At 38.1% G+C, this 144,179-nt stretch overlaps 2 protein-coding genes and 1 non-coding gene across 3 annotated transcripts; 1 reads left to right on the forward strand and 2 right to left on the reverse strand.

Annotated features, from left to right (window-relative positions):
- The first annotated feature begins 3,003 nt into the window (after positions 1-3,003).
- Positions 3,004-3,110, forward strand: LOC138881985 (small nucleolar RNA R71). The gene has a single exon (XR_011403416.1). It is a non-coding gene; the product is annotated as a small nucleolar RNA R71 (small nucleolar RNA).
- Positions 3,111-13,049: 9,939 nt separating this feature from the next.
- LOC138871952 (uncharacterized) lies at positions 13,050-32,387 on the reverse strand. Its single transcript, XM_070149881.1, has 6 exons — positions 32,168-32,387; positions 30,967-31,125; positions 14,419-14,748; positions 14,017-14,229; positions 13,510-13,887; positions 13,050-13,228 (listed from the first exon to the last, which is right to left on the reverse strand). The coding sequence occupies exons 1-6, from the start codon at positions 32,385-32,387 to the stop codon at positions 13,050-13,052; spliced, it is 1,479 nt and encodes a 492-aa protein (XP_070005982.1).
- A 29,751-nt stretch (positions 32,388-62,138) lies between these two features.
- Positions 62,139-73,237, reverse strand: LOC104232786 (uncharacterized). Its single transcript, XM_009786062.2, has 2 exons — positions 72,981-73,237; positions 62,139-62,215 (listed from the first exon to the last, which is right to left on the reverse strand). Exons 1-2 carry the CDS (start codon positions 73,233-73,235, stop codon positions 62,186-62,188), a joined length of 285 nt encoding a protein of 94 aa, XP_009784364.2. The 5' UTR covers positions 73,236-73,237; the 3' UTR covers positions 62,139-62,185.
- Positions 73,238-144,179: the final 70,942 nt, after the last annotated feature.

Consider the following 144,179-nt stretch of genomic DNA (forward strand, 5'->3'; position numbering starts at 1 on the left):
AAAGATTTTATTTCTCTTTTGCCCCAAAACAGCTCCAATAGCCAAGTCACTCGCATCGCATATCAACTCAAATGACTGCTCCCAATCCAGAGCAATTATGATTGGTGCAGTCACCAACCTTCCCTTCAGCTTCTCGAATGCCTTCAGACAAGCAGTATCAAATTTGAAGGCGACATCCTTCTCAAGCAACCTGCACAAAGGAGAGGAAATTTTCGAGAAATCTTTAATGAAATGACGATAAAAACCTACATGGCCCAAGAAATTGCGAATGCCTTTGACAGATAACGGTGGGGGCAATTTTTCAATCGCTTCCACCTTTGCCTTGTCCACCTACAAACCATCTTTGGACACCTTGTGCCCCAAAACTATACCTTCACGTACCATGAAATTGCACTTTTCCCAGTTTAGCACCAAGTTAGTTTCTTCACACCTAGCAAGTACTTTATCAAGGTTCATCAAGCAGTAATCAAAAGAACATCCAAATACAGAAAAATCATCCATGAACACTTCCACAAACCTCTCAACCATGTCAGTAAAAATGGCCATCATATACCTTTGAAAAGTCGCAGGTGCATAACAAAGATCGAAGGGCATTCTCTTGAATGCATACGTGCCATAAGGACATGTAAATATGGTCTTCTCTTGGTCCTCTGGGGCTATAGCAATCTGATTATACCTTGAGTAACCATCTAAGAAGCAGTAGTACTCATGGCCAGCTAATCTATCAAGCATTTGGTCAATAAAGGGGAGGGAAAAGTGGTCCTTCCGGGTGGCATTGTTCAATTTTCTATAATCAATGCAAATTCTCCAACCAGTGACCGTTCTTGTAGGGATTAAATCATTATTCTCATTAACTACTACAGTCATCCCCTCTTTCTTGGGTACACATTGAACGGGGCTTACCCATTTGCTGTCTGAGATAGGAAATACAATACCTACATCAAGCCACTTAATCACTTCTTTTCTTACCACTCCTTTCATGATTGGATTGAGTCGGCGTTGTTGCTCTACACTGGGCTTGTGTTCGTCCTCCATAAGGATTTTGTGCATGCAAAAGGCTGGGCTAATGCCCTTAATGTCAAACATCGTCCACCCAAGTGCTCGCTTGTGCTCACGTAGCACTCTCAACAGCTTTTCTTCCTGCAATTTAGACAAGTCAGAAGAAACAATAACGGGTAAAGTGTTAGAGTTACCCAAATAAGCATATTGCAGGTGAGGTGGGAGAGGTTTAAGCTCCAATTTTGGGGTTTACTCAATTGACGGCTTTGGAGGAGGTCCCTCTGGCCTATTCAAAGACTCAAAGGGGTGTATCCCTTGCATGTACGCACAAGATGTATCAAGGATGTGCATCATCTCCTCAACCTCCTCATCATCCCCCAGGCTATCAAGAAACATAAGTGCTTTCTCCAGAGAATCGTCTAGATATACACTCGGATATTAAATTTTCTCATCAGCCTCAACAACAGATATCATTGAGAGCTCCTCATAGTGGCGGGGAAGTTGGATTGCTTTGTAGACATTAAAAACGGCTTCCTCGTCATCTACCCTCAAAATCATCTTTCTCTCTCTCACTTTGATAATTACATCACCAGTAGCTAAGAGAGGTTTCCCCAATATGATTGGAACAAGTTCATCAGCCTCATAATCGAGGATAATGAAATCAGCAGGGAATATGAACTTCCTAATCTGCAGCAACACATCTTCAATCACCCATTTAGGGTGTGCTATCGATCTATCAACCAGCTGCAACATCACAGTGGTGGGCCTTGGAGCTCCCAGGCCCAATTTCTTGAACAAAGATAGGGGCATCAAATTTATGCTCGCCCCCAAATCGCAAAGAGCACGACCCACATCAATATTACCAATGCACACAGGAATCGTGAAGCTGCCAGGATCCTTAAGCTTTTGAGGGAGCTTATTTTGGACCATTGAAGTGCACTCCTCAGTAAGTGACACTGTCTCAAATTCAGTTAATCTTCTCTTGTGAGCCACTATATCTTTTATGTACTTAGCATACTTTGGAATTTCACGAAGCACATCAACAAGTGGGATATTCAATTGAACCTGGCTCAACATAGAGAGAAATTTTGTGAACATGCGATCATCATTCTTTTTCTGCAATCTCTGGGGGAAAGGTGGTGGTGGACTTGGGGCCTCCACTTGCTTTGGAATTTCAACATCATTCTTTGGCTCGTGGGTCACTTTAGGGATCAACTCTCCCTCAGGTATGGGCTTGTCTCTCTTTTTCTTTGGCACTTCCTCTATCTCCCTCCCATTTCTAAGTGTAACTGCATTCACTTGAGGGTTCTTTTCTGTATCACTGGGGAGAGCTCCTGCAGGTCTAGTGTTTTGATTTGTTGCTAACTACCCCATTTTCCTTTCAATATTTCTGAAGTCGGTCCTGAGTTGTTGATTGTCAATCAACAACTTCTTTAGCAAATCATTGGTACTCTCTTCCATTTGTTGGGGTGGTCTCTGAGGTTGATTGAAACTCCCTTAGGGTCTATGCTTATTATGATTCTGCTGATTTCCACCCCATGAGAAGTTGGGATGATTCCTCCAATTTGGATTGTAATAATTCTCGTATTGTGCATGCTGATTCGGTGGACCTCTATTTTGTTGCCCCACATAATAGATGGATTTTGGATTCGTTGGGCACATATCACTCATATGACTGTCGCCATAGAGTTCGCAGCAAATAGTCATTTGTTAAACATGTTGCATTGTATGTGGCTGCTGCATTGTCATCCTAGTCATCTGATTGGCCATCTTTGCAATATCGACTCTCATGGCTGACACTTCATCGAGCTCAAGTAACCTAGCTGATTTTTGCTTAACTGCCTTTCGTGAATCACCCTCACCTTGCCAGTTATTATCATTAGCAGTGAAGTTATTTAGCAAGATTTGGATTTCATGCAACTACCCTCACAAGCTGAATCAAGATTCATCTTTGAAGCATCATCTAACCTATCTACAAAAGTGTGACCCAATACCTCGTCCGTCTGGCAATGATGAGGGCAGTCTCTGAGCATCTTCTTGTACCTTTCCCATGCTTGATGAAGTGTCTCGCCAGCTCGTTGTTTAAACCCAAAAATTTGACTCCTCAATATCTTTGTTTTCTTAGTGGGGAAAAACTTGATTAAGAATTTTCTTGCCAGATCATCCCAAGTGCAGAATGAATTTGCTGGCTCCTTATTCAACCACTCCTTAGCTTCCCTGATCAGTGAAAAGGGGAAAAGTGTCAGCCTGACATAGTCCTTGGAAACGTTCGGATAATTGTAAGTGTCCATAATTTCCAAGAAATTTTGAATGTGCCTCTACGGGTCTTCATAAGGTAAACCCACAAATAGCCTGTGGATTGGATCAGTTGCACCATGTATTATTTTAGCTCAAAGTGCCCAGTGATATCAGGTTTCACAATAGCCTGAGTCATATTAACCAGACTGGGCCTTGCGGCTTCGATCACCGCGCGTTCCTCATTACATGCCATCTCAATTGGCTGTGGTTGAACTACGATGTCCAACTCTCTTTCAATTCTAGTTCTAGCGTCCACCTCCCTCCTCAATCTGTGAAGTGTTCGTTCAATTTCGGGATCAAGAGGAAGGAGATTGTTTGCGCTTCTACTTCTTCGCATTCAAGAAAAGAAAACCTGTATTGGCACAAAGAAAGTGAGCTGAAAATTAAAACTTGAATAAATAAATAATAAAAGCTCAACTCAGTCAAGTAGCTAATTTCTAAGTCCCCGGCAACGGCACCAAAAACTTGTTGCGACCAAAAACACTCACGCAAGTGCACGTGATCATCAAGTAATAGAGTAGTGAGTAGAGTATCGTTCCCATGAAAACTTATGATTAACTTTGGACTAATTCAAACTCAATTAATTTGTCTATTCAAGAGGTTTTTTTTTCCACAAAATAGAGATGTAATTGTTTTACTACCTAACTACCAAGCAATAATCTAACTAGAGCAATTAACCAAACAAATAACAACTCCGAGTAACAAACAGTAGGAGAGGATATTCCGGGATCACAGGCTAGTTGACAATCGTATTATGTTCTTAACTTAAAATGACTAATCGATTTACCTGGATTGTTGATTGACAGGGTTAATGTTACTCATAAGAATTTGTCGAGTCCTTACTCGCCTATTCAAGTTAACTCAATGCCTACATGTCTATGGAATTAAGATTAACAAGAATGCATTTACAATTCCTGTATTTCAACCAAGCAAGGCAATTGAGTATATGTCTATCCCAATTGTTAATTCGTTCCCCGAGGCCCGGGTTCAAGAACTTGCTCTATTTAATTCTATATGCAATCTAAAGTTCCCACTTTCGAGTTCAACTAAAGATTCATAGATAGTATTTCACTGTTAGCTACTCAGCAAAATAATTAAAAGCAGAATAGAATAAACAACCCAATATGATAAACCAACTTTGTCAAATTAAACTTCAAACAACAACATTCATGTTTCACCCATGACCCTAGAACAATGGGTTTTAGCTACTCATACTAGTGTTCATCACAAATAGGTTCAATTTCATCCCAAATAGCAAAAACCAAGAGAAGAAAAGAAGAACTTGATGGTCAAATCTCCTCCTTGCCTCTTGCCTCTCTATTTCTTGCACTAGACTCTGAAAAACTTCCCTTTTTCTTCCTTGGGCGAGCTTGACTTTATATAGGTTAAGTGAGTTTTCCTCCAGATTTTCAATTCTGCCCCTAAATATCTCTTCCCGGATTCTGGACTAGCGCGACCGCGCATCTGGCCGCGCTAGTTGGCTGAGATTCTGTCATGGACGCGCTAAAAGGAGCGCGGTCGCGCACCTAGATGCGCATTTCCAATTCTATGTTTCATCACTTCTGTTCCTCATCTTCAAGCGTACTCAGCTCTGAGGGGTTTTTCTTGCTCCAAAATGGTTCCAATCACAACTGTTTAAGGCATCACCTAGGCTCCTCATCCTGCAATATATACAATTCACAATTAAAGCCTATTTTTCATCAATTAACCATATTATGATATTGAAATATAATCAATTGGGAGCATAAACAATCGCCAAAGTACCTAGATTTAACCTATTATCAACCCCCACACTTACTTCATTGCTAGTGCTCGAGCAATCAAACTATACATTCTAAAGGTTCCTTCACTCAACCATTTCCCCTAACGCCCTACACCCAGAACAATTTACATACATTAGGCCTAGCAGTGAACAGTCCTAGCCTCAAAAGTCGACTCTTCAAGTGCCATGCAATATTCATACTTCCTCAACGTACTCTACACAGAAGTCAAGACTTGATTTTCCCTCACGAATCATATGCCCTCACAATCACATCAACGAAAATTGAATTCAATCCACACATTCGCATCATATGCTCACATATATCAAAGAAATCACTCACCGTCACAATAGAAGTCACATGCATGCAATTGGTACCATAAGTTTTCCCTTAATGTAAATCTCTACTAATGTAGCCATGCTCGACCCAAAATCAATTAGGACTTTTTCATGGTTGTAATGTGGGCTAAGGGACGGATAGGATATATTTAGGAGTATTTACTAACCCTCCTAAGCACTTTAACACATCACATGAGCAACTTTAGCGCAAATTCTTCAACACACTTCACTTCCATAACAATATCACCCTACAAATACTCCTTTCTTATTTAAGCACTATATTAATTCATACCCACTAGCTGGAACAAGACACAGTGTATTCCTATATATGGAAAAAGCAGTGACCACCCGCCTGCCTCAAAGGCCGATTAAAAATACTGGCTAAAGCTTTTCTCGCTTTGGAAAGATATGCTGGCAGAATCGCCTCTGTCATTTTGTAACCGTGTAATACACTTGATGCCTCCATACGATGTTTCGGGGTTGGAGAACCCGCATCAACCAAGCCTTGAGATGGTACCCGATCTCGAGGACCTTCACCAAAAAGAAGATATGCTCTAAGGGGCCATTAATATCATTGCAAGACTCGAGATGGTACCCGATCTCGAGGGATCTTCTCTCAAAAAGAGGATAAGCTCTAAAAAACCTACTTATACGGGCTTGGCCTTGAGGTACCATCCAAACCCGGGTAAGCCCTCATCCGGGATCTATTTGCAACACCTTAAGGCTATCTACACTAAGTTCAAAGCAAGTCTCCAGGTAGCCCGATCTTGAGTGAACCCCCACTCTGGGACTGCTCCTGAAAGCCCAAAGGCTATCTTTATTCTCAGGCATCCGAACAAATCCCCCCTTCAAGGACTTTCGCAGGGTCTAAAAGGCTAAGTCTCGTACTGAATGTTTCAAGCCCTACTCTCATTCAACTCAAGTATCGTACTTGTCGTTGGGGATCCCAACGACCTGAGTTTATCAAACTGATCCAGGCTCGGTCCATGGAACGCAAAGAGTTCTATGGGAATCATTTTGAACAATCAAGGGCGAGAAGAAATACTTGCACCCAGGCTCAATAGTCACACCAATCATTGGAGTCATCATTCAAATTCTCCACAAACTCAGATAAAAAGAAATATAGCATAAACAGAGGCAAATTGAAGAAAAATCTTTCTATTCATAGGCACATGATTACAAAAACCCAGAAGGGTCCTTACATATGATTACAAAAGCCCATGAGGGGTCCTTACACAGAAACAAAGAAGCAAAAAAAATATACATATAGTAAAAGCCAAGAGAAGGAAGAGAAGGAAGAGAAGGAAGGGAAGTTTACGCCGCCATGTAAACTTAAGGTCGTGGGCCCCAAACATGGGAAATAACAATGGATGATAATGAAGAGAAGGAAGGGGTGAAAGGCTATTGGAGAACAGTTGAATAAAGAATTGGTTCCAGAAAGCTCCCATTTATAGAGAAAGCGTAGCATAACCAACATGCACAATCAATACTCTTTGAAAATCGTAACTGACGGCGCCATCAATGTCTTTGAAAGACGTATCGGCAGACGCAATCAATACGTTTTTGAGAACTAGACTAGCGGTGATATTATTGCTTCGAAGAATAAGAGTCGGCAGTGCATTGAATAATTCTGGACAGATAGATCGACCGGACGCCTCAGTTGTCACAAGGGCTTATGTCATAAGTTTGACATCATTGGTATAACATCATCGCGGGAAGTTCGAAGAGATGGATATCAAGGCTATTTATTATCGTTCTACTCTAACAAATGCAGGGATTATCTGTATACGGTAAAATAAAAGGGTCCAATTTTTTATCGTTATGACGCCTCGTAAGCACGTCTCAAAGGCTCGAGACCACGGTCGAGTTTCATCCCTCGAGGGCCATCGACGCTCGACCTCGGAGCAGTACAGACCGACAGTTATGGGGAGAAAGTGGGGAGTTCCCAAGGTGCATAAATAGGGCTGACAAAGTCTAGTGAACTAGTTCAAAAACGAATCAAGGCATTAACTAACTGTACCATCTCCATATCTTTGTAATTAATGCATTTGTACTATGTTAGTATTCTCCCTCATATATAAAGAGGATCCTTGTCATTTTGTAGACACCTATTGTTCAATACTAAATACAGAAGAACATTCTCTCTGCTCTCTAACATATTCCCTTGATCTCGTTACTTGCATTTATGCTTACATTTATTGTGTTATATCCATTGTTCTTCATTTATTTCTTATCATTGATCATTAAGAGCCATCATTTTAGCTCTCATAACTGTTAGTCCTACCACGGTTACCTTAAGCCGAACCCCAGAATCGACCTCGAGGCCTCATATATGACAGCTCGAGGCCCCGACCTCCAGCCGCTCGGTTCGTTTATCACATCGTCTCTAAGCTTTAATCTTGCTTTCTAGTCTTTTGCTTAGAACTCATTGCCTAACAACTAGCATAAAAATAGATCAAGTATTTTTAGAACCACAAAATCAAATTTAATTGTTATTACCATTTTCACGGTAAACAATGTCTTACAAATTATAGAAGCAATAAATAGTAAAGAAGAGCTCAATTGAAGCAGAATACAAAAGCATATAGTTGTAGTAGGAGAAATCATTTGGATGACATGTCGGACAAATGAACTGGAAAACAAGGTACAAAAGCAAGTCCATTTGCAATATGACAACAAGGCTGCTTTGCAAATAGAAAAAAATCCTATTTTTCGTATGAGAATTGTTACACCCCTTAATTTCATGTCAGAATTCATCTTAAGTGAATTAATATAATCTAGAGAGCTTATGAATCTTTACAAAGATAATGATGTGTGAAAACATGCGCTAAGAAAGTATCATGAGAGTTGGAGGATAAACGAATTAAAGATGTTATAACCCGTACTTTCGGGGTAAAACTAGGAGTGCTTAATATGCTAAAGAGGTGTTGTTTTATGGTAATTAAATCATATAATATCTATATATTAAGATATGAAGTCAAACAATTTTTAAAATAAAAGTCAACAAAAGTTATGCAAGGTATGTTCATAAACTTACTAAAATTTAGGTCTAATTTCACTGAGCTTTTCTCTCAATATACTCGGAGTTACCAGGTGCTCCACCCAGTAATTTGAAGCTCTGTGAGACTAGTTTTCAACACATTAAAGTGTTCATCAATACGATACAGGAATAGCGAGATATTCGAGTTTTTCGCAAGACTGTGCAGACTGCGTAGGTAATAAGTAGGTGCATTGACTACTTGCTTAAATAAAAGGACCAAATAAATCCCCAAATATGGGATAGTTGGGGTCGGCCAATGGGACTTTGAAGGGCTGATTTCATTCAATTAATCCACTCATTTTTTAGCCTAAAATCAGAGAATAATCCTGTCACAACCCAAGTTCTCCCTCCATGAACTATCATGATGGCACCTAGTCTCTATGACTAGGTATGCCTAATATTATGAAAATGAAATAGAAATACAAAGATAACAGCTAGCGAATATAGTCAATAAGAAGAAATGATGCCGCTCGGCATATACAATAATCTCTTTCCCAAAATTCGGAATGTCGCAATGTCACAATCTTCTAAGAAGTCCCATCAGTTATATACATCATTTCTACGAAAAAGAAGAAAAATGAACATAGGGGATAGAAGGGGACTTCTAGGTCTGCGGACGCGGCAGATGTACCTTGAAATCTCCTGAAGCAGCAACCACACTGCTTGACTCGAAGCTGATAGCTAGTACTTGGATCTGCATACAGAAAAACACGTGACAGAAAGGGCATGAGTACACCACAATGGTACCCAGTAAGTGCCAAGCCTAGCCTCAGTCGAGTAGTGACGAGATCAGGTCAGGGCCCTACTGGTATAAATATAATGAAATAAGGCGAAAAGAATATTACAGTAAAAAACTAAATACGAAAATCTAACAGGAATAAAATTCAATGAAAACCAATAGATCAGAATGCAGTAATAGCAACAGGGGATCTCCTGAGATACCATCCCGTAGTCCCAAACGTAAATGCGCAGGGGAATCTCCCAGAATACCGTTCCATAGTCCCAAAGTAAATATTTAGTGCTGGGGAATCTCCCAGAATACCGTTCCGTAGTCCCAAAGTAAATATTCAGTACAGGGGGATCTCCCAGAATACCGTTTCGTAGTCCCAAAGTAAATATGCAGCTCAACCAAACAGAGATAACCATTACAACAAGAAAACCACAATTTAGGCTAAGTCCGAGTCAAGAAATAACAGGAAAAATTTTACTAGAAAATGCTACACAGAGTTCAAATAGGTAGTTAAGGCAATTAAGACAGTTAAGGCATGTAGGCATGCTTTCCTAAACTAAATAGGATAGTGACATGTGCTAGTATTGCTCAATTAAAGGAAAACAAATAATTACTTAATGAAAATGGGGTTTTCCAACAAATAGCTCGTGTACGCACTCGTCACCTCACGTACACAGCGCTCATATATATAACAATATCAAATCCTAATGGGAGTTCCTCCACACAAGGTTAGGCAAGCCACTTACCTCGAATCAAAGGTCACTCAAAGCTCAATCACAGCTTTGCCTTTCAGATACGCCTCTGAACCAACAATATCTAGCAATTACCAACCAAACATTCCAAAATAAGCCTTAGGAATCGTCCACGATAACAAAAGGCTCAATTTAGGTCATTATTGAAAAGTCAACTAAAGTTAACACCCAGGCCCGCTTGGTCCCAAGCCGAAATTCGGACCAAAACCTGATTACCCACTCACCCCAAGCCCGGATATACAATTGATTTTGGAATCCGACCTCAATATGAGGTCTAAATCCCCATTTTATCAAATCCCTAATTTTTCAAAGAAGAAGTCTTTGAAAAATCTTCTTTTGTGTTCTAGGTTGAAATTTTGGAGAATGAAAGAAAAATCCCGTCCAAAAGTTATTTTGATCAGTTACAGGTGTCGCATTTACGATCTGGGAGTCGCAAATGTGAGCCTCGCAGATGCGAAGAACCTATCGCAAATGCGAAGGTCTCCCCAGTCCTGCTTTCATTGCAAATGCAAAGAAAGTCTCGCAATTGCGAGCCTGACCTTCCGCAATTGCGACCAATTGATCGCAATTCTGATCCCTGCCATTCCCAGATTCCCTTCACAAATGCGAAAGAAAGTTCGCCATTGCGAACACTACAGGCCAAGCTTCTCCTCCTAAATACGAGAATTAGCTCGCAAATGCGGACTCCTCAGCGTTCGCAATTGTGATGCCTGATCTCGCAAAAGTGAGATTAGAGGCCTGCAACTTGTTAAGTTACACCAGCAAATTTTTCCAAGTTCAAATCACTATGTAGCATATCCAAAACTCAGCCGATCCCTCGGGGCACCAAACCCTTAAAACATCATACGAACTTGCTCGAGCGATCAAATTGACAAAATAACATCTAGAACTATGAATTTAGCACCAAATCACATGAGATTCTCAAGAACACTTTGAAATTTCTATTTTCTCAACCGGACGTCCGAATCACGTCAAACCAATTCCGTTTTCCACCAAATTTCACGGTTAGGTTTTAAACATTATATTGAACATGTACCGAGTTTCGGAACAAAAATACAGACCCTATACCAACAAGATCAAACATTAAGAATTTTCTTAAAACCATTAAATTTTCAGGCTCTCAATTTTCAAAAAAGAATTCATAACTTGAGCTAGGGACCTCCGATTCTGATTCCAAGCATACGCCTAGGTCACATATTTTAATACGGACCCACCGAGATTAAAACACAAATTTGGGTCCGTTTATCAAAAAAATTGACCGAAGTCAAGTCAAATAAAGTTTTAATTAAAAATTCTTATTTTTGTGAACTTTCAACATAAAATATTTCTGAAAACACGCACGGGCTGCACACGCAAACCGATGAGGGATAAAATAAGGTTTCTAAGGCATCTAAACACAGAATTTGGGTTTAATTAATAAGATGACCTATCGAGTCATTACATTCTCCACCTCTAAAATAACCATTCGTCCTACTCCACATGTCCGATTCGGACTCTCAAGTCGCCTTCTCGACCAGCTAACCCTGCCATTGTATCTTTACTGATGCAATGTTCTTTGACCGCAGCTTTTGAACCTGCTTGTCCAAAATAGCCACTGGCTCCTCAACATAAGATAGATCCTTGTTCAACTGGACTGAACTAAAATCCAACATGTAAGACGGATCATTGTGATACTTCCGGATCATGGAAACATGGAATACCGGATGAACTCCTGCTAGGCTGGGAGGTAAGGCAAGCTCATAAGCAACCTTTCCAACACTCCGCAACACCTCATAGGGACCGATAAACCTTGGACTCATTTTGCCCCGCTTTCTGAATCTCATAACGCCCTTCATAGGCAAAACCCGAAGCAAGACCCGCTCTCCAACCATAAATTAAACAATACGAACCTTTCGGTCCGCATAACTCTTCTGTTTGGACTGGGCTATGTGAAGTCTATCCTAAATCACCTTAACATTCTCCAAGGCAACCTAAACCAAGTCCGTGCCCAATAATCTAGCCTCGTCCGGCTCGAACCAACCCATTGGGGACCGATACTGCCTACCATACAAAGCCTCATACGGTGCCATATGAATGCTAGACTGATAACTGTTGTTGTAGGAAAACTCCGCAAATGGCAAGAACTGATCCCAAGAACCTCCAAACTCCATCATACACGCACTAAGCATATCTTCAACAATCTGAATAGTGCACTCGGACTATCCGTCCATCTAAGGGTGAATGTCGTGCTCAACTCCACTTGAGTACCCAACTCATGATGTACGGCTCTCCAGAACCGTGATGTAAACTGCGTGCCCTGGTCAAACTTGATAGATACAGGCATGCCAAGAAGTCTGACAATCTCTCGGATATAAACTTGAGCTAGCTGCTCGAAAGAATATGTAGTCATCATAGGAATGAAATGAGCTGACTTGGTTAGTCTATCCACAATCACCTAAATTGCATCAAACTTACACTGAGTCCTTGGGAGTCCAACAACAAAATCCATAGTGATTCATCCCACTTCCACTCCGGAATCTCTAACTTCTGAAGCAACCCACCCGATCGCTGATGCTCATACTTTAACTACTGACAATTTAGACATCGAGCATCATACTCCACTCTGTCCTTCTTCATCCTACGCCATCAATAATACTTCCTCAAGTCCTGATACATCTTCCCAGCACCCGGATGAATATAATACCGTGAGTTATGGGCCTCTTGAAGAATCATCTCATGCAAACCATCAACATTAGGCACACATAGCCTGCCCTACATCCTCAATGCACCATCATCCCTAATAGTGACCTCCTTAGCATCACCGTGCTAGACCGTGTCCTTAAGGACAAGCAGATGGGGGTCATCATACTGACGCTCCCTGATACAATCATAGAGAGAAGTCCGAAAGACCACACAAGACAAAACTCGACTAGGCTCAGAAATATCCAATCTCACAAACTAGCTGGCTAAAGCCTAGACATCCAACACCATGGGCCTCTTCGCTGCTGGTACATATGGTAAACTCCCCAAACTCTATGCCTGGCGACTCAAAGCATCGGTCACCACACTGGCCTTCCTGGGATAGTACAAAATAGTGATATCATATTCCTTAAGCAGCATTAACCACCTCCTCTGATGCAAATTAAGATCCTTCTACTTGAATATATGCTGCAAACTCTGGAGATCAGTGTAGATCTCACAAGGGACACCGTACAAATAATGCCTCCAAATCTTCAAGGCATGAACAATAGCTGCAAGCTCAAGGTCGTGGACAAGATAGTTCTTTGTATGCACCTTCACTGTATGGACACGTAGGTAATCACCATACGGTCCTGCATTAACACTACACCGAGGCTAACTCATGACGCATCACAATAAACTATATAAGACCTCGAACCTATAGGCAATATCAATACTGGAGTTGTAGTCAAAGCTGTCTTGAGCTTCTGAAAGCCTTCCTCACACTCTTCCATCCACCTAAATGGAGCACCCTTCTAGGTCAGCCTGGTCATAGGTGATGCAATCGATTAAAATCCCTCAACAAATCGGCGATAATAACCTGCCAAACCAAGAAAACTCCGGATCTTTGTAGCTGAGGACGGTCTGGGCCAACCTTTCACCACTTCCACTTTCTTCGGATCCACCTTGATCCCTTCATTCGACACCATGTGACCCAGAAATGCCACACAATCCAACCAGAACTCACATTTGGAGAACTTTGCATATAATTTCTTCTCTCTCAAGGCCTGAAGCAAAGTCCTCAGATGTTGCTCATGATCTTCCCGACTTTGGGAGTACACTAGAATGTCGTCAATAAAGACAATGACGAATGTATCAAGATAAGGCCAAAATATAATTTGTATCAAATGCATAAATGTTGTTGGGGCATTGGTCAGCCCAAATGACATGACAAGGAACTCGTATTGACTACACCGAGTCCTGAAAGCAGTCTTCAAGATATCTAGTTCTAGAATCTTCACCCGATGGTAACCTGAATGCAGATCAATCTTGGAAAACACTCGGGCACCCTATAACTGATCAAATAGGTCATCAATACGAGGCAAAGGATACCGGTTCTTTACTATAACTTTGTTAAATTGGCGATAATCAATGCACATACGCATAGAACCATCCTTTTTCTTTACAAACAAGACAAGAGCACCCCAAGGTGGCACACTGGGCCGAATGAAGCCCTTTTCAAATAATTCCTGTAACTGCTCTTTCAACTCATGAGGAACCATATGGTAAGGAGGAATAGATATGGGTTGAGTGCCCGACAACAAATCAATGCCAAAATCAATATCTCTATCAGGTGGCATGCCCAAAAGATTAGCTAAAAACAAAACAGAAAAATCCCTCACTATTGAGACTGACTTAACTGTAGGAGTATCAATACTGGCATCTCTCACATAGGCTAAATACAAGTCACACCCCTTCTCAACTATTCGTTAAGCTTTAAGAAATGAAATAACTCTACTAGGAGTGTAATCTAAGGTACCCCTCTACTATAATTGTGGTAAACCTGGCATAGACAGCGTCACGGTCTTTGCGTGACAATCAAGAATAGCATAATGGGGCGACAACCAGTCCATGCCCAAGATAACATCAAAATCTATCATGCTGAGCAATAATAAATCAGTTCTGTTCTCAAAACCACTAAGAGCAATAAAACATGACCGATAAATGCGATCAACAACAAGCGAATCTCCTATAGTAGTGGACACATAAATAGGGGAGCTCAAAGAATCCCTAGATATACCCAAATATAGGGCAAAATAAGAGGACACATAGGAATAAGTGGAGCCTAGATCGAATAGAACCGATGCATCCCTATGACAGACTGGAACAATACCTGTAATGATAGAATCGGAAGCAACAGCCTCTGTAAGATCAGGAAAGGCATAGTATTTGGCCTAACCTCCCCCTCTAGGGCAGCCTCTACCTCCCCGCACTCTACCTCTAGCTACCTGAGCCGGTGGAGTGGTAGTTGGTGCTGTAATCATAGCCTAGGAACCCTATGGAGCATGTTGTGGCTGAGAAGTCTATAGGGATGATCCCCTCCTAAGTCTAAGGCAATCCCTCTCCACATGGAGAGTGTTGTGACACTCAAAACAAGCTTTGGGAGGAGGTGGCAGTTGTGGATGGCTCGAGCCAGATCTGCTAGGCTAACCATTGAAGGCACCCGTGCAGGAGGTAGACTAGATACTGGCGGTGCATAGTAAGGCTCCTGAGGTCTAGGAGGAGCTAGAATACCACTGGCGGCTGGAAGAGCTGAATGAACGAGGTGACTCACATATCCCCTCCCATGACAAACTGCACCTGAGGTACGGACGCCAGAATAATGGCTCGACTCTCGAGACCTCTTGGCCTCTCTCTCCTCCCTATCCCAAGAAAGCATGCCCTCTACTCTCCTAGCAATACTCACCACCTATTGATACGAGATATATATCTCTAACTCCTGGGCCATGATAGTCCTGATATTGGTAATGAGTCCCTTAATAAACCGACGAACCCTCTCTCAAACTGCAAAAACAAAGACCGATGCATGTCTACCCAAGTCACTGAAATGGACCACATACTCTGAAACAGTCATAGCACCCTGGTGCAACTGCTCAAACTTAGCACGACATGTATCCCTAAGGCTCTAAGGGATATACTCTCTTAAAAACATGTCCGAGAATTGAGTCCATGTAAGGGAAGCTGCCTCAGCCAGATCGTCCAACTCATAAGTACGCCACCACTAATAGGCTACCCCTCGAAGCTACAAGGCAGTGAAAGAAACCCCACTCGACTCTGCTATGCCTATAGTACGGAGGATACGATGCCACTCCTCCAGAAATCCCTAAGCATCCTCCGTTGCTAGACCATTAAATGTAGGAGGGTCGTACTTCTTGTACCTCTCAAGCCTCACTACTCCTCCTCTGAAGCTGCTGCCCTACCCTCGGGCTGAACAGGGGCTATAGGCGGTACCGATATAACCTCTAGGATTTGATCAACCTGAACCCACTGCTCTTGGGTGTGGGCGGCTGGAGTCTGTGCTCCTCCCCCATCCTAATATATGGCTGCAGTAAGGGGGATCAACCTTGCCTAAGCTAGAGTGTTGTACATGCTCATGAATTGTGCGAGGGTCTCCTGAAGAGCTGGAGCAGTAGTAGTAGGCGTATCAGGTGTCTGTGCTCCGACTAGAGCTATTGGTAGTTCCTCTACAGCATTTCGTGTAGGTGCTCTGGTTGCACCACGTGCACGTCCTGGGCCTCTACCCCTGGCCTGACCTCGGGCGACTTTAGCAAGGTGCGCGGGTGCTTGGTAATCTCCGGTAGCACGTGTCTTCACCATCTTTTAGAGAATAGAAGATAGAAGTTTATAATTTCGAATTAAATAATCTCGCACGATAAGGAATCAAATCAAGTGGAAATTATCCTAACAGTTCCATAGCCTCCCGCAGATAAGTACATACGTCTCTATATCGATCCGCGAGACTCTAATAAGCCAGCTTGTGACTCACGACTCTGATAAACCTAGAGCTCTAATACCAACTTGTCACGACCTAAGTTCTCCCTTCGTGAACTTTCATGGCGGCACCTAGTCTCTACGGCTAGGTAAGCCTAATGTTGTGGAAATGAAATAGAAACACAAATATAACAGCTAACGAATATAGTCAATAAGTAGAAATGATGCTAGTCGGTATATACAATAATCACTTTTCCGAAAACCCGGAATGTTGCAATGTCACAAGATTCTAAGAAGTCTTATTAGTTCTATACATCATTTTTACGGAAAAAAGAAAAGAAAAATAAACATAGGGGATAGAAGGGGACTTCGAGGTTATGCAGTAGATGTACCTTGAAGTCTCCTAAAGCAGCAACCATACAGCTAGACTCGAGGCCGATATCTAGTACCTGGATTTGCACACGAAAAAACATGTGCAGGAAAGGGCATGAGGTCACCACAATGGTACCTAGTAAGTGCCAAGTCTGACCTTGGTCGAGTAGTGATGAGATCAGGTTAGGGACCTACTGGTATAAATATAGTGAAATAAGACGGAAAGAATATTACAGTAAAAAAAACTAAGTACGGAAATCTAACAGGAATAGATTCAATGAAAACCAACATCTCAGAATGTAGTAATAGCAATAGGGGATCTCCCGGGATACAGTCCCATTGTCCCAAATGTAAATGTGCATGGGGATCTCTTGGAATACCTTTCCATACTACCAATGTAAATATGCAGTGTTGGGAATCACCCGGAATATCATTTCGTAGTCCCAAAGTAAATATGCAGTACACGAGGATCTCCCGGAATACCATTCCTAGTTTCAAAGTAAATATGCAGCTCAACTAAACAAAGATAATCGTAACAGCAAGAAAAGCACAATTTAGGCTAAGTCCGAGTCAAGGAAGAACAAGAAAATTTTCACAAGAAAATGATACACAGAGTTCAAATAGGCATTTAAGGCAGTTAAGATAGTTAAGGTACGTAGACATGCTTTCGTAAAATAAATAGGATAGTTACATATGCTAGTATTGCTCAAATAAAGGAAAACAAATATTTGCTTAATGAAAATGAGGTTTTCAAACAAATAGCTTGTGTACGCACTTATCATCTCACGTACACGGTGCTCATATATCAAATAGTACCAAATCCTAAGGGGAGTTCCTCCACACAATGATAGGCAAGTCGATTACCTCGAATCAAAGGCCACTCAAAGCTCAATCACAACTTTGCCTTTCAAACACACCTCCGTACCAACAATATCTAGCAATTACCAACCAAGCGTTCCAAAATAAACCTTAGGAATCACCCAGAATAACAAAAGACTCAATTTAGGTCATTATTGAAAAATTCAACAAAAGTCAACATCCGGGCCCACTATGTTCAAATCCGAAATTCGAACCAAAACCCGATTACCCATTCACCGTCGAGCCCAGATATACAATTGATTTTGGAATCCGACCTCAATTTAAGGTCTAAATCCCCAATTTATCAAATCCTTAATTTCCATCCAAAAATCCCCAATTCCACCATGAAAACCTTAGATTCTAGGTTGAAATCTTGTAAAATAAAGTGAAAGATTGAATGAACTAGTTAAGAATTACTTATCTATGATTTGGGAAAGAATAAGTCTTTGAAAAATTGCCTCTTTTATTCTAGGTTTTGAAAATTTGGAGAATAAATGGAAAATCCCATTCAAAAGTCATTCTTATTAGTTGCAAGGTTCGCAAATGCCAGCCCCGCAAATGCGAAGAACCTATCGCAAATGCGAAGGTCTCCCCAGTCTTGCTTTCATCACAAATGCGAAGAAAGACTCGCAATTGCAAGACTGACCTTCCACAATTGCGACCAATTGATCGCAATTGCGATCCCTGCCATTCCCAGACTCCCTTCACAAATGTGAAGGAAAGTTCGCAATTGCGAACACTGCTGGCCAAGATTCTCCTCGCAAATGCGAGAATTAGCTCGCAAATGCGGACCCCTTCGAGTTTGCAATTGCGATGCCTGATCTCGCAAATACGAGATCAGAGGCCTACAACCTGTTCAGTTACACCAGCAAATTTTTCCAAGTTCAAATCACTCTGTAGCCTATCAAAAACTCATCCCAGCCCTCGGGGCTCCAAACCAAACATGCACACAAGTCTTAAAACATCATATGAATTTGCTTGCACGATCAAAACTGCCAAAATAACTACTAGAACCATGAATTTAGCACCAAATCAAATGAAATTTTCAAGAACACATTAAAATTTCTATTTTCTCAATCGGACGTCCGAATCACGTTAAATCAATTTCGTTTTCCACCAAATTTCACAGAAAAGTATTAAATATTATATTAGACCTGTACTAGGCTTCGAAACCAAAATACGGACCCGATACCAGCAACATCAAGCATTAAGAATTTTCTTAAAACTATTAAATTTTCATGGTCTTAATTTTCAACAAAAATATAACTCGAGCTAGGGACCTTCGATTTCGATTCCGGGCATACACCCAGGTCCCATATTTTGATACGAACCCACCGGGACTGTCAAAATACAAATCTGGGTCCGTTTACCAAAAATATTAACCGAAGTTCTTATATATTAAATATTCTTATTTTTGTCAACTTTTAACACAAAAGCTTTCTAGAAACATGCACGGACTACGCATGTAAATCGAGGAAGGATAAAATGAGGTTTTAAGGCCTCGAAACACAGAATTTGTTTTTAATTAATAAGATGACCTATCTAGTCATCACAAAATCTCTGCGAAATTCTCCCAAAATTCCACACAAAACCCTTAGTGATTTTGTCTTCTCTTCAAGTTCTACTTTGAAAAAACCTAAGAGTTAAAGGACCAAGTTAGGAGATGAGATCCTCACCAAATAAGGTAAGTATACTATCCCATTTCATCCATTTTTCCTTCGTAAAGGTATAGAAATTTGTTCCATAATAGTAAAAACTCATGGGATGATGATCGGAAGCCATCAGTTCGAGTTGTTCAACTTGTAGTGGACTGTTTTTGATTGTTTTGCGGGCTATTTCATGTTGCTGTTGGGTTTTCTTTTTTTCTACTATTTTTATGGAGATTTTGAGGAGAAAGGGTGTGTAGAAACACCACATAATTGAGGGATGGTGGGCTGGTCATTTGTTGTTATATTTTTGGGTTGTTTGACACTACTATGGTTGTCGTTTTATGTACGTAGTGGTTGTGGTTCGTTAGGCTATTTTGTGGTAATTATAATGGATATAAAATTGGAAAATGATGTATATATATTGTTGTGTTCTTCTTGTTGTTGTTGATATTATCTCTAATTGGGAGGAAGCAAAGGTTATAGAGGAGATGTTGTATGGTTTTTAATATAAAATAAGTTTGTTTTTCATTGTATGATAGTTGTACCTTTCTTATCTTAACGATAGCATTATTATAATTATTGTAGATTAAGCTTCAATGAGACGAGTTCAATGTGGTTATGGACAGATTGTAATAAAGCATTTTAAGGCTAAACTTTTCCTTCATTTTGGCATGATCCCGTAACTAAACACGTTTGATATCGATACACAAAGAGAAGTTGGTATTCCTTAATTTATGTACATTATCTTAGTCTTATATGTTATAGTATTCTCCCTTAACGGGACTTTATATTCAATTAAATATTGTCTTCTTTCAGTAAAGAGAGCAGAAGATCTATATATATATATATATATATATATATATATATATATATATATATATATACAGTATTATAGTATTATAGTATTTTCACCACCACCGAGATATAATAGGTAGGCAGGTCCATATTGGGCAACCTCAGATAAAAAGGTAAGGTATATATTTAGTCTACTGCGGCCGAATGAGCGATCCTATTACAGTCGAGTAGTGATTTAGATATGGTGGGTAGTATGGTCGTCCACCTATGAGTGAGGCTACTACGGCCGGGCAGTTATACATACCGAGCCTTATAGGGTTGGATAGCTATTGTACTTACTTTATTGAGAGAGCTGAGTTAGTATCATCAGATAAGCATATCGTCAAATCATCTTGGACTCCCAGTTACTTTCAGTTATTAAATTATCATTTCAGTTTCAGCTTTCAGTTATTCTATTGTCTTGCATACTTGGTATATTATTTCGTATTGACGTCCCTTTTACTAGGGATGTTGCACTTCATGACTGCAGGTTCTGATAGATAGCCGGATATGCCTTCCCATCAGACAGATCTGGACATCAGCTTGATTAGTAAGCTACACTCTTCCAGAGTTACCAGGTCTAGACTTTGGAGTGCATTTTGTATATACAACTTGATGGGTAGGTCGGGACCCTGTCTGGACCATAATACAATTATATTATCTTTAGAGGCTTGTAGGCGAGTCCTGTATATGTTGTGTGTCACTATTGTGGCCTTTCCAGTCTTGTGTAAATGTTCAGTTTGGTATTACTGGCCATAGACGTTCATGGCAGCCTCATCGGCTTGCACATTTATGGATATGCATTTTTGGCTATAACGTAGAATATGGCATCGTCGGCCTTGATTGGTATCAGCTCGTAGGTAGGTCTTTTCAACCTAAGTTGAGGGCTACTCCTCCAGAGTGCACAGTTATAGAGTGGTATGCTTGGGCCGATTATGGCACCGTGTATCGACCACGACTCACCAGGTTTGGGGCGTGACAAACTTGGTATCAGAGTAGTTCAGTCCTAGGGAGTCTACAAGCCGTGTCTAATATAGTCTTGTTTATAGATGTATTGTGTACCACATTAAATAAATAGGAAGCTACAGGAATTTAGGAGTTAATATCCTTTCTTTCTAATCCAAATCATGCTATAGAGTTAAGACATAAGAGTTTGAGTCAGGACTTATATTTGCTAATAATATAGAGATGCTTGCAATTAGAAAGATTACAACTAGCCGGAGGGCTAATACAGCAGCAGGTAAGGGCACTAGTAGAGAGATAGTTCTTGACAACGTAGCCTAGTTTGAGGCCCTACTAGATCGTGCATACTAGATGTGCAAATTTTCTTTTTAAGACCCTAAGATGGGAATATCTAACACACCTTGCAATTCGCAGGTCATGGGAGCATTAGAAGGTAAGAGTATAAGTTTCAATAGGTAAAAAAAAAAGCAAGGTGAAGAAGGGTACGAGGTACCCAATTAATGAAGATTATCAGTATTTACAATTCAGGCAGAGAAATATAAGCATTCTGAGTTACTTTCAATAGTAACAGGGGTGTGTAAAATTGGCCACCCATCTTAGTTATGCCCTATGAGAGCTTATTTATATAGTTTAAGAGAAGAATGGGATATCAGGATCCAGGTGGAGATAGAGTAACCCAAAATGATGGATGGATTATTAGTATTAGCTGACATTTCCAAAGGATATTGCAAATGTGATAATTGTTCACCTTGTGAGACACCCAAGTGGTGCACTCTAGAATAGCACAGTAAGATATGAATTCTAGAATGTTCAAAAAATTCAGAAGCTAGGTACAGAAACATTAGGAGGAGAATAAGAAAGGAGTAAATGAAGCATTATGAGTAAGATATAATAAATGGGTGGTAACGGTAAATCAAAATATGATAGGATGCCAGAGTCTATAGTCAAGTGATGTAAAAGATAAGGGGTGATATGCCTTGAGACTGTAAAAGAGTATAAGCCATAAAGTCATATTCTTATTTTAAAGAAAAGAGTTGGTGATTCTAACGCGATTATCATAAGTCTAAGTTAGACCCGCTAGAGTAATTTAAATCACTATGGCTAGTAAACAAGATAAACCGAACATGAATTAAGGAACGAAGGATTCGATAATAGTCACCATCATGAGAATTTTAGAGATCGTGTTCCAGCGATAATATAATGGATGATAGAATAATAACCTTTAGATGTCATTTAGGAAGACACTTTCCTTTAGCAAGAGCTATGAGCAAAGTTAAGCTTAAGGGATAAAGTGTGCCAGCTATACTAGGTGTCACCCTCGTGCGTAGGAAATTCAATTATCCCTGGTACAAAAGGGTTGCCGCAAGGCAAGTAAGGGTAATTGAAAATGTGAAAAAACAACAAAGATGAAGAAGTAATCATCTGTAGGTAAACCTTTAGAGCACTAAATGTTAGTACTTCCCTAAAGGGAGGAAGATGGTGTGATATGATATTAAGTCAAAGTTAAGTAGTTCAGGTAAATATAGAATGGTAAAGGAAGAAAGTAGTAAAAAGGGCGAAAAGAATAAGATTACATTTATTCAGATCCGATAGATATGTCACGACTCTAGAATATTAAGCAAGCACGATGCTAGGAAGAGGCAGTAAGGGTTCCCAGCAAAGATGTTAATTGATAAATAAGTGTGAATGCACACTTCATGCATAAGGAGCTAGTATGAGAGGTAAGTTAAGACAAAAGACATATCCCAGGAGAGGTTACGCAGAATATAGATGTTAGAATGGACACCGAGTAGTTAGTAATTGATCAAGAAGTGCCTAGTTATATCTAGACAAGAGGTTATAGATAAATCAGTAGATTATGCAAGAGAAGCAGAGTGAAGCCCAGCAGAGGAAATCCAGTCTCGTAGATACGAGATCGTAATTCTTGAGAAATATTCAGATAGGAGTTAGGGTAGTTAAAGGCACTATATAATTGTTACAAAAATAAAAGAGAGTGTCAGTGGGGAGACAATAAAAATTTGAGTTCATAAGTAACTCTACGAGCACAAGGGCACAAAGGTAAGTAAAAAAGGATAATTATAGGTGAGTAAAAACATCGAAAAATCTGTGGGTTATAAGATGTAACAAGATCGCAGCCTTACAAGAGTGAAAAGGTCTCCTATAAGTACTACAATGAAAGACTAGCTGAGGAAATAAGGAAGAAGGCTTCGATGTAAGCATAGTAACCTGAAGAAGAAATGATCTTGTAACAACAATCTCATTAGAACATTGTATGCGCTCCATAAGAAAGTGTCACCTATCGTAACTAATGAACATGAATTAAAAATCAAAGTAATATTCCAGATCATATGAGTTTTATGAATTCCAGTATGCGTGGGTACTAAGATAAGCCATGTATTCATGCAAGAAGTGGTAGAACAACTAGGAAAAGTAATTGCTTATGTTTAAAGACAGCTAAAAGGCATAAAAGGAATTATTCGATCGATCTATGACCTGGGGTTAGTTATGTTATGAACACACGTAAGACTTTGGAGTATTATCCATGTAACATACATGTTGATATTCTCACAGCTATAGGAGACTTTCGCATATCATTAAAAGAAAGAATTTAGTCCACATCACAAACAAAGGCGTGAATTGGTAGAAGATTATAACATGGATGTTTCATAGCATCCACGAAAGGTTAATGTAATAACTAATACATTGAGCCGCAAATTTGAAGAAATCTTAAGCTTACTCAAAGGTTGAGAGAGAAGGAATCTTGAGGGTTACATCAGCTACATAAATCAGGACTCTGATTATTAGACCTTGATGATTATAGAAATTGTGACTCAGAACATTGCAAAATCACTCTAAATAACAGAAGTACAAGAGAGATAGTACATCGACCATATTCTATAACTGCTCTATGATAAAGCTAGTTAGAAAAGTGCCAGCCTAAGAGATAACAAAGGATGGGGTGAAGATAACGGGCTAAATATATGTCCCTGTTGTTGGGGGACTCTGAGACATTACCAGGGAGAGGGAGCATCATTTCTACCATTCGAGTAAAGAACACAGACAACACCGACATTGTAATCTAGAATACTGCATAAATAAGAAGACATGATCTAAGGCGAGTGGAACCATGTGGTCGGTACTTCAAAGATTATTGCAGATGTCACACCTCCTTTTTTACCTACACCTCCGGAAAGGGGTGTAAAGGGGAGTTTTTTCCAACTTAAAGTGACAATCGAAGCGGGATTATTTATTTATTAAATTCATAATCGCCACTTGGAATAATTTTATGGTGTCTCAAGTTACCGGTTCAAATCCCGAATCGAGGAAAAGATTGAATCTGTATTATAGTCGGCGAACACAGAAATCCGGGTAAGGAATTCTGTTAACCCGGGAGAAGGTGTTAGGCATTCCCGAATTTTGTGGTTCTAGCACGGTCGCTCAACTATTATAATTGGCTTATTATCTGATTTTAGTATACTTTTAAACCTATGCACATTTTTAACTTTAAACCGCTTTTAATTAATTAATTTTTAGGAAGATTTCAACGTCACATAAATGTACCCGCAGTCCGCAACATATTTTATCTAGAGCTGTTGAGATTTGGATTTAGGTCACATAAATGCGCACCCGAGTTTAGGAAGGTAAACTATTAAAATAACGTGTCTAAAGCAACTAAGCGTTTGCAACTTTGCGAGGGCCATGAAAATTCGCTAAATGGAACGTCTCGATTTCTAAGGATAACAAAATTAATTAAATGAGGGCCGTGCAATTGAGATTTTGTTCGGCACGACACACCTCGATTTATTCTAACCAAAAGGTTTCCAAATTAACTTATGAGGGCCATAAACTATTTGTATCTTATAATATGGCTCACCTCAATTATTAAGGGGCTTGGTTAATTGATTAAACGGCATAGGAAATTCTCGAATCATTTTCAAGAAACCAGACTTAGCGATTTGTAACAATGGGGAAGTGGGCAAGTCATTAGAAAGAGCTTGGGCCAACACCGGCCATCAGCAAGAAAGCACACATATAGCCAAAGACTACCATTTTTCTTTGTTTCCAAATTATTTCAAGGCTTTGGGCCCAAGTTGAGCCCAAGTCTAACAAAGAAATGAACATTAACGTACTGACCATAGACTGAGTCGTTGTTGAGCCCAAACCAATTCAAATATAGAAACTAGGCTCAAAATGGCCATGATTAAATCAACCCACAAATAAGCTATTGGATTTTAGCATTATAAACAAATGTATCGCTTATTGGTCGAGACAAACAAACACATAAATTTAAGAATCATTCAATTGACTGTCCAAGCTGTAACCACAAACCCTTATACACAAGCAATTTACTCACTAATCTGCATACTAACATGATTTCAGATTCAGCATGCATGTATAAACATATGTTTCTCTACGTCCCATATCCCTCACCTTAAATCTGTATTCCAAATAACTTGAACTTAACAATTAACTTGCGAAGCAATAAGAGGTCCAACACAACCTACTTTATGCTAACATGCTTAGTACAGAACCTAGCTAAGGGTCTAATTCACAAGTTTTCGTCAAATTTTCTTCTTCACAGTTCATGATTAGCTACCACAATAGGAACTCCAAATCCCACAACTAGTTATGAAGGCTTTGCCAAACATAATTTCATATCAGATACAACTTAACTACAACCCTCATAATAAATATTCAGTACATTGAGTAAATGTGTAATCTAGACGAAATAAAACTAAATTAAAGGATCTAAACATGCTGAAGCCATGCTCGACATTTTCAAAATTAATTTCACACATTAAGTCAGACTTCACATGGTGTAGAATTCAGAAAAGTGTACCTGGGAATAAAAGGAAAGCAAGGAAAAGATTAGTGAATAAACAGTAGCAGAACAACTTGAACCCAGTAATGAAACAGTGTCACAAGAACACAACCAATTTCTGCTCAAACCAGTAGTAAGACAAAGCAAACCCAAAAACCAAACTCGAATTGAACCAGGACTCCAAACATAAACTCAGCTCAGAATTAGCTTTCAAAAACCCAAATTAAACCATCTTCAACCCCATGTGAATCAAAGATAACTTCAGAAAAATAAACAAAAAAAAACTCAAGAATCCTAGAAGAAATTCAATGGAACAGTGATTTTTTATCAAATTTTCGGCTGTCTTTGTTTTTTCGGTATTTTAGCTCTTAAAAACCTCTCTTGAAAAGCAAGAAAAGATGTCTTTATAGGCAAGACAAGTAGGGCAGCCTTAAGGAAATAATTTTTGCACTTAGGCCCTTTGTGAATTTTGGTTTTTGCTACTTAGTCCTTGGCTAATCTTTTCTTTTTTTCTGAACTACCCTTAATGTATTTATTAACTAACACAACAGCCCCCACCCCAGCTTCTAGGAAGCTTCCTTTTCTGTTACAATAAGATTTCCTATACCAATTTTCCTACATTGCCCCTGAACCCTTGTTTATTACCCCAGAAATCCAAACAAATACGGGTCAAATTGACCCAAGTCCGTACTGGCCTGAGTCTACAAATTCTAGGCTAATCCTTTTCTTTTGGGCCCAAATTCGACTCGGAACTTCACAGAAGATTCGATGAAGAAGGGAAAGAAGGAGGCCAACCGGAGTCATTAGACTCTCTGAACCAAGGTTTCAAAGGCCCAAAATAAACGGGCAAATAAAACTACACTCATTCATGAAGATGCTAATTAACCTAAAAAGAAACACATGTAGAAATGATTGCAAGAACGAAAAAACAGAAAAAATCAAAACACAAACAGAAGAAACAGAGGAAGATGAGAAGGGAAATGCACATGAAAATTAAAACTCAAAAGTAAAGAACAAAATACCTAACCATGGCCTGGACCGTAAGAAATGCAAAAACCTTTGAACCTTCAAATTTTCTGGCCAAGTTTGACATTAATCTTGTGTTCTTATCAAGAACACATGAATAAAGTCGAACTAGACCTAAATCCTTAATGAAATCTTGAATTCGAGGTTTTTGGGATTTTAGGTCTTGACTTAGATTTAAGATTCGAGGATCTTGGGTTCAATTCGAGGGTAGCTGGTCTGTGATTTAGGAAGAGAGGGTCATGGGGCTCATGGGGTGTAATTTTGGGGCCAATCAGATGAGTTAGGTTTTCAGTCATTCCTTCTGATTCAAGATTCGAGAGGCTGGGCTAGGATTCAAGAGTGGGGATTTGGAGATTTGGAAAGAGGAGAAGGAGAAGAATCTATGGTGTAAAAATGGGGTCAATTGGAGCAACGCCACTGGCGGAGGCGATTTCCGGCGGGCGGCTCACGGCGGAGGCGGTGAAGGGTTCTTTGAGTGTGTGGGGATGATGAGAGTGGGTGGGGGTGCATTTGGACACTAATATACTTATGAAGCTTCAGTTCTGAGCCGTTTGATCAAGGGGAGATCAACGGCTCAGATTCCACAATCCAAAACGGCGTCGTTTGGTCGCTAGATGGGGCAGAACGGGTGTGGACGGGTCTAGGAAAAAAATGGGACGGGTTTCAGGGCAAAGTGTTTGGGCCTATGAAATTATAAACAAAAATGGCCCAAGAAAAACAGGCTTCTTATTCAATTCTCTTCCAAATTAGTTTTTTTTCTCTCTTTTTGTCTAATTTCTTTTAAATTCAAATTAAAATGAAACCTAAACCTAAATTAATTCAAATAAACCTAATTAATTCCTACTCAAATATCTTAGCAAATTAATTACCACAATTAATAAATTAAAGAAAAACTACTCAAGACCAAATTAAAATTAAAAGGTGCAAAATGACCATTTTTTGTGATTTTCCCCTTTTTTATAAAATAACTTAATTACTTGATTAATCCTAAAATATCAAATTAGACCCTAAATGAAAATGCACATATTTTTTGTATTTTTCATTACTTAAACAAAAATGAAAATGCACAGACAAATGCAAACAATTATCAGAACATGCCACAGAATCCACAAAAATTGCAAATAATGAAAAGAAGTTATTTTGTTTTGAATTTATGGGAGTAATTCATATAGGGAAAAAATCACGTGGTCACAGCTGCCCCTCTTTACCCGGAAACACGAAAGGTTTTCGTGCAAAGATAAAGTGAGCTGACACAAGCGATTTTTTCCCATTGGAATACTCCGTGGGAAGTATTTTTGAAAGATTTGACCGCGCCCTGCTTCTGAGGTTGCCTACATATCCTTGGCTATAAAGGAATCAGGTCAGTGTAGTTCGAGAAGTTTTGGTAGCTGGGACTACCATGAAACTATGGTTTCACTGTTGCTGCTGATGCTGCTACTGCTTACTGCATCTCCTATTACACCATGATAGAAAGAAGCTAGACTAGACTATGATCTATGCATTACAAAATCCTATCTATCTTCAAACTTTCTCTTGCGGTTCTTGTTGCCTTGTTGACTTGTATTCTCCCTGTGGAATCCTTTTGTTGCCACCTTGAATTGTAATCTGAGATGTTTTCCATTTCTCCAGGTGGATGCCTGACTGCCAACTACACTTTGAGATGTTTTTTCTTTTCTCCAGGTGGACGCTTGACTGCTGAACCTGATTGTATTTCCTGCTCTCCAGGCGGGCTCCTGATTGCTGAACTTGAAATATATTCTCTGCTCTCCAGGCGGGCTCCTGACTTCAATGAAATAGACAAAAAACAAAGAAAGTTTCCTGCCCCAGTTTTGTGGTTGGGCACACATGTAAGTGCAAAACGGATCACATTACCAAATATCAATAAGAACTTGAAAGCTAAAACTTGAATTGTACTCCCTTGTTCTCCAGGCGGGCTCCTGATTGCTGACTTGAAATGTATTCCCTGCTCTTCAGGCGGGCTCCTGATTGCTGACTTACAATGTATTCCCTGCTCTTCAGGCGGGCTCCTAACTGCTAAACTTGAATGTGTTCCATGTTTTCTAGGCGGGCTCCTGACTGCTGACTTGAAATGTATTCCCTGCTCTTCAGGCGGGCTCCTGACTGCATGACTTGAAATGTATTCCCTACTCTCCAGGCGGGCTCCTGACTGCATGACTTGAAATGTGTTTCCTGCTCTCCAGGCGGGCTCCTAAATTCAACGAAATAGACAAAATAAAGAAAATTTTCTGCCCCAGTTTGGTGGCTGGGCATAGATGTAAGTGTAAACTATATCATATTATCAAGTATTACTAAGAATTTGAAAGCTAGGTCCCATTATCCAGGGGGTCCTGACAACTCTTAATTAAATGACAATTTTAAATCTAAGTTATATCTTCTAAAGGTGTGACTTCTGCTAAATCTTATTATCTAAGAGGGTCTTTAAACTACTCCCCATTATCCAGGAGGGTCCTGAAAATCAAAAGCCAAAATTTATCTTAAGAGTGACAACTTTTATAGTTGAATTATACTACCATACAGCAGAACTTACGCTAAATGTTGTTCTCTAATCGAAATCTTATAGCTAAGTCCCATTATTCAGGAGGGTCCTGAAAACTCCTAACTGAATCTTATCTCGAACATGCAAACTTCTAAACTAGCTTATATTCCTTTAGGGTACATTTATGCTAGATTACGCTATTTTTGAACTTTACGCTAGGTCCCATTTTCTAGAAGGGTCCTGAAAATAAAAAAATCAAACCTATTTGGTGACTACCTTTCTCCACGGAGGGTTTCTCCGAAACAACCGAAATTTCCTGCCCCTGTTTTAATCAAAGAAAAATTTTGTTAGTTTAAATATGGTGGTTAGCTGATGGCATTCTTGCTGAAGGTCTCTCCACTGCATTGTTTTGTTTTGACTTCTTCCCCTAAACTGGCCCTGAACCGTTTGACTTTTTGACTGACTTTCAAACCTCCATGACTTTGGATGACCCGAGTGTTCTATACCCACACCGTTGTTTCACACCTCTAACCCCTTTAACTGAACCCCTGCATCTCCCCTGAAATTACTAAATCATTTTGCCAATGGAATTTTGCTGGCACTTTATCCCACTTCACATCATGCTATCTTTGGCATGCTCTGGCCATACTGTGCTTTGCAATCTTGAAGCTGGTAGTGAGCTTTGAAATTCTTTCTTATTTGCTTAAACAGAACTGACATCGGGAATATCTTAGCGAAATAAACCCAAACGAAATGAAATGCAATGACTTTCAGAGTTAAGGATAAGAAAATCCAAAACTGGAAGACTATCTGAAGAGGAAAAGGAAAAGAGACTTATCTGAGTGGGGCAGCTGGCACCAATGATCATGACATGCATTTCGGATTAATCGGCCCAATCTGTCCGACCAATCAACTTTCAGTTGTCATACTTTGCTGCCCCGGAGTTTCCATAACCTGATTTCTTCACCAAAACCTTGACCTCGTTCGGCCTGCGGTGCCCTGAAGGGTTTTCTCCAACAAGCCTTTCTCATTTGTTCATCTCTCAACTCACTTTCGCCTTACGGTTCCCGTGAGGGTTTTCACCAATAAGTCTCTCTCATTTTTAATTTCTCTCAGCTCTCGTCGCCTTATGGTGCCCGTGAGGGTTTTCACCAATAAGACTCTCTCATTTTCAATATTTTCTGCTTCGACCAGAGTGTTGCCCTTGATATGAATCACCTCTACCTGCTCGACTTGGCATTTCTTGAAGACTGATCGGAAGGTCTTTCTTTGGACCGTAATGTGGGCTTTTAGATGGGATTAGAAAGAAAGGGTATAAAAGGCTCAAAACAATTCGAATGGGTTCAAAATTACAACTTTCGAAATCAGATTTCTTACAACAACCACAACTTCTGCCCCAGTTTCTTGTTTGGGGACTTTTTGGATTTTTATTTTGATGGGACCAAACTGTGAGGCTGCCTACGTATCCTTAAAAGGAATCAGGTCGAACGTAGTTCATGTCAACCAATCGCCTAATTGTTCTCTTTTGATCGCCTGTAGCTTGTACTGGATACACCCCTATCCTAATATATTCCTTGATATCATGAAACCAAGCCTCACCATCAAGTTCTTCTTCCACCACATTACAATAAGCATGCTGGTCATGGATCTGAATATGCAACGGGTCAACATAAGCCTTATTTGGATGATGTAACATTGACGTTAAAGTAGCCAAGGAATCAGCGACCTCATTATGAATCATCAGAATATGCCTGAACTCTATTGATTGGAATCGCTGACAAAGATCATGTAAACATTATCGATACGGTATGAGTTTTAAATCCCGTGTTTCCCACTATCACTGAATCTGGTGCACCAGAAGGTCCGAGTCACCCAAGACCAAGACTTCCTGGACACCCATATCCACAGCCATCCTCAAACCCAAAATTCATGCCTCATACTCAGCCATGTTGTTAGTACAGTAGAATCGAAGCTGAGACGTAATAGGGTAATGATACCCTATTTCAGAAACAAGTACCGCTCATATCCCAACGCCTTTCATATTAACAGCCCCATCAAAGAAAAGTTTTCATCCTGGCCTTTCAACCTGTTCCAACTCGTCAATGTGCATTACATCTTCATCAGGGAAATAAGTCTTCAAAGGTTCGTATTCTTCATCCACAGGATTCTCAGCCAAATGGTCGGCCAATGCTTGTGCCTTTATCGCAGTCCGAGTCACGTAGATAATGTCAAATTCTGTGAGCAAGATCTGCCACTTTGCGAGCCTTCCCATGGGCATAGGCTTCTGGAAGATATACTTCAATGGATCCAAGCGAGAGATGAGGTAAGTAGTATAAGATGACATATAATGTTTCAGCTTCTAGGCTACCCAAGTTAGGGTGCAACACGTCATCTCAAGATGAGTGTACTTAACCTCGTAAGATGTGAACTTCTTGCTGAGATAATAGATGGCCTGCTCCTTCCTGTCAGTGATGTCATGTTGTCCCAACACACATCCAAATGAATTGTCCAAGACCGTCAAATATAGAATCAAAGGTCTCCCTGGTTCTGGCGGGACCAACACAGGTGGGTTTGACAAGTACCCCTTTATCTTATCAAATGCTTCCTAACATTCATCTGTCCACTTGACTGCAGCATATTTCTTTAATAGTTTGAAAATAGGCTCACAAGTTGTCGTGAGCTGAGCAATAAATCGGCTGATGTAATTCAATCTCCCCCAATAGACTCATCACCTCAGTCTTGTTCTTTGGGGGTGGCAACTCCTGGATAGCTTTGATCTTTGATGGGTCTAATTCAATACCTCGGTGGCTAACTATGAATCCCAACAACTTTCCAGACGGAACACCGAACGCACATTTTATAGGATTAAGCTTGAGATTGTACCTGCGAAGCCTTTGGAAGAACTTTCTCAGATCTCTGACATGGTCAGACTGCTTTCTAGACTTTATAATCACATCATCCACATAAACCTCGATCTCCCTGTGTATCATGTCGTGGAATATGGTCATCATTGCCCCCATGTAGGTTGCCCCAGCATTTTTCAAACCAAATATCATGACCCGATAGCAGTACGTTCCCCATGGCGTGATGAATGCTGTCTTTTCTGCGTCCTCCTCATCCATTAAGATCTGGTGGTAACTCGCATAACAATCCACAAAAGAACCAATCTCATGTTTGGCACAATTATCGATCAATATATGGATGTTCGGCAATGGGAAGTTATCCTTGGGACTTGCCTTGTTGAGACCACGATAATCAACACACACCCGGGTCTTACCATCCTTTTTTCAGCACATGCACAACATTGGCTAACCAGGTGGGATACCGGGTGACCGAATGACTTTGACCTCAAACTATTTGGTGACCTCTTCCTTAATCTTCACACTCATATCAGTTTTAAATTTCCTCAACTTCTTCTTGTCAGGAGGGAACGTCGGGTCAGTGGGCAATTTGTGAACTACCAAGTCAGTGCTTAGACATGGCATATCATCATAGGACCATGCAAAAATATCTTTGAATTCAAACAATGCTTTGATTATCTCTTCCCTCATTTGTGGTTCCAGATGAACACTTATCTTAGTTTCTCGGATATTATCTTGGTCACCTAAATTGACTGCTTCTGTATCACTCAGGTTAGGCTTGGGTTTTTCTTCAAAATGGCTTAGTTCTTTACTAATATCTTCAAAGGCTTCATCCTCATCATATTCCGATTCAACATCACATTCTATTTATTGAATTACTATTTCAGAATTTGATTGGCTTTTAAGACTGGGCCGGAGACTCCTCATGCATGTCATATCATTGAAGCCATCATAAAAAGAACTGTACAAGGAAGAAAAGAAAACAAAAATAAAACTATCAGAAAGGAAGAAAAGGGAAATTGCATTTCGTTGAAATTAAAGATAACAAGGTTTATACATCCAACCGGACGGAACATAGAATCTGAATTACAACCCTAGAATAATCCAGATAAACTGAAAGAAAATCAAAGCAAACTACTAAAACTCCTTCCTGGCGGGGAGAGGAGTAGCTTCCCAATTGTTAATCTTTGCATTGGGCCTAACAAATTGCACATCCGCCTCGCTAGAACCCTCTCCAACTTCCACCATGTTCACTTCGTCAAATATCCTCTCGAACTTTTTCATCCAGCTTCCACCATGTTCACTTCGTCAAACATCCTCTCGGACTGGCTTTGGAAGGGCCCATGCTCTCTGTTTCATTTTTCTGGCCCTTCTCACATCTGCGACTGTGGGCTTGAACCCCAAACCAAATGTATCCAAGTTTTTAGGAAGAGAAACCAGTTGTACGATACCTTGCAGAGATGCACCCAAACCCTTACCCGATACAAAACCATTTTTCAACATTTCAACGGCTACCATGACTGATGCAGCAGCTACCCTTGGAGTTGGCACGCACTTCCCTTCTAGAATTTTATCTACCGATACCATGTCAAAAACCTGATAAACCCATGGTCCCTTGTCGTCTTCAACCTATATGAGCAGAATAATGGCATCACTGGGAACACACGGATTATCTTCGCCGTGCACCACAATTTCCTGTCTATCCCATTCAAACTTGACCATTTGATGCAGAGTAGATGGAACCGCTTTAGCAGCATGAATCTAGGGTCGACCTAACAGCAGATTATAGGAAACAGCCACATCAAGCACCTGGAATTCCATAGTAAATTCAACTGGCCCTATTGTAAGCTCAAGCACTATGTCCCCGACTGAATCTTTCCCTCCACCGTCGAATCCCCGAACGCATATACTGTTCTTGTGAATTATGTCATCATCCACCTTCAACTTGTTCAAAGTGGAGAGGGGGCAAATGTTCACGCTGGAACTATTGTCAACCAGTACCCGAGTAACCACGGAATCTTCGCATTTCACCGTCAGGTAGAGGGCTCTATTATGCTCCCTCCATGGGCAACTCATCATCAGAAAAAGTGACTCTGTTTACCTCAAATATCTTGTTAGCTATCTTTTCCAAGTGGTTTACTGAGATTTTGTCAGGACCGTGGGCCTCATTCAAGATCTTCATCAAAACCCGACGGTGTTCGTCTGAGTGGATCAATAATGACAATAATGAAATCTTAGCCGGTGTCTTCCTCAACTGCTCCACAATGGAATAATCCTACACTTTCATCTTTCTCAAGAACTCCTCTGCTTCTTCCTCAGTTATAGCTTTCTTCACCAACACTGGGTTATCTTTGGAGATCTTAGCTTTTCTTAACTCTTCGGGGGCAAATCATCTCCCTGATCGATTCAACCCATGTGTCTCACAAACTTCTTCTTTAACCTCTTTCCCCTTGTAAGTCACTGTCACTCGTTCATAATTCCACGGGACCACCTTGCTGTTAACTATCGGTAATTGAATTACCGGCTTGGTAATAACAGGATCTGTGCGGGCACCCTCCACAATTACCACAGGCTTATTCGCCACTCCTGGCACAACTACTTTCTCTCTTTCATGTTTCCCTGCAACGTCACTTGAGGGCCCTTTCTTGAACATCACAGATGGTTCACTTTTTGTCTGTTTATCTTGATCACAGACTTCTCACTTGTTGACTTTTCAAACGGCCTGACTTCACTTGACCGAATCATCATGACAGTTTGCGAAGGTTTCTTAGGCTCCCCTCCCTTATGCACTATCTCAATCATATTTGTCTCATGATGGGCTAGCAATGGGTTCTAGTTGATACTGGGTGCCTCCAGAGCTTGGACCTCAATCTGATTAGTATCAATGAGCTCTTGAATAGCTGTTTTCAATTTCTAGCATTTCTCTGTGTCATGACCCGGGGCCCCTGAACAATACTCACAACTCACCGAGCGATCAAGATTTCTGGGAAGGGGATTTGGCAGTTTCTCCTAGATCGGATTCAACATACCCAACTGTCTCAATCTGTGGAATAGACTAGTGTATGATTCTCCCAACGGAGTGAAAGTCTTCGGCTTCTGCAACCTCTCATTCTTGAAGGCTTGATTTGGCCAAAAACCTGTTCCAGGAGGATTTCTGTAGGCTCTTGGAAGTGGATAGGTATTTTGTGGAGCTGGATATGGATTTTGTGGAGCTGGCGCACGCCATTGTGTGTGAGCTGGAGGTTGGGTATAGGTTTGTGTGTGATGGACGGAAAAATGGGGATCTGGTGGTGGGTAGTAGTGTTGTGGTGGGCTATATGGAGTGTGGGGGTAAGTTTGGTGATAGGGTCAAGGTTAGTTGTAGTAACGTGAAGGGCCCCTGGATCCAACCCAAGTTCCCGACTCAATTATCGCAACATCCTCTTTCTTCTTCTTCCCGAGTACACCTCTAGTACCGTTTTGAATGGCCTGGGTGGTCGCTTTGATTGTTGAATAACTCATGATCTTGTTGGACTTGAGTCCCTCCTCAACCATGCCTCCCATTTTTACAACCTCGTTAAAGGATTTGCCCACTGCTGACACCAAATGACCAAAATAAGTGGGCTCCAAAGACTGCAAGAAATAATCAACCATCTCACTTTCTTTCATCGGAGGGTCAACCCTCGCTGCTTGCTCTCTCCAACGGAATCCATATTCCCTGAAACTCACCGGGCTTTTTCTCAATCTTTGTTAATGACAGACGATCTGGGATAATTTCAAGATTGTACTGAAAATGGTAGGCGAAGGCTTGGGCCAAATCGTCCCATGTGCACCACCTGTTGTGATCTTGTCTGGTATACCATTCCAATGTCGATCCACTCAGACTTTGGCTGAAATATGTCATCAGTAATTCATCTCTTCCGCCTGCTCCTCTCATCTTGCTACAAAATCCTCTTAAGTGTGCTACTAGGTCACCATGCCCGTCATACAGATCAAAATTGGGCATCTTGAACCCTGATGGTAACTGAACATCTGGGAATAGACATAAATCCTTGTAGGCCACACTTACTTGACCCCCCAACACCCTCATATCTCTGAATGATTGTTCTAAGATTTTGACCTTTCTGATCATCCCCTCATGTTCGGGATTTTGAGGTGGCTTCTCGGTCTCTGCCAGGAGATCAAGATGAGGGGTGTAAAAATATGGTTCCGGGACTTTGAAGGTGGGTTCAGGGGGATAATACTGGTTGTCGTGAGTCTGGAACAGAGGTTCACTGGAAGATCGGTATAATGCAGTAGGTGGAGGTGCCACAAAAATAGGAGTGATTGGTGGAAGAGGGTGCGGGACTTGTCTGGGTGTGGAGCTTGAGATGTATGGGAAGTGGTGCCGTGGCATTGTTGGTAGAGGAGAAAGGCTGGAGAAGAGTTCACAGTGGGGGGTTCCTGAGGTTGAGCCAATAGTGGGATATAAGCAGGGTTGGCGGGATAAACTGGTGGCGGATTCCCCTTTGCCCAGGCTTGATACATTTCAGCCATTTACTGCTTTAACTTATACATCTCTTCCTCCATCGCATTAACATCCAATTCTTCCACCTCTTTTGACGGGTCAACAATACTTGCCTCCAATTCTTGGTTGGCCATGTTCAGCTTGTGTTTTGATCGAGTGTTGTATAAGTGAGTTGCCAGAATGCCAATCAACTAACCACCTGCCTGAACTCAATACATCAACAACAACCTTGTTAGCGATTAGGGCTTTAACAGATTGGTAACCGCACATTTTGGGTAATGGATGCACCTAAGCAGTTAACCGTTTCTATTATGCATTTGATTGGATGCTTGCGTCATCCAGACTTTTCTTTTCCTTCTTTTTTTCTTTTCGTCTTTTCACTCTTGCCCTTGCTTTCTCTTTGTTTTTATCCTCTCATTTCCCTCTTGTTTTGCTATTGCTTCTTTCTCTTGGTTTACTTATTTTTTCTCTCTTTTCTTTTGGTTATGGTCGAATCCTATGGAGATTGCCTACGTACCATGACCCCGCATGAATTAGACCAAGCGTAGTTCTAGGAGATAAGTGTGAAAGTAAATAATAAAACAGTTTTGGGATTTTTTATTTTCATAAAAGAAAATGCTTTGATTACAAAGACTCAAAACTAACAGACTCCAAAAGAAACTAATAGACTCTGATGAAAAGACAAAATACAGATTCCAAAAATAAACTATCATACTCCAACAAAAGAAAATACAGACTCAACAACAACTGACAGACTCCAGCAGAAAGAAAATACAGACTCAAAACAATTGACAGACTCTAACGGAAAAGGAAATACGGACTCAAATGAAAAAATCATGAATACATTAATGCTCCTGGTGCCCGCGGGACATCATTCGGTCTCGCCGCGGGCCTATATGAAAGATCCCTTTGAAGTCGATCCAAGTCACTCATTATCTATTTAACAAATGTCATCAATGCCGTGAAGAAGGTGGTGCGAGTCATATCCTCACAGGCTTGGCACTTCATGACAATGTAATCAGCGATAGTTCTAATTCTTTCTCTTATGACACCTTTTTCTTGCAACAAACGCCCGATCTGTTGGGCCCTGGATTCCAAAGTTTGCTCGGCCACTTGATTCTGCTCCTGAATTTGTTGCAAATCTATTTTTAATTATGTCAATGCTGTATAACAATGCTCTCTTTCAACCTTGAAGTCTTTCGCCTGTTTGATCATTTGGTTTTCCGTGGCGATGACTCTTTTCTTTAATCACGCAACCTCATTGTCGTACTTTTCTTTCAACTGCTTAACCAGCCATGCTCGTTCATCTGCGTTTTTAGCCAATTGCTTTCGAGCCCTGGCTAGTTCACTTTCTGTTTGTTCAAATAAAACTATAGTCATTCACTTTCTGCCTCAGGTTATCTATGAGTTTTTCATCTTTTGCACTTCGGGCGGGGTTTTCTGCTGCCATTTTCATTTTCTGAATATGGGCTCGAAGGGCCTCATTCTCTTTGGTTAGCTTTTTCTTTTCTCCTTCATCCGTCGCGACTTGCAAGCTATTCTCGAATTGAAGTTCTCTGACTTGCTTTTCCAATTTTCCTATTGTGGCCCTGTATTCATTTTCCTTGGCCAACCAAACCCACTCTTCTTGCAACGCCTCAACGAATTCCTGAATGTGAGGCTTTTTGGCTGGTCTTTCTGGTTCGGCCCTTGCAGTTTTCTTCTTTCTATACCAGGCGAGATAGGCGGGTGAGACTTCACCTCTAGATAGGTCACACACTCGAGTGTTCATCGTCAAATACTGGCATTTGTTCCAAATAGAACGAACTGTTTCTTCATGAAATTGACCGTCGGAACTAACCTCGACCGCATACACACTAAGATCTTCATTTGGGTGCATCACCTGACACCTTCCCAATTGTCTCATCGCCCGGTAAGGAGCGTACGGCTGGATACCTCGCAAACCCATTAGGAGGAAGTAAGGACCAGTGGCGGGCATATACACAATTTCTTCAATAGGAAGCCAACCCAATGTCCATTCTATTTGTCCCGCGGTAATGGAACGAAGGTAGGATACCCAATCTTCGAACCCCTCTGGCAGCTTGAACCCTGAAATCCTTGTGTCAAACTCTTCAATGCAACTTTTCTTTGTGGATCCGTAACTCATATACTGAGGGCGATGACACAAGTTCTCGATCATCCACATCTGTAATAGCAAATTGCATCCTTCGAAGAAATATGCCCCAGCTTTACAAGCTGTGAGAGCTCGGTATATCTCAGACACTATCATAGGGGACAGAGTGCTCTTGGCCTTGGTAGTTAGGACCTTGACGACTCCAGCCACCCGCAAATCGATATTCCCGTCTCTTCGGGGAAACATCACAAGGCCTAAGAAAGCTACCATGAAGGCGAAACGCATATGCTCATCCCATTTTGTTCGGTTCCTTTTGCTACAAACCCCGCTTTCCGGATCGTTGAACCCTCCTACATGCACGTACCTCTAGTATATAAAACGTAAAGTGGAAAAACCACCCTCAAACTCGGAATACGGGACTCCCTTGCTTATATTTAGCAAATCCATGAATTTGTGAGAGTTAACGGCTCTTGGAGCGATCAGATACTTATGCCTCAGTCCTTCGGTACTTCCCATATAACCTGCTATCTCTTCTAAGGTGGGTGTGAGTTCAAAATCCGAGAACTACAAGACATTGTGAGCTGGGTCCCAAAACGAAACCAACGCCTTTATGATGTCTCCTCTAGGCATAATCTTCAACAACCCGGTGAGGCCTCCCAAATGTAGATTGACCTTATCTTGCTCTGATTTACCCAGATCCTCCCACCACTTATGCAACTACAAAGGGATCTTGTTCCTAACTGTTATTGGCAAACTTTGACTCGTGTTCATTCTGCACATTTATTAGGGTGATTAAGTAAAAAAATCAAGACTCATTTGACTCAAGGACAAAGTTGACACTTTTTTCTTTTTTTTTCAAATTAAAAGTAAAATCTGGTTTTGCAAATACGGCCTTTCAGCACCTCGAAGACGAAGATTTTAAGGATATGTTGGCTAACCAACAAAAACCTTGAAAAATGACCACATGCTGTTGTTCTTGCAAAAGCAGCCTTCTGGTGCCCTTTTAGGGACATTCGACTCTTTTTAACAAGAATGGCATCACCCTAATTATTTTCAAATAAATGTAAAATTTTTGTTCTTTTGGGCTATTTTTGCAAAAGGGAAGTTGGACCCGATGAGGGTTGCCTACGTATCCCACACCCTGTGAGAATGAAACTGGCGTAGTTTGGGCAATTTTAAAACAAAAACCAACATTTTTTTTCTTTTCTCTCTTTTTTTTTCAAAACAAAACATTTTTCCCTTTCAAAATTTCGGTAGAGCTTCAGTACCATTTGGACATTGGTTTCTCAAAACAAGTGATTATCTCACTTAGCCCTCACACTTCTATTCTCTTTTTTTTCAACTTTCTCCTATTATTCAAAAGCCGACCAGCATGCGACTCCGAAGCAAATAAATGCACAAGTAGCAAGTAAGATGCATCAGGATGGTCTTTTCATTTCAGGTACACATGTCCTAGACAGACCCAACCCCTGTGTTGCGTCTCCAAAGTCAAATGCACATGATGCAAACAAACGTTCCTACTAGGGATCCGGCATGAGGTATTGTTATACTAGGTTTAAAAACCTGGGTTTATTTGTTCTAGACCTGGCTTACCCGAGTGGACAACTCGAGCTGAGGAGGGGCTGCGTACTTGTAACCAAAAGATCATCCAGCTTTGCAACTTGTCCTAACCTCGTTCTATTTGGGATATGACACTAATAGAAAGAATTCACGACCAGCGTGCACTCCTCGGGAGAGAGAAGAGAGGGGTTTCGTAGTAGTTTATATATACAGTTCAGATAATATCAAAGCGGTAACAAGCAACATTTAGCACATTAGGCCCAAACATGTAACAAAATCAGATAAAGCCAAATATAACAATTTATCTAAGCTCGAATTCTGAACCCTAAACCAGAGATTCTGGGTTTGGTCCCCAGCAGAGTCGCCAGAGCTGTCACACCTCCTTTTTTACCTACACCTCCGGAAAGGGGTGTAAAGGGGAGTTTTTTCCAACTTAAAGTGACAATCGAAGCGGGATTACTTATTTATTAAATTCAGAGTAACTACTTGGGATAATTTTATGGTGTCCCAAGCCACCGGTTCAAATCCCGAATCGAGGAAAAGATTGACTCTGTATTATAGTCCGCGAACACAGAAATTCGGGTAAGAAATTCTCTTAACCCAGGAGAAGGTGTTAGGCATTCCCGGATTCCGTAGTTCTAGCACGGTCGTTCAACTATTATAATTGGCTTATTATCTTATTTTAGTACACTTTTAAACCTATGAACATTTTTAACTTTAAACCGCTTTTAATTAATTAATTTTTAGGAAGATTTCAACGTCACATAAAACGCGTTTTGAACCACGTCACATAAATGCACCCGCAGTCCGCAACACATTTTATTTAGCGCTGTTGAGATTTGAATTTGGGTCACATAAATGCGCACCCGAGTTTAGGAAGGTAAACTATTAAAATAAAGTGCCTAAAGCAACTACGTGTTTGCAACTTTGCAAGGGCCATGAAAATTCGCTAAATGGCACGCCCCGATTTCTAAAGATAACAAAATTAATTAAATGAGGAGCGTGCAATTGAGATTTTGTTCGGCACGGCACACCTCGATTTATTCTAACCAAAAGGTTTCCAAATTAACTTATGAGGGCCATAAACTATTTGTATCCTATAATATGGCTCACCTCAATTATTAAAGGGCTTGGTTAATTGATTAAACTACATAGGAAATTCTCGAATCATTTTCAAGAAATCAGACTTAGCGATTTGTAACAATGGGGAAGTGGGCCAGTCATTAGAAAGAGTTTGGGCCAACACCGGCCATCAGTAAGAAAGCACACATATAGCCAAAGACTACCATTTTTCTTTGTTCCCAAATGATTTCAAGGCTTTGGGCCCAAGTTGAGCCCAAGTCTAACAAAGAAATGAACATTAACGTACTGACCATAGACTGAGTCGCTGTTGAGCCCAAACCAATTCAAACATAGAAACTAGGCTCCAAATGGCCATGATGAAATCAACCCACAAATAAGCTATTGGATTTCAGCATTATAAACAAATGTATCGCTGATTGCTCGAGACAAACAAACACATAAATTTAAGCATCATTCAATTGACTGTCCAAGCTGTAACCACAAACCCTTATACACAAGCAATTTACTCACTAATCTGCATACTAATATGATTTCAGATTTAGCATGCATGTATAAACATATGTTTCTCTACGTCCCATCTCCCTCACTTTAAATCCTCATTCCAAATAACTTTAACTTAACAATTAACTTACGAAGCAATAAAAGGTCCAACACAACCTACTTTATGCTAACATGCTTAGTACAGAACCCAGCTAAGGGTCCAATTCACAAGTTTTCGTCAAATTTTCTTCTTCACAGTTCATGATTAGCTACCACAACAGGAACTCCAAACCCCACAACTAGTTATGAAGGCTTTGCCAAACATAATTTCATATCAGATACAACTTAACTATAGCCCTCATAATAAACATTCAGTACATTGAGTAAATGTGTAATCTAGACGAAATAAAACTAAATTAAAGGATCCAGACATGCTGAAGCCATGCTCGACATTTTCAAGTTTCATTTCACACTTTAAGTCAGACTTCACATGGTGTAGAATTCAGAAAAGTATACCTCGGAATAAAAGGAAAACAAGGAAAAGATCAGTGAATAAACAGTAGCAGAACAGCTTGAATCCAGTAATGAAACAATGTCACAAAAACGCAACCAATTTTTGCTCAAACCAGTATGACACATAGCAGACCCAAAAACCAAACTCGAATTAAACCAGGACTCCAAACACAAACTCAGCTCAGAATTAGCTTTCAAAAACCCAAATTAAACCATCTTCAACCCCATGTGAATCAAAGATAACTTCAGAAAAATAAGCAAAAAAAACTCAAGAATCCCAGAAGAAATTCAATGGAACAGTGATTTTTTTATCAAATTTTCGGTTGTCTTTGTTTTTTTTTGTATTTTAGCTCTCAAAAACCTCTCTTGAAAGGCAAGAAAAGATGCCTTTATAGGCAAGGCAAGTAGGGCAGCCTTAAGGAAATAATTTCTGCACTTAGGCCCTTTGTGAATTTTGGTTTTTGCTACTTAGTCCTTGGCTAATCTTTTCTTTTTTCTGAACTACCCTTAATGTATTTATTAACTAATACAACAGCCTCCACCCCAGCTTTTAGGAAGCTTCCTTTTCATTTACAATGAGATTCCCTATATCAATTTCCCTACATTGCCCCTGAACCCTTGTTTATTACCCCAGAAATCCAAACAAATACGGGTCAAATTGATCCAAGTCCGTACTGGCCTGAGTCTACAAATTCTAGGCTAATCCTTTTCTTTTGGGCCCAAATTCGACTCGGAACTTCACAGAAGATTCGATAAAGAAGGGAAAGAAGGAGGCCAACCGGAGTCATTAGACTCTCTGAACCAAGGTTTCAAAGGCCCAAAATAAACGGGCAAATAAAACTACACTCATTCATGAAGATGATAATTAACCTAAAAAGAAACACATGTAGAAATGATTGCAAGAACGGAAAAACAGAAAAAATCAAAACACAAACAAAAGAAACAGAGGGAGATGAGAAGGGAAATGCCCATGAAAATTAAAACTCAAAAGGTAAAGAACAAAATACTTAACCATGGTCTGGACCGTAAGAAATGCAAAAACTTTCGAATCTTCAAATTTTTTGGCCAAGTTTGACATTAATCATGTGTTCTTATCAAGAACACATGAATAAAGTCGAACTAGACCTAAATCCTTACTGAAATCTCGAATTCGAGGTTTTTGGGATTTTAGGGCTTGACTTAGATTTAAGATTCGAGGATCTTGGGTCCGATTCGAGGGTAGCTGGTCTGTGATTTAGGAAGAGGGGGTCACGGGGCTCATGGGGTGTAATTTTGGGGCCAATCGGATGAGTTAGGTTTTCAGTCATTCCTTCCGATTCAAGATTCGAGAGGCTGGGCTGGGATTCGATAGTGGGGATTTGGAGATTTGGAAAGAGGAGAAGGAGAAAAATCGATGGTGTAAAAATGGGGTCAATTGGAGCAACGCCGCCGGCGGAGGTGATTTCCGGCGGGCGGCTCACGGCGGAGGCGGTGAAGGGTTCTTTGAGTGTGTGGGGACGATGAAAAGGGGTGTGGGTGCGTTTGGACACTAATATACTTATGAAGCTTCAGTTCTGAGCCGTTTGATCAAGTGGAGATCAACGGCTCAGATTCCACAATCCAAAACGGCGTTGTTTGGTCGCTAGATGGGGCGCGGGTCTAGGCCAAAAATGGGACGGGTTTCAGGGCAAAGTGTTTGGGCCTATGAAATTATAAACAAAAATGGCCCAAGAAAAACAGGCTTCTTATTCAATTCTTTTCCTTTCTTTTCCAAATTAGTTTTTTTCCTCTCTTTTTTTCTAATTTCTTTTAAATTCAAATTAAAATTCAACCTAAACCTGAATTAATTCAAATAAACCTAAATTAATTCCTACTCAAATATCTTAGCAATTTAATTACCACAATTAATAAATTAAAGAAAAATTACTCAAGATCCAAATTAAAATTAAAAGGTGCAAAATGACCATTTTTGTGATTTTTTCCTTTTTTATAAAATAACTTAATTACTTGATTAATCCTAAAATGTTAAATCAGACCCTAAATGCAAATGCACATATTTTTTGTATTTTTTATTAATTAAACAAAAATGAAAATGCACAGACAAATACAAACAATTATCAGAACATGCCACAGAATCCACAAAAATTACAAGTAATGAAAAGAAGTTATTTTGTTTTGAATTTATGGGAGTAATTCATATAGGGCAAAAATCACGTGCTCACAGCAGACTATAAAGTATAACATGGATGAATGACTCTAGATCAACCGTTCAATTTAAAAGTTTCTATTAGAAAAAGCTATGATAAAATAGAAATGTGCTAGCTTTTACAAAAGTATAATATTTTAAAAGATCAGGAATGTGAGTGGCCTAAGATGACAAGTTAAGTATAAATTTTTACGAAATCGGAATAAGTCAGGAGACTAGAATACGAAGTTGGGAAGTTGAAGCCTATCATAAATCACTCACTCCTTAAGAGGAGCAGAAATATATGTAGATCTCTATATAAGGTGCGACAGAAGGGTTCAATAGCAATGTTACCTACACCAAGCTGATAACTAAGCTTAAGAAAATTAAATCAAGAACTGTGAGAGCCAAGGTAAGGATTGTATTTGGTTCTAAGTTATAGACGATTGGGTATTCCTAAATATGTCGCGTAAGAAGGTATCATGATATCCGGTAAGAAGGGTAAGCTTAGTTAGAGATATATGGGGCCTTACAGAGTAATTCAACGGATATGAAGAGTAGCTTATGAGCTTGAATTGCCTCGAGAGTTAGAGTCGGTCCATTATCCATGCTACGGAAGTACATTGGAGACCTTTATCGGGGTTTCCTAGTGGAGTATGCTTAAATTCCAGAGGATCTATCCTACAAGAAGATTCCAGTGGCTATTTTAGATCGACATATCCGTAAGCTGATGATAAAAAAGGTAGCCTCTATGAATGTATTACGGAGAAATAAGAGTGTTGAAGAAATAATGTACGAGGCCGTAGAGGAGATGAAATCTTAATATCCCCACCTATTTCAAACTGAAGATATGGCTCGGGATAGGATATTACAGTATAACCCGGTTCAAACCAGTAGGTCGTGAGGTATCACACCCCAGTCTTGACTAGGACGGATTACGTTCTACATACATACTATAGATATCAACTATGAAACTGTAATCGTCTAGATGGAGTAGTGATCTTGTAAATCTATTATAAGATGATTTGTCCATATGATCATAATACCAAACTTGTACATGACTGAACTCGATGAAAGACACCTATGAAGCCTCTAAGAACATCTGACTGACATAGCCTAGTCGAGAAAGGGCCTCAACCTATCAATAATTATATGTACATGAGCATACTGACTCAAAATCCAACTCCAAAGCAACTGGAGTGCAACGACACCTTCCACTGAGCTGGTACCACACTAGAAGGACTGACAACCTATCTATCGGGACCTGTGGACATGAAACACAACGTCCCCCGTGTAAAAGGAATATCACTACGAATAATGTGCCGAGTATTTAAGGCAGAACAAAGATAAAATAATAAGATAACATCAATGAGAGAGATATAAGAATCAAGTTTAACCTTTAAAGTGTTGGTGAGAGCCATAATATGCATACTAATTATACATATATATTTAATGCCGCTCGAGTATTATCTATATTGTAACATAAATTCCCAACTGAACAGTGATAACTGCCCGACCGGCCGTAGCTCGATGGTAAATGCATGACTACCCAACCGGTCGTATTTCAGTGATAAATGCATGACTGCCCAATCGGCCGTAGCTCAATGGTAAATGCATGAATTCCTAATTGGTCGTAGCTCGATGAAAAATGTGCAATTGCCCTGCCGGCGATAGCTCGGTGGTAAATGCATGACTGGGTTACAAACATGTTTCTAAGCTAGTAGGTCACGTATAGAAAATCAGATAGCATTTCTCCTTAAATATTCCACTTCCATCCAACTAAAACTAGCATAAATGCAATAGTAACAAAATCAATAATACCACACTGGAGCCAATACATTAAGAACAAACCTAAACCGTGCTCAAAACCATTCCAAAATAGTACACACACAAAAACACCTTAAACATACTTCCAACATCAAGTTTAACATGTTTTCCTTCAACATCTAGGCTTGCTATGGCCTAAAACGACTCAACCAAAGTAGAGGAGTGAATAATATACCTTCTACAGAAATAAAAAATAAAAATACAAGCTCATCTTAGCTTAAAACAACCCTTAATGCGACAACAACATGATATAAGCACTTTCCGCTACCTAAACATGGTTCTTGATGTTAGATTTAGGTAGTTTACATTAGAAATCACTTTTAAACCCGTGAGAGCTCTTAAAAAACCTTTAGAGAGATTTATGGTGGTCTCTGGTCAAAAGGTTAGAGAGAGAAGGGCTTCCTCCCATTTTTTATAACAAAAGGATAAGCTTCCACCACCTAAGTGGGTCCCATAGGGAGTTGCTTGTGCAGTCTTGCAAAAATACAAATATCTCTCTACTTCGGTGTTGTATCGATGAATGGTTTAATATGATGGAAACTAAACTCATTGTCTTACAATTTTTTGGGAGTATACCCCTATAACACCAATTAAATTGAGAGAAATTCTTAGTGACATTAGACCAAAATATTCAGTAAACTTTTGAATGTAACTTGCGATAACTTTTGCCATCTTTTGTTTGATAACTCGCTTGACTTTAAACATAACATATGCCTATTATGAGATTAAAATACCTCATAATATGAACTTCTTAGTATGTTATGAACTCCTAGTCTTACCCAAAGGTATGGGTTATAACATTCTCAACTTGCCAACTTTCGATGAAACTTATTTTCTTTGATTCGTTTAGCTTCTTAACCTTCCAACTATATTGGTACTTGCTGATCATGATCTTAAATATTGGTAACCTCCAAGGTAACATAATGAACTTTCTTTACATATATTCAAAGATGATCGTATTTTCGAGCTTACATCAATTTACTTACGGTGTACATTTATGTGCAAAAACATGGGGTGTAATATCATTTCCCTCTTTGGACCATTCATCCTCGAATGTTAGTTTATGTTCTTATCAGTATCGTAACCTATGAATCTTACGAACACTTTAATATTGATCTTTCTATCTAGGAAATTGTTCTGTGAATAAAACCAAAGGCCAAGGCACTCCCTCTTTTAGGTCGAAATTCTTCCAATCTCGTAATTGTTGCTCTCTTTTGTCATGTAACTTGTATGACTCTGTCCTTGTACACGTTCCTACGTGAATCTTCTCTCCTTTTTCCTCCAGCTTTTAGCCAATCTCTAGGTCTCACTTTGCGAACATAACAAAACTATGACAAGTTGTTCCTCTAGGCATCTATAGGTGTACTGAAGTTCTTTGTTTGGTACTTTGCTGAACTTACGACTATTGCTATATTCTTTTTCATAGCCTCGGAACTAATCCTTCTATTGTTGATTCACCTTAATATTGATCTATAATCCCTCAGTGATAAGTTGAAACTTTTTACGTAATAGATTTTCACTAGACTTCATGTCTCATTGGCGAACATTTGAAGTTAATTTGCCTGATTCACCTTAGGGATGAAACTATACTTCAATAACCATATTTCATAGAATTTCAACATGATTCATCTTATGGGAGGTATTATAATTCCGTGCAATTCATAAAATCACTTCTCATTGAAACGTTACTTCAATCGAAGTCTATATTCCTAAACATTATACACTTATCGTTTATCACACTTGCACTCTTATTCTACTACCAGAGCAACATTCCATCTCTTCTAAATGATCCTAGTTTTAAATTCCTCCGAGTTCATTCAAGCTATACTAAGCTTTCTATAACTTATGGAAACCATCGTCTCTCTTGTTTTGATGGGCTTAATCTTCAGGCCTTACCGATTCTCGTGATCTCTTCACTCATCATTTCTTATCCATACTCTGGTTTACCAAAAACCTATTGCTCTACCATACTTTAGCTCGCGACCTACACGTATCTATCCATTCCAATCGCAACCTTCATTTAACTTGCTAGCACCATATATTTCCTTGTTATTCTAAAATATCAAGCGAGATATCACATCACATCACCTCTAACTCTATTCTTGTAACTAGACCTATCGGTACCTGGAAACCATAGGCTAGAAGATATGTTACTGACCACACCACTATCATTTTTGGATACTGTATTACGACACTTATAGCCCTCTATCTTAAGTTTGGACTATTCACAACCTTCTATACTTGAGTATCTCGTACTTCATCACCTTTATCTAACTTATCTTTAAATCTCGCACCGTATCTTGTGTCACACCTTAAAGCTCGACTATGATACTTGCACCTCTGGTGCTCACAATCTGACAGAATCTTCATACTGACTTCCTATGACACAACTCTATGAAATGATCCAGAAACGAAATAAGGGTAATGTTTCCTAAATGCCTTGTAGCCTCTCAATTATAAGTGTGGCGCGCAATACACCCATAAGTGAGACTCTACTAAATACTGTTTCATAGACTCCCTAGCACTGAACTACTCTAATAGCACTTGTCATGCTCCAGTCTCGACTGCGATAGACTACATTTTACATACATACTATAGACATATACTATGAAACTATAATCATCTACATGGCATAGTGAACCTGTAAATCTATTATGTGATGCTTTGTCCATAAGATCATAATACCAAACCTGTACAATACTGAACCCGATCATAGACGCCTATGAAGCCTAAAGAACATCTGACTGTCATAACATAGTTATGACAGGGCCCCAACCTGCCCATAATCATATGTACATAAGCATACTAACTCAAAAGCCAACTCTGGAGCAAGTGGAGTGCAATAACACCTTCTGATGAGCTGGTACCCTACTAGAAGGACCAACAACCTGTCTATCGGGACCTATGGGCATGAAACATAGCATCACCCAAGCAAAAGGGATGTTAGTATGATTAATATCTAAGGGTCATGATATGCATACTAATTATACTTATATATTTAATACCTCTCTTTGGGAGTATCATCCATATTGTAACATGACTTCCCAAATGATCAGAAGCCATAGCTCGATGGTAAATGCATGATTTCCCAACCGATCATAGCTCGATGATAAATGCATGACTGCCCAACCAGTCGTAGCTCAATGGTAAATGCATGACTGCCCAACCGGCTATAGCTCAATGGTAAATGCATAACTGCCCTATCAGCCATAATTCGGTGGTAGATGTGTAATTGTCCAACCGGCCGTAACTTAGTGGTAAATGCATGACTTCCCACTAGGCTGTAACTTAGTTGTAAATGCATGACTTCCCAACCGGCCGTAGCTTGATGGTAAATATAGGAGTACAGTAGCCCGAATCTCTATATGTGCCATATATGTATACATGACATCAACTCTTATTATCCCGAAAGTGTAAATGTTATAGAGAACCTTTCAAGATCTTTAGGACTTCTTTAGGTGTGATGTAAGGTCATTACATCTCTGATTACATTAAGAATACTAACATCCTCACCACAGGCATCAACAAGACTTAGAATCAGATACATAATTTACTTGAACAACATCATGAGGAAGTGAATGACTAGTGTGTCCCTACTTACTAAGACTAGAGTTATTTCAGAATAATGTTTGTTTATATTTTGTTTTTACTACATGCCAAGAGAAGGAAAGATTTAACCTTAACAAACCTTTGTCGTTTATTTAACGACTTAATGTATATCTTCTTGAAAACGTCAAACTAAATTAAGACAGTAAAACTTGTCGTTAATGCCATAGAAGGACTTAAAACATGTTTCTAAGCTAGTAGGCCACTTATAGAAAATCGGACAGCATTTCTCCTATAAAATTCTCCATCCATCCAACTCAAACAAACATAATAAAAAATAGTAACAATATCAAAAATAACATAGTAGATCTACTACATCAATAACCAACCGAAACCTTGCTTAAAACCCTTCTAAAACAGTACACACACACACACACAAACATCAAACATACTTCTAACTTCAAGTTTAACATATTTTCCTTCAACATCTAGGCTTGCTATGGCCTAATACGACTCAACCCAAGTAGAGGGGTGAATAACATAACTTATACAGAAACTACAACTCCAAATCCAAGCGCCTATTTTCTCACAACAACCCTTAATGCGTCAACAAAATGATATAAGCATGTGATATTAGATTTAGGTGGTTTACCTTATAAATTACTTTTAAATCCTTGAGCGCTCTTAGAGAATCTCTGGAAAGATTTATGGTGTGCTATGGTCGAATAATGAGAGAGAGAAGGTCTTCCCCCATTTTTATAATAAAAGGATAAGCTTCCACATCCTAAGTGGGTCCCATAGAGAACTACTTGTGCACTTTTGCGTAAATGCAAATATCTCTCTACTCCAGCGTTGTATCGACGAACGATTTAATGATTTCGAAACTAGACTTGCACTCTTCTATTTTATGGGTGGATCACCCTATAACTCGAAGTAAATTGAGAGAAAAGCTCACTGACATTAGACCCAAATTTTCAGTAAAATTATGAACGTAACTTGCGATAACTTTTGTCGTCTTTTGTTTACAACTCGCTTGACTTTAAAACATAACATACAAAAATTATAAAATTCAAATACCTAATAATATTACCTTATTATTATGTTAATAACTCCTAGTATTACCCCAAAGGTACGGGTTATAACATTCCCAACTTGCCGACTTTCGACAAAATTTATTTTCTTAGATTCGTTTAGCTTCTAAACCTTCCAACCCTACTGGTACTTCCTGATCATGGTCTTAAATATTGGTAACCTCCAAGGCAACATGATTAACTTACTTTACATACTTTCAAAAATGATCTCATTTCCGAGCTTACATCAATTTACTTACAATGTACTTTTACGTACGAAAATATATGGTGTAACATGAGGTGAGCTCTTATTTTTGACTTGCAGTACGTATGATTGACGACCGTGTAAGGCCAAGTATTGCTATTTATAGACATTGGCCTTGCGAGGCATATATAGTATGTTTCTAGCTCTGTGCAGGTTGGTTTTAGTCCAGTGTATAGAGGAGACTCTAGCGAGAATTTGCAAGTCTCTAAGAGTTATTATTTGAGAACAAATATTCTTAAGGGGGAAGGATGTTACACCTCATACTTTTATGTTGGAATTCATCTTATGTGAATCATATAAGCCAGAGAGCTTAAGGACTTTTACAAAGAAAATGATGAGATTAAAACATGTGTTAAGGAAGTATCATGAGGGTTGGAGGCTAAACGAATCAAAGATGTTATAACCCGTACTTTCTGGGTAAAACTAGGAGTTCTTAATGTGGTAAGAAGCTCGTGTTTTAAGGTACTTGAATCATATAATATTCGTATATTATGTTTTGAAGTAAAACAAGTTATAAAATAAAAGTCAACAAAAGTTGCTGCAAGATACATTCATAATTTTACTGAAATTTGGGTCTAATGTCACTGAGACTTTTTCTCAATATACTTGGAGTTATAGGGTGCTCCACCCACAAAATTGAAGCTCTGTGAATCTAGTTTTCAATACATTAATGTTTTCATCGATGTGACATGAGCGTAGAGATATATTGTCACTTTTGCGAAACTATGCGGACTACGTAGGTGACAAGTAGTTGTATCACCTACTTGTTTGAATGAAACGACCAAATAAACCCCCCAAAAGGGCTAGTTGGGGTCGGTCAAAGGTCCCTTTTAAGGGATAATTTCCTTCATTTAATTCACTCGTTTTAGAGCCTAAAATCAGAGAATAAACCACAACAAACGTCTCCCAAACGTTCCACACAAAGCCCTATGTGATTTTCTCTTCTTTTCAAGTTCTAGTTGGAGGAAAACCTAATAGTTGATTGACCAAGTTAGGAGCTGAGATATTCACCAAATAAGGTAAGTATAATAACCTCTTTCATCCCGTTTTTCTGCTTTAAAGGTAGAGAAATTCATTCCATAATAGTAAGAACTCACGAGAGGTGATCGAAAACCGTGAATTCGAGTTGTTCCACTTGTAGCGGACTGTTTTATGAGTTGTTTCAGGTTGCTTGGTTTGTCTCTATTTCTACTATTTTTATGGAGTTTGGGAGGAGAAAGGGTGTGGATAAACACCACATAATGGCGAGGTTGTGGGCTGGTCAATCGTCGTTATATCTTCAGGTTATTTGACACTATTATGATTGTCGTTTGTGTATGAAGTGATTGGGGTGTGTGTTAGGCTATTTTATGGTATTTTGTGATGGAAGATTGAAAAATGATGTATATATATTGTTATTGTTTTGTTCTTTTTATTTTTTATGTTATCTCGAACTGAGAGGAAGTGAAGATTATAGGGGAGATACTGCTTGTTTTAATATAAAATAAGCTTGTCGTTCGTTATGCGATAGTTATACCTTTCGTAGCTTAAAGATGGCATTATTATTGTTGTTGTAGATTAAGGTGCGACAAGATGAGTTCAACATGATTATTAGACAGATTATAATAAGGTATGTTAAGGCTAAACTTTTCCTATATTTTGGCATGATCTTGTAACTAAACGAGTTTGATAACAAGACATAAAGAGAAGTACGTATTCCTGAATTTATGTACATTATCCTAGTCTCATAAGTGATAGTATTCTCCCTTAACGAAACTTTATATTTAGTTAAGTATTGTCTTCTTTCAGTCAAGAGAGCAAATGGTATATATATAAATATGTACAATATTAAAGTATTTTCACCATCACCGAACTATAATCAATGGGCAGGTCCATATTGGGTAATCTATAATAAGATGGTAAGTTATATACCGAGCCTAGTGTGGCTGAGAGCCTATGAGTGATCCAAGAATAGACGAGTAGTGATTTAGATAACCATGCCTAGTAGGCCGAGCACCTATGAGCGAGCCTACTACGGTCGAGCAGTTACACGTACCGAGCCTTATAGGTCTGGATAACTATTTTACTTACTATATTGAGAAAGTTAAGTCAGTATCAATAGGTAAGCATATTTTCATATCATCTTTACTCCAGTTACTTTCAGTTATTATATTATTAATTTAGTTTCGGCTTTCAGTTATTCTATTGCCTTACATACTCGGTATATTATTTCGTACTGGTATTTCTTTTGCCGTGAACGGTGCATTTCATGCCTGTAAGTTCTGATAAATAGTCAGATATACCTTCCCAGTAGACATATGCAGACATCAGCTTGATTGATAAGCTTCACACCTCCGGATTTATCAGGTCTAGACTTTGGAGTCCATTTTATACATATAGACTTGATGGGTAGGTCGGGACCTTTTTCTGACTATGATACAGTTATGTTATCTCTAGAGGCTCGTAGACGAGTTTTGTATGTGTTGTATGTTAGTAGTGTGCCCTTGTCAGCCTTGTGTACATATTCAATATGGTATTGCTGGTTGTAGACGTTCATGGCATCCTCATCGACCTATACAGTTATGTATATGAGCTTTTGGGTATGTTTATCCTCAGATGAGATAGACTTTATTTTTAGATGATTCAGAATATGACATCGTCGGCCTTGATTAGTATTGACATCTTGCAGGTAGGCCTCTTCGGCCTAAGTTGAGCACTACCTCTCAAGAGTTTGCAGTTACAAAGTGATACGCTTGGACTGAGTATGACACTGAGTGCTGGTCATGCCTTCCCCGATTGAGGGCATGACAAAATAGACTATCACTTTGTAAGGGAAAGGATTAAAGAAGGACTGATCACAACAAATTACATTTCTACTAAGCAGAAGTTGGCATATTTGATGACTAAAGGCCTCAGACAGTGCAACATCAATCACTATTACCCAAGGTGGGAGTCTTTGATGCATTTTACACTCCAGTTTGAAGGGATGTATTGTGAGTGTAGGGATTATTTCTTCATAAAGGAAACTTAGTGGGCGTTTGGACATAAGAATTGTAAAATTTCAAAAAAAAAAAAAGTGAAAAAAATTTTCAAGTGAAAATGGCACTTGAAAATTAGAATTGTGTTTGGACATGAATATAATTTTGGATTGTTTTGAAGTTTTGTGAGTGATCCAAGTAAAAATTTTGAAAAACAGTTTTTTTGAGTTATTCAAATTTTTGAAAAATTTCAACATTCATCTTCAAGTGAAAATTAAAAAATTTATGGCCAAACACTAATTTTAAAAAAATATTAAATTTTGAAAAAATGTTAATTTTTTTCGAAAATAAGTGAAAAAAATCTTATGTCCAAACGGGGTCTAAGAGTGAGTTAGTGGTTAAGATGTTAGGGAGTTGGTTAAAAAGGTGCCGTAAAAAAATATTCCTCTCCTCTCTTAGGGGTCGTTTGGTAGGAGGTATTAGAAAAAATAATGCAAACATTAGCTATATCCATTACTTATACCTTGTTTGGTAAATATTTTCAACCTGTGTATAACTAATACTTGTATTAGTTACACATCATACTTGGTATTATGTTATGCATAAATAATGCATAGAAAACCATGTACCAAGGCTATTAATGCATGCATTAGTATTCTTAAAGATAAAATTGTCCTTAAAGTCACTTAAAACTAGAGAATATGGAGGGCATTTTTGTAAATAACTATTTTTGTTAAAAATTATGCAATGCATTATAATTTTAATATACCACGCCAAACAGTAGATAAGAAATAATAATTCGCATAACTAACCATACCCATGCATTACTAATACATATTATTCTGCACTATTCTTATACACCCTACCAAACGACCCCTTAGTTGGATAAGCTTTCTCTTTGTAAAAAGTGATCTTCAACTGATCATTGCAAATAGGGTGTTCATGAAAATCCGAAAAACCGAACCAAACCGAAAACCAAACCAAACCAACCAAAAAAATCGATATTTTTTGGTTTGTTTTGGTTTTGAATTTTAAAAATCGATCAAATTTGGTTTGGTTTTGGTTTTAATCAGAAAAAAAAAACGAACCAAACCGACTATAGAAGTAGCTATTTCAAATTTATTATTACACACACACACACACACACACACACACACACACACACACACACACACACACACACATATATATATATATATATATATATATATATATATATATATATATATATATATATATATATATGTATATTGTTATACAAAAGTTTCAAAAAATTTATGATAAATGTTAATAGTTTGCACTTTTAATATAGTTCTTTATCTTTACATTCTAGTTTGATTGGTAGTTTTCTTTTGTTTAGTGTAAGAGTCCATTTCGTGTTAAAAATAACATATTTTTAATTGAGTCCTTAAATTATTCATCATTATTTGATTAACTATCATCAATATATTTTGGTAAATAATAGATTTCTCAAAGGGCAATTGATTTGATAGTGTTACATTGAAAATGTGGTTGCCGGAATATGTGTTTGGTAGTGTACGTCTTATATTTAAGAAAAACCGACAAACAACCGAAAAAATCGAAAAATCAACATAAACCGAATTGAGAAAAACCGATTTAATTGGTTTGGTTTGGTTCTAATATTTGAAAAACCGACTTACTTGGTTTGGTTTCTTTCTAGGGAAAAATCGATCCAAACCGAACAATGAACACCCCTAATTGCAAGTGTATTGCATGTGTTGGTGTCTCTGATTTACTGCTTAATCGTGCTTAATTAACATAAGGCCTAATAATTTTCATATTTACTCCCATAAATTTACTTTTTGTAAAGTTGTGATATGACATTACTTGCTTTGACCATAGTTGATCAGAGGGATAATTGAGTGAAGTTTGACCAAATACCTCGTATCTTAATGTATAGTGATAATCACAGATTCCAATGAGAATAATTTATAACGTGTTCCACTGCATTACTTTCTAATTTCTTTTATTTCCTTTTAAATAATTATAATCACAGTTTTATTATTTTGTCTAATAATAGTCAATTTAACGAATCACCAGAGAGAATCAGAATTTTTTATTTTATTTTAAAGTGACAGTTTCTCTTTTAATTTTCCAAGAAATTTTTAACAACCAAGATGCTAAGATATTAAATCGTGCAAGAAAAACTCAAACGATAGCGATTTATATTTACTTCTTCATTGAAAGAAATATAACATAGGAGAGCTTTATTTGGTGATTTATAGAGAAAAATTAGCAAATCTTTTCAAAGTAAAAGTCTCAACTTCCAGAAGAATAAAATCATAATATCGAAAGTTAATTACTTAGATGGTCACTCAATTAAGGGTAGTTATTTACGATAGTTATGTTTTTTGAATTGTAACAGAAAAGAAACTCTGTTTTGGTCATCTTACACAAGGTCACTCAATGCACTTTTTACCTTTTCTAAAGCTAAATAATTTAAAAAATAATAAGGCACCCATTAAATCATCCTTTTCACCCGCTCTAAAAACCTGACCCGCTATCATTTATACCCGTTTTATTTTTTTTAAACCCTACTAAAAGGGTTATTTTATTATGAGCAAAAAGACAGTGTTTAAGTGGGTCGCCTAATGTGAGTAAAAATTTATCAACTTAATCAGTTATAAAAATTCATGTGAAGCTATAGCCATTTAATGTGAGCAAAACACATCAATTGGATATTGCAAAAATATTTCTTTGATATCCTACCTAAAAAGAGTAATGTTAAAATAAATAAATAAAACAGTACTGCTGACAGGATAAGTTCAAATATAAATAACTAAGATACAAAATTTAAACAAACAAATTAATGCGTTGAAATTGAAACTTGCAATGTGGTATCATTGATAAGAAAACGAGTAAAACGTACTTTGACCATTAACCAAGCTTATGCGGCATTGATCCGGTTGAGTCCGACAAAGTGTGTGTATCACACACATGTAAATGGGAGTGAACTCATTGATTTCTATTTTTTTTTAAAGGACTAAATCTAGAAGAAAAAATAAAACTTAAAAAGGTAAAAATTGCTCCCCCTTCTGCGCCCCTGCTCCTCCCCATCCCAAAGGATTTAAGAAAAGACAAAATCAGATGATAAATGATGGAAAGATTGGATATTGTATTTTGATTATAGGAAAGAAGTTTTAGGGTGAAAGAAATGCTTCAGTGTAAACAATAATGTGGAAAAGAGGAGGAAGGGGGACGAGAGGGTTGACTGTTGATGTCTCTTGTCTCGAGAAGAACGAGAGAGAGAGAGGAAGAGAAGGGAGAGGGGTGGAGGAACGGAAAGGGCAGGTGGGGGGGGGGTGCGGGGGCATTTAGAATAACTTTTTGCTTCTTTTTTTTTTCTTCTTGTTTTTATAATTTTGCCTTTCATAAATATAATAATAGAAACTTTCTTTTAAGAACTGAAAAATCTATACATAGGAAAAACAACAATTTTAGTGGACTAGGATTTGGACTAATCAGCCATGACAAAAAAAGTACTCCCCGTTTCAATTTATGTGAATTTGTTTGACTGGACACGGAGTTTAAGAAAAAATGAAAATTTTTTTAAATTTGTGGTCCTAAACAAAGCAAAAAGGGGCCCAAAGTATTTGTGTGGTTATAAAAGCTTCTCATTAAGGGTAGAATTGTAAGTTTAAGCTAAACTGTTACCAAATTTAGAAAGAGATCATTGATTTTGAAACGAACCAAAAAGGAAATAATTTCACATAAACTGAAATAGAGAGAGTACCTTTTGGTCCATAATTGAATGAATCATGAAGAGTAAGGTCCCATTTGAGGGGTCCAAATTTATTTTGATGTGAAATATTTGTACTTATTAAGAATTTGGAAGCGTTTAGGGTAATAGGGTACACTAACAAGTAACACTAATGAGTCACAAATTAGAGATCATTCTTTAGATAGAGATCATAGGGTACACTAACAGGGTAATAGAGATCATTCTTTTCTTTTTTGATTATAAAGATCTTATAGGATTATATTATATATCATAACACAAATTAGGGTCACCATGGACCAATGAGTTTGTAGCAAGGTATCCAACATGTACAGATGAACTACAAATATCTGAAATTTCCCTAGCTTCATAAGCAAACACGAAAGGACCTGCTAGATATAGGTCATATTTACCCCTTCGTATATTGTTTATATTTAGCCTCCATCATATTACTGTTGGAAAAATTGGATGATTATGGAGAATAAAAGGTTTAGCTTGAGTCGTGTCAAAGACACTGTCTTTAAGGATATTTCGCCCACACCGAAATGAACAATATTAGGCGTATCCCCCAGAATTCAACAAACTCTTCTAGTATAAACTAGGAGCAGAAACAACAAAGTTTAACAAAGATAACCCAGCACAATAGTAAAAAAGTTTTTACTGTGGTTTTTCCTTACCTTTCAAGATGAAACAAAAGGGTATATATATAGTCTAAAAGAAGATAGACTATCAGGTTCAAATCCATAAAGCCATAAAAGCTTTTCCAATTTTCAATACATTAAAGACAAGGCCATTTTAAGGCTAAGAAACCCTCAATGCTAAGAAACGGTAAATTCATTGCTAAGAAACGATAAATTCTTCTTTTAACATAACGTTCAAATTATTCACTAATGAGCATTTAATAATCAGATTTAATTTGTCCAAAGAGATTTCAAAATTAAACTAATTTTTTTTACAAACTTATTTAAGGTAATTACTATAATAATGATTCATTAATATAATTGTAAGAAAATAAATCTAGACATAGTTTTAGAATATTTCTTTTTGAGATATTAAAATTATTTTTCTATCAATCCCCCATATATCTCAAAAAGAGTATTAAAAAATAATAAAATAAAAATATTAAAAATTTGCTGGGTTTTCACAAATCAACATAATGCGTCGAATCTGGTGTCTCTTGGACTATGAACCAGACCTAGATAAAATAAGATTAAACATACATAACAATTGTCGAAGTTTAAAACTTCTATGAACCAAGAATTCTTTTGTAAGTTTAGTGTCTTATCAATCACATTATACCAGCACACATTTTGTTGTTTGTCAGGGTTTTGTGCTAATAGGTCATGCGCGCGCCTAGTTTTCATGAGTGCTCTAGAAATTTTGCCACAAATTTCATAGGAGCGACACTACTCCACACTCATATAGGTCCATCCATCAAGTGTATTATACAGTGCAATACACAACCTACAAAAGGCTATGGATTATTGGATTAAGAGTTTAATCACTCAACCTCACATTCCTTGCAGTCTTGCACTGTAACGATCCGACCGGTTGTTTTGAGCTTTTATACTTCGCTCGCTAGTTCTCGGGCATGACTAACCCCGTGTGATGTATTATGACTTATGTAAATCGTCGATTTTAGTTTTTAGGGTAATCGGAATAAATTTGGAGAACAATTGTCAGTTTGAAGCTTAAAATTTGAAAGGTTAACCAAGTTTTGACTTGTTATTATATGATATCGGATTGAAATTTTTATTTTGGGTAGCTCTGTTAGGTGATTAGGGACTTAGGAGCACGATCGGAATGTGTTTTGGAGGTCCGGAATAGAGTTAGGCTTGAATTAGCGAAATAGGAATGTTGGCGATTTCCGGTTGATAGGTGAGATTTTGATATAGGGGTCGGAATGAAATTCTGGAAATTGGAGTAGGTCCGTTGTGTCATCTGTGCAGTGTGTGTAAAATTTCAGGTCATTCAGACGAGGTTTGATAGACATTTTGATCAAAATCGGAATTTGAAACTTTTTGGAATTCTTAGGCTTGAATCCGATGTAATTTTGGTGTTTTAATGTTGTTTTGAGCGTTCCAAAGTTTGGAACAAGTTCGAATGAGGTTATGGGATATGTTGACATGTTTGGTTAAGGTCCCGATGGCCTCGGGTGAGTTTCGAGTGGTTGAACGGATCATTTCATGTTGTAGGAAATTGTAGAAAAATGTTGTTGGTGTTGCAGGTTTTTGACCTTCACGTTCGCGATGGATGTCCCGCGTTCGCGGAAAGCTGAGGTCAGTGGTCATCGCGTTCGCGAGGGTTTTGCCGCGTTCGCGTAGAGGAAGTGGAATAGTCGGACCCCAAGGCATTTGTTCTACGCGTTCGCACAGTAGAGGTCGCGTTCGCGAAGAGGTCGGTCAGTTATGCATCGCGTTCGCGAGAGGGTCCTCGCATTCGCGTAGAAAGACTTTTGGTCAGTGAAGCTTTGTGCTTCGCGACCACGAGGGTGCTGCCGTGTTCGCGATGAAGAAAATATCCAGGTAGAATGTTTAAGTTCAAAATCGAGAGTTTAAGTCCAATATCACAAAACCATTAGAGATCTCGGGAGAAGGTGAAATTTGAGGAAAATTTCAGTGGAGTAGTTGGGGTAAGTATTCTTCACTCATATTTGGTTTAATTCCATGATTTAGTCTTGAATTTCATCATTTAATTTGAGAAATTAGAGTGGGAATTGGGGAAAAAAAATGGAAGAAAAGTTTGAGAATTCTTTTGGGGATTTGAATGGGCAATTGAGGTCAGATTTTGATGAATTTGATATGGGTAGACTCGTGAGAGGGTGGGGATTCTATTGATGTGTTTTCTATCAGATTCCGAGACGTTGGCCCGGGGGTCGGGTTTGAGCAATTTCGGAATTTTTGATGTAAATTGGACATTTTTGAGTGGGCTTTGTTCCCATAGAATATTTTGATGGTATGAATCTGCTTTTGGCTAGATTTGGAGCATTCAAAGGCTGAGTCGAGAGGCAAAGACATCGTGAGCTAGAGTCTGGACCGGATTGAGGTAAGTAATGATTGTAAATATTTTTCCTGAGGGTATGAAACCCCGGGTTTCACATCGTTGTGCTATTTTAAAGTGACACACACGCTAGATAACGACTGTGGGGTCGTACACTGTTGGAGATTGTGACTTAGTCCATCCCGAATGACTATTTTACTGCGTATTTGATTGAAAACTGTTTGATGTCATCATGTTTTGGGCTGAATGTCATATTTGGGCCTCGTGCCAACTGTTTTGGACCCTTAGAGAATTTTTACTACTACTCCTCATTGTTTTGACTTAATATTTGTACTCAGTCATGCTATACTCTACTGTTTTCATAACTCAACCATGTTTACTTTGTTTTGACATTTTAATTGATATTTTGGGCTGCGCATCATATTTTCACTACAAGAAAAGAGGCCTATTGTGGCGACAAAAGTCGCCACTGAAAGTGAAAAAGTCGTCACAGAAGACCATCATTGGCGACCCGATAGTCGTTGGCTATAGTGAGTGGCTGATACTCAATCGTCGCGGCTAAATTGGTCGCCACAAAAGATATGCTTTCAGTGGCAACATTAATCGCCACAAAAGTTAACTAAGATTGACACAAAATACACTTTCAAGAGACGTTAGTCGCCACTGAATAGTCTTCTTTGGTGGCAAAGCATTGTTGCCACAAAAGGTTTATCTTTCGTGACAACAATAGTCACCCCAAATTTCTCGCCTTTTTGTGTCAACTTTTATCGTCACTAATATTCACTTACTTTTTGTGGCAACTGGGGATTGTTACCAATACTAACCTTTTTGTGACGGCGAAATAACGCTACAATACTATTATTTTTGTGACAACAACAGTCGCTACAATAAAAATTTCCTGTTTTAAAAAATATTTATATAAAACTATAATAGATTCATACTAGTAGCCGAACAATAATAAAAAAAAACCTATTTATAGTGGTAACAATACATTTCACGAAATAGAATTGTATATAATCTTTTCATTGGTAAAAGTGTAAACAATCTAGAGTAACATTGTAATTGCACGTCCTCAATAAAAAGAATAAAATTTCTTTAAAATACTCCAAAAACTTCAAACTACTCCAATGTTTGTAAACTGCTATACTGCAACTTCATTTCTTCATTGTTGAAGTTCTTTGTTCCTGTCATTGTAAAAAAATATATAATGAACAAAATTAACAGATGCATGTACTAAAGGAAATATCTCTACAAGTAGCATATCGGCAAAATAACAAGCCAAGGACCAATAACTAAATATTCAAAATTAACTTAAGAGATCCTGGTGTAGTTCCGTTCAAGAGTTAGGAAAAGATGAACAATCAATACTCAATTTATAAGTAAGAGCAGCTAAAACCAGTTTTGGAAGCTAAAATAGTTTCATGGCTAAGAACATTTCTTGACAATATCAATCTTAAACTATAACCAAATCTTAGCAGAGGATTTCAAAGACAATAGATTAATGTATAGCTTATCAAAAATGACAATTCTTATACACGAATAGTAAGTTCTTTACAATTGAACCATTATTGAATGAAAATCCTCAAGTCATGCAACCTAACTTTTAGAAAGCAAGCATGACTTAAACCTTCCAAGACATTAGTAAAAAAAAGTTAACAATGTAGTAGGCTTCCTCAAGTCTAGAACAAAGTCTCTAGGAGAATTTACATGGAAAACTGTATACTAAAGACAATCTATCCAAATGGAGTGTCATCAATGATTTTCATATTCCCTTTGCTTGACAGAACAGAGAGTTGCACTCATATGTTTTTTAAGTTTGAACTATCTACTTAAGTGTGGTTTAATATCTTAAACGGCAAGGCATAAACAGGTTCTGTATATTGAAGCGATGAATTAGAATTGGTAGTTTATAGAGCTAAGGGCAAATATGCAGCAGCAAATATCTTTAGGATGTTGAAATCTATTAAAGGTATTTCAATTCATCAGCTAATGGAGATCTATTCTTGCTACGAAAAAAAAGGGATTTACAATATGTAATAGACATTGTGTATGATTTACTTTTCAAGAAATTCTTCACTTGATATACATTTGGCAGGAGCGAAATAGCAGGATCTTCACAAAGAAGAAAATATCTCCTCAGGCCCCAGTTAATGTTATGCCCTGCAATATTACGTTGATATTATGTTCGGCAGTATTATATTACGACAATGTTATGCTCTGCAGTAATATATTACGATGATGTTGCGTCTTGCAGTACTAGGTTACGACAGTGTTGTACCCAACAGTATTACATTACGGTGATGTTACGCTTCGTAGTAATAAGTTACAATGATATTGCACCCTGCGGTAATGTACGTTGAATTTGTCATAAGGTAATTGACATCAGTCCAAGGAAAAGATTATTTGGGGATTATAAGTATTATAAGTGATGAGTAAATTCGTGAAGGTAAGAGGGTAAATAATATCGAAGAAAACAAATTTTGTCGAAGTTTGGCATGTTGGGGTAAAATACGACCCGAGCTAAAATACCCGGTAATTATGGACTAGTGTCATACAAGGTACTATATGGCCATGATAGTAAGGTGTATAAGGTATGTGAAAAGTGAGTAATATTTTAAATAATATGTGGTAATTTTTAAAGTATACGGGTAATAGATTAATTATCGAATAACGAAATATTACCCGATTAACTAATAAGTGGATAAGATTAAATACCTCCCCAACAAAAAGTGGCAGAAGGACACTATTTGAGAAATTGACTCATATTGATTTATGAGTAGGTGGCAATATTATCCTTTTCACTTATCAGAAAAGCTAATGTCTAGGCACATATTCTTGAATATCAAGTGATGCTCTCATTAAGGTCTTCTGTTTATACTGAATTCAATATGCTATTTTATTTGAAAATTGTAAAATGAAAGCACGTTTCTCTTCAAGATGAAGATAATAGCCGATTTTTGTAACAGCAGATGTGAAATTTTATTATAGAAATTGTGGACAGGAATGGCATAGGAGTAACTACTGTTTCGAAATTCGTGACAACACTTCATACTGTATTAGCAACGTAGGTTCTTGGTTTAGCAGAGGAGTTCGTACAAAATTATACTGTATAATAGCAATGGAATTTTGCGGTTCTAAATGAGTATGGTGCAATCTTTTCCAAGAATATTATACGGAGTTTTCCCTACTTCAGGTATGTTAAGGCTATCCCTTCTTTCTTTTGGTATGATCCTCACGATATGAACGAAACATGCAAATGCACAAATTTCATGAATGACTCTATTCATAGAAGTATTAGAGATATCTATGTTCTGGAATTTTCACGTGTCATAATATTTTATAATCTATTCATGGGTCTCAAAAAAAATATAAAAGTTGAAAAGAGTTTACTTTATGATATTACTCAAAGACAAAATGGTCTTATAAAGCTCCGAAAGATTTTATTAACGTACTTTTCATGTATTGCATTCATGTGCATTGACCCATGACCAGATGGCGTTATATACGCGTATATATGTAAATATATGTATATGGGATATGTGAAAAGGTTACGGCGTTATATATGCACCACCACCTGATCAGCTGGTATATGATGATGATGTTGCCCCCAGTGGCTAAAATATGATTCAAACGGCGTTATATACGCATATATATATATATATATATATATATATATATATATATACATATATATATATTCAAGCGGCGTTATATACGCACCACCACCTGATCAGCTGGTATACAATGATGATTTTGCCCATAGTGGGCGATATGAGATGATGGGATGCCCTCAGAGGCTGATGATGTTATGAAACATGTACCTATGCACGACATGACATTCATATGCATATGCATGATGCTAAAAGTAATTTATGATTTACAAGGTTATTCAGACTTAAGTTGAGTCATGTACTCTATATTCATGGCCGCAGGTCCCGATAAACAGGTTGAGAGCCCTCCAAGTAGGCTATCAGCTCAGCGGAAGATGTTGGTGCGCTCTATTTGCTTTGGAGTTGCTCGTTTGGTTAGTATGATTTAGACGTGTATTGTTTGGTATGGGGGGACTCTGTCCCGACCTTTATGATATTTATGTACTCTTAGAGGCTTGTAGACATATGTCGTATACGTGAAAGATTGTACGGCCTTGTCAGCCTATGTTCTGAGTTTATAAATGATCATGTTGGCTTATTAGGCCCGTATATCACGTGTATATGATGATGTAATAAGAAAGATACGTTATGTTGGTACTCGGTTGAGTAAGGTACCGGGTGCCCATCACGGCTCATCGGTTTGGGTCATGACAAAAGTGGTATCAGAGTTGTTCTGTCCTAGGAAGTCTACAAGTCGTGTCTAGTAGAGTCTTGTTTATGGGTGTGTCGTGCAACACACTTATAAGCAGGAGGCTACAGGGCATTTAAGGCTGTCACTCTTTCTTCTTACTCTATATCGTGTGGTAGAGCTCACTTATAAGAATTCAAGTCCCAAACTTCTATTTTTATTCGTAATAAGACAATGCATACGTTCAGAAAGATTATCGATAAGAAATATAGCTGTGGAAGTGTTGAATTAGAGGAACTCGATTTTGTATCATGCTTATGATAAGTAAATGTGAGATCTTAAGTAGATCATGTGCGTACTGAAAGGTGCAAGCCTCTTGAAAGAAGCCTTAAGGCAAGAATGTCTATCCACCTTTATGATGAAAGAAAATGAGAGATTAAGAAGATAAATACAAGTTTCAACGAGCAAAAGAAGCAAGATAAAGAATGGTACGAGGCATCCAGTTAACAAAGGATAACAATGTTTATAATTTAGGCAGAGACACATAAGTTTTTTGAGTTATATTTAATAGTAACAGAGGTATATACAATTGGTCGCACCCATTACAGATATGCCCTATGAGGGTTAATAGAAGTAGTATAAGAAGATATGATGGATGAATTGTTTGTGACAGTTGACATTTTCAAAGGATATTGCAAATGTGCTAATAGATCTCCTTGTGAGACACCCAGATGGTACACTTTAAAATAGTGCAGCCAAAAATAAGTACTACAAAGACATGCACTATAAGCCTTGACAGGATACATATTACCTTAGTGTGGCTCGCGTCCCTAGTAAAGCGATAACGTTAAGCAATTTGAAAAGCCACTGGAGGGAGCAAAGGGAAGCTAAAAGCAAAAGAATGTTTTGTTCGAGTTTTCAAAATAAAGTGATAGGCATAAATGTTGGCGGGAACTAAGAAAAGAGTTAATGAAGCATTATGAGTAAGATGTGGTACATGGATGACAACGGTAGATTCAAAGATGACAATGTTACAAAATCTATAGTTAAGTGAAGGAAGAGACGAGGGGTGACAAGCCTTAGGAAAACAAAAGAGTATAGGCCATACAGTCATGTCCTCATTTCGAGAAATAAGTCCACAACTCTAGCGCAATTACCAAGAGGAAAAGTTAAACCCCAGAGTAACAAGAAATCAGTATGGGCTGGTGAATAAGATAAACTAAATATGAATTAGGGACTGAGAGATTTGGTAATAGTTAGCATCATGAGAATTTCAGATCACATTCTGGCAATAATAGGATGGAAAAAAGAAGAAGGTTCATGAGAAATTCAGAGAATGGTCATTCAGGAAGAAGCTTCCCTAAAGCAAGCAATGTTAACAAAGTTAAGCTTAAGGGACAGTATGTACCAGTTACATTAAGTGTCACCCTCGCGAGTAAAGGGATTTGTCATCCTTGGTACAGAAGGATTGCCGCAAGGCGATTAAGTATCATTGATGTTGAGAAACGATGCCAAAGATGAAGAGGTAAAATAACTATAGGTAGTTCCTCGTGGCTTCAGCTCTTAGTACACCCCTAAAGGGAGGGGGGAATATTGAGTGACATGGCATTAAGTCAGAATTAAGTGGTTCTAGTTACTATGGAATGGTAAAGGAAGAGTGCGATAAATGAAAGAGGAATGAGACGACACTTATCCAAATCTTACAGATACGCTACGATTCAAGAATATTGTGCAAGCACAACGTCAAGGAGAGGAAGTAAAGGTCCCAGCATGAGTTGTTATTAATAAATAAGGAGCCAGTGCGAGACGTAAGTTAAAACAAAGTAAATAACCCAAGAAAGATTACGAGGAATATTGATATGATAATTGGCCAACGAGTAGTTAGTAATTGGTTAGGAAGATCTCAATTATGGCTAAACAGGGGGTTACAGATGAGTAATCAGATCGTGTAAGATAAACATAGTAGAACCCAACATGGAGAATTCAGCCTCGGAGAATATCATTATAATACTTGAGGTATATTCAAACAAGAGTCGGGGTAGTTAAAGGTACCGCATGAGTGTTACAGGGATAAAAGAAAGTGCCACTAGGAAGACAGTCAAAATATCAATTCAGAAACAACCATACAAGCACAAGGGCATAAAAGTAAGCAACTACAGATGATTATAGGCAAGTAAGGACATCAAAAATGTCCGTAATAAGCTCACAACTTTACGAGAGTCAAGGGTTCTCCCTATGTACTATAACGAAGGACTAGCTGAGGAGATAAGAAAGAAGGCTTCAACCTAAGCACAATGACCTAAAGAGGAAATGGTCATGTAACAACAATCTCGCAACAATATTGTAAGCATTACAAAGGAGAGTGGCACCTACCGTGACTAATGAACGGGAAGTAAGAATTAAAAGTAATATTCGAGATCATATGAGTTGTATGAAAATTCTGGCAAGTGTGGGCACTAATAAGCTAAGTATGGATGCAACGAGGGGGCAGAAAGACCAGGAAAAGTAATAGCTTACGTTGAAAGAAAGTTAAGATGGCAATGATCCAGAGTTAGTACATTATGGATACACTCAAGATTTTGGAGCATTATCCAGGCAACATATTTGTTGATAATCATATAGCCATAGAAGACTCTGGTATAAGTTAAAAGAAAGAATTAAGCCTAGGGTCATAGTCAAAGGATTGAATTGTTAGAAGATTGTATCATGGATATTCCATAACGCCCATGAAAGGCTAAGGTAATAACTGATACCATGAGTCACAGATCGGAAGATAGCTTAAACCTACGCAAAGGCTGATCAGAAGGAAGAGGAAACTAAAGAATTACATCACCTAAGTAAATCAAGAGTCTCATTATTGGACCTAGAAAAATTATAGAAGTTGTGCTGGAGAACATGACAAAATCACTCTTAATATTAGATGTTCAAGAGAAATAACACAACAACCATAATCTATAATGGCTCTACAAGGAAGCCAGTTAGAAGAAGTACCAGCCTCATACGAAGTCAGTACGAAGATCCTACCGGATTGTGTATGTACCATAGGTGCGAGTATTATAATAGAAATTCAAGTTATGGACAAGAATTAAACCTAGGTGGAAGGGAGGTCACGAAAGAGATAGAAGATATGATACGAGATTTTAAGGTAAGTAAGGTAAAGGTGAACAACGTACGAGATACCTAAAGGCAGAAGATCGTGAATAGTCCATACTTCGGATAGAATGATATAAGCACGGGAATCCAATAACCATGAATGATAACAGCATCGTCAGCAGCATGTGTTCCAGCCTATGATTTCTAAGTACTAAGAGATCTAGTTAAGAGAATAGAGAAAACCTGGAGACAATGTGATGTCTCGCTTGAAATTCCAAAATAACATAAGGAAATCTATGGTGCATGCAAGTTGAAGGAAAATTTATATATGAATATGTATAGGTCGTAAGCTAAAGTATGGTAGAACGATAAAGTTTTAAGGAAACATGAGTAAGGATGAGGAAAGGCAAGTGAAAAGGTGACGAGAATGGATAAGTCCTCAGGATTAAGTCTATGAAAACAAGAGAGATAATGGTTTCTCTAAGTTATTGAAAGTTCAGTATAGCCTTAATGAACTCAAAGGAGTCTAAGATTAATAGTGTTTAGAAAAAATGAAATGTTGACCTAGTAATAAAATGAGGGTATAATTGTGACATATAAAGGATGACGTTTGGGCCTTCGTTTGATTAATGATTTGAAAAAAAAGAAAATAGAAGAAGAGAAGGAGAAAAGATTTAACTGGAGGCACGAAATTAGGATACCCCTGTAAGGTGAATCACATCGAGACACTATGAAATACAATTATGGGAATTACTTCGAATATTCCTCAATACAACGTAAGCCCTAGCGATATTGTATTACGTACGAAGTTTCAAGTCTTAAAGTAAAGGATTATAGATCAACATTGAGGCGATTCAATAATGGTTAGATATAAGTTACAAAGTATGACATGAGATTAGGCCATGATTCTTAAGACGAATGGTAATGAAGGGGTTTTAAAGGACTGAGATTTATACCTAAAGGGTAGGCAACAAAAGTAACTGGGAATTTGGTAAGCATACCGCAATAAAGGTAGATTGAAGCAAATATTATGGTATACTATAACCCATGGAAATGCAGTAAAGTCATATGAATGGATAATCAGATCTATGAAATAAGATATGGCCATATTCGCAAGTTCTACAAAGTATCGAGCAAAGGACTTCAGTATACCTATAGAGGCCCAGAGAGGTATCCTATTAAGCCTTGTATATACAAAGTAAGGCCTAGAGACTAACTAAAAGATAAAAGGAAAAAGGAAAGATGAATCGCATAAGTGCACCTATAAAGCCAGGGTCATATAGGCTACATGACAGGAGGTAACAGAAGTTGCAAGATTAGGAAGATTTCGACCACAGGTCATGATATGGGCAAAAAGACTAAAGGGGGGAATACCCTAGACTTTGGATTTATTCACAGAAGCAACTGCTTAAATGGCAATAAGAGTATTAAGGTATTCACAAGAGCTACAAGTTACGAAAATGATAAGAACATCAGTCAACATTCGAGGACGAATGTTCCAAAGAGGGGAATGATGTTACACCCCGCAATATTACGTCGATATTACGTTCGGCAGTATTATATTACGACAATGTTATGCTCTACAGTAATATATTACGATGACGTTATTCTCTGCAGTAATATATTACGATGATGTTGCGTCTTGCAGTATTAGGTTACGATAGTGTTGTACCCAACAGTATTACATTATGGTGATGTTACGCTTCGTAGTAATAAGTTACGACGATATTGCACCCTGCAATAATGTACGTTGAATTTGTCATAACGGAATTGCATCAGTCCAAGGAAACGATTATTTGGGGATTATAAGGATTATAAGTGATGAGTAAATTCGTGAAGGTAAGAGGGTAAGTAATATCGAAGAAAACGAATTTTGTCGAATTTTGGCATGTTGGAGTAAAATACGGTCCGAGCTAAAATACACGATATTTATGGACTAGTGCCATACAAGGTACTACATGGACATGATAGTAAGGTGTATAAGGTATGTAGAAAGTGAGTAATATTTTAAGTAATTTGTGGTAATTTTTAAAGTATACGGGTAATAGATTAATTACCGGATAACGAAACATTACCCGGTTAACTAATAAGTGGATAAGATTAAATTCCTCCCCAACAAAACGTGGAAGAAGGCAACTATTTGAGAAATTGACTCTTATTGATTTATGAGTAGGTGGCATTATTATCCTTTTCACTTATCAGAAAAGCCAATGTCTTGGCACATATTTCCAAATATCAAGTGATGCTCTCATTAAGGTCTTCTGTTTATACTGAGTTCAATATGCTATTTTGTTTGAAAATTGTAAAATGAAAGCACGTTTCTCTTCAAGATGAAGATAATAGACGATTTTTCTAACTACAAAAGTATAATTTTACTATAGAAATTGTGGACAGGAAGGGCATAGGAGTAACTACTATTCTGAAATTCGTGACAACACTTCATACTGTATTAGCAACATAGGTTCTTGGTTTAGCAGAGGAGTTCGTACAAAATTATACTGTACAATAGCAACGGAATTTTGCGGTTCTAAATGAGTACGGTGCAATCTTTTCCAAGAATATTATACGGAGTTTTCCCTAATCCAGGTATGTTAAGGCTATCCCTTCTTTCTTTTGGAATGATCCTCACGATACGAACGAGATACGAACGAAACGTGCAAATGCACAAATTCCATGAATGACTCTATTCATAGAAGTATTAGAGACATCTATGTTCTGGAATTTCCACGTGTCATATTACTGTTCTCCGGTCTTTGCTCTTGAAGATCCGCTCTTGAGAACCTCTATCTCTTTCTTCAAAGCCTCATTCGAAGCCTGTCAGTCTTACATACAGTATATTACCCGCAAGTTCATCTTCTTTGATAGGATATTAGATTAGTCAGCAATCCAAGTTCCAGCTGGTTCTCAAACTTCAGAGGTGGCCTTACTTCCTTTTTAAAGCAAACATGTGGACATAAAAAAGAATGAAATTGATAGAATAGAGGAAGATTAATGTGCAGCTGATTCTATACCAGCCGATTCAATTGTTCAGCTACTTCGAAAAAACTTACTATTATGGCTATGTAAGGGGACCGGCTTCCCCTTTTTCAATCACCTCCTACCTTAAGGTAGGCCCACTGCTGAATACCCTCAATCGAAAGGTCAAGGAGATTATATAACCCCATAGTATGAAGAGCTGCTCGGGGGATCGCACCCCTTGGCCTAGGGTATACATTCAGATCTGGAGGCATACCTAATTAACGATAAGAGCAGAGATCTCCTCTCTCCTTCGGACCCTCTACCTCTACTTCCCTTCCGCTCATAAACAGCCTTCCAGCAAGGAGAAAGAGATAAAGAAGAAAATTCTCAAATTCCCACAAATGGTTTGAATAAGCATTCCTTAGAGAGGGAATGTCGGATGAGACACTATTTGGCCTTCTTTCAGGAGTTGTAGATAGTATCACCTTTAGCACCCGATCGATGAACACTCAAACCGAACTCGCCCATCCTTTTGGGCACAGGGATGCGAGAACCAATCCGAGTAATCAACCGCTTTTTTTTGAATCTGCCTCAAGCAAGCCACCCCAACCCTACCGCCAAAAAGCCGTCCGTATAGTGCAGGAGCGCTCACATTTTATTGCTTACTCTTTCACTTTCATTTCTAAATCCGGCTCGCTCCCGGCTACGGTTTGGACCTTTCGCCTGCTTAGAAGTGGATTCGAACCACTGACACATACTCTATATTTCTTCCATGTCTCTTATGGATTTATTTATGTGCCTTACATACTCGTTACATTATTCGTACTGACGTCCCTTTTGCCCAAGGACGCTGCGTTTCATGCCCGCAGGTCCCGATAGACAGGTCGAGAGCCCTCCAAGTAGGCTATCAGCTCAGCGGAAGATGTTGGTGCGCTCCATTTGCTTCGGAGTTGCTCGTTTGGTTAGTATGATTTAGACGTGTATTGTTTGATATGGGGGGACTCTGTCCCGACCTTTATGACATTTATGTACTCTTAGAGGCTTGTAGACATATGTTGTGTACGTGAAAGATTGTACGGCCTTGTCGGTCTATGTTCTGAGTTTATAAATGATCATGTTGGCCTATTAGGCCCGTATGTCACGTGTATATGATGATGTAATAAGAAAGATATGTTACGTTGGTACTCGGTTGAGTAAGGTACCGGGTGCCAATCACATCCCATCGGTTTGGGTCGTGACAATTAAAATTATTATTCAAGAGGTGTTCTATAGAGGATTTTTGAGACCTAAATGTGAGGAGAGGCTAAATGAACTGAATTTTTATCCTTTGTAGTGTTGAAGGTTTCTGAGTATGTTAGTAGTTGTAATCAGGTCTCCTAAAAGCTTATTGACGATTCTTTGTTTAGATTTTGTTTTCTCACTTGTGAAATTAAAATGTGCAGCAGGCGACTAGTGAAATTATTCTCTGCAGCAGGCGACTAGTGAAATTATTCTCTGCAGCAGGCGTACTTTTGATTCATATACATACTTTAACAGAAACTAATATGTGAAATGAAACTAGCAGCATTGTATTAACAGTTGTATAGTACATTTGTAGAGTACAGAAACATTAACATTTACCTTTTGAATTCTAGCCATCATCGTAGCCATCTGCTCTTGAAATCTTTTGTCAAGTTGTAGATTCATGTGTGCACGCTCCTTTTCTAGTTTCTTTTGTAACTCAGCACGATATTCTTCTAGCTTTCTTTGTAACTCAAAACGATCATCTTCTAGCTTCCGTGACAATTCAACAGCCATTTGTTCTTCTAAATTTCTTTGCAACTCAACAGCTTGTTCACGTTCTTCTTGTAATTTTCTGTCCATTTCAGCTTGCATATCTTGACGCATACTTTCCATGGCAGAAGACATACTTGCTTCTAATTCTACCTGCTGCACTCAGCTCTTTTTTGCAGGTCTTTTTCCGTACCCTTTCCCACGAATATAGCCAGTTTTTTCAACAAGTACAATGACTAAAATCTCATTTGCATTCATCGAATTTTTTCAAATTGTTGTTGCTCCACAATTTCTTGGAGCTGCCCCTGCAATTATGCATGACAATTTATGATCTAAAATAGGAGACATAAAATAAATAAATAAAACACAATTTCAAGAGATTACATGAATTTGCTGTGACTGTGGAACTGACCACACCAGTTCTTTGTCATTCTTACGAGTATGTTGGAGCTCCCAAACTCGATCCGGTGGTGCCTTTTGTCCATTAGCAGGATTTCTCTACGATTTATTAAAGTAGAGAAAAACTATTTAAGTTCATAATGTTACCTAAAAAAGAATGACAAATATATGAAATATTATTGTGCTAAATGAATTTGTACCATTGATTCCTCCACTTCAGCAAATGACTTTGAGCCACATAAGTGTTTAGTTATTTGTTTTCCCTTATTTATTTTATTTCGCTCACTCACAGCCTGAAATTATATCCATAAATTAAGAACTAGAATTGAAATAGTAATTTGTCACATATTTATATTACCAAGCTACCTTGAATTCCGGACTTCCAAAATGTCTTAACAGAAACACCCAATCCTCAGGTGTAGCATCACTTGGTCTATGAGATAATCTCTCTTCATCAGTAGCATAGCGAGAGTATTCAACATGAAATCGAGTCTTCCATGTTCTAAAAAGTCTTTTCATAGTATTGACCACAAGAGCTTGCAATACATGCTCTCAAACTCCGGTAGCTTCAAATTTATCCTAAATGCAAATACGAAAAGCTTTTGAGTGTAAATAAAACGTGTGATAAAAAGTCGATATAACTTTATTAACAAATAATTACCTTAACCTTCAACCACATCGCATCTCCATATTTTGTGATTATTTCTTGCCAGTCACCATCTTTGAATGAGATAGTGCATAATCAAACCACAATAGTTAACAATGTCCCTAGACTCGGGACCTACAGCTCTCTCAATGTCATCTGGAATGATAATAGGAATTTTACTACCATGCTTAGTTTTCATATCTACAAGTAAAGATTTGTATCTCCCTCTCCCTTTATTGGATTTATTGCAAGAAGCTGCGCGCAAAAGAATATATATTTAACAATCATATACTAAGGGTGTCATGAATATAACTTCTGGTGATCAGTTTACAGAACTATTTAACAAACATTCAAGAGAGACCATCTAATTCTGCTTGAATTGAACTAAATATCAAACTAATTTGATTTTCTTTCATATATAAAAGCTCCAGTAAAAAAGTTGATTCAGGTAAAAAGAGCCTCTTACTGTATGAATAAAGACAGAGTTGAGGAGAAACAAATATTATAATGAACAGATAATTCCCCTATTTGAATGCTGAAAACTTTTCCCTCCTATATGTATAGTCAACAGTGAACAGAGAATGATTATTCAATCTTTAAGCTAAGTGAATCTAGACAACCAAACTATTTGCTGATGGACTATCAAGTCTTAAACATAACAGAGAACAAGAAAATTAAACAAAAAGGAACAGGAAATTACTACTTTAACATGGAAAAACTAAGTCATGAATAGGTTCATCATGCCAAAAAAGCAAAGAAGAAAGAAAGGGAGTATTTTTCATTTAACCAAAAGCATTAATCACAACAGAAGAAGCTATAACTCTAAACTTCTTATATCACAATAAGAATAGTACATGTTTGTCTTAATAATTTTACAAGGAAAGTATTTTATCTACTGTCAGTGCGTGGTGTTAAGGTTTCAACAACCACACGAATTGTAGACATCTCCAATAATATTCCATCTCTTGACACATTAAACGAATTAATAGTATATTTTTGTTTTAAGATTTTCACCAGTATTGGAAAAAATACGAAACAAATTGAGTTGTTAATTAGTTAACAGAAAGATTGAGAGAACTAACCCGCAATACTTTCAGTCTCTACAGTGGGATGCGCACTTTCCACAACAATTCTTGATGACCGTTATCCATTAAGTTCTTGACAAGGTTGACTTGAATGTCTCATCTCTGAAGGTGCTAATGTTTGTACCCAAGATGCTTGTGGTTGAGAAGAACAGTCAAGCCTTGTCAATGGTGCATTAGCCCTGTAGGATGACGTCGCTGTAGAACTGTCACGAACTCCAATACTACCACCTGCACGACTACCTCCACCTCCACCTCGTGCACCTCTACCTCGTCCAAATCCTACCATTTCCTACAATATCTCAAAAATAAAAAATATGAAAACAAAAATCAAAGTTCTGTTGAATATTCATGTCTGTCCAGTAAAGGATCGTGCCATTATTGAGATTTATATCATTCTTAAACTCAACAAATGCTGTATATGTACATTTAGAAGCTTAGAAAAGCTATAAAATTTAAGTCATCATCACATATAAAAGTAAAAGGGATATTCCAGTATATTAAAGGTAGTAATTAAGATGAAGGTTCATTGAATCGCAGAATAATAAGGGGGATAAAGAAGTTACTGATAAGAATCCATAGAAAGAAACACGAAAGCTATCTATTTGGTCACTCCATATCCCTATCATCTATGTCGGTGTCCTCTCCATCGTTATCATCAAGTAACTCTTCATCGCTTTTTTCACTATTATACAGATCCATGTGATCGTCATTAATGAAACCATCGTCCTCATTATGCATAGTTGTTTGAGCTTCAGTCGCTTGGTTATAATGAATAATTTGTGGTTCAATATCATCTCTATTTAAGGACACCACAATATCAATTTCTTGAGCATGAACGCGCGATGTATTAATTTCAACTTGCTCTTGTTGATAAGTATCTTCACTCGGTAATACTTCATCTTCAATTTCTGTAGAATTAATATCCTTTTCAGGCATATTAAAAAGGTCACGGGGATTTGTCTTCACAACAACAAGCCAATCTTTGTTAGACATGTCGTCCACATAGAAAACTTGTTCACACTGAGATGCCAACACAAATGGCTCATTTGTATTCAAGGCACAACGAGTATTAACACTTGTGAAGCCATATTTGTCAATCTTATATCCTTTTCCTAAGTGAGACACATCCCACCAATGCCACCTGAAGAGGTAAACTTTCTTATTTCCCACATAAGACAACTCGTAAATGTCCTCCAATATACCGTAATACTCCTTTGTTGAGTCTGAATCATCTCCTCTAACAAGAACTCCACAATTCTGTATTTTTCTTCTCGACTCTATATCTCTTGTCTGAAATCTAAATCCATTCACCATTAATGTGGAATATCGAAGCACTAGAGGTCCAGGACCGAGTGCTAAACTTATGAGATCATCATTTGCATGTCCTTGTGCAGATAGTTGTAAGATCTACAAAAGACAAATAATACTCTCGTAATCAATAAAATATGTGATAATAACATTAGTATTCAACATGTAATTTTATTCATCACTTACATGTGCACGAAACCAATCAAATAATTCATTGTTATGCCTTCCATCCCCTATTGCACTTTGTCTTTCCATCTCTCTGGAATGTTCCCTACATTTTAATAATGGGTTAGTTAGGAAAACGTAATTGAACTATCCTAATACAAAATTATCTTGAAGTTCTCCAGAAACTTACTGAAGGAACGACCAAACTTCTTCACAGTTTTGAAGCACATATACGGATGCTTGGTTTAACTCATCATAAGATAGCGGGGCGGGATCTGAACCACCTTCTGTTCGTCCACTATTTTTAAAGATAGATATCTCCCCATGTGACACAGAATCATCATCATTCCTAGCTGGTATATTGAACTTGGTTGAGATATTCTTTAAGTAGCGTGAGCAAAATGTGAGGCTTTCTTCTGCCAAATAACCTTTTGCAATTGAGCCTTCAGGACGAGCATAGTTGCGAACATACGACTTAAGTATTCGCAAATACCTGTATACAAATGAATAGTTAAAAACAATGTGACATTCTGAAATTATAATATTGAAATTTAAAGGATAACACGTTACCTTTCAAAAGGGTACATCCAACGATATTGAACCGGTCTACCTAATTTTGCCTCTCTTGCCAAATGAATGGGCAAATAAACCATGACATCGAAAAATACAGGAGGAAAACCCATTTGGAACTTGCACAATGTGATAGCAATTTCAGCCTTTAAGATATCAAGATCTCTGACTGAGTAGGGCCGAGGGCCTATGTTGTGAGGTTAATATGAGATCGGGCTGCGCGCCGCAGCGATATTGTGTTGATTCATGATTATGAGGCTGAGGGCCTGAGTTGTACTCCACAAGGTGGCTTGATATGAGGTCGAGAGCCTGTTGATTATGCCACGAGTTGGCTTGTTATTGCACTTGGGCACTAAGATGTCCCTCCCGAAGTCTGTACACCCCCAGTGAGTGCGGGTACCTAGTGTGAGATGTGATGTAGCCCGAGGGGCTAATGTTGTTAAATGTTATTGCCTGAGGGGCGGTTCTTGATTTATGTTATGCCCGAGGGGCTGATTATGAGTGATTATGAGGTAGACCGAGGGATTGGTTCTGTTGATATTATGTCCGAGGGGCGGTTTATGGTACATATTTTGCCTGAGGGGCTGTTTACGTTTCTATCGTTTTTACTCACTATTTTTGTCACTCGTTTGAAACTATTGAAAGTTGTTTTTAAAGGTTTTTACTGAAACTAGGCTTGATTTACGAAGTAAATGATTTCCGTATTGTTTTGGAAATGTACTGCATTTGTTGTAGCATTATGATGTGCCTTACGTGTTTTCTTACTGCTCAGCTTTCATTTACTTTTATTACTTACTGAGTTGGCGCACTCACATTACTCCCTGCATCTTGTGTGCAGATTCAGGGAATTTCTGAACCCTATAGTGGGTGTTGATAGCTCAGCGACAGAGTCATCGTAGTTAGCAAGGTAGATGCCCGACGATCGCATCACCGTTTTTCTCCCTTTTGTCTTCCTTAGACTGTATTTAGTATATTTTTAGAACTTTCGTTATACTCAGACCTTAGTAGATGCTCGTGACCTGTGACACCCCGATGTCAAGCTTGTGTATTTATTCTGCACTATTCATTTAGATTAATAGGTTACAAGTACCTTGGGCATAGGTACTTTACTTTATGTTTTGATGATCTAACAAACTTACCATCCAGAACCAGATACAGAACCTATTACACATCTATAAGACCTTGAGATCACAAAGTTCTAGGTTGGGATCTAGCGTGGGATATAACTCAACTCATCAGATAGGAAGGAACAACTAAGGAAACAGGTCCCTACCAGTTCTCGAGGAGACTGTATGAAGTCAACTCTCCAGCAGGAAAGTTACTACATGCACACACTATAGGAACAGTGCAACAATAAACTTTTTATGGAAGACTTTTTACCTACCTTGCTTACATCATTGTAAGTGATGTCACACACGTATAAATACCATCAAGGAAGGTAAAACAACTTACTTCATGAGAGAACCAGATAAAGGACTTGAAGCATGCCTGGTACAATTATTCAAGTTAATCGACTCAAGATAATCTAGGTAGTATGCCTTCAAATTCACAGGAACCAGATTAGAGAACTGATACCTTTGTGTTCCCCTGACAGAAATATAAGTCAACAGTACATCTAGAAAGTAACTGCAGAAAGTGACTGCCTGCAATAGTGCAACAGACAGTGCAACAGTCACTTCTCATTGAGAGGAGGCATGTATTAACCAAGATTTGACATCACTAAGGTAATGTCTTTTGTAGTATAAACCTTCTGCAAGGCACAAGATTCACGTTCAAGACTGACAAAATCAGAAACAAAAATATTCTCTCAAGTGCTTGCAACAACCTCTCTCAAGAACAAAGCTGATGCAACCTCAAGGACTTGATCCAAGATCGAATATATCTTAAGTCCTTAGGTTTGTTGAGTCTTTGTTATTTGTTCTTCATTGTAACTCCTATCTTGCTTTCTTAGAAGCTATTTTTAGGAAACCCAAAATCCGTAAACTCTTCAGTTTATGTTGTGACTAGGTTTAGTCATAAGTTAAAGTCTTTGTAGCTAGAGAGTTACAAAGTGGCTTGTAATAAGTGTTATTACAAGTTAGAGTGAGTAAAAGCCTTTGTAACTGTAGAGTGAAAAAGTGGCTTGTGGTGAGAGAATCACAAGTTAGTTAAATTCTTTGTAACTAGGGAGTCACAAAGTGGCTTGTAGTAAGAGTACCACAAGTTATTTGAATTCTTTATAATAAGTGTTTACAAGTTAGTGAAGTTGAAAGCCTACAAGTGTAGGTCGTGGTTTTTGTCCCCTTGAGTTGGGATTTTTCCACGTAAAGATCCTCTGTGTTTTTTACTTATTGCCGAGCTACCGTGGTGACAATTAGAGAACTTGATTCCCTATACTGATTGGTTGCACAGTTTGTTGCTTACAGTACGAACTTCTAGAGAATCTGGTTCTCTATATAGTGGGAACATATCCTGTGTCTCGTCTACATACTGGTTTAGTAGTTAGCACTGTGGGAACTGATATAGGACCAGATCGCTATATAGTTTAGCTCATCAGTATATTCGGTGGAAACTCATAGAGAACCCGGTTCTCTATACAGTCTGGTGGACGCATAGTTTCTAACAATTGGTATTAGAGTAGGTTCTTTCTAAAAGGTTAACACCTAGTAAGGATCTACATGGATGCTCTACCAGACTTTAAGGAAGGTCGATCAACCTACAAGCCACCAAGGTTTCAGAAAATGGTTAGTAGAAATGGAGGCATTCCCAAGAAGGGTAGTTCTAGCAGAAACACTAAAGGATACGATTGTTGTCACAAGTACAGAAAACCAAGACATTTTATCAAAGACTGTCCTCTCCACAATCAGGTCCATTACAAACACAATGCTGACAAGGTGGGTAAGAGGAACCTGGTCCTTGACAAAAAGTTCAAGAGAAGAGATGTCGCTAACAATATTATAAAGCAAGCTAGCTGCCTGGGGAGATTCCTCTAGTGAATCTGAGGGTGATAATAAAAAGGAAGACACCTCCATGATGGCCACTAAAAGCAAAGCTGCAAAATATGATTCCATATTTGCATTGATGGCAAAATTGGATGAGGATGAAGAAGAAGATGATGATGAGGTAAACTTCTTTGATGTTCAAAGAAATCTAAAGTATTATTCTTAGAAAAAACTTATGTTTTTGGCTAATATTTTAATTGATGCTTATCGTAGTCTTATAAATGATAAATATGCCTTAACTGTGGAACTGGGAGAAGCAAAACAATCGAGGAAAGATCTAGAAGTTCGGGTCGTAGACATAGAAGAAACCATTAAGAGTCTGAAGAAAGAAAAAGATGCCTTAACTAAAAAAGTTGCAAACATAAGACATGAGAGAGATAACTAGTGGTTGTTGTGGTCAATCTAAAGGAGACCATTGAGTGTGTTAGAAAGGAAAAAGAGGTTTTAACTGAGAAGGTTGGTAACATTGAGCATGAGAGAGATGACCTATCAGTTATAGGTGTAGACCTAAAGAAAACAATTGAGGAACTAAAAATGGAAAGTAGGCCTGTGAACACTCAAAGAGGAAAGAAAGTTGCAAGTGAGTCATACAATAAGCTTGAAATTGAGTTAAATTCAGTGAAGTCTAGTCTGTGTGCTGTGCTTGAGAAAAACAAAGAAGAACTAGGTAGAATGAAGAGTGATCTTGAAAAATTACCCAAGTGGACCTGGTCCTCTGATGCTATCACTTCCTTGTACACAAACAATGGGGGAAACAGGCAGGGAATCAGGTTCCAAAGGGAAAAGACTCCCTAAAACACTGATAACAAGTATGTTACTGTACCTGATAATTGGCTTTGCACTCACTGTGGCAATACTGGGCACGTTAAGGAAAATTGTAAGGTCAAAATTCAGTCTCAACAGAAAAATAAAGTTTTTGCTTAAAAAGTAACTGCTGCTATGGAACCTGGTCCTTCACATATGAAAAAGTATAATGCCTGCTTGGACCAAAAGAACCCTCATTCACCCCTTTTCTCATTACAAGGACTCGTGTAAAGCTAAACTTCAATCGTTGTAGAAAAATAAAGTTTTGTTGAAAAGAGGCATATTAATGAGGAACCTGGTTCCCAGAAAAGAAAATATGTGCTTCCTGCATGGGCAAAAAGAAGTTTGATCCACCCGTTTTATCATTACAAGGGACCCAAACTTGTTTGGGTTCCTAAGTCTAGCTCCTGATTTTCTTGTGCAAGGAACAGTGAAAGGGAGCAGCCTACAATGGTACATGGATAGAGGCTGCTCAAAGCATATGACTGGAAGTACAAATGATTTCCTTTCACTTAAGGCCCTGCAAGGAGAGAGTGTACCCTTTGGAAATATCTAAAAGGGGTACACTCTAGGAGTAAGAAGTATTGGGAAGTCATTCACTCACTCAATTAAGAACGTGTACTATGTCAATGGCCTAAAGTACAGTCTCTTGAGTGTTTCTCAGATATGTGACAAGGGAAATAAAGTGGAATTCTTGTCCAAGATATGCACAGTCACAAATCTTGTGACTGGTGAGGTGGTGCTTGTGGCCAAAAGATACAAGAATGTTTACATTGCTGATTTTAAGTCCCTGCATGGTGGTGATCTAACATGCTTAAGTGTCATTGATGATGATGCTGAGTTATGGTGGAGATGACTGGGCATGTGAGTTCTACTTGTTGAACAAATTTGTTATGGAGGACCTGATTCATGGGCTGAAGCAATCAACACTGCTTGCTACTTGATTAACATGTGCATGATCAGGTCCCTTATCAAGAAGTATCTCTATGAACTGCTCAATGGAAGAAAAGCCAAGTTGACTTACCCGAGAGCCTTTGGATAGAAAATGTGTTGCTATCAACAATGGTGGCAAAAGGGTCACAAAACAAAGAAGATAAAGATGGAGAATTCACAAATGCTCCTGGTGAAGCTATAGATATTGCAAATGGAAAGACTGATTTGATGAGTCAAGTCAAGCAGAAGAATGAAAGAGATGTAGTAGAATCTCCAAAAGGCACAGAGGAACCTGGTCCCTTTATCACCTCTACTTGAGCTGAACATAGGGGTGTTGATGCAACATTAGGTACTCCTGATACAGAACAAAATAGCAGAAGTCATAATTCTATTGATGTCAATGATGATTCACATATGAAGAACCTGGTCCTTCAAATTCTGAAGTTCAAGTATCCAACTAGAAGCAAAAGAGTTCACATCCCTTCAAAATATAATCACATCCTTAGACTCTGGTATTCAACCTAGTTCTAAGAAAGAGCGCTTATGGAACGACACATTTTCTGAGGTCATGCTTGATCTAATGGGTTACAAAGAGACAAACTATGTGGCTCTTCATACTACTGAAATTGAATACGTGGCTGTTGCTTCTTGTTATGCTCAACTAGTATAGATCAAGCAACATCTTGAAGACTTTGGTGTATTTACAGCTTGAACCCGGTACAACACAAGATGACAAAACACGTTGATGTCAGACACCATTTTCTTAGGGACAACGTTGAAAAGGTTCTGATGAAGTTCTGGAAGATGAAGGATCAGGTAGCAGACATCTTCACCAAGGCGCTGATCAGGGAACATTGTGAAAAAATCTTCTAGAGTTGGGGTTGATCAAGCTCAACTAAGAACCTGGTCCTTCGATGATTGGCTATGTTAAGAAGGAAAGGTACAATGCTAAAAAGTGTTTTTCGGCGACATCTAACTCAAATCTATACTGTTACAGGTATACACATATGGTAGTCTCAAGACAAAAACAAGTAAGAGTGACATTGCACTTCCAGGAGTCTTTGCTTAAAATTTTCAAAAACCGTCAAGGAACCTGGTTCCTGTGACTCAGGTTAGTAGTCTCTTCAATACTTATATGCCTTTTTAAGCTGCTGAAGTGTCATGTCATCAATTTTTTTCTGCCTTTCTCCTGCCTCTCCTCCTAACTTTTGAAGTCCAAAATATTAAACATTTTCTGAACTGACCCATTGCCCCAAAAAGTCACTTCTCTATCTTACACCCAAATAAAATCGAATCTTTTCTTCAAAACCAAAATTAACCTTGTCTCAAAATAACCCTTCTTTCCAAATATGCCAGAAGTGAACCCAGCTCTCTCAGTTTCCAAAAACCTAACTCCATCAGAATCAAAACCCCAAGAATTCTTTGATAGATTTGATGGAAGTTTAACTGAAAGGGAACATGGTAGATCTAATATTCTAGAGCGTGAGACTGAAGTTGTTGCTGGATTTATGGAAGCCTTGAAGGATGGAGAAATTGGTAAATGTGAGGACTGAATGAGGGATCTGATTCCCTTCAAGTCCTTCTCATGAAGTCAATTTTAATGATGATCTTTTTCTCTTTGAGTTCTGTGTTTAAACGAATGAAAAGTAGGCTGATTGATGATGAAGTGGTGTGACCTGCTGATGTGATTGTGAAAGAGAGAATGAAATGAAATCTTTATCTGTGAGAAATAATTAAAAAAAAATTGGAGAAAAGAAGGTTGGTAGAGAAAGATGCAGCAGATGATAAGGGTAAACGGATTGAGAAGAAGAAGAGGGAGACATGGCTGCTCAAGGATAGAAAGGGTAGTGTAAGTTAAGAACTCGGTTCCTAACAGAAGCAAAAGGTTGAGCCATTAGGTTTGGAGAGGTAGAATACTTTGAAGTCTCAAAAAATATCGTAAGGCAGAGTGTTGAATCTGATATTGCTAAAAAATGGAGGAAATTCTTGATATTGTTGAGTTCCAAAAATAGAATCACCTCTTTGTTCCACCAAGTCCCAATGTTTCTGAAGAAGAAGTAAAAAAATTCTATATTTTATGTGATACTATGATGCTATATGTGCATGGGACTGCGTTTGTTCTTGATGAGAAGAAGCTTGGGGAGATTCTTGGTGATCTGATTGATGGTTCAACCTACTCAGATAGGTTGAGCACCAGGTTCTCATAGTCCCTCGGCAGAATAGAATGCTAAGTTAAAGGGTGAGAATGAAAGATTGATGAAACAGGTGGAGGAACTGAGAGAGCAGATGATCATTGATCAATGGAGAGTAAATGAGCGAATGGCCAAGCTCATCAAGGCCTTAGCCCCTTACTTTTCTTCATGCCTAGTAATCCATGTCTTTCACTCCTTCCAATTTTCCTTGAATTCTTATCTTCTTTTGATCCCTATATTTGATGACATTGGTACTTCAGTTGTTAAATTGTCATATTATGTATTTTTGAAACTATTGTGCTATTATATCATTATTCCACTATGGGCAATCACTCTATTTTGTGCACTGACATTCACTTGTTGTTCTTGTTATTATTTATGTTATGTTGCCTAAGTAGCCTGAGTTAATGTTGCTGGACTTCTTTTTGGTGGTACTTCTTCTGTTATTCTTTTCAATGATGCCAAAAGGGGAAGTTATATAGGTGTCAACATGGGGGAGGAACAGAATTCGAATTGATATGTTGTGTTACGCATGAAAGATGGATTTGCTTCACAGGGGGAACGTTGCTGATGGCTCTACTTTGCAGGGGGAACGTGCTGATAATATGTTGATTATAGGTCTGATCCGCAGGGAAACATGTGAGGTCTGGTTCTCAAGAGGAATAATAATTTTGGGTTTGTCATCATCAAAAAGGGGAGAAATTGATCTAAGTTACTCTATGTCATGTTTTGATGATGACAAACGTTCTCAACGTACTGGGTACGGACCAGATGTGATCAGTGCAGATAAGGAACCTAATTCTCAGGGGGAATAATTTTGGGTTTGTCATTCATCAAAAAGGGGGAAATTGATAAGCTATGGTACTTTGAGTTTTGATGATTTACCAAACAGTCTTGATGAACCAGTTATGATCAGTTCTTTAGGTTCGGTTCTTATGGGGATATGGCTGATTCATAGGGGGAACAATGTAGAGATCTGGTTCTCAAGGGGAATGTCAATTCTAAGTTTTTCGTCATTAAAAAGGGAAAAATTGATAGGTTACAAGTACCTTGGGCATAGGTACTTTACTTTATGTTTTGATGATCTAACAAACTTACTATCTAGAACCAGATACAGATCCTGTTACACATCTACAAGACCTTGAGATCACAAATTTTCAGGTTGGGATCTAGCGTAGGATATAACTCAACTCTTCATATAGGAAGGAACAGCTGAGGAAACTGGTCCCTACCAATTCCCGGAGAGACTATACGAAGTCAACTCTCCAGCAGGAAAGTTACTGCCTGCACACGCTACTGCACATGAATAGTGCAGCAGTCAATTTTCTATGGAAGGATTTTTACCTACCTTTCTTACATCATTGTAAGTGATGTCACACACGTATAAATACCATCAAGGAAGGTAAAACAACTTACTTCATGAGAGAACCAGATAAAGGACCTGAAGCATGCCTGGTACGATCATTCAAGTTAATCGACTCAAGATAATCTGGGCAGTATGCCTTCAGATTCATAGGAACCAGATTAGGGACCTGATACCTTTGTGTTCCCCTGACAGAAGTATAAGTCAATAGTACAGCTGGAAAGCAACTGCAGAAAGTGACTACCTGCAATAGTGCAGTAGATAGTGCAACAACAACCTCTCTCAAGAACAAAGCTGCTGCAACCTTAAAGACTTGATCCAAGATCGAAGATATCTTAAGTCCTTAGGTTTGTTGAGTCTTTATTATTTGTTCTTCATTGTAACTCCTCTCTTGCTTTCTTAGAAGCTGTTTTTAGGAAATTCAAAATCTGTATACTTTTCAGTTTATATTGTGACTAGGTTTAGTCATAAGTTAAAGTCTTTGTAATTAGAGAGTTACAAAGTGGCTTGTATTAAGTGTTATTACAAGTTAGAGTGAGTAAAAGCCTTTGTAACTGTCGAGTGACAGGTGAGAGCATGACAAGTTAGTTAAATTCTTTGTAACTAGGGAGTCACAAAGTGACTTGTGGTAAGAGTACCACAAGTTAGTTGAATTCTTTGTAATAGAGTTATTACAAAGTGGCTTGTAATAGGTGTTTACAAGTTAGTGAAGTTGAAAACTTACAAGTGTAGGTCATGATTTTTGTCCCCTGGAGTTGGGATTTTTTCACGTAAAAATTCTCTGTGTTCTTTACTTCCTGCCGAGCTACTGTGGTAACAATTGGAGAACCTGATTCCCTGTACTGATTGGTTACACAGTCTGTTGCTTACAGTAGGAACTTCTTGAGAATCTGGTTCTCTATACAGTGGTAACTTATCCTGTGTCTCATCTACATACTGGTTCAGTAGTTAGCACTGTGGGAACTGATATAGGACCAGATTGCTATATAGTTCGGCTTATCAGTATCTTCAGTGGAAACTCATAGAGAACCCGGTTCTCTATACAGTCTGGTAGACACATAGTTTCTAACAATTTAGACTTACATTATGAGATATCTGATTAATTAAAGGCTTAAAAATAATTGTTATTGATTAAATGATTAATTCGGGAGTTGTGTCGTCTAGCCTAGTTCCATGATAGGCGCCATCATGATTGGTTTGGTTTTAGGGTCATGACATGCACTGTATATACACACACCATAGGAAGGGATATAATTTAATTGTGCACATTTGATCAACTAATTACTTGTTATTACCCATATGAACCTACTTCATGGGATCTCCAATCACATAGGTTGGGTTACCATCATAGTTGATATAACTCAAATTGGCAAAAGTCGCATTCCCCTCGATGTTTCAGATATTAATTTTCTTCCCAAAGGTTTAGTAAGAGGATCAGTCAAATTCACTTCTCACTTCACATAATCTATGGAAATAATTCCATCTCTCAGCAGCTGCTTTATCATATTATGTCTCAATCGGATATGTCTACTTTTTCCATTAAAGGATTTATTTTTGGCAATGACTATTGCAGCTTGGCAATCATAATGCATCGACACAGAAGGTGTCGGTTTAATTCCTAGTGGAATACTTGCCAAAAGGTTCTTTAACCACTCGACCTCATTGCCAGCCAATTCCAATGCCACAAACTCAGATTCCATGGTAGATCTAGCTATTATTGTTTGTTTAGCTGATTTCCATGCCACAATACCACCACGTAGGGTGAACACATAACCATTAGTGTATTTTGTCTCATCTGAATCAGAGATCCAGTTAGAATCACTGTATCCTTCTAGTACAATGGGAAATACACTATATTTAATACCATAGTTTATGGTACCTCTCAAATATTTTATTACTCTTACTAATACATTCTAATGACCATGATGTCACGACCCCGGTTCGCCCTCCATGAACCATCGTGAAGGTACCCAGTCTTTACGACTAGGTAAGCCTATATTGCGGAAGATAACCAAAACTTGTGGAAGTAAACAATCTAAAAATAGAAATAAGGCAATAACAATGTTTAAATGTGCCGCTCGATATACACCATATATAAATCTCAAAACCAATATCCAAATCCAAGACCCGGAAACCCACGAATCACAAGCTAAGAAAAGGAAATACTACATAGCTCTAACTCCGAAATTTGTCTGATAAGAATAGAAAGTACAGAAGGGCTAAATACAAAAAGGCATGAATAGAAAGGGACTCCTCAGTCTGCGGACGTGGCAGATGAACCTCGAAGTCTTTAAGTAGTCGTCTCCCTCAAGGATGGTAGGCCTGAGTAGAAGTACCTGGATCTGAACATGAAAAACATGCGCAGAAGAGGCATGAGTACACCACAGTGGTACTTAGTAAGTGCCAAGCCTAACCTCAGTTGGGTAGTGACGGGGAAGGTCAGGGCCCTACTGAGGTTAAATATAATATAAGGGTTAACAATGTGGAATAAAATAGTATAAATAGTGCAACAGTAAGAAATAACATAGAATTGATAGAACAACAACTAGAACAGAGACAAAACAAGCCACGGAAAGAAATACAGCTCGACACAGAGATAACAACCGAGTCACCTTCCAGGATATCGTCCTGCAGTCCTAATTACAACTCTCCAGTGGATCTCCTGGGATACTGTCCTGTAGTCCATCATATATATGTCCGAAGGATCTCCCAAGATCCCATCCCGTAGTCCAACTATTGATGCGCGGGGATCTACCGGAATCCCGATCTGTAGTCCCAAATGTAAATACCCAATACTGAGGGAATCTACCGGGTGCATTCCCGTAGTTCCATATAACTGTGCAGGGGTATCTATCGGAAATCTAACCCGTAGTCCCAAAGTAAATATGCATGGGGATCTACCGGGAATCTAACCCGTAGTCCCAAAGTAAACAGACAAGGGGGAGCTACCGGAATCCCACATCCGTAGTCCCAAAATAAATACACAGCAGCAGCAGGAAGATAAACAAAAATAGCAAAATTCATATTAATGCAATAAGTGATTCTAGCCTAGCATGCTGCACATAATTCAAGTAAGGCAGGTTAAATTAAATGAAGTAATTAAGTCACTTAGACATGCTTTCCTAAGCTAATAACAAGCTTAATAGTGCAAGTAGTAAAAATAGGAAAGGAAACATACTAGTAAGTACTTAAAGAAAACCGGGTTTCCAACAATTATCACAAGTACGCACTCGTCACCTCACGTACAAGGCATTTCAATTACCAAATATACCAATCCTAAGGGGAAGGTCCCCCCCACAAGGTTAGACAAGCCACTTACCTCGATGCCACAAACACAATTCACGATTCAACTATAGCTTTACCCCTTGATTCCACCACCAATTCGCTGGTACCTAGTCATAAGTTACTTAATTACATCAATAAACGCTAAATGAATCAACCTCAATGCATGAAAATGAGTTTTCTAAAGTTTTACCCAAAAAGTCAAAAATTGCCCCCGGGCCCACATGGTCAAAACCCGAGGTTCAAACCAAAACCCGATTACCCATTCCCCTACGAACCCAAATATATGATTTGTTTTAAAATCGGACCTCAAATCGAGGTCCAAATCCCCAATTTTTGAAAAACCTATGTTCTACCCAAAACACCCAATTTCCCCCATGAAAATAATTGATTTTGAGTTGAAATCATGTTAAAAGATGTTAATGATCGAAGAAAACTAGTTAAAAATGACTTACAATTGATTTGGAGAAGAAGAAGCCTTTGAAAAATCGTCCTAGGGTGTTTATGTTTTGGGAGGATATGAAAAATGGGTTTAAAATCGGTTAAGTATAAATGTTGCAGGTTGTAGGTATGAGAAATGCGAACAGGGGTTCGCAATTGCGAACCCCGACCTCTGTTAACTTGGGAATTGCGAAACAGGGTTCGCATTTGCGAACCCTTCGGAAATGCTGAACTTTCGTATTTGCAAAAATAGCATCGCATTTGCGACTTCGCATTTGCGATACATAGGTCGTATTTGTGATCACTGGCCCATTGGCAAATCTTCGCATTTGCGAGCCAAGGCAGGCCTGGGCTGGTTTCGCATTTGCGATCCAGCCTTCATAAATGTGAAGCCTGCAGGCCTGGCACACCAGCTAAAATTCTAAAAAATTTCTAAGTTCCAAATGCACCCCGTGGCCTATCCAAAACTCACCCGAGCCCTCGGGGCTTCAAACCAAATATACACACAACCTCAAAAACATCCCACAGACTTATTCGTGTACTCATATCACCAAAATAACATCAGAAACATCGAATTAAACCTCAATATCAATGAAATTTATCAAAACTTCTTAAACATCAAATTTAGCATTTAAGGTCCGAATCATGTCAAACGGATTCCGTTTCTTACTAAACTTCACAGAATCATCTTTAATCATATATAAGACCTGTACCGGTTGCCAGAACCAAAATACGGTCCCGATACCAACATGTTCTAATCAAAATTCATTTTCAAACTTTATAAACAATTTCATAAAACAATTTTCTTCAAAAATTCATTTCTCGGGCTTGGGACCTCGGAATTTGATTCCAGGCATACGCCCAAGTCCCATATTTTTCTACAGACCCTCCGGGACCGTCAAATCACGGGTCCTGGTCCGTTTACTCAAAATGTGAACGAAGTCAAATTAACACATTTTATAGTCAAAATTTATCATTTTTCATAGATTTTCACATATAGGCTTTTCGGCTACGCGTCTGGACTGCGCACGCAAATCGAGGTGATGCTAAAAGAGGTTTTTAATGTCTCAGAACGCAGAATTTCATTTTAAAATAAAAGGTCATCACACATGACTCGAGTTTTGAGTATATCTACTCAATCTACACGCAACATATGCAATATCAGGTCTAGTAAAATTCATCAAATGCATTTGGCTACCAATAATTTGTGCGTATTTATTTTGATCTACAACATCTCCCTTATTCTTTTTTTACTGACTACTAGCATCATAAGGAGTGCTTAAAGGTACCACATCAAAATTATCAAATTTTTTTAAAATTCTTTCAACTTAATGTTCATGAGTCAACATCAAACTATTGTCATCTCTTATAATTTTCATGCCTAAAATAATATTATCTTCTCCCATGTCTTTCATCTCAAAATTAGAAGACAAGAAAAATTTGGTTTTATGTATCAAATCAAGGCTAGAACAAGTTTTATTTGGTAAAATTGAATTTAATTCTACATCAATAGCTTCTTTCCGAAATGAGGCATCATACGAAGAAATAGCTTCAAAATATGTTAAAGGATCATTATCCACAAGATAAGTATAAAAATCATTACTAAAATATTTTCTTTCCTTGGTCTTTTGCTTCTTCTTAAATCCTCACTTTCAAAATCATTTTGAACAATTGGAACACGTTAAATATTATCACTTGTAATAATAGGAGCATCAGAAATTTTCTCAAATTTTAAAGGAAAAATACTTTTTAAAAATTCAGCATTTTTGGTCTCAACAATAGTATTGTTTCCAAGTATATCACTGTTGACTACTAAAAATCTGTATGCTGCACTGCTTTCAGGATACCCAATAAACATACGATCAGATGTTTTAGATCCTATTTTTCTTTTCTTAGGATCAGACAACATAACTTTGGCAAGGCACCCCCACACTTTCAAATATTTCAAATTAGGTGGATAGTCCTTCCACAACTCATAAGGAGTTTTACCCGTTTTCTTATAGGAAATTCTATTTTGTAAATGACAAGCAGATAATATGGCTTCACCCCAAAGATTATCCGGAGCACCAGAACTAACAAGCATACTATTCATCATTTCCTTTAAGGTCCTATTTTTTTTCGCTACACCATTTGATTGTGGAGAATATGGTGGAGTTATCTCGTGAATTATGCCTTGTTTCTCACAATAATCATTCAACAAAATAAATTCACCACCTCTATCGGATCTAACTCTTTTGATTTTCTTATCTAATTGATTTTCTACTTCAGTTTTATAAATTAAAAATTTATCAAAAGCTTCATCTTTATTTCTCAACAAATAAACTTTTGTATATATAGAAAAATCGTCTATAAAAGTAACATAATATTTTTTCCATCCTCTAGTCATAGTTTGTTTCAAGTCTCCTAGATCAGTTTAAATTAAACTTAATAATTGAGATTCTCTAAATACTGAAGCACATGATTTCTTAGTTTGTTTAGCTTCTGCACAAACTTCACACTTACCAATATTCAAAAAATTAATATTTGAAATAAGACCTTCAGAATGCATTTTCTTAATATAAGATAAACTAAAATGTCCTAATCTAGCATGCCATAAATTAAAAGAATCAATCAAGTAAGCAGAAGAACTAGCATTTTCATTCATAACATTGAGTACAAACAAGCCATGACTATAATAATCCTTGCCAACAAAATTATTATTCTTGGTCAACACGACCTTATCAGATTCAAAAGAAACCTTCACCCGCACTTTTCTTAATAATCCCATAGAGCACGTCATTCAATGGCAAAGTTTTGCCAGATGTGAGCTTGAGAATAACTTTGCCTTTTCCAAGAACTTGAGTAGTTCTTGAGTCACCAAGATAGACAACTTCTTCTCCCTCCTCAACTTGGGTGTAAGACACAAAGTCTTTTTTGTTAGCACATATGTGCCTAGTGGCACCAGAATCTAACACCCAATCTTTCACATTGGCCACAAGGTTCACTTGGGAAACAACCGCAACAATTATATCATCCACTTTGGCTTCAGTCAAATTTACTTTAGCCTTAGTGGGATTGTCATTCCCAACCTTTTTTCGACATTGAGAAACATAGTGGTCAGGTTTGCCACACACAAAGCAGTTGTTTTTTTCCTTGAAGGTATGATTGTTGGTTTTGGGCTTATAACCATTTCTTTCGTCATACCTGTTACTTGATTTTCTCTGATGGTTGTTGTCCTCCACAAGGTTGCTTCTAGTTGCAATTTCTTTTCCTTTGTCAACAACAACATGCTTGCGGTTAAAATTATCTCCACCAAAAACCGCAATTTTTAAAACATCGGAAAAAGATTTGGCACATGTAACTAGCGATGGAACAACAACAGAAACAGTAGGCGCAGCGGGTGTAGTAGCAACAACAATATTAGCAGCATTATTATCCATAATAACTATGTGTAAATATCCTTAAGATTTTTGGAAAAATTGGATGATTATGGAAAATAAAAGGTTTAGCTTGAGGCATGTCAAAGACACTGTCTTTAAGGATATTTCACCCACACCGAGATGAATAATATTAGGCGTATCCCCCAGGATTCAACAAACCCTTCTAATATAAACTAGGAGCAGAAACAACAAAGTTTAACAAAAATAACCCAACATAATAGCAGAAAAGTTTTTACTTTGGTTTTTCCTTACCTTTAAAGATGAAACAAAAGGTATATATATAGTCTAAAAGAAGATAGACTATCATGTTCAAATCCATAAAGCCATAAAAGCTTTTCCAATTTTCAATACATTAAAGACAAGGCCATTTTAAGGCTAAGAAACAACAATGCTAAGAAACAGTAAATTCATTGCTAAGAAACGGTAAATTCTTCTTTCAACATAACGTTCAAATTAACCACTAATGAGCATTTAATAATCAGATTTAATTTGTCCAAAGATAATTCAAAATTAAACCAATTTTCTGTTACAAATTTATTTAAGATAATTACTATAATAATGATTCATTAATATAATTGTAAGAAAATAAATTTAGACATAGTTTTGGAATATTTCTTTTTGAGATATCAAAATTATTTTTCTATCAACTACAACAACAACAATAAAAAAAACCCAGTTTGATCCCAACATGTGGGATCTGGGGAAGGTAGTCTGTACGCAGACCTTACCCCTACCTAATGTAGGTATAGAGGTTGTTTCCAATAGACCCTCGGCTCAGGAAGGGCAAGAAGAAGAAGAGGGAAGCAAGGAAGGAAAACAGTATCCAATAATAGCAACACGGAATACAATACCTGAGACAAACAAAACCACATACCGTAATAAAATCAAAGAATATAAAGGGAAATGCATGCTACTAAGTCTATCGGTGAACACTATAAACTACCTACTAACCTTCTACTTTAATCTTCGACCTCCACACCCTTCTATCAAGTGTCATGTCCTCAATGAGCTGAAACAGCGCCATGTCCTGCCTAATCACTTCTCCCTAGTGCTTCTTAGGCCTACCTCGACCCCTCCTCAAACTCTCCATGGCCAACCTCTCACACCTCCTGACAGGGGCATCAATGCTTCTTCTCCTAACATGTCCGAACCATCTCAGCCGCGACTCCCGCATCTTGTCCTCCACGGAGGCTACTCCCACTCTGTCCCGAATAGCTTCATTCCTATTTCTATCTCACCTGGTACACCCACACATCCATCTCAACATCCTAATCTCTGCTACTCTCATCTTCTGCACGTGGGAGTTCTTGACTGGCCAACACTCAGCCCCATACAGCATAGTGGGTCAAATCACCACTCGATAAAACTTTCCCTTAAGTCTTAACGGCACATTCTTATCACATAGAACACCGGAAGCGAGCCTCTACTTCATTCACCCCGCTCCGATGCGATGTGTGACATCTTCGTCAATCTCCCTGTTACCCTGGATAATTGACCCGAAATACTTAAAACTTGCTCTCTTAGCCTCCATCATACTATTCATTCAAATTTACCCTACCATTATAGTATCCGGCCATACCTGTTTCTAGCAAACTTTTAAAATTACCCCTAATCCTAATGGTTATTCACAATCTCCCAAGTTCCTTTTATTTAAGGCATTTATTCTTTTCCTTTATCCATCATTTTTGGAGTATGAAGAGGAGGAGACGGTGTGCTTTATTTAATATATATAACCAATATCTTATAAAAAAGTGAGAGAACCAAAATTATAAATCTTATTGGACAATAAATTTCATGTTATACTAACTGATACATCACAATCTGTAATCCCTGTTAATATAGACCAACTTAATTCATATATCTATGTTATGCATATCAGATCTTGAACTACTTTATGCATATCAAAAAATTATCAGTATTTTTATTAACACCCATACAAAAGAAGAAACCAAAGAATCATATGATTGCTTTTAAAGTTTACTCTGAAATTGCTACCTAATTAGTATTTCATGGGAATTTATAGAATCGATAATATTATTTGCGAATTTAGATTCTCCCACACTTTCGAGTTGTATATATAATTTCGGTCTTTCATCTTAAAAATATCAATATTAGTTATGGTCACCAAGTTTAAAAAATGTGCAAAAGATGGGAGCTCGTGTATTCAAAGTCAATTATGGTCCATTGGAATGACATTTAGAATTTAATACTCAATATTTTGCTCTTTCATCTTTGAAAGATTGTATATTTTCTTTGATTAGTTTGGCTTTTCTTGATTGCTCTAAAATTTTATGGAGCAATCAAGTGTATGGCCCTTTACCTTCAAACAATAGTGAATAAAAGATAAGAATAAGCCTCTTACCTTACATGAAGGAATTTTAGAGATTGTGGATAATTTTTAAAGGTTTGCTAGAGGTATGGCTAAACTTAACCGGATAGTATAACGGTAGGGATAAATTTGGCCGGATAATATAGCGGTAGAGAGAAATTTTGCTGGATAGCATAATAGAGAATAAATGTAGGCAATACTCGAAAGTAAATGGGTAAATTTGAAACTTTTCCCCATATATATATAATCATCTAACAATTGCTTCTTGGCTATTTCCTTTGCTAGTAGGTCTACTGCCATAATCTGCTCCCTGTATGAGTGCAACTCAGAAATATCCCAGCACTCTTAATCAAGTACCTATTCGAGTTGATACAATTATTATTGTTATTTACATTTAAGTATTTAATTTTATGTTGAAAATGATTTAATTACATCTTGGTGAAATTCAAAAATTTGATCAACTTATTTTTTAAGAAATTAATTTGATATAACATACACACATACGTCAATAAAATTAGTATTTGAGCAAACTTGATATTTTAGACTACACTTGGACATAAGAAAGGAGGTTGAATTGTGTCTTACCTGATTTTGGCGTTCTCAAAGAATCTAGTTGTTTGAACTGTTCAAACAGACATAAACAAAAATAATTATGAAAAAGTAATCAACACAGAAATTTTTTTTACTTGAAAAACCTTCTTGCTCAAGGGAGTAAAAACCACAATTTACCCAGTAGGATTTTCCTCAAATCTTCACTAAACTTCAAATAATTTTAGATTACAACTCTATAACTAAAGGGACTAACTCTAGTACCCTAACCCCAACAGTCAATCAAATTGTAGCAACTCCTTCCCAAACTAAATATAGCATATGAAGCTCACAAAAAACAAGATTTCAATAATAACCTACTATTATACCTCCTTAAAAGAATTGATAAGTTATAATTCAGAATACTTGACTCAACCTAACAACCAAAGAATCCGAATAGCTTCATATTTAGGAACTGGTTCTTCAGTTGGTTGGCTGTTATCTTCATAAGTACCTTTTTTATTGTGTTTTCTACTGTCACAAGTATTCTCGGTGATTTCTCATAATAGTAGCAGTCTCAAAGTGCAACAAAACGTCTTTTATTTATAGTTTCAAGGTTGACCGAAAATCTTCTTTAATTAATGCTCCAAAACTTAGAATATTTTTGTTAAGAAAAATCTCTCATATTTAGGCTAGGTTTCCTTATTATTTCCAACTCTTCAACTATTTTTTCCATACAAGTCTTTTTCCATAAATACAAATTGTCACGACCCAAAATCGACCCGATCGTGATGGCGTCTATCGTGAAACTAGACCAGCCGACGCAACTCCTGAATCAACCATTATTCAATAATAGTTATTTTTATACCATTTATTAATCAATAATCTCAATGTAAGTATAAATGAAAAGTGCGGAATAAATACACAAGCTCGACATCGGGATGTCACTAGTCATGAGATCTACTACAACTATCTAACAACATCAAGACCAATATGGTCGGGAAAATCACAAGAATACATAAGGAAGAATAAGGAGGGAGAAAAGCAGGGCTGCGATCGCCAGGCAGCTACCTTGCTAACTCAGATGAACTTGCCACCGAGCTCAAAAATAACTGAATCTGCACACAAGGTACAGTGAGTAATGTGAGTATGCCAACTCAGTAAGTAATAAAAGTAAATAAAGTCTGAGCAGTAAGAAATCATGTAAACCACCTCATAGCACCACAGAGGATACCACATGTTTTTCAAAACAGGATACAAATCAAATCATTTTGTTCAACTCCCATTTCGGGAAAATCCCTTAAAATGTCTTTTTAACAGTTTTAGTAGAAGTTTAATAAAATTTATACTGAAAGTGATGAAAATCATAATCGGCCCCTCGGCCAAAATATAATTCGTATACAGCCCCTTGGGCAAACATAAATTCATAACCATCTCGTAACTTAAAAATCTCAGCAGAAGTAATAAAGCTAAATCAGTGACTAAATTCCGAACACCTTGTAAAAACTTCAGTTTAAAGGAAAGTTGTGTAAAAACATTTGTTTAACATTTTCAATAGAGGCTCGGTCTAAAGATGAGTGAAAGCAGTAATTAAATCAACATATTCAATAAAAATTCACTTTAAGGAGGAGTGAAACTAGTAAGTTCTTAAACAGGCCCTTTAGGCAAAGCATCATTCGTATACATGTATATATAGACCCTCGGGCAAGTCTCTCAGTCACTCATGACTCAACTCTTATCAATCAGCGCTCACACTCAGCACTCATGCGCAATAGGTACCATATAATAACCACTGCGGCGTGCAGCCCGATCCATATATCGCTGCGGCGTACAGCCTGATCCATATATATAGTCGACTGCAATTACTGTGGGTGTGCAGACTTCGAAGGAGCTCCTAAAGCCCAAGCGCTATATCGCTGCGTGCAGCCCGATCCAACATATCGCTGCAGCGTGCAGCCCGATCCATATATATATATATATATATATATTATTGCGGCGTGCGACCTGATCCATAAATATATAATCCTCACAACTAGGCCCTCGGCCTCTTTATATACATATACATACATATATATATATATATATATATATATATATATACACACACACACACACACACATATATATATATATACATACATACATACATACATATACATACATACATATATACATACATATATACACACACATACATATACATACATATATACATATATATATACACACACATACATATATATATATATACATACATACATACATACATACATACATATATATATATATATATTGCTGCGGCGTGCAACCCGATCCATAAATATATAATCATCACAACCAAGCCATCGGCCTCTTTCAGTCATTAATCTCACAATCAGACCCTCGGTCTATCTCAGTCATGAAGGCCTCTCTCAGCCATCAACCTCACAAGTCACTCGGACTATCAGTAAAACAGCGCGTTCAGCTCAAAATATCATTTATAGTATCAAAATTTAGTAAATAAGGCTGAGTTAAGAAGTCATTAATACACAGCATGACTGAGTATAATTATTAAGTCAAAACAGTGAGGAACAGTAGTTAAAAATCCCCATAAGGGTTCAAAACAGTTAGCACGAGGCCCCAATATGGCATTCCGCCTAAATCATAGCAATACTTTTCAAAACACAATAATACCAAACAGTTTGGGGCCTCGTGCCTTGGCCCCAGGATCGTGGACATAACTCTACATCTGCTGCCCCATATGATAGACGGTATGCAATCCAATCGCCTGCACAAAGTAAAAAATATAAACTACATATTTGGCACTAAATTACAGGTATATAAATAATAATAACAAAAAACATACCAGGGCCTTGTGTCTCCCAGAGTATGGGACGTATCGACCGTGTGCCTGGTGAACTGGGTTCCCGATAAAAAGTCAGGAAACAGTGCGACACCATGCCATATAACGTTGAATAGGAAAGTGATGCGGAGGTGGGGTCAAGTCCCCTCGCCTGTCCCAAGTACCTAACAGCTCGTTAAGCCATGCCATAAATGTGTTGTCCGCCCTGGACCGATTATCCCTTTCATAATGTAAAGCATGCCATGCAGGCGGAGTCGGTATAGGTTGCGACAGGCCAAACTGACGAAATACCCGCTCGGAGGCATGGTGCTCGACAATATCGAGGCATATGAGCGGGACAGAAGCCCTCTAAATATGTCGGCCGAACATGCAAAACGCTGGCAGGGTACCTATCACCTCATCGCTATACGGCGTCCAGATGAACTATCAAATAAGAACACAAACCGTTAGTATGCACAACACTAAGTTAATCTATAACAAGTAAGTTTAGTTAGATATTCACCTGTGCGTCCTCCAGCAGATCCAACACATCCCTGCAGAGGGGGAGATTATGATGGGCATCATACACTCGTGCAAGAGTACGACGCATAACCCACCTACAGGCTAGAAGGAGTTGCGGAATTTCTACATTAGCCGGTAGTTGTGGTAGAGGTGGCTGAAACTGCAGCAATCGCTCCCAGACCCAAACCTAACATACAAAGTTGACGTAAAGTATATGATTAACTATAACTAGGTAGAATTGTAACTAATGGACATATTATTTGAATATGTTGTCTCCTGTTGAAGCGGCAGAAAGCCACCAACGTGTCTCTATGTGCCGATGCAAGCCCGACACATCTGCTTGTACAGATATGAGATGACAGCACCACCCCAGCTGTAGATAGATGTATCCTCGAACCGGGCAATATGATGCAGAAAACGGAGGCTCACTAGGTTCCTCGAAGTGTTGGGGAACAAGACCCCCCCAAATAGAAGAAGCAACAACAGCCTCGTATATCGTTGTACATCCACCTCTGCTGACTCATCGGTGATAGTATGGTGGATATACACCAGGTGGTCTCTAATGGGGACCAACTGTATACGACTGGACCCAGACGCTACCGCCTCGTCCTCCGGCATGAAATCCGTAAGCATGTGCAGTATATCCCAATATGCCTGCCGCGAATAATATCTCATGGTCGCAGGCAGTAAAACTGGCAAGCCATCAGTGGATAGGCCATATAAAATCTCAGCATCCTGGATGTGATGGTGGCCTCGCCGATGGGCAAATGGAAAGTGTGCGTCTCCGGTCGCCACCGGTCAATCAAGGTCGTGATCAAAGCATAGTCGAGCTGTATCCGGCCAATCCTAATAATCCTATATAATCCCATCTCCTCCAGGTAATGAACCACGCGGGGAGGACTCAAAAACTGCCACAATAGATCCACTCTCCTAACCCGGAAAGTCTGCGTAAGCAACTGTCCGTCTCATATATACTCGGATCTATGCTGGGGCTGTAGGGCTAATAGATCCAACGTCCGAGGGCCGGGATGTATAGTCATGTCCATGTCGTCAACTGTAAATTCATATTTTTTAATAACTTAATTGTACAAATTATATATATATAAATGGGTTCAGGGTTCGATATTTTGAGGACCAGTGACACCAAACTATCATTAATAATTATGTGTTTTTATTATAATTTAAATTCATATTTTTTAATAACTTAATTGTACAAATTATATATATATATATATATATATATATATATGGGTTCAGGGCTCGATATTTTGAGGACCAGTGACACCAAACTATCATTAATAATTATGTATTTTTATTATAATTTAAATTCATATTTTTTAATAACTTAATTGTACAAATTATATATATATATATATATATATATATATATATATATATATATAATTATGTGTTTTTATTATAATTTAAATTCATATTTTTTAATAACTTAATTGTACAAATTATATATATATATATAATTATGTGTTTTTATTATAATTTAAATTCATATTTTTTAATAACTTAATTGTACAAATTATATATATATATATATATATATATATATATATATATATATATATAATTATGTGTTTTTATTATAATTTAAATTCATATATTTTAATAACTTAATTGTACAAATTATATATATATATATATATATATATATATATGGATTTTTATACAATTATTAACTTAATTGTACAAAGTTTGCATTTTCAACAACCAGTATAAGGTACTTAAACAAAAGGAATTCTAAGCTAAAATACTACATATTACTATGCTACAAGGCTCTAAATTTTACTACGCTATAAGGGTCTAGATTTTACTACGCTAAAAAATAATCTAAACTAACCATAAACAACAAATAAATTTAATTGCAAATAAAATACAAAACGACATGAAAACACACATATATAAATCAGGATATTAACAGACAAATTTATTTTACTAATTTATATTTTTTTAGAAAATACTAATATTAAATCCGGATAAATTTAACATGCTAGTTTCGAAAAAAAATACAAACCGAAATAGAACACATACAAATCAAATAATATGCATTATTATAAATGTTTCAACTTAAAATAAATCGAAATACCTCGATTTAGAATTTTCGGAAAGCAAAAAGATTGAAATTTTGACTCCGGAAGTGTGAATCAATAATAACACGAAGCTCTACTCGAATGTGGGACCTACGTTCTTCGAGTTTTATGTGTCGGGGGGACCCAAAAAAATTTTTTTAAAAATAATGGCAGAAACGGGTCTGGGGTGGGGGACCAAGAAGAGAGGGGAGTTAAAATAATGGAGGATGAATCGACGAAGAAGACGGAGGGGATATAAAATATTTATGTATAGCGCCACTATACCTGGCGCTATACATTAATGATGTATGTATAGCGCCAGGTATTGTGGCGCTATATCTGCGCGTGTCAGATTTTACAGTATAGCGCCACAATATCTGGCGCTATACATCAACGGTGTCGTTACTGTTACTGTATAGCGCCAGATATTGTAGCGCTATATATAAAAATATAATTTTTTTTTTACCACCTATTTGTATACTTTGAGTCCAAAAGAACCACATTTTAGTTCCGGACTCTTCAAAGTCAAACTATCCAAAAAAACATAATCTTTCTTGCTATAGGTACATACTTATATCCTCTAGGCATGCTGCTGGCATAACACAAGAAACCAAACACCTTCAGATGATCTATGTTTGGTAACTTAGAATAGATTAATTCAGGAAAAAGTTTTTCCATCTAACATTGGTGTGGGAAGTCTAGTCTATTGATCAGATATACTATAGTTCTGGCACAATCACCCTAGAATAAGATAGGGACCCCCATTCTTTTGCTAAGGGAGAGATGTTACGATAGTCTATATCCCTAACATGGACCATATTCTATAAAGATGGTACGTGTTGTATGGATCTTATTGACGTATGCCATGGCCTATTATGCTAAAGTATAGTGTCTATTTGCTCTTTAAAAATAAATCCTACTGATATTGTTGTACCATCTCCTTCAACACATAGCGACCATCAAATTCTTTACCAATCCCTAATACCTTGCCATTACAAAGACCCGATTCTCATGCCCCAAATTGAGGTGGAACATAACGGTACCCGAACTACCTAACTTGTCGAGGGAATCTTGTTCTAACTAGTTGAAAGTCTAAATTGAACATCATACTTAAGAGATCATAAATAATTCTTAAGACAATATTTGTCTAAAAATTTAATCCTAGAACAAACGTTAACATGTCTCACAACTGAACTCACTAGAAAAGTTATGAGACCCTAACTACAAGTATGTATACAAAAGTCTACGGGGTAACCCCTAGAATAACTAATAATGTCTAAAAATTATAAGAGTCTAAGAAAAATTAAAATCAACGACGCATATACTCTGAGTCTAGGGTGCCTGCCTCTAGCCATGCGTAGAACACCTGCAACTTAGTGTCGGCCACACAACATGACATGCCTGAATAGCTAAATATCTTCGAGGGTACCCACTAAGTCTTACTTACCACTCCCTAAGGGGAGGAATAAGACTTTTCTGGATTAAAAAATTATAATAAAAATACAAATAATCACATAAGCCGTTCATTCAATTAGCAAATAAATTTAAAAATAGAAACAAGTCATAAATTCTGAGTTAAGAACTGAAATTCAACATGGTTGAGATTCTATATTCTGAAAATTATACCTAACAAACAATGGAACCTAAGAGTGTGGGATGGCTTGTCCAATCTCCAGCCCTTGTGACTTTTATATTCGTGGAGGTTGGTCACTTCTTCATAATATATAAATCTAAAAATGCGAAGAACTTGCAAGTATGAGGTAGCTAGCCCTGACAACCATGGCTCTTGCACTTGGTGGGCTGTATACTTCTCCCATAATGCATGTAATCACATCTATATCGTCTAGATTGAAGCTGAATAAATGCAAGTAATGGCTTAACTTAATTAAATCAAATAAGAAACTAAATTACCTATTTATTTGAGATAGTTGAGTTATTATGCAAAAACAATGAAATTTCTGCAAATACTTCAATAAAGTGAGCTAGTAACAATGTTATAATATTTAAACACTTTAAGGTTTTTAGACGAATGTTTGCATATCTACATTCAAAAGAGTCAGAAAATTTATTATCAAGAATGTTCTTTGTAGTTACTTTCTTAGTAAGCCCTTGACTCGGATTCAACATATCTGAATCAAATACCAAGAACCTCTATCAATAGATTTGTGTAATCAATACAATGAACGATTAAAACCGTTAATCCAACGACAATCTCAACCTATCCCTATAAATTTAGGGTTTTTGGACATAAATGAATTCACATTTATCCTACACATGAACTACATCATTCTTATGATCTAAATATCGTAATATGCTATAAATTTTCTAACTTTAATATTAGGGAGCAAAGAAGTTACCTTGAACGTTGTTCTCAAAATCCTAGATCGTGTGTTCTTGAAAAGTCATTCGAATTCTTACTGAAAACCCAGTATTTTACAGATTCTAAGCGTTAAACAGTGTTAATATAAAGTTTCTAACTTGAATCATTTATAGGAATCTTACCTTGGGTGGAATGGTGAAGCCTTTAGTCATTATTGCTCTAAAAAACCTCTTCAAAATGCTGTAAAACTAAGTAGGATTCTCACTGTACAATCTGTGTTACAGAGGCTAAACATTTGGCTTGCTACATCACATTTGTAATGACCCGACCGGTCATTTTATGTATTTGAGTCCTATTTATCCTTTGGAAGCTTTTAATGTATGTATTTATGGTTATGTGACTTGCAGGTATGGTTAGTTTGGTCTCGGGAAGGTCTTTAGATTGATTCGAAATATTTGGTTCTTAGTTGGAAACTTAAGTTGAAAATATTGACCGAAACTTGACTTTTACGAAAATAACCCTGTAACGATATTTTGATGGTTCCAATAGGTTTGTATCGTGATTTTGGACTTAGGCGTATGCTCGGAATTATATTCGGAAGTTCCTCGATTGATTTGGCTCTTTTTGCTTAAAGTTAGCAATTTGAAGGTTTAGAAATTTCCTATGTTTGACCATGGGTGACTTTATGGTTATCAAGTTTGGATTTTGGTTTCGAAACTTTAAATACGTCTGTTTTGTCATTTGAAACTTATGTGCAATGTTTGGCGTCATTCCGAATTGGTTTGGTAGGAATCATACGCTTGGTTGTATTTTGGGAATTCATGAGTTTTATAATGAATTATATGTGTTTTGGTATCTGGTTCGTGGTTTCAGATGTTATTGTGGTGATCCAAGTGTGAGACCGAGTTCATATGATAATTATATACTTGTGTGGATGTATGGTGTGGAGCACCGGGGGCTCAGGTGAGTTTCTAACGAGTTTCGGGCCAATTTGACTTGAGTTCAATTTTTGCTGGTGTTACTGTTCTTGCATTTGCGGCATTTGTGAGACTTTTATCGCTTTTGCGATGTTGGGCCAGGGGCATTTGTGACAGGCTATCGGTTCGCATATGTGAACCCTTGATCGCATTTGTGATGGCTTGTCCCTGAAGGATTTTTGCATTTGCGATTGCTGAAGTCACAATTGCGACATTATGCTGGGTTGGGGAGGTTTTTTGTTGCATACATTTTATCGCATCTGGGATGATTGGAGAGACAACCATGCTTCAGATTTTGCGCACCTGAGGTTGCTTTTGCAGTAGTCGTATCTGTGAACCTCTAGTCACAAATGCAACATCTACAACTTGTTTATAGGTGGTTGTTTTGGGAGTTAGTCTTATTTTATCACATTTTTAGCCCTAAACTTGGTGGGAGACAATTTATAGGGGACTTTCACATCTAGACATTGGGTAAGTGATTTGACTCAATTTCAATATTTTAATTGTATTTCTTATTGATTTTAACATCAAAACCATGGGATTTGAAAGAGATTTTTGGGGACTTTTTTACTATGTTTTGAAAAATAAAAATTTGAGATTTGAGAGTCGAAATGGACTCGGATTTGAAAACCAAACACTTATTTAGACTTGTGGGACTATGGGTAGTCGAGATCTAACATTCGACTCGGGTTTTGACTGGACGGGCCTGGGGTTGACTTTTGGGGAAATATATAAAGATCTTAACTTTATTAATTAAAATTGAATTCTCTTATACTGTTTGATGATATTAAGTCATTTTTGTCTAGATTTGGGCCGAATGGAGGTGAATTTTAAAGGAAACGCTTTTTTTGAGTGTTGATTTGGCAATTTGAGGTAAGTATCTTGCCTAACTTTGAGTGTGGTATTTTCCCATAGGATTTGGCTTAATTGCTTATTTGTGTTATATGAACACGAGATGATGCGTCTGTACACGGACATATGTGTGTCTTATGACCGGACGAACTTGAGGTTGCTCTTATTGCCTTGTTTTGATCAAGAGATCTCTACACTATGTGTTCTCACTTTGGTTATTTATTTGAGTTTATCTTTCATGCTAGAGATCATGTTTTAGTGTTGTATTTCCTTAACTGGACAAGTTGGGCATTTGTGATATTGTTAATTTGAGATAGCTTTCATGCTTATGTATTGAACACCCATTCACATTTCCTTATTGAATTTTCCTTGTGCTATGCGTTGGCAGATTGTGAATTTATGTCTTGGTGACAATTATTGGCATATTGTGTTGTTATGATTATGGGACATGCAAACATGTTGGGCAGATTGTTCAGGTTTTTTTCTCGTGGTTTCTGCCATGCTATTATTATTGTTGATATTGCACATGTGGTGAGATAAGAAGGGTTACATCGGATTTACACATGTGACAAGACAAGGTTTGATGATTATTAAAATGCGTGTGGCAAGAAAAGGCAGGCATTTACTTTATTGTTGCACACACGGTGAGATAAGGTGGCTATGTGGGGATGATGTGTGATTGACTAGGGGCATTTAGTGATGATGTTTGTGTGCTGGTGAAAAATATTCTTGTTTGTGCTTATGACTTTTTTGTGTGTATCATGAATTTATACATGATTTATTGTGTGATTTCCAACATGTCAATCTATGCCTCTGTTATTATTTGATGTTTTGGTTGTCAATATGGATTCACCTACATTGAGTTGTTTAAACTTTATTTGATTCTTGAAAATTTCTCTTGAACGTATTACTTGGAAATTGATACGGAATAGGGTTACCATATGGCTTGAGGTATTTGACGTATATAACGATCCGACCTATTGTTTTGAGAATTGGCATTTTGTTTGGTAATTTGAGGTCATGAGTAGCTTTATATGGTTGTTATGACTTGCCTGTATCATCGGCTTTGGTTTTCGAGTTGTTCGAGATTAATTTGGAAGAGTAATTCTTAAGTAGGATGATCTAAATTGGAAGAGTTTACCAAGCTTGACTTTTGTGTTATTTGACCTTGTATTGGACTTCTGATGGTTCCATTAGGTTCGTATGATGATTTCGGATTTGGGCGTATGCCCATATTTTCATTTAGATGTTTCTATAAGGTTTCGGCTCTATATGGTGAAAGATGGCAATTTGAAGTTTGAAAAGTTTATAGGTTTAATTGGGAGCTCACTTTGATATTATCAGGTTCAGATTATTGTTCTGGAAGTTGGAATTTATTGTTTATGTCATTTGGAAATTCTGAGCAAACTTTGGTTGGATTCCAGATTGGTTAGACTTGAATTAGACGCTTTGTTCAAAGTTTGATGTTTATGAACTTAATATATTGATCATGAACGATGATTTGTGGTTTTGATATTGCTATGTGTGGTTTGAGACCTTGAGTAGATCCACTCTATAATTTGGGACTTGTTGGCATGTTCGGACAGGGTCTTGAGGGCTTGGGTGATTTCCGGACGAGTTTCAGACCATTTTGGGACATGTTGGTTATTGCTGGTTTCTGCTGATTTCTTATGCTTCAATTGTTCTTTTTTTGCAGTCGTGATAGTTGAGGCATTAAGCCTTCGCATTCGCGACTGGGACTACGTGTTTGCATAGTTTTGAGTTAGGCTGGGAAGGTAATGATGTGTTCTTCTTCGTATTTGTGCTAGCGTGTCCGCGTTCGTGAAGGTCTGGCATCTGAAGCCATCGCATTTGCGTGGTTGGTGACAAAAAAAACATAGAGCATTTTGTGGCAATGTGATTTTGTGCATCGCGATCGCGAGGGTACTACCGCGATCACGTAATGTACCACTGGGCCGTACATATATGTACTCTTTTTCAGACTTTGAGTTATTTTATAACATTTTGAGTTATAGAACTCGGATCTGACCGATATTGGAGGGGATTTTTACCACATGAATTGGGGTAAGTATTTTTGACTCGCATTTGATTATTTTACGTGATTCCATTTTAATTTTTTTTTATATTTAATTGGTGACTCTAAAAGAGAAATTGAGTGTTTTTGTATAAACTTTTCTAAAGTGAATATCTGAGATTTGAATATCGATTTGGAGTAAGAATTGAGTGAAATATATATGGTTGGACTTGTATTCGAATGGCTTGTCGGAATTTGTAAGTTTTGTTGGATTCGGGGGTGCGATCCCAGGTTGACATTTTGGTTGACTTTGAGCATTTGATTAAAGATTCAACCTTTATCTTTTTGGGTTTGATTCCTATGGCATAATTTGATGATTTTGAGTAGTGTTTGGGTAGTTTCAAGCCGTTCGGAGGTCGATTCACGCGGGATGGAGGTTCTAGAGTATTGTTTGGCTTGCTCGATATTTGATTTTGCTTGCTTGAGGCAACTATCTTACCTAATCTTGATTGAGGCACTAGTTTCCTGAGTTATTTATGATATCTACGTGCTATAGGTGGCTCACGTGTGTGGGGCTAAGACCATGTGCATGCACCGGGTTTTATCCATGCTCGGGGTAGTGCTCAGGCTATGATATGCCTTGAATTGATTGCTAAGCTTCATAATGTGATGTTTCTCTTATTTGTACCCCTGTTGTGATCTATTTGAGCCATGTTTGAGGCTACATAGAGGTTAATCTCCTAATTGAACCTGATAGCCGCTATCTTGAGATGTATTTACCTGATTTCAGCTATGATTTCACACTTGCACATGCATACACCCTAGCATATCACTTATACTAGTCCAGGAGTATGGAATTTGATATTCAATGATCGCAAACATGTATTCTCTTAGACTTGCTTTCTATGTGATATGGTTTGGTAGCCTGTGACCACGCCAGGAGAATTGTGATATTGTGCTTGTGACTATGCCGGGTGGATAGTGATATTGAGCCTCTAACCACATCGAGTGAATTGTGATATTGAGTCTACGACTACGCCGGCCGGATTGTGATATTGTGCTTAAGACCACGCCATGTAGATTGTAATATTGGCACGTGAATTGTGCATGTGATACGTGAGTTGTCCATGCAGATTCAACTATTAATATAATTGGAACATAAGTTATCTATGCAACACGCGAGTTGTCTGTGCGGATGATATTATTAGCACGTGAGTTTTCTGTGTAACACGTGAGTTGTCCATGCAGAATGTGGATTTGTGTCCATCACTTTAGGGTCAACCTCTAATGTTTCTTCTTGATGGTGTACACACAGATTATGAGAAACCAACGAGTTTCTGGTTGATGTGAGCTCTAGGAGGGCTGGTTATTGGTTTTGTTTGGTTACTGAGATTCTGAGGTTGGTCTAAGAGCAGTAATGTGAATTCTATTTGGATCGGGTTGGGCGCCGCAACGAATTGATAATTGGTTGTTGCATTTCATCTTTATTTGCAATTTCCTTAGTTGTTTACCCAATTTATTTGCATATTGTTCTTATATGCTGGAGTGTTCATTGAGAAAAATATGTTAAGAAAAATTGTGAGCAATAAGGTGATTTTATCTGTGATTTCATGATTTGATCATATATATATATATATATATATATATTCTATACTTGTTGGAATTTATAAACTTGTACATGTGATAGGCCAGTATCATTTATAATTCTTGCATCTATTATGTTGCCAATGTTATTTATGATACTTGCTAAGTACATGAGATCGGTTATACTCATACTATACTTATGCACCCTATGTGCAGATCTTAGAGCTGAGATGTTGTGGATGTCGGGAGCTAGCATTGAAGATGTACTTACTTTCCAAATATAGCTACCACTTGTCCTTGGCAGTTATGTATTTGAATTATGTTTATGTATATTCCAAACAGATGTTGTATTTATTTCCTACCAGATTTGTAAACCTAGATCTTAGTGGCTCATGACTTGTACTACTAGTTCTTGGGATATTGTATGGAAATTTTAGTTAATTCATTATTGACATCTTATTATTCTCACTTGCAATGTGTTGATTGTTAGTTGGGTTACCTAGCGAGTTGGGTTAGGTGCCAATGACTAGTAGGTTTTGGGTCATATCAAGTTGGTATCAGAGCTCTAGGTTCATAAGTTCTATGAGCCATGAGCAACTGTCTAGCAGAGTCTCGTGGATCGGTATGATGACATACATACCTATCTTCGAGAAGCTACAGGGTATCTAGGATAAACTTCCCATCTTTATTACCTTATCTTATGGCATTGATTCAACTTGAAGCATATCTTTTTGAATTTCTTCCACTCACTCATATGTTATGTTGAGCTCTTGGTATCAGCTGTACATTAACGACTTGTTATGTCATGGACCAGGTGCGAGATGTGTTCTTCTTATTGAGGAGATAGGCTAGTCTTGAGGACTTGAGGACAGGTTCAGACCGCAGCTTGGGCTCAGATGTTTCAGTTGCATGAGTATGTGCATTTGAACTTATATGTCCGGTAGTTTCCCTATGAGTAGGATTGATGGCTCAGTGAGTAGTTTGATAGCTATATAATATGTATTATGTGACTGAGGAATGTGCTTGGATAGTTGGATGTGATGAGAAGAATGTTGCTTGGGATGTGAACAGATTATGGATGATTGATCTTTGTCCTAATATGTTATACAGTCTTAAGTAATAAATGTGTTATGGATCTTTCATGGTGTTCAATTGTGGAACAAAGTAGATTCTTATGTCTTGATGACGAGTTCACACTTGGGAGGATTTAGCGATTGCATAGTGGTTGCGACCAGGATGAGGTCATAGAGAGATGCCAGTTTGAGGCTGAAGAGGTTGGTTACCACCTATGGGGTAGTCTATAGATGTGTTATTCTTATGATTTATCTATGGAGAGTTTCTTCCTATTGGTGGGTTACATGTGTTGCAATTTGTGTTTGGATTACTTGAAGGAGTTTGCACGACTGTAACGAGGATGGATATGCGCTTGCTAGATAATTTGAGGTATTTTAAGATTAGAGTTACATGAGCGAATGAAGGTTTTATTTGAATTACAGAGCAAAATATGGTAGTTATATAGTAAGGGTATTGTAGGTTATTAAATATTTTTAGCCATGTGGGGGAGTCTGCTACCGATGATTAGGTTGCATGGTCATATGTTATGTTAGTTTCGATCTAAGGCATACTTGTGGATTACTTGTCACTTAAAGAGTTTGGCTTTGAGGATGACTGGAGCAAGGGAATTTCTAGATGCATGATGTGCTATACTTTACGGCAATATTCGAAATCTTTTAATGACTTGGGTTGGTTATTCATAGTGTAGGTAGTGTGCAGGGAGTAGGTATTCACTATGTTCCTTAGAGATGTGGAGTACTTCCTTAGGAATTTGTATGCTAATGGAGCATAGGTTGTTTAGCTTGTTTTGGTTGTGCATTTGAGATTTGAGTAGGGTGGATGACTAATGGGTTCAAGATTCATATGTGGTATTTAAGGAATTTTCAAATTTGTAAAAGGCCAAGATCCAAGATTTTAATTGGATGGTGTCAAGACTCGTGGTATATCTACATTATTATGGATTCTGCATTTCGGTATCAAAGAGGTTAAGAAAATAGCTTTAGATTCACAGAAGGGCTCTTTAGAGCGGGCATTTTGGTTGTGGTACCATTAGGCGCTTAAGAGGAAATACGGTGGCTTATAGGCATTAGGACGACGTAGTTTCATGCTAGAATCTCTTTTGTTGAGCTTTGGGTTAAGGATAGTAGAGTACTGGCTAGGAGTAGTATTAACTTGAAGGTAGGTCGAGGGGGAACTTGAAGAAATAGGTCAACTTGGTAGCGGTTTAGATCAACATAGCAATAGGAGTGATTGGTTCCTTTGGTGGTGAGGCACTACCGGTGTTCTATGGCAATACTCTTGGGTTGATTGATCTGTATGACTTGGTTAAGTTAGAGGGATTCAATTCTATTTGCTAAGTTATATGCAAATAAGTTCCGAAGAGTTATCAATGGTTTCAACCATGTCTTGGGAAGAATGATTTTGATAGGCATAAGGAGTATGTTGCTTGTTATAATGTTCCCTTGAATGAGGGTCAAATGGAAGGTTTCTGGCTGACAGAATGTGTATCATGATTGTGATTAGAGTTGATAATGTGGTTATCATGTTTCATATGATGGTAAGATAGATGCGGTGTGACGTGTGGATTGAGGTTTCCATGTACGAGGTTGTGGTTTCGTTCAAAGGAAAGTTCATGAGTTCTACACATCATGGACGATTTCAGATGTTTAGAAGAATGCTAGTATTATTTGGTATTACTTGAGAAGTATGTACATTTCAGAAGGGCGCATTGTGTTTTGACTTGCAGATGCTTGACTCGTAATACGATAATCACCTGGTTGATCGAGTGTTGATGTTCAGATTTGTCTACGTGTCATAGAAGAATTTTGGAAGTATTTCTAGTGAGATGATTGTGTATGAGGGACGTGTTAGTCTAGTAAAGTTGGGATCGAACATGGAGATTCATGTATTCTAGGGATTTGAAGACTAGAAAGTTTCTCAAAGCTAGGTTGTTCCGTGGTTGCAGATGGCGAAGGTGTGATAAGAGGTGGACGACTGATTGTATGTGTTATGGATAGGTCATTGTAGACCTTTTGGATGTTATCTACCTATTTTAAAGAATTGGAATTTATTTAGAGGCCACTAACAGACATAGTGGGAATATGTATTCTATATCGGGATGGATTTGTTAACTCAACATAGCTTATTGAAATGGGTGTCATCAGTTAGAGTTGATCTTATTCGTTTTTTATATGTTCCATGTGTTACTCATCTATGCTATAATGGGTAGTAAGATTGTTAACTATTTATACACATGATGCAGATCTGTTTGGCCTTGCGGTGGAATTCGAGCGAGATGGCTTTTGGGGTGTTGCATGGTTGATTGCGCTTTATTTATGGTCTTCCTGTTGGTAGGATATTGTGCAATCCTCTTATCCGTAGTTATTATTATGCACTTCATGTGTTTGTTGTTTATATGCATATGGTTGTTAATTATGAGCATCATGGCTCGAGGTACTCCATGTTGATCAGTGTTTGGATTGGGTCACGATCGTAACAAAGTTATGTTAGGATATGATCCCTATGCTTATTTCGTGTTCTTTGGTTCTTCTTTGTGTGATGGGTTCATAGTATTGCACTTTGTGGTAGATTATATAGAGCTTGCAGGACGGTTCACTCATTTGGTTCTTCTTCTATCTTTGGTTAGATTCAAGTTATTGCTTGTTTGGTGCACGAATTGCATGGTATGTGGCACTAAGTAGTAATGGTGTGGCATGTTGGTCGAGCAGCTTATACTGGCTGAGATGAGATTCTAGACCTGGAATGAGTGCTATCGGATTTGATTAAGTGTGTTTGGAAGAGTAATGTTATTACTCAGCATAGAATTTAGCTATGGTTCTTGGCGGCCGAGAGATCCCCATGACTTGATGATCTGATGAGTGGTTAAGAGTATATTCATGATTATTTCATCATTGGCAGTGTGCAATGTTCAAAACAAGGTTTTAGTTCATATGAGGTTTGCTATCAGTACTAGGTTTGTCATTTAGTTGCTATTGTGGTCAAAAGTTATTACTATGAGTAATTGAGTTATATGGTATATCATGTGATTATATCTTGGAATATGGTTATGGATTGATACAACTTGTTCATACTTATATAGTGCATAGATGCATGAATCAGGTCTTATAATGAGTTCTGGATGTTGGAGATTTGGTTATAAGGTTTATGGACTAAGGTTGTAGTAAGGATCTTCAGTTATGTTGTATTGTCAGGCTTATATTGATTGGGGTGACGTGAGATCACCCATGACTATATGTATGGTTGGGTTATACAGTGATATGGTTTTGGAACGACTCTTGGCACGTTCGAGGATGAATGTATGTTTAAGTGGGGGAGAATGTAACGACTCAACCGCCCATTTTTGGAATTGGCATTCCATTTGGTGGTTTGAGGTCATGAATAGCTTCATATGGTGTGCTATGACTTGCGTGTATCATCGGTGTTGGTTTTCGAGTGGCTCAGGATTGATTTGGAAGAGTGATTCTTAAATAGGAAGCTCTAAGTTAGAAGAGTTGACCAAGTTTGACTTTTGTGTATTTGACCAGGGATCGGAGTTTTGATGGTTCCGGTAGGCCCTGATGGTGATTTTAGACTTTGGCGTATGCCCGAATTTATATTTAGATGTTTCTATAAGGTTTTCAGCTCTATTAGCGAAAGTTGGTAATTTGAAGGTTTAGAAAATTTATAGGTTTGACCTGGAGTTGACTTCGATGTAATCAGCTTCGGATTGTTGTTCTGGAAGTTAACATTGAAAATTACTTCGGATTGTTGTTCTGGTCCGAAAATTACCTTAAGGTCTAGCCAAATGGTTCGGATTGGACTCAATCCTAAGCCAATTTTCGGACCCAAATACCAGCCTAGACCTTAAAACCATTGGCCCAATTCCCCCAGCCCAAACCAAAAAAAAACCCCTTATTCCAACCCGGTCCGGACCCGACTAACCCACCCCATCTCTCTCTCTTTAAAATCACATTCGTTGATCTCTCAAGATCGATGACTCACAATCTTGGAGATTCGGACAATATTCCATCTATATACATGAAGAAAGGCCTGATTCTTTATACCAGTTGGCTGATTTTAAGCGTCGAACCCTAACTAGGGTTTGGAGTTTGATTTCTTTTCTTTTTGGTTACTTTACTGATTGCATGTGTATATTTCTCCTTTCCTTGTTTGTGTTTGCTTAATTTTCCTTCCTTGTTTACTCGTTGATTTAACTACTATATAAACCCCTTCCCCGCTTCCCTTTTACGTCGCAACGACTACTGCTACCAGTACTATCATTATCTCTACTCTTATTCTTCTATACTTTCAGTACTCTTGGTTGTGGCCGGCTTAAAGCCAAGGCCACCAGAACTGGCTCTAATTACCTTTCTAGTGCGAACACTACTTAGGGCTCGTTCGAAGATCCTGTAAACTCTAACACACTAGGATTGTTGGGATTCCTGTTGTTGTTCTTATTTTGCTACTGGTATTTGGTGATTCTTCTCTATTTGCTGTTAAATTTTGAAAACTAGTAAGTGCTCAAGCTCTCTCTCAGTTATGTTTTGTCCCTGGTTGTGTTCGTGATTCTGAATATCCTTGTTATATGGGCTTTTCTAAGCCAATATGATATTATGCCGACCTTTGTTTGATTGTTCACTTGTAATTCTTCGTCTGGACTTATTCGAAGTTGTTGTGTTTATGAATGCCTAATTTCTCACATTGACTGTTTAATACTGTATATTTGTGTCTCAATTTGAACGCTTGCCCTGAAACTCTAATGGATTATGTCACGACCTAAAATACAACTAGTTGTGATGGAACCTAACCTAACCCCCTAGGTAAGCCAATTTAACACTAACCAATTCCAATAACAATTTAATAAATCAATTAAGTAAAGAATTATCTGAATCTGATACATTCCCCAAGGACTGGTAGTACAAATCATGAGCTTCTAAGAATAGTGTTTACAAAGTTGGTATAAATAAATACATAATCTTTTTGAAAAGTACATAAATAGAGTTTTACGAATCTAAGGCTACCATAAACAAGAGGCAGCTACAACTTGAACGCAAGTACATTTTCAAATCCAGCTCCCCTCGAACATAGCAACATTAACAGCCAACATCTGAATGCATGGTGCAGAAGTGTAGTATGAGTAAAACCGACCCATGTACTCAATAAGTAACAAACCTAACCTTAGGTTGAAAGTAGTGACGAGCTTGAACAAAGGTCGAGTCCAACACCAATAGCCAACAACAGTTCATAAGAACGTAAAGTAAGTAATAAAAGAAGCAACTCAGAGATAAAATGCGCAGCTTTTCATAGTTCCTGAAAGATAGTTCTACTTTTCAAGTATACCAGTGAAAACCCAAATCCTTTACCGAAATCGTCAAAAATGTGAGCAAGTTTGAAAGCTGTAAATGTTTCAAACCCTTTCCATAATAAATAAGATCTTTCATTTTCTTTCCAGATAAGAAGTGTACAATACCTCTGTATGCCTATGTCAATATGAGTGAGAAGTTATGAATGACGTGATACCATACGACATAAGGAAAATGCATCTCTATGTCTGTATGTCATGTGTGCATAACAATGCCATGTATCTCAGAGATGAACTCATGTATTTTCACTCTCAGAGTACTCAATCTCACTATTTCACACTTTCCACTCATCATGCTCAATCACTCATTAATGTATATGGCCAATCCGCCCAGGGAACATCCATCCCATAATATATACATCAACTGACCAACAGTCACTCAGTACTGAGTAGGGCCAAATCTAGCCCGTGGGGAAGATCCATCCCCAAGTATATAAATGCTTCGGACAAGATCCATGTCCAGGAAAGATCCATCCCTCAATATAATCAACTGTGCTCATTGGGGGTGTGTAGAGACTCCGGAGGTGCTCCTTCAGCCCAAGCGTTATCATAAATAAGTATAACCACTACAGCGTGTAGTCTGATCCCATAGATGTCACTCATAATCAGGCTCTCGGCCTCACTCAGTCATCAATCTCTCTAGTCTCTCGGGCTCACAATGCCATGAAACTAGCCCAAATATGATGATGTGATGTGTCAATAAATGGTAACGGAGACTGAGATATGATATGCCTGTGAATGCATGTGACTGAGTATATAAAGCAATGAAAGCAGATAACTCAATAGCAAAAATGATCTTAATGGGTCCCAACAGGATAAGCATGTAGCCTAGACATGGTTTCTAGCATGGATCACAGCTCAATAGCTCAAGTACGTAGAAATATCATGGTTACAGGTCAGATCAGGTAACTACACAATACCATAAAAATAACAGAGTCACAATTCACACGCTGCATGCCCACATGCCCATCACCTAGCATGTGCGTCACCTCAACACCAATCACATAGCACGAAATTTAGGGTCTCATACCCCCAACACCAAGTTTAGAAGTGTTACTTACCTCGAACAAGCCAATTCCAATACCGAGCAAGCCAAGAGATGCTCTAAAAATGCCATCTCGCGCGTACTGACCTCTGAACAGCTCAAAACTAGCCAAAAACAACTCAAATACATGAAATAATGCCAATGGAAACAAACCCATCGATAAATATTGAATCTTTAATCAAAAGCCCAAAATTATCCAAAATGTCCAACCTTGGCCCATACCTCTGAACCCTACAAAACTCACAAAATCTGACAACTCATTCAATTATGAGTCCAATCATACTAGTCTCACTCAAATTCGACTCCAACTCGATGTTCAAAACTCAAAAATTCACATTATAAAACTTTAGGCTAAAACCCCCAATTTCTCTTTAAAATTCATCAACCAATAGCCAAAAATGAAGATAGATTCATGAAATAAGATCAAAACCAAGTGTAGATACTTACACCAATCCTTGTGATGAAAATTTCTCCAAACATTGCCTTAATCCTAGTCCCACATCTCAAAATATAATAAAAGAACCAAAACCTCGATTTTATAGCTTCAGCCCAGCCATTTCCGCTTTTGCGGACACAAGAGCCACTTCTGCGACGTCACTTTTCCGGCAGGAGCTCCACTTCTGCGGTCTGTTGCGCTTTTACGGCCGATTTTAAGTGCCAAACCCTAACTAGGGTTTGGAGTTTGATTTCTTTCCTTTACGGTTACTTTACTGATTGTATGTGTATCTTTCTCCTTTCCTTTTTTATGTTTGCCTAATTTTCCTTCCTTGTTTACTCGTTGATTTAACTACTATATAAATCCCTTACCCGCTTCCCCTTTATGTCGGAACAACTACTGTTACCACTACTATAATTCTCCCTACTCTCATTCTTTTATACTTTCTGTACTCTTGGTTGTGGCCGGCTGAAAGACAAGGCTAGTGGAACTGGCTCTAATTACCTCTCTAGTGCGAGCACTGCTCGGGGCTCGTTCGAAGCTCATGTGAACTCTAACACAGTAGGAGTGTTGGGATTCCTGTTACTGTTATTATTTTGCTACTGGAGTTTGGTGGTTCTTCTCTATTTGTTGTTAAATTTGCAAACTAATAAGTACTCAAGCTATATCTTAGTTATGTTTTGTCCCTATTTGTGTTCATGCTTCTGAATATCCCTGTTATGTGGGCTTTTCTAAGCCAATATGATATTATGCCGACCTTTGTTTGATTTTTCACTTGTAATTCTTCTTCTGGATTTGTGTAAATTAGCATGATTAGAAGATTTTCTGGGTTGTACAACTTGTTCGAAGTTGTTGTATTTATGAATGTCTAATCTCTCACATTGACTGTTTAATATTGAATCTTTGTGTCTCAATTTGAATGCTTGCCCTAAAACTCTAATGGATTACTGTCTGCCCATAATTTGTCTTAATAAATTTCTGAACCCTTTATGTAGGCTTTATTGTTGTCCTTATTTGTATGAATCTTATGTTTTAACCAACATATGGCTTTAAGAATTGCAATGGAGTGTCTAGTTAACTCTATACCCTTTAGTATTTCCTAGGTTCCTAACACAATTAGTTTTCTGCATTGTGCATGGTTTACTGGTGTATGTTGTGAAATCTATCTGCTATGCCTGATCTTAAGTTGGCAATGTCTAATACTATGATTTTTTGAACAAGGGAACCATTGTGTTATACTCAACACAATTAATATTCTTGTTAGCTGCTATAGATCATGCCTGTCTAATTGTTTACCTTATGTGATTGTCATCCTCTGACTATGGCTCTATCACACCTTTCTCACTTAGATTCATAGTTTTAAAATCTCTTTTGGACTAATTCTGAACCATGCTCTACCCTAGACTCTCTCTAGAAACCTTAACATGCGCATCTTGTGTGCTTACCCTGTTAACTCTAAATGGCATGTTCCTTCAACTCTCATGATGTTATATCTATCTTTAGCATGCTCTCATCTACTTAGTGATTTAACCCATGTTATTAGTTTGCCATGTCAATTTACCATTAAGTCTATTGATTTTCCGAATTCCTGTTCCTTGCTTAATCAAATATGTCACTTTTGCTTCTGAGATGCCCATGCATTTATGATTCTTGCTAAATGTCTCTATGGGGGTATTGCTTTGGAGCTGTTTCGTTGATTTCCATAAGTGGTCCATTTGTTAAAGTGGCCAATATTGTGACTATTCGGTTGTATACGAGTCCATGTGTGGCTTTGGGTTGTGCAAATGGACATACTCTCCTGTGTTTTGGGAAGTGTTTGGACCTAGGCTTGATATTCGAGTAAAAGACTTTGTTGAAGGCCCAGGAAGTGTTGGGTTAGCTCTCCTTGAGTCAACTCTATTTTGTTGGGCCTCTAAATATCCCGATTCTATAATATTTGTGTCCTTTTCTTCTTTTGTCTTTTGGCATGTAATAATTTGTAAACAAACGAATTAGTGAAAGGGGGTTGGGGTATTCTGATTTTCGCATGAACGGATAGAAAACTTGCCTATAGTATTTAACTGTCTTGTTTGCTATTCGTTGACGTGCTACTATTCTATAGTCATAGAAATCATGCATCTAGGAATTCACACACTTCATTTAACTTGTCTAATACTTGTACACCACTCAAAACATGTTTCTATGTCTACTAGTGCGCACACTTCGACAACATGCCTATATGATACAAGAACATATATTTGTTAATGTTCATCTAGATACTATGTTTATAGGGCTTCAACTAACTAATCAATCAATCGCTTCTATTGATGTCACGCCCCAACCTTGAGGAGCATGACCGACGCTCAATCGAGTAGATTCGGTCGAGCAAGCCTGTTAGACACTTTCTAGCCAACCCGCTTATGATCAAGAGAAGGCGTGTTTCAACAGAAAGAGGATCATATATATATATATATATATATATATATACTAACTCATTTCATTTTGCTACATCACTATTAAGTTTCCGAAATACATACACATTATAATTTAGTGGAACAAGAGTCCAAAACACAATATAATTCTTCTGACCTTTCTAGAACCCATACACAAACCATATAATGTCTATGGAGCCTCTAGAAATACAAAAAGAGTGTAAAGATAGTGCCTGCAACAAGGCCCCGACTATACTTTAAAAGTGACTACAACATAGCAAAAGATATAATAAAAGACATCAGAATAAAGTGGGGCTCACCAAGTCTGCTAGGAAGAGGATACACCACTAGCTGCAATCAACACTATCTACTACGGAACCACCTATATCTATTCAAAGATGTAGCTCTCCCTGCAAAAGGGACGTTAGTACTATCGAATAGTAATAGTATGTAAAGGTAAAGTACTATCTCAATAGAATGAACAATAATACAAGGGAAAAATAGTCAAAACATCAAGTAAGGATCACATAAGATCTCAATCAATTTCCATCTTATTAGGTTCGGTAATCTTTAGTTCCATGTGCCACAATCCACAATACCATCGTGTTCTTACACGGAGTCCAATCTCTACCCGATTGGCTAGGTCATCTCATTTGAGAATCAACCATATCCATAATTTCAGTCATTATTTCTAGCATAATTACCACCATGCATGCGGCATGGCGTCCGATCACGGCCCAATCGGCTAGGACATCCCACTTGAGACATCATCTTTTTAATCAATCATCTCACTTCATTATTTCTTTTCCATCTTTCAATACATTGGCACGAGTGGCCTCGCTTATTAAGTCGTTCTTGGCACTTGGTCTTATTTCACAATTCAAGTTTCCCTTTTTACACATTTAATAACATTATCATCGGCAACACTAAGGCCCATTATGTAAGGCATTTGTACACACAAGGAAAAAACTTGGAAAGTCCTAAGCACATAGAGGCTTTTCATAAAAATTGGCATAACAACCTTTATTCGATTTTTGACATGAAGTTTTAACCTTTCTCAACACATATTCCACATTTTTAAACATATCCTCAAAAGATCAAGATGACATGGTAAGCATTTAGAACAAACATTGAACATATATCATTCAACACAATACATTAGGGATAGTCATTTATAGTATGATCAGTTTGGGGACTTACACTAACTACACGAACACTAGGGGTTTCGATTCTAAGAAGAAGAGGTTTAGCCATACATACCTCAATTGAGCTTTCCTTAAATTCTACAATAATTCTGAAACTCTTAGCACCTTCAATCTATATTAGGAATATAACAAGTTAGAATAAAAAATTAGAATGATGATCAAGATTCTAGCTCATTTGACCACATCATCAAACACTAGGTGTGCATTATGATTTTTTTAAGACATTTTGTGAAAGATTCCATCATTCTACACCCCATTCTTCACCATTTTTAGCTCACAGTCACCCTACACTCTTTTATAATACATGCATGCAAGATAATCACTCTTATCCCCAGGAATTACCTTTCTAATGGCCCATTCTAGTTACATTTGGAAATTAAGAGTTTAGGTGATAGAATCGTACCTCTTAAGAAGTAGACCTAGGTACCTCTCTTGACAATCTTCAAGGTTTAAACAAGAATTGAGGAGTAATTTTGATGAATAAAACTTTCTCCCTCTAAGACTCTTTCTCACTCTAAAAGTACCAATAGGCTTAAGATGAAGTATTGCATCAGATATATCGACATAGGATCGGTCCTAAGAACTAGAAATTTAGATTCCCGACACGGATCTGCGGTTGCATATATAGTGCATTTGCGGTCCTTGGAATGGGCCATAAAATGGCCCTAAGGAACTGGAATTTTCTGACTCAGTCTGCAACCGGTATCCGGTCCGGAGACCTATTCTGCAGTCGCATAATGCGGCGTGAACACCCCTCCAGGAATTTCTATGTGGGGATTTGTGATGGGTTATGCGGTCTGCGGAACAATTATCCGACCGCATAATGGACCGCATAATTGGTCCAAAAATCAACTCAAATCTCTGATTCACTTCACGGCTATTTTATGGTCCGCATATCAATTTTGCGGTCGCAAAATTGACCTCACAAATGCCCTAAACTTCCAAAAAAAATTCTTCAACTCCCCAGCGTACTGATCAACTTGGCACCACGAAATTTCGGGTTTTAGAAAAAAAAAATACGGGGCCTTACAATTGCTTTAGTACATTGTTCATCTAGCTATCATGACCATAGGATCTTAATCAATTAATCAATTACTTTGTTGCTTCATTGTATTGATACATTTAGATGACATGCTTATAGGGATAAAGTATTATGAAAATCAATTTCAATTATCAACCGTTAGAAATCCTACCTATAGGATACTTTTCCTCATCTTAGACAGCATGTTTATAAAATCAGTGTCGTTAATCTTGGGCTTTCGAACAGTCTTATTGTCTCAATGCATGAACAATATAGATGTCATGCCTATAAGTTTGTAATACCTTTAATCTGCAAATCTGTTAGCCTAAAGTTGTAACGCTTCCTGTACACTGCTGGAAATCAGAATCACCTATAAATCATGCCTATAGGACTTAACGACTATAATGCTTCTTAATCCTAAAATTGTTACTGCCTAATCTGCCTCGTACATTTGTTGTTTATATGTGGGGGTTAACTTGAGCCTTTTATTGCATTTATGTGAAGCCCTATATGTTTTGAATGTGCACTAGTTTTATCATTTTTAAGCATCCTAAGTAGAGTTTAGAACCACTTAATAGTAGGTCCAAAGCCTCCTGGACCATAGGAATGGACGGGTAGTGCACGTGTAGGACACGACCTAGAATTAAATTAGAGTGACTTTAAGTAAATAACTTTAACATAGTAATTGGATAGGAGGAGATGATAGTTTGTGCCCGCTGAATAATATGAGCAACCCCTACCTTAAGAGAGTTGCGAAGTATTATTTATGTTGCACGGGGTGATTCTTTAGGCTAAAAAACTTAGGACCCCCCTTCTTTATATGCTTATTGTTCCACTTAGTCGTCAAATATAGAATAATTATGTTGCACCTTGCAACCGCTATATCCTTATATCGATTATATATAGTCTTATTATTGCCCGATTTTTGCATGCATAATAGAACCTTTAAATTCCTTGTCCTCCTCCCCTTATATGATTACTTAGGACAATAATAATCCAATAATCCCATAAAGTATAAACTTTAATCGGGATCCGCAGTTGTGGACCTCAAAAAGTGCCTAACACCTTCTCGTTGAAGAAATTTGAGACCTTACCCGATCTTTGGTGACGTACACTAATTAAATAGTCATTTGCAAATAGGTTCCCTGACATAACTTAAACCGTTAGGTGGTAACTCTACTCTTTTAATACACATTTAAAAGAGTTGTCACATGTTGAAAACCGCTTTCAAGTGAAAAGGGGGCACGACATTCGTTATGTCATTTAACACTTGTGCAAAGTTTGGTTGGATTCCGGATTGGTTAGGCTTGAATCGGACGTTAGTTTGAAGTTTGAAGTTTACAAACTTAAGAAATTGATCTTGATCAATAATTCGTGATTTTGATGTTGTTATGTGTGATTTGAGTCCTCGAGCAGGTCTGCGTTATGTTTGAGACTTTTTAGCATGTTTGGTTGGGGTTTTGAGGGCTTAGATGAGTTTCGGACGGGTTTCGGACCATTTTGGTCCATGTTGGTTATTGCTAGTTTATGCTAATTTCTGATGCTTTAGTTGTTCTTTGTGATCACGAAGACTAAGCCGCATCTGGGACTACACATTCGCATAGTATTGAGCTAGGTAAAGCATGTCATAATGGGTTCTTTTTCACGTTCGCGCTGGAGTGTCCGTGTTTGTGAAGGTCTGGCATATAAGGTCATCGTGTTCGCAAGGTGAGGTTGATGTCATGAACGCGTAGAGCATTTTATAGCAGTGTGATTTTTTGCATCGCAATCGCGAGGTACTACTGTGATCATGTAAGGTATTACCGGGCAGTGCATATAAGTACTCTATTTTGGACTTTGAGTTAATTTATCACATTTTGAGTTTTTGAGCACAAATTTGGGCAATTTATTTAGGGAACTGTAATGACCCGGGAAACTTTACTATGTAAATTAAGGTTTTGTGGTGTAAAGGTAGGCTAATACGTTGTATTTTAAGAGTTTTGGGTTGAACAATGCGTTGGGGAGTAGAAATTTTCATCACAACTAGACCAGGCTTTAAGCTGGTGAGACCTGGATAAAGTCAGGCTAGACCAGGCTTTAAGCTGGTGAGGCCTGGATAAAGCCAGGCTAGACCAGGCTTTAAGCAGGTGAGGCATGGATAAAGCCAGGCTGGGCCAGGCTTTAAGCTGGCGATGCCAGCCCTGTAGCCCGGTCCGAAAATTTTGGACTATCCATTTTTCTATCCTTATAACCCAACCCAACTTCTTTATATACACGCAATGTTTCATTTTTGATGAAAAATTTGATGCTTTAGAGTGAGAGAGTGAGACCTAGAGTGAGAAAGTAATCTTCATCAAATCCTTCTTCAATTCTTACTCAAATCTTTGAAGATTAACAAGGAAAACATACTAGATTTTCATCCTTGAGGTAAGATTCTACACCCTAACGCTTAATTTCTAATTTTAGCTAAATATGGGTAATTAACAAGTGGGTTCATGGGTATAAGGGTTGATTATCTCGCATGCATGTATGATAAGAGGGTATGGGGATATTGTGAGCTAAAAATATAATAAATGGGATGTAGGATGATAGAATCTCTCACAAAAAGGTCTTAAAATCATAATGCACACTTAGTGCTTGATAATGTGCTAAAATGAGCTAAAATCTTGATTATCTCTCTAATTTTTGGTTCAACTTGTAATTCTCATAAAATAGATCGAAGTTGCTAAGAGTTCCAGAATTATTGTAAGAATTTAAGGAAAACTCTAATGAGGTATATATGGCTAAAAACCCCTCTTCTTAGAAATTGAGCTCCCTTGGTGTCCATGCAAATATTGTAAGTTCCGAAATTTGATTGGTGTAGTACTTGCTATTTCAAAATGAATTGGTGTTTCAAGAATATATGTGAAAGGTGTGTCTCAATGTTTTCAATATGCTATTTTTGGTAAATTGTGAAGAATGAGAACCATGTGCTAAAATACCTAGATTTCAAGTCAAGTTTAAATTGAGATTGTTATGCCAAACTACGTGAAATCCTCTCTATGCTTACAACTTGAATTGCTCTTGTATGTACCTATTATCTTAAATTGCAAGGTTAATGTTGAAAGTGGAAATGATGTGAAATGTGGGGGAATAGAGTTTAAGTTATGAAATATGGCCTAGTGCCAAGTATGATGTGATAATTATGGCCCCAAGAGCCGATGAACTGATATATGTGAAATAAAGATTGAAATGAGATGATTGATGGAAAAGGAAAAATGTCTTGGTAAGACAGCCTAGCCGATCGGGCCGTGATCGACGACATGCCGCACACATGGTGGTATTGTGCTGATATTGAAACCGGAAAGTGAGAATGGAATTGTGAATGAGGTACATGTCTCAAATGAGGCAACCTAGCCGATCGGGTCGTGATCGGACTCCGCGCAAGAAAGCGGTGGCATTGTGAATGATGATACAACAGTGTAAAATGTCCCAACCTAAAACTTTAGAAATTATATGAAAGCTATATGATTCCTTTACTTAATGATATGGTGATTGTTTAAAGCTCGTGTTAGTTCTTATGATTTCTTTATTCTTGTATGGTTGTTCTTTCTAATAGGATGGTGTTTAGTTATACATACTAGTATACTATTCCATAGTACTAACTTCCCTTTTGCCGGGGGCGCTACATCTTTGAATGGATGTAGGTGGTTCCATAGCAGACAGTGCCGATCGTAGATAGCAGTGCATCCTTCTCTCAGCAGCATTGGTGAGCCCCCTTTCCTTCCAGGGGTTATGCAGTGTATCTTTTGTTATAAATTACCATTTTTTGAGGTATAGCCGGGGCCTTGTTGCCGACATTATCTTAACTGTCTTTTGTATCTGTAGAGGCTCAGTAGACATTTGTGTGGGTTATGTATGGGCGTTGGATGGATCACTGGACTATGTTGTAATTCTAAACTCTTGTTCTTCTAAACTGTAACTGTATGAAATTTTGGAAACATAACTATAGTTTAAGGGTTGTAATATAAAATGAACTAGCAATGTTATATGTATGATCTTTCCTAATGTAATAGATGAAATCATGATTTCTTGATCATAGTGAGTTGGGTAGAAAGTGTCCAAAAAGGCTTGCTCGGTTGGGTTCACTCAATTGAGCGCCAGGTGCACCTCCTGAGGTTGGGGCGTGACAAACATGGTATCAGAGCCTAAGGTTTTAAAGTGTCTTAGGATGTCTCGGAGCTGTGTCTAGTAGAGTCCTTCTTATCGGTGTGTTGTCGACCACATCTATAAGTTGGAGGCTACATGGACATTTAAGAATGTTACCCTTCTTCAACACTCCATATCGTGTGATAAAGCTTGACTATGAGATTGTCTTCTAACTCATACATTGAGATTTACGTCAAGTTTAAACGCTCTTTCGTCTATTCCAAGTAATGTTCTCACATGACCTGACAAATGGGCAAGGGCCTGAAAATTAAAGAGATGGCGCGTTTATCTTGTTGAATGGATGGTATGGACATATAGGATAAGTATGAAGTACCATGAATATACTTTAGTTGAGAAAATATGTTAAAAGTGACCACCCACCTCCAAGGAAGCTTTGACTTGATGAATAAGAAGTGAGCTTGAACAGCACACGTGAGTAGTGTGGGAAGCATGTATATGATCCTAAGGTGTAAAAGAAATTTTGTTATACAAGTACGTGATGTATGGAAGGCATGACCATGAGATTAATGATGGGAGTGCAAGTCTCTTCCAGAAGACAAGAAGTTATGAAAGAAGAGTCAATCGAACCCTCAATGAGAAGACCCTTGTACTATGAATTTCAAAAGAATCCAGAAATGTACGAAGTTGTATTATACTACTAAAGGTTATTGAAATGAGGAATTAGAATTTCAAACCCGTGTGGCTGGGTAAGAGTAGAGGACTTATGAGGTTAATACCATGGAAACTTAAATGTCCCTAATAGTCGAACATATATATACGAGGGCTAGAGACATGAGGCATATGCCCCTGAAGTTGCTAAATTCAAGACTTGTGTCAAAATCCGGGACGTTCACCTCAAGTAAGGGAGGAAGGGACACAATGAGGCCACTTAAACACCATTAAACAAGAGTAAGACCATGTAGCTATGATGTTTGACTAATTTATTGAGGACATGGGTAGTATAGAAAAGTGATAATGAGTAACGTGATTCTCTGAAAGGATATGCTAATAATAGGTAACTAGTACCCCATGAAGGTGGAAGGTTAAGGAAGGTGAATTCTTCATGCATGGCGATGTGAATGATAGGGCCAACAATCCTAGAAACTAGGAGTAATGTTTGTAAAGGGAATTTTATTCTTGTTAGAGGGTCGGGAACAATGAAACCCAAGGAAGTACTATAGATCGAAAGTGAAGGGTTGTGAGTTTTTAGAATGGGTTAATCAGGGATTTGCGATGTTACCAAAGTTCTAAGGCATTAAGAGAGGCGGAACGAGTGGGAAAAATAAATGTGATGCTACAAGAACCCAATAGTACATTTGGACTTAATGAAGAGCCTCTTAAAAATCTTACAAGCAAGGAGGTGTTTAGCGATACGTGGGTGAATACAATTTCCCGTATCCCAGCAAGCGTTGTGTGGTGAGCAAGACGAATTCCTAACTAAGGAAAAGGACCATGTAACATATGGAGGAGTGCTTAACTATTCACTAATTAGGATGGGTGAGGCAAGAAGAAATGGGAAGAAAATATATGAAAAGTGATGGTCATGGTTATCGTAGTATAGTTTGTATCAAAATGGTGGGCTCGCTTAGACGAGTTTAAAACAGTAAGGAGGGAATGACCCCACCATTGAATCTGAGGGAGACTACCTAAAAGTTTGTTAGGAGAATGTATCGAGTCATGGAGAGATTGGTAGAACTTGTTGCTAAAGGGAGTACCCTTGTTCCTATAAATGTCACTGCACCACCAGATAATGTAGTATATTAGTATGTTACCAACGTGCGTTAGGGATGTATAGTCGGGGGCATCGATAAAGTTATTTCCCTATCAACCTAAAGTCGTCAAGTAAGTCACTCCTCAGTACATCATTATGAACAACACAAAATTTTACTTGTTATACATGTACATCAATATTGAAGAGTTCTCATAAACATGGACTTAACAAGATGTTGAATCACAAAACATTGCATGCACCTACTCTTTGAACGAAATGCATTATTCATGAATCCACACTATCACAAATTCTCTCATTTACATCCTTTAAGGAATTAAGTTTTATAATTATGTCCTTGAATTGAGTTATAACTCTAGGATTAATACTTCTCACTCACTTTCCTAAATTCTTAACAAGGGACTATACCCGATGAATTTCTCATAGAATCTTTTTATTTAAATGGACAACATCTACTCTCTTGTGCCTATACATGCACCGTCATAAAGTTTACCTATGTGGTGTCAAGTTCCATGTAAAGCATCCCAGTGTTGCGATCCTTCTCGAGTCACTCTTTTTTTCTCAAGGGTGTATATGGCTTCTATGATTTGAATAGTAACTCTACTCTCTTGCGAGTATCATCATGAACCTTTTCACTGTCTAGTAACATGAGAGCATATCCCACCTCCTATCATATGTGTACATGCCAATTGAAGTGGTCGCTTGTCTGTGTAGAATTTCTGAGAAATTTGAGATTTTTACAAATCTGTCACAGGAAGATCTTTTGTTTGCCCATCTCAGTATGACTTTCATGTCCACTAAGATCATTCCTTAGTAAGAAGCTCACTTTGTTCCTAGTATTGTGGTTGCCCGTGACGTGGTTGTGTATCGCAGTTTAGGAGTTAGTATAGCAGAAGCATGTCACGCTCATAACAAACTATTATCTTCTCTTTATACCTCCACAACATGCGTTAATTGTGTTCCTTAGTTAGTGAATTCATTGGGCTAGTTTCCCAACACTTGTTCGATAACCATGAGAGACTGTGTCCTTATCTGTCACTATAACATTTCCTTTCTCATAAGGACCCTTAATAGGCTCTCTGTCAAGACCCAATGAACCTTTGGGGGTTATTATAGCAAAACGCGTACTTCTCATGTTCTCCTGTCTTTCAGTAGCATCTGGGTACTTCTCAAGTCCGAATCCATGGAGAACTCATTATGAATATCTGTAAACCTTTCATGATTGTTTTATACTATCTCATTGGGTTTCGTTGTCTTTACACACTCGACTTCTTGAATCATTAACTATGTTATTATCATGTGCGGGGAGATTTTCTATCCTTTGCATTCCACCTCCCTGGGTGGATAGGAGTTTTAGTTGTCTTTCTCCCTGGAGCATCATGTTAACCATTAGAACCCCTCTAACCAATACATGATTTTATCTCAATACTAAGATGTCCTTATGTGGTTTCACTCGTGAAAGGTTGAGATTAGATGCTTTCAGATTTTTGCACATATCATGAGTAGATCGATTGGGAAGACAAGTTGTCGTATCTTTAGTTCTCTCATATAGGATCAATTATCGGGAAGGGTTAAGCTGTTTGAATTATGATAATCTCATAAGTGTTCAAAAAAAATTTCATCCTCATGGGCTTGTGGCATATATTTCTTATGTTAGTTAATATTAGGAGTGTAATTCAACTTCATGTATTTTGAAACCCATATCGCATTCAAGGTGCCAGAGTATTCTCATTCTTGATAAACTGATCTTCCCCTACACTCAGGAGGCGACTGGGTCGCGTACTTGAATATTCCTCCTTAATGATTTCTATTTCCAATATATTAGTTAACTCTATGCCCCATTTTGTCAAATCAATGATTTCATCACAATGAATAATCATGTCAGCATTATTTGTAGTAAGCATCATGATTCTTAGGGTATATAACCTCACGAAATACTCTGCTCAACATATTGATGGATCCTTGAATAATTCCAGCCCAATCTTGGACCTCATTATTCCTACTTAGAGTAATCTATCAAGGGTGTATGTTCAGGCATGTAAAAAGGGAAGCATCATTCCATGATCAATCATATTGGGTAGGAACTCTATAGTCATATTCATTCTAGCCCATCATAGAATAATGGTTGAAGGTCTCCAAGGGTTTAATTTGGGTGTCTGACATAGATATTTAGAGTTAAAGAAAGTGAGCAAGTTTTTCTCAAGATTTTCTCCATGAAGATACTATGTGAAATGCTAATAAAGGTGAAGTAGGTGTAATGCACTTTGGGATTTGTGGAATCATTAAAGAAGTAGGCCGAACTATGAGTATGGTGTTTCCCCTATTATTGCCCTCCGTGTACCCCGTGTTTTCATGTGCCTATGTCTAGGGAAGGTAGTTGGAGATACTTTGTTTATAATCCCCGTGGAACTACTGAAGGTGAAGTTAAGGGATAATAGTCTTATGAGGAGTATCTATTTGTCATCCTTGTTAGAGAAGTCTAGGAGTTGAGATTGTTTCCGTGAATTTGTTATGAAGAGGTCTGTAAGTAGTAGAGGCCACCTTGAGGATGAAAGTATTGTGGAAAGAAAATATTTTCTCTTAATTGTATAGCAATTGGTTTTGATTTGAAAGGTACCCTCTAGGTGTTATGATTTAAAAATGTGCCGCCCATGTCCAGGTATAATTATGATAATGTTCAGATTAGTGTTATTGATACATAAGTGTGGTGCTTTGTTGAGTTGTGGATTTGTTGTTAGGATGGTTTTGTTGGTTTTCTGGAAGGTGGATAGGCCTAGTTACAAAGGCGACGCTGCCGAAATTTCTGAAACATTTGGGAGTTAGTCAAAATTTAGGGACTTGAGGTATGTGAGAAAAGGGATATAGTATGTTAAGTGTTTGGGGGCGGACTCTACTCATTATTCGAGGACGAATGATCCTAAGAGGGGGAGAATGTAAGGCCCCGAAAAACTTCACTATGCAAATTAAGATTTTGTGGTGTCAAGGTAGGCTAATACGTTGTATTTTCAGATTTTTGGGTTGAACAATGCGTTGGGGAGTAGATATTTTCATCACAGCTAGACCAGGCTTTAAGCTGGTGAGGCCTGGATAAAGCCAGGCTGGACCAGGCTTTAAGTTGGTGAGGCCTGAATAAAGCCAGGCTAGACCAGGCTTTAAGCATGTGAGGCATGGATAAAGCCAGGTTGGGCCAGGCTTTAAGCTGGCGACGCCAGCCCGTAGCCCGGTCCGAAAATTTTGGAATATCCATTTTTCTATCCTTATAACCCGACCCAACTTCTTTATATACACGCAATGTTTCATTTTTGATGAAAAATCTGATGCTTTAGAGTGAGAGAGTGAGACCTAGAGTGAGAAAGTAATCTTCATCAAATCCTTCTTCAATTCTTACTCAAATCTTTGAAGATTAACAAGAAAAACACACTAGATTTTCATCCTTGAGGTAAGATTCTACATCCTAACCCTTAATTTCAAATTTTAGCTAAGTATGGGTAATTAACAAGTGGGTTCGTGGGTATAAGGGTTGATTATCTCGTATGTATGTATGATAAGAGGGTATGGGGAGATTGTGAGCTAAAATGTAACAAATGGGATGTAGGATGATAGAATCTCTCACAAAAAGGTCTTAAAATCATAATGCGTACTTAGTGCTTGATAATGTGCTCAAATGAGCTAGAATCTTGATTATCTCTCTAATTTTTGGTTCAACTTGTAATTCTCATAAAATAGATCAAAGTTGCTAAAAGTTCCAGAATTATTGTAAGAATTTAAGGAAAGCTCTATTGAGGCATGTATGGACAAAACCACCTCTTCTTAGAAATTGAGCTCCCTTGGTGTCCATGCAAATGTTGTAAGTTCCGGAATTTGATTGGTGTAGTGCTTGCTATTTCAAAATGAATTGGTGTTGCAAGAATATATGTGAAAGGTGTGTCTCAATATTTTCAATATGCTATTTTTGGTAAATTGTGAAGAATGAGAACCATGTGCTAAAATGTCTAGATTACAAGTCAAGTTTAAATTGAGATTGCTATGCCAAACTATGTGAAATCCTCTCTATGCTTACAACTTGAATTACTCTTGTATGTGCCTATTATCTTAAATTGCAAGGTTAATGTTGAAAGTGGAAATGATGTGAAATGTGGGGGAAAAGAGTTTGAGTTATGAAATGTGGCCTAGTGCCAAGTATGATGTGATAATTGTGGCCCCAAGTGTCGATGAACTGATATATGTGAAATAAAGATTGAAATGAGATGATTGATGGAAAAGGAAAAATGTCTTGGTAAGATGGCCTAGCCGATCGGGCCGTGATCGAACGCCATGCCGTACACATGGTGATATTGTGCTGATATTGAAATCGAAAAGTGAGAATGGAATTGTGAATGAGGTACATGTCTCAAATGAGGAAGCCTAGCCGATGGGGTCATGATCGGACTCCGCACAAGAATGCGGTGGTATTGTGAATGATGATGCAACAGTAAGAAATGTCCCAACCTAAAACTATGGAAATTATGTGTAAGCTATGTGATTCCTTTACTTGATGTTTTGGTGATTGTTTAAAGCTCATGTTAGTTCTTATGATTTCTTTGTTCTTGTATGGTTGTTCTTTCTAATAGGATCGTGTTTAGTTATACATACTAGTACTATTCCATGGTACTAACGTCCCTTTTGCCGGGGACGCTACATCTTTGAATGGATGTAGGTGGTTCCATAGCAAATAGTGCCGATCGTAGATAGCGGTGCATCCTCCTCTCAGCAGCCTTGGTGAGCCCCCTTTTCTTCCAGGAGTTATGCAATGTATCTTTTATTATAAATTACCATTTTTCGAGGTATAGCCGGAGCCTTGTTGCTAGCATTATCTTAACTGTCTTGTGTATCTGTAGAGGCTCCATTGACGTTTGTGTGTGTTATGTACGGGCGTTGGATGGGTCACTGGACTATGTTGTAATCCTAAACTCTTTTTCTTCTAAACTGTAACTGTATGAAATTTTGGAAATATAACTATGGTTTAAGGTTTGTAATATAAAATGAACTAGCAATGTTATATGTACGATCTTTCCTACTGTCTAAATAAATGAAATCATGGTTTCTTGATCATAGTGAGTTGGGTAGAAAGTGTCCAAAAAGGCTTGCTCGGTTGGGTTCACTCGATTGAGTGTCGGTCGCGCCTCCTGAGGTTGGGGCGCGACAAGAACTTTTCCCACATGGATTGGGGTAAGTATTTTTGACTAGTATTTTATTATTTTACATGAATACATCTTTGATTTTTGTATTTAATTGGTGAATCTAAAAGAGAAATTGGGGGGGGGGGGTTGTATAAACTTTTCAAAAGTGAATATTTGAGATTTGAACATCGATTCAGAGTCAGATTTGAGTAAAATTTATATGGATAGACTCGTATTTGAATGTTTTTGTCACGACCCAAACCGATGAGCCGCAACGCGACCCGGTACCTTACTCAATCGAGTACCTACATAACGTATATTTCGTATAGAACTATCATAGGTAAATGAGCCAGAGATGTTGTCGTGAAGTAAGTACAATAAAACATGGGGAAATACTCGGCATTGGACGACCCAACATGTAATCCAAACTTATACATAAGACATACGGGCCTATAAGGCCGGCATGATCCTTTATATACTTAAAACATAGGCCGACAAGGCCATATAAGTATCAGGTAGTGGTGCGTATATAACCCCATAACCTTTTCCATATCCCATATATATATATATATATGCGTATATAATGTCATCTGGTCATGGGTCAATGTGCATGTATAAATGCATGAGTGCATATGAAATACGTTAATAAAATCTTTTGGTACGTCATGAGACCATTATGTCTTTGATTAATATCATGAAATAAACTTTATCAACTTACGTATTTTTAGACCCATGAACGGATGATAGAATAAAAATACATATGGGAAATCAAGAACATAGGAACCTCTAGTATTTCTATGAATATAGTCATTTATGGAAGTTATGCATTTTCTCATTTTGTTTGTATCGTATTGATCATGCCAAAAAGAAAGAAGGGATAGCCTTAATATACCTGAGTCGATTCTCTTTACAATTCCTCTAATACATCTTTTGCGCACTCACGTAACAGCGGATTGAAGTAGGAAAAAATTCCATATGATATTCTTGAGAAAGATTGCACCGTACTCCCTTAGAATTGAAAATTTTTGTTGCTATTTCTTGATAGATAATTTGATCCATTAATTTAGACAACTCATACAAAGGTCCATGAGATGAAGCATCATCAGCTAGCTCAAACGAAGAAGAAGAGGAAGAAGAAAATTCCAACGAACTTGACTGAAGGGAATAATCATCAGAAATACCATTTTCAGTTTCTATAATAACCCACGTCTGAACATTATTCATTTGTTTAGCACCATTCATCGCTTTCAACCACATTATATTTCTCCTTCTTGATAATTTATTTAAAGATGACTGAATTTTGCTAAAAGAAAGGGGAAAAAATGGAGAGCTAAGCAATGGAATAAAAGATAACGATTTTCTTGTTTCCTCAAGACTTGGTAATACGTTGCAATTTCTTGGCAAAACAATTTCCCTAAGTGTAACACCTTGCTAATGGTGTAAGAGTCACTAATTTAAGTTCATTCTTGCTGCCACGTTTTGGCTCATTAGTCTTATCCAAAGACTTTGATTAATTAACTACTAATTATTAATTAATTAGTTAATTTCCCCATTATCCAATAATTCACATAATTAAGGATTATCATAAAATGCTACTTACTTTTAATATACTTTATACACCTTACTATTAATGGTCATGTGGTACCTTGTATGACACTAGTCCATAAATACGGGGTATTATAGCTTAGATCGTATTTTATCCCAAAATGTCAAATTTCAACAAAATTCATTTTCTTTGATTCGCTCACCCCCTCACCTCCATGAATTTACTTATTACTTGTTTGAAATAGTACAATACTTATTATCTCACAATAATCTCATTCCCGAACTTAAGACGAAACTTTATCGTACGAAAATGCGGGATGTAACAGGTTTATCGGAATTTTTGAGTTTTGTCGAGTTCTCGGGTACGGGCCCTAGTTGGCCTTTTGGTTGACTTTGAGTATTTGATTAACGATTCAACCTTTATTGTCTGGGTTTGATTCCTACAACATTATTTGATGTGTTGAGTTGCTTTTGGCTAGTTTCAAGTCGTTTGGAGGCCGGATCCTACGGGTTGGTGCTTCTAGAATATTATTTTGGCTTGCTTAAACTTGATTAAGGCACTAGTTTCCTGAGTTATTTGTGATAGTTACGTGCTATGAGTGCCGTATATGTGTGAGGCTAAGCCCATGTACGTGCACCGTGGTATTATCCATACTCGGGATAGTGCTTAGGCTATGATATGCCATGAGTTCATTGTTAAGTTTCATGTTGTGATATTTCTCTTATTTGTAACCCTATTGTGAGCTATCTGAGACATTTTTGAGGCTACATATAAGATAATCTCATGATTGAACCGTATAGTTGCTATCTTGTGATGTATTTACCTTATTTGAGCTATGATATCACACTTACACATGCATATTAGCATGTCACTTATACCAGTCGGGGATTATGAAATTTGATATTCAATAATCGCAAACATGTATTCTTGTATACTTGCTTTTTGTGTGATATGGCATGAACTGATAACATGTGACCATGCTGAGTGGATTGTGATATTGTGCTTATGACCAAGTCGGGCGGATTGCGATATTGTGCCTGTGACCACACCAGGCAGATTGTGATATTAAACTTGTGACCACGTCGGGCAGATTGTGATATTGAGCTTGTGACCACGTCGGGCAGATTGTGATATTGGCACGTGAGTTGTCTGTACGATATGTGAGTTGTCCATGTGGTTGATGTTATTGGCACGTGATTTGTCCATGCAATATATGAGATATTTTTTTGCGGTTGATATATTAGCACGTGAGTTGTCCATGCAGTTGATGTTATTGGCACGTGAGTTCTCTGTACAACACATGAGTTGTCTTTGTAGTTGATATTATTAGCAAGTGAGTAAATCTCTTAATGTATTATTGCCATTAATGTAAATCTCTACTAATGTAGGCTAGCTCGATCCAAAATCAATTAGGACTTTTTCATGGTTGTAATGTGGGCTAAGGGACATGTAGGATGTATTTAGGAATAGTGACTCAACCCCTAAGCACTTTAACACATCACATGAGCAATTTTTAGCGCAAATTCTTCAACCCACTTCTCATTCACACACAATATCATCCCACAAATACTCCCTTCTTCTTTTAAGCACTCTATTAATTCATTCCCACTAGCTGGAACAAGACACAATGTAATCATCTCTTCCTTTTTTTTAGTTTATTCTTCTTGTCACTCAAATTTCTGCTAGTGGTGTATTCGTTTACAACATAAGTGCACCTTTCATCCTTTTATTGGTTCCACTCAAAAGCCACCCCACACTTATTTCCTTCTTACTTCTTTTAGCGCTCCTCTCACAATTGAAGTGCTTTAAGAGGTAAAAGGAGCAAAACAATGTCAATTAAGAACAAAAGGGTATAGGCTTGTAATGCGGGTGCCAAACAAAAGTCTAAAGACTCAAAATGGTTAACTAGGGATAAATTTTATTTGTGATAAGCAATTAAGCTCAAAAAGGTCAAAGAAAGCCTAACATCATTTTTCAAACCAAGCATCACCTAAAATTTCGCTTCAACTCATATACCGGGCAAGTTCTAGACACAAGTACAATACATGGACTACACAAAACTCACCACACATGGCATAAGACTCATTCCAGATCAGCTCATCAAGACACTCCATTACGAGCATTCAATTCAGTAACAAACATACAAATTAAGGCACTTTCAGTGAGATTCAACAATTAGGACTAAGCGTTACACTCTAGGGTCTATTGTGTTAAGGTGTGTCAACGCTAGGGGTTCTCTTTCAATTTTATAGCTCGTAGCCCATTACCCTAATCTACAAATCAAAAAGAAAACAAAAATAAAAATTACCTATGCCCAGTTCAAGCTAAACCCTTGAAAAAGAACCGCAGCTTAAAGAAAAACCAAGGGGAATTGCTATATTACCTAAGAAAAAAATAAAAAAAATCTTTTTGTTATTTTCTCTAGACTCACTTCCCTCAAGAAAATCGTCTAAAAGATTCGTCATCAGGAAGAGCCTACAATTTTTTCAGTTTTTTTTTTTTCGACTCAGTCCCTCAAGAACCCCGTCGAAAGGGATCCGTCGTCGGGCCGAGCCATTTATCTAAATTAACAAAAAAAACTACTCCTGCTTAACAAAAACTATCAAGTCAATATGAAACAAACAAAACAACCCAGCAGTTTGTATAACTACATACAACATACAATGAAGGAATCCCCCACCCCACACTTAAAAAAGAAGACATATCCCCATGGCTTAAAATTTAAAAGAGAAGTGAGGTAAAGAGACTTCCCTGAAGCTTCACTCTTGATCGGAAATGGTTTCGGGGTTCACGTTGCACGCACGCCCCAAAGCTCGCAGCCAACCCATGAACTTCTGTTCCGACTTGACCTGTCGGTCAGCTATCGCGTCCACACGAGTGCCCAAATCATTCATGGAGGTACGTAGACCAGCCACCTCCTGCTCCAATGTGGTGTACCGGGACACTCTGGTAGTTCTTGAAGAGGACGCTGCTCGTGACAGTGCTTCAGCTGTTGCGCTGGGCGCATGGGCCTGCGCTTCGCCCTCCACATCTATTTGCTCTTCCTCTTCCTCTTCCTCCTCCGATGCATCAGAACCACTCTCATCCTCTCCACCTTCCGCTGCTGCTGGGGCTGCCCTTCGGCGGCTTGAGGATGGACCCGTGGCTTGGCACTTTTTCGATGGTGCCATAATACCTGCAAAATGTGGACAAATTAGCTTAGCCCAACAAAATGAGTGTGACTTAATGTGGTTACTCAGAATTCACACGCAAAATTGGTCACAAATACATAATCATGCTCATTGAGGCTTTTCCACAAACACCTTGTGGGCATTAGGCTCTCACAACTCTTTTCTAAGTGTCTTGCAACAAGGGCCCCCCACAAAATCTCATCCTGAACCCAACTCAAGTGCTACCCACCCCACACTTACAACAAACTAAGCCCAAAATATATTTTACCAAGTTTGAACACCAAATCACAAAACACATCTACATTAATGGCATAAGATACAACATAAAAAAAATCTGAAAGTAGAAAGAGAAAAAGAAAGAAAACTACAACTAGGGCTCATACCTTGTTGAAAATCGTGAGAGAGGGGGATGGGGGCCTGCTGGAATTTGGTGTTTTTGAAGGAGTTGCGAGAGTTTGGAAGAGGGGATTTGGGTTTTGTATAATAGAAGGGGGGGGGGTAATTGTGTCTAAAACAAATAACCAATTAAACTACAAAAATAAAAAAAATAAAAAAAATAAAAAGAAAAACTAAAACTAAAAAGAAAAACAGAACGCATGAAAATTTCCAGGCAAAATGGTCCTCCCAGGCGCGCGAACTTGTGCGCGACGTTTTGGAACTCGCGTGTTTCTTCGCGCGGTGCTGTTGAGTTCTAGGCAGAATGGTTCACCCAGGAGCGCGAACTTGTGCGCAAAGTCGCGCTCCTGGGCGTTTATTTTTGCATTTATTTTCACCTGGTTTGCTCCTAGTTGATGGTCCTTTCACCCGCCCTTCGTCGCCTGCATTTGTTAGTAAGTTAAAGCTCAAACTCAAACACTACTACTATCATTGGGTTACCTCCCAACCAGCACCTTATTTAATGTCGTGGCACGATGGTTACAACATTTCAATGGGTTGCCTCCCATCCAGCGCCTGATTTAACGTCGCGGCACGACTCAACATGTTATCAAGCATCCTTCAAGTCCACTGAGGTCTTGTGACGTGCAAAGTCACCACCCCAGTAATGTTTTATCCGTTGACCGTTCACCAAGAAAGTTCCAGTTGAACTCATATCTCTCAACTCCACGGCTCCATGAGGCTTCACGCTTACCACAACAAAAGGGCTCGACCAATGAGATTTAAGCTTTCCAGGGAAAACCTTAAACCTCGAATTGAACAACAAAACTTCTTGCCCTGGCTCGAACTCTCGATGTTGAATGTGTTTGTCATGCCACCTCTTAGTCTTCTCTTTATACAATTTGGCATTCTCATATGCATATAATCGAAACTCCTCGAGCTCATCGAGTTGCAACAACCTCTTCTCTCCAGCTAAGTCCCCATCCATGTTCAGCTTCTTTATTGCCCAATAGGCCTTGTGCTCAAGTTCGACGGGCAAGTGACATGCCTTCCCATACACCAATCTATTAGGAGAAGCACCTATGGGAGTTTTGTATGCTGTTCGATACGCCCACAATGCGTTGTCTAACTTTCCGGCCAATCTTTTCTATTTGCACTCACTGTTTTCTCAAGAATTTTCTTTACCTCTCTGTTTGAAACCTCCACTTGACCACTCGTCTGTGGGTGATAGGCAGTGGAGACCTTATGCTTGACCCCATACTTTGCAAGGACATTGTTTAACAGTTTGTTGCAGAAATGCGTACCTCCATCGCTGATCAACACTCTGGGAGTTCCAAAGCGTGTGAAAATATGCTTCTTGACAAAGCTTACCATCACATTTGCATCATTAGAGGGAAGAGCAATGGCCTCTACTTACTTAGACACATAATCAACTGCCACCAAGATGTATCTATGGTCGTTCGAGTATGGAAAAGGTCTCATGAAGTCAATTCCCCAAACATCAAAAAGCTCCACTACCAGGATGTTTTGCAGCGGCATCTCATGCTTCTTAGTGATCGTCCTAGTTCTTTGGCACCTGTCACACATTTTAACAAAGGCGTGTGCATCCGTAAATAATTTTTGCCAATAGAAACCTGAGTGTAGCACTTTTTGGGCGGTCCTGTCTCCACCGTGATGACCTCCGTATGATGAGGCGTGACAACTATGAAGTATGGCTCTCATCTCCTCCTCAGGAACACATCTCTGCATCAACTGATCTGCACATAGCCTGTATAAGAATGACTCATCCCACATGTAGAGCCTCACATCATGCAAGAACCTTCATCTATTGTCTGGTGTCAATTCTGGTGGTGTCAACCCACTTGCAATAAAGTTCACATAATCTGCATACCACGGTGTTGTGCTTGAGGTGATTGCCAATAACTGCTCATCAGGGAATGTTTGTTTGATTGCACCCCCTTCAGCCACATGGTTCCGATTTTCTAACCTAGACAAGTGACCAGCCACTTGGTTCTCTGTTCCTTTGCGATCTCGGATCTCTAAATCAAACTCCTGCAAGAGCAGGACCCACCGAATCAGTCTTGGATTGGCATCCTTCTTCTCAAATAGGTATATGATAGCTGAATGATCTGTGTAGATGATGACTTTGGTCCCCACAAGATATGACCTGAACTTGTCAAATGCCTACACCACTGCAAGCAACTCTTTTTCAGTGACGGTGTAGTTCATCTGAGCTGGATTCAGAGTTTTGCTCGCATAGTAGATGGAGTGGAATATCTTATTTCTCTTTTTCCCCAAGACAGCACCAACAACCAAGTCGTTCGCATCGCATATCAATTCAAATGGCTGCTCCCAATCCGGAGCAATTATGATTGGTGCAGTAACCAACCTTCCTTTCATCTCCTCGAATGCCTTCAGACAGGAATCATCAAATTTGAAGGCGGCATCTTTCTCAAGCAACCTGCACAAGGGAGAGGAAATTTTCGAGAAATCTTTAATGAAACGACGATAAAAACCTGCATGGCCCAAGAAACTGCGAATGCCTTTGACAGATATCGGTGGAGGCAATTTTTCAATCGCTTCCACCTTTGCCTTGTCCACCTACAAACCATCTTTGGACACCTTGTGCCCCAGGACTATACCTTCACATACCATGAAATGGCACTTTTCCCAGTTTAGCACCAAGTTAGTTTCTTCATACCTAGCAAGTACTTTATCAAGGTTCATCAAGTAGTTATCAAAAGAACATCCAAACACAGAAAAATCGTACATGAACACTTCCACAAACCTCTCAACCATGTCAGTAAAAATGGCCATCATACACCTTTGAAACGTCACAGGTGCATTACAAAGACCAAAGGGCATTCGCTTGAACGCATATGTGCCATAAGGACACATAAAAGTGGTCTTCTCTTGGTCCTCTAAGGCTATAGCAATCTGATTATACCTTGAGTAACCATCTAAGAAGCAGTATTACTCCTGGCCAGCTAATCTATCAAGCATTTGGTCAATAAAGGGGAGGAGAAAGTGGTCCTTCCGGGTGGCATTGTTCAATTTTCTATAATCAATGCAAATTCTCCACCCGGTGACAGTTCTTGTAGGTATTAAATCATTATTCTCATTAACTATTATAGTCATCCCCCCTTTCTTGGGTACACATTGGACGGGGCTTACCCATTTGCTGTCTGAGATAGGAAATACAATACCTGCATCGAGCCACTTAATCACTTCTTTTCTTACCACCTCTTTCATGATTGGATTGAGTCGGCATTGTTGCTCTACACTGGGATTGTGTCCGTCCTCTATGAGGATTTTGTGCATGCAAAAGGCTGGGCTAATTCCCTTAATGTCAGACATCGTTCACCCAAGTGCTCACTTGTACTCATGTAGCACTCTCAACAGCTTTTCTTCCTGCAATTTAGACAAGTCAGACGAGACAATAACAGGTAAAGTGTCAGAGTCACCCAAATAAGCATATTGTAGGTGAGGTGGAAGGGGTTTAAGTTCCAATTTTGGGGCTTCCTCAATTGACGGCTTTGGAGGAGGCCCCTTTGGTCTATTCAAAGGCTCGAAGGGGTGCGTCCCTTGCAGGTACGCACAAGATGTATCAAGGATGTGCATCATCTCCTCAACCTCCTCAACCTCCTCATCAACCCCCAGGCTATCAAGCAACTTAAGTGCATTCTCTATAGAATCGTCTATATATACACTCGGATAATGAATCTGCTCATCGGCCTCAACAACAGATATCATTGAGAGCTCCTCATAGTGGCGGGGAAGTTGGATTGCTCTGTAGACATTAAAAACTGCTTCCTCGTCATCTACCCTCAAAATCATCTTTCCCTCTCTCACTTTGATAATTGCATCACCAGTAGCTAAGAGAGGTCGCCCCAATATGATTGGAACCAGTTCGTCAGCCTCATAATCAAGGATAATGAAATGAGCAGGGAAGATGAATTTCCCAATCTGCAGCAACACATCTTCAATCACCCTTCAGGGTGTGCTATCGATCTATCAGCCAGTTGTAACATCACAGTAGTGGGCCTTGGAGCTCCCAGGCCCAGGTTCTTGAACAAGGACAGGGGCATTAGATTTATGCTCGCCCCCAAATCGCAAAGAGCACGACCCACATCAATATTTCCAATGCGCACAGGAATCGTGAAGCTGCCAGGATCCTTAAGCTTTTGAGGGAGCTTATTTTGGACCCTTGAAGTGCACTCCTCAGTAAGTGCCACTGTCTCAAATTCAGTTAATCTTCTCTTGTGACCACTATATCTTTTATGTATTTAGCATACTTTGGAATTTCACGAAGCACATCAACAAGTGGGATATTCTATTTAACCTGGCTCAACATAGAGAGGAATTTTGTGAACATGCGATCATCATTCTTTTTCTGCAATCTCTGGGGAAAAGGTGGTGGTGGTCTTGGGGCCTCTACTGGCTCTGAAATTTTAGCAGCATTATTTGGCTCTTGAGTCACTTTAGGGATAAACTCTCCCTCAGGTATGGACTTGTCTATCTTTTTCTTTGGCACTTCCTCTAGCTCCCTCTCGTTTCTAAGTGTAACTGCATTCACTTGAGGGTTCTTTTTCTGTATCACTGGGGAGGGCGCCTGCAGGTCTAGTGTTTTAATTTATTGCTAACTGCCCCATTTTCCTTTCAAGATTTCTGAAGTCGGTCAGGAGTTGTTGATTGTCAATCAACAACTTCTTTAGCAGATCATTGGTACTTTCTTCCATTTGTTGGGGTGGTCTCTGAGGCTGATTGAAATTCCCTTGGGGTCTATACTGATTCTGATTCTGCTGATTTCCACCCTATGAGAAGCTCGGATGATTCCTCCAATTTTGATTATAAGAATTCCCGTATTGTGTATGCTGATTCGGTGGACCTCTGTTCTGTTGCCCCACATAATAGATGGATTCTGGATTCGTGGGGCACATATCACTCATATGATTGTCGCCATAGAGTTCACAGCAAATAGTCATTTGTTGTACGTGTTGCATTGTCTGTGGTAATTGCATTGTCATCCTAGTCATCTGATTGGTCAGCTTTGCAATATCGGCTCTCATGGCTGACACTTCGTCTAACTCAAGTAACCCAGCTGATTTTTGCTTAACTACCTTTCGTGAATCACCCTCACCTTGCCAGTTATTATCATTAGCAGTGAAGTTATTCAGCAAGATTTGGATTTCACTATATGGTCTGACCATGCAACTACCCCCACAAGCTGAATCAAGATTCATCTTTGAAGCATCATCTGACCCATCTACAAAAGTGTGACCCAATACCTCGTCCGTCTGGCAATGATGAGGACAGTCTTTGAGCATCTTCTTGTACCTTTCTCATGCTTGATGCAGTGTCTCGCCAGCTCGTTGTTCAAACCCAAGAATTTGACTCCTCAATACCTTTGTTTTCTTAGTGGGGGAAAACTTGATTAAGAATTTCCTCGCCAGATCATCCCAAGTGCGGATTGAATTTGTTGGCTCTTTATTCAACCACTCCTTAGCTTCCCCAATTAGTGAAAAGGGGAAAAGTATCAGCCTGACATAGTCCTTGGAAACGTTCGGATAGTTGTAGGTATCCGTAATTTCCAAGAAATTCTGAATGTGCCTCTGCGGGTCTTCATGAGGTAAACCCACAAACAGCCCTGTGGATTGGATCAGCTGCACCATGTATTATTTCAGCTCAAAGTGCCCAGTGATGTCAGGCTTCACAATAGCCTGAGTCGTATTAGCCAGACTGGGCCTTGCGGCTTCAATCATCGCGCGTTCCTCATTACCTGCCATCTCAATTGACTGTGGTTGAACTAAGATGTCCAACTCTCTTTCAATTCTGGTTCTAGAGTCCACCTCCCTCTTCAATCTGTAAAGTGTTCATTCAATTTTGAGATCGAGAGGAAGGAGATTGTTTGCGCTTTTACTTCTTCGCATTTAATAGAAACTCCTGTATTAGCACAAACAAAGTGAACTGAGAGTTAAAACTCGAATAAATAAATAATAAAAGCTCAATTCAGTCAAGTAGCTAATTTCTAAGTCCCCCGGCAACGGCGCCAAAAGCTTGTTGCGACCAAAAACACTCACGCAAGTGCACGTGATCGTCAAGTAATAAAGTAGTGAGTAGAGTATCGTTCCCACGAAGACTTATGATTAACTGTTGACTGATTCAAACCCAATTTCTGTATCTACCCAAGAGATTGTTCACAAAAGAGAGATGTAATTGTTTTACTACTTAAACTATAAAGAATTAATCTAACTAAAACAAGTAACCAAACGAATAGCAATTTCGAGTAACAAACAGTAGGAGAGGATATTCCAGGGTCACGGGCATAGTTAACAATCGTGTTGTGTTCTTGGCTTAGAATGACTAATCAATTTATCTGGGTTATTGATTGACAGGGTTGATATTACTCATAAGAATCTGTCGAGTTCTTACTTGCCTATTGTCACACCCCTTTTTACCCTTCCAAGAGATAAGTGTTAAATGTTATGGATTATGGGTTAAAGAGATTTTCCAATTAAAGTGACAAATTTGAAGTAGGAATTATTTTATTTATAGAGTCGCCACTTGGAATTGATTTTTACTGGTGTTCCAAGTCACCTTTTATTTGAATCCCTATTCAAAGGAAGGTTTGACTCTATTATGATTGGTCTGTGAAAACAAAGTCCGGGTAAGGAATTCTGTTGATCGGGGAGAAGGTGTAAGGCATTCCCTGAGTCCCGTGGTTCTAGCACGGTCGCTTTATTGACTATAT

Source organism: Nicotiana sylvestris, chromosome 1 (genome assembly GCF_000393655.2).
Source record: "Nicotiana sylvestris chromosome 1, ASM39365v2, whole genome shotgun sequence".
Classification (NCBI taxonomy): domain Eukaryota; kingdom Viridiplantae; phylum Streptophyta; class Magnoliopsida; order Solanales; family Solanaceae; genus Nicotiana; species Nicotiana sylvestris.

Coding starts and splice junctions, on each gene's coding strand:
- LOC104232786 (XM_009786062.2), bottom strand. CDS start 73,235: ATGCAAGCTGAAATGGACAGAAAATTACAAGAAGAACGTGAACAAGCT. Junction 62,216..72,980: donor TGATGGCTAGAATTCAAAAG/GTAAATGTTAAT, acceptor TTACAATGACAG/GAACAAAGAACTTCAACAAT.
- LOC138871952 (XM_070149881.1), bottom strand. CDS start 32,387: ATGGGGGCAATGATGACCATATTCCACGACATGATACACAGGGAGATC. Junction 14,749..30,966: donor GGTGGAAGAAGAACTTGATG/GTGAGGCTTGGT, acceptor CTATCATTACAG/GTATTGTTCCAGTCTGTCAT. Junction 13,888..14,016: donor GAAAAAGGATGGTTCTATGC/GTATGTGCATTG, acceptor ATCTGCATTCAG/GTTACCATCGGGTGAAGATT.